The 144179-nt window shown below is 32.6% G+C and overlaps 1 protein-coding gene across 1 annotated transcript; it reads right to left on the bottom strand.

Moving 5' to 3' along the window:
- Positions 1-58700: 58700 nt before the first annotated feature.
- On the bottom strand, positions 58701-118819 carry LOC129221972 (homeobox protein HMX1-like). The gene is made up of 3 exons (XM_054856381.1): positions 118186-118819; positions 92982-93234; positions 58701-59166 (listed from the first exon to the last, which is right to left on the bottom strand). Exons 1-3 carry the CDS (start codon positions 118802-118804, stop codon positions 58881-58883), a joined length of 1158 nt encoding a protein of 385 aa, XP_054712356.1. The 5' UTR covers positions 118805-118819; the 3' UTR covers positions 58701-58880.
- Between the last annotated feature and the right edge of the window lie 25360 nt (positions 118820-144179).

Below are 144179 nucleotides of genomic sequence, written 5' to 3' on the forward strand. Positions count from 1 at the left end.
ATAAGTCCAAATTAAAAATAATAATAATAATAATTTCAGGGACGAAATGAAACGTAATTTAAGGTGAGGTAATGATCCTACTTGTGGCTAGATTAACCATAAAACTTTTTGAAGAATTTAGTTCATTTCTGAATGAAATAATCAATTTTTATTGATTCCTCAAAAGTTGCATTAGTGGGACTTATGCCCTGTCTGAAATAATCGATTCATTTATGTCTCAAAAACAGTGAAATCCAGTTACAACGAACATGACAGGACTGCAAAGTTTGTCGTTGTAACGAGAATATCGTTGCAATGGAATTAACGCGATGTAATGGCAATTAAAACGCAGCTGAATTTTATATCGTGGAAACAGATATTTCGTTGCATTAGTATTCGCTGTAACGAGATTTTACTTTGTGTACATTTTACTACTATTCACTGAAATAACTACGCGCATACAAACAAAATTTCATTTAACGTCGGTGATGTTGCTTCCAAAACAAATATTTAGTCACTGTAAAAGTTTACACTTCGTTTGGAAAGGAAGTACAAGACTCTGTGATATGCAGGTAGTTGTATTTTTTTCGTCAACAGAACTCATTATCACGGAACTCCTCTGAGAACGTAATATCTGGTTAAGTATTTTGAATAAATAAATCCCATTATGTTTCTTTTTTCATACTTTTTTTCTTGTTAAAAAGAGGCTTAAAGATGAAAAGCATGTTTGCAGAAAACGAACCGTCTTTATATTTGGTGAATAAAAAAATAAGTAAAACTTGTTTCGATCGAAACTGATTACATAGAAGAAGATCGTAAAAGAGAAGGCTAAAATTGAGCTGGAAAAAGAAAAAAAATATGTTTGCTTGAACCACAATGAAATAATGAGAAAAGTTTCTACTCTTTTGCTATGTGAGAATAGCGGTGGAACCGATCTTTGGGTGTTGCGGCCGAAGAACAATGGAAACAAGGACTACATTGATTACAGGTTTCGAAACGTTTATAAAATTTTTGGGCGGGCTACCAGATTGGGGAAAAAAGCGACGAATTAGGTTCAGAGGAAAAAAATTTTGTTTGGATCTTTCTGATACGTAGCTGAGCTTATTGTCTTACCAATTACAAAGAAACCCCAATTTTACGTCCTTCGAATATACGTTTTTCTTACATTTTACGTTTTTTTCTTCAGGTCCTAGTTTTTCCTCAATCAGAGTTCTAGTTGCCAGAGCAGTAATAAAAGATTGCGGCAATATTTAAAAAAGGTATATTGACATTTTTGATCGGAAGAATTATTTTCTAAAAGAATCTATATTTTACAAACAAAAAAGAAAAATAAAAACCTAATTTTTTAAACATATTTTTATGTTTTGACTCTACGACGAAACTTCAAAAAGATGCAAAGCTGTAGTTTTTCTCTAGTTTAAAGAAAGTTATGACTCAAAAATGTAATTACAACAATCTAATTCCATTTTAACTATTTATGAATTATCTAATTTAAACTATTTACGAATTTTTACTGAACTAACACATTTATATATCTAACTATACATACATAAATTCAATATTTGTTTTATTTTTCTAAGTCTAATTGTCGTAGTAACATTTGATTACCAGAGAAATTTGGCTCGAATTTTACTCCCTCACAAATCGTGAGGATACATGGGCTCGGCAGGAAGGAAAATCTCTTCTGGCAACCCCTCCCGCAGAATCGGAGGATGCAAATGACAGTGTGGCAGAAGATTTGACTCTGAAGCGGCGCCTTCTGCTAAACAAGGGCCTAATGTCATTTTTGTTTAGTTTTCCTCCTTACCTGGTAACTCATTTTTGTTTAGTTTTCCCCCGTGCCCTGTAACTCATTGGAGCATCGCTTGTCGCTCAAATGCTCAAATTAGGGGTAATTTAGCGAGGGGCCTGCCCACACCAATAAGTAGCGCTCTTCACTTTCTTTTCTCTCTCTCTCTCTCTCTCTTTTTTTTTTTTTTTTGCATCACAAAGACATAAATATACTGAAAATGATAGACGCTTTATATGAAGCGTCAGCAAGTTCTTATTTTTTTAAATAAAAGAGTTGTAATAAGCTGAAATAGTTTTGAAAAATGATTCTGTGTGGGTTTTCCTCGCACTTGATTACTGTTTTTGTCTTTCTTCCTCTCTCTCTCTCTCTTTTTTTTTTTTTTTGTGGAGGAAGTAATGGTGAGGAAATATTCAAGGAAACTGAACTCCATAAAAGAATAAATAAATAAACAAAGACATTTTTTTATGCGGAGCAACACAATCTGCGTAAAAAATATATGTTTTCAAAAAGCGATCGTTAAGGTCTTAAATTTTTCTGGCTCTATCAACCGTTCACGCCCAGCCCAGAGAAAGATTGATCACTCAAGATAATGTCTCATGCTACATTAAGAATATAGGGTAGACCAGGTTGACCAGGACACGTTTACGCTAGGGGTACGTTTACGCAGTGCCCTTTTTTCAAAACGAGTTATGACTGGAGAGCCAACAGTCATACCAGATTGATGCTGTTGCCTAGAAAATATTCTCACAAGTTTTTGAGCATCAGTCGAGCTTCGGTTTAGCATGCGGAGAGAAAAATCTGTTTTATACCAAGCCGAGTAAATTTTGTGTTGAACGTTTTGAAGCTTATTGTGAATAAATAAGTTCTTTGTTAGAAACGAATAAATATATATAAAAAAAAAGCAGAATATCCTTTTTTGAGAATTGTATTTGCATGGACAGTAAAAGTTATTAAATTTTGTTGCACGTTAAAAATAAATCCAAACTTGTCGATGGGGCACGTTTACGCATTTTCATCGGGGCACATTTACGCACGTTCTTACTGTGTCTTACTACTCTGTCTTACTTCTAAACAGGCTCCGGACGCTTTTTTTGCTGTGTACTGTCTCAAACATTTAGTATGTTCAGGTTATTTAGTTTTAAAAATCGCCATTCATTTTTAATTAATTAATAGATTTGTACCCTAACTGATACCATTTGAAAAAGTAGGACCAAAGCTTTGAAACCAGGAAAGGAAAAAAAAAGAATGCTCACAATCTTAACCAATAATCCGATTAAAAAAGGACTCAGACAAGAGCAGTTAGAAGCTACAAAGGAAAAAACAAAATGGGCAGAACAAAACAAAAAGGAGAAATTACTTTAAAATTTACAAGTTTATATTGAAGCAGAAAAAGAAGACACCAAAGAGAAAAGTATGTAGCTAAAAACTTGCGACAGGGGAAAAGTTAGCACACTGTGTAAAAAGGAAATTGTGAACCCTTCTGTTTACGAAGTAGAAAATGGTGCTTGCATCTATTGTTTGAAAGCACACAACCAATCGGAAAAAGGACAAGACTGGGTTCAATGTCTTAAATGTCAAAACGCAGTCCCATGACAAGTATGCGAAAAGAAATACTTTGTTTTGTTAGTAAAATCTAACAGTGATGAAGAAGATGACTAAATAGTTTATGTTTTTAATTAGCAATAAGCGATACGATTTTAGTTCAGCCTATAAAATGTTCTTTAATTAGTTATTTGTGATGTTCTTATTTTGAAAGTGTTTTAAGAGAAATAAAACAATTAAATTTGGTTAAATATATATTTCATTAACTCTTTGGTATCATTTTTAATATGTGTAAACGTGCCCCGTGTTCGAGGCAAGTTTACTCAACCGACTTAGGACTCAAAAAACATTTTTTCGGTTAAAAGCACAAGCTGATTAGTGAGCAACAACTTAATGTACGAATTTTGACTTCATTAACTACTTTATACAATCACAATATCTAAAACTTCCTGTTCAAACATAAAAATTAGAAAATTCATTGAAAAAAATCCGCGTAAATTACAAGTTTCATTGCTTGTTTTAGCTCTAAATAAAAATATCGATTGTTGAAAAAAAAAAAAAAACTACGAACATTAAATGGACGCCATTAATGGTTTTTGGAAATGTAATGCCATACATCAATTATTAATTAATTTAATTATAAAAGCATAAAGTCCAACATTAAAATATTAGGTCTGGTAACATTATAAATATCTTGCAAAGTGTTGCTGCGCAGAATTACACCACAAGGACTGCGAAGAATTGTCCACAAAGACACACATTTTTCTATGCTTCCATGCTGCTTGAAACGTTGCCGCAAAACGTTAAAGTGTGACTACTTTACTTTTGCTATGAATACGAAAAACAATCCCAAAATGTGAATGATAAACTACAATAAATGAAATAAAGGTGGTAAATTTGCAGTTCCATTTTATTTAACATGAAGATTATATCAGTACGAACGGCTAAAATGTAATCGTACACTTGGAAGAAGTGGCGCACACAAGGGGGGGGGGGGGGATCCGAACCTCTCCCATACGTTCTGCTTTTTTCCCTGATGGATTACGATTCTATGTATTTTGTACGTAGAATAATTTCAACCAAAGATAACAATAATTTCAGCTCAAATAAATGAAAAAATAAAATCCTCACGTTAAAAGATTTTTTAAAATATTGTGTACTTTTCCTATAACGAATTGTCTATAAGAAGCAGAATGGTGGATATAAATGAATATAATGTAATATTCATGTTTTTAGTTTTGTAATTACAGATTAAAATGAGATTCTATGAACTTTTGAATAAATTTTTTAATTTTGAGAAAAGTAAAAGGGCAAATTATTTTGCTCTCTGGTTAATTTATTTAAGTAAATATATTTCATTAAATAATGTTAATTATTTATTCAATAGTTTATTTTTTTGCTGTTTTTCGTTCTCGGGAATTAAAAGAAATTTGGATTGCATACTTTATGTTTTTTTAATACTTTAGCGAATGAGTTCAAATAAAGAAAATATTAGTCTTCAAAAGGTATTAAAAAAAAAAAAAACTGTGCCTCACAATTTTCGCAATTATTTCCTCCATTATTTTTCTTTTAATTTTTTTTTATACATGTTTTGTAACGCTTATCAGTTTATTATTTCTTAAAGTTATTTAGTTGAAGTTGTTAAATTCGTTTAAATGTCGATAAATTTGTACGCTTTTAATCGTCCCTAAAATGTATGAATATTTGCCACAAGGAAAAAAAATCCGAAATTCTAATATATTATTAAAAAAAAAAAAAAAAAAAAAAAAAAAAAAAAAAAACACATACACTTTTCAAATCAAATATATACAGGGCATTTTATTACAAAACGACTGGAGAAGGAATGAAAGTCATTCTGTGGCCCATTAGAAGACATAGTGACTGTTTACGGCATTATGGCAATTTGAAGAGTTCATGCCCATGTTTGGCACAACGTACGTAAACTAGCAAATAAAGTTCTTATTCATAACTGTGGCAACAGAAACATAGATTCAGCGGAGAAACGAATCTTTCATCATTCCTTGGGGTGGGGCACTTTATCGTCAAGCATCTTTTCGAATGTCGCAAGGAACGTTTTCCAGACTCCTGGTTTCCCGGACCTCACAAGGAGGGGTGGAAAACCTTTTTTTATTTTATTTCTTACTTTTTTTTCCACGCCTACTCAAAGGAGGAAATTGAGAGAAATCGCGATTTCAGGGTTGCAGCCACAACTGTTGAAGGATTGACGACTGTTAAGTGAGTGGCGAGAATGCGTTAAAGGTTGTGGCTGTTGATAGTAAAGCAGCAAAGTGATGTTTTTATTTAAATATATTTAAACATAAGGCAATTACTTCGTAGATAAAATCTTTCTCAGCGTTGAAAAATGAGGCGCTATCGAAATTGTATCTGTGGATAAGCTATACTTTTCTCGCATGTGTGTTTATTAGCTTCTATTTTTAACCTAGATCTGTCTCAGTACGTAATTATGTATATGTGCGTTGCAAAAGCGAGGCTATGGAAATGCTGCGACTGTACTTTAGGTAGGAGTAACCTGGCGTGATAAAAATGCATTTCAACGTAAGCATGAGTAGCAAGATATGTGTAAAGTCTCTTTCAGTTGACCAGAAGTGCTTATCAAAAATATACCGAAATGTATATCAAATATTTAATTTTAACTTATGCGTTACTTCCAGTCATGTCCCTCACATTGCAAACCTCCCAACATTTTGAACATGGACGCTTTTCGAAAACGGACATAGCACACTTTTCAACTTTTAGTAACGTGGTTCAGCACACTTTTCCAACACTTTTAGAAGCACACCTTTTCAACATTTTTGGTAACGCATTTGAGAACCTTGTTTGAACACTGACACATGTCCCTTTTTGAGACCACTATGTAGCACACTTTTCGAGACACATTTTAGAGCACTAATAGAATTCTTCTCTGATCGCAGTGCAGCTGATAAGCAAAAAAAAAAAAAAAAAAAAAATCTGTTGCGGAATTGTTGGCTCTGGCACGAATTTTGCAATCAAAAGAAGGATATCACGAAAGACTGATTTTCGGAAATTTCTCAAATTGAAAAAAAAAAAAAAAGTGTTTTTGTTTAAACAGCTGTTTTTTATGTTTCTTCCAAAGATTTCAAGCTTGAGAGAGGGGAAAAAATTGATTTAAACATTTTTTTATTTTGAAAGTTTCGAAAAAAATGTGCAATTTGTAAGTATGGAAATAATTTTGGTTACCAAAGTTAACTGAGCAGCATTATATAACTTGAGTTTTTGTCATACTTTTTCTCTGCTGCGTACTTCAGTCTTATTTGTGCACATTCATTTCCACATCACTCATTCATAAATTTGAGAAATTGAAAGTGCGCTCCAGACTCTGTTCCAAGTTTGAGTTCAAAGACGTAAAAAGTGTCTATACCAAGAATATCGAGGACATAAATTCTGTAATTGTTCCGAGAAAAAATGTATAGTTGAAAAATTAATGAACAGTAGGGTGGATCGGAAAACTTTTTTTCTTAATTTCAAATCTACCAGGTGAAGAAAAGTTGTCCACAAGGACTAAACAATTAAACGTGAAATTCCAAATAGGTCAGATAAAATCGTCGTTTACATAAAATCTTCATGCGCAGCCTTGCATCTACAGATTCAAACAGAAAACTTTTGGGTAAATAATACAGAAACCTCTGATTTGATATTGAAATTATACATATTTTCTCGTGACTGAATCTTGGTTAAAATGAAGCCATGTCATTCTTCTTTTTCACAGGCTTTACTTGCTGATTCTGTTACTGTTTTAACATATCGCTCTGTAGCTTGAGTATGACTTGGAAGGTAAGAAATTGAAATATTAAGCCTGCATTTCTGCCCCGAAACTGCATTTAAAATTTCATGATCTGCAATGTTTTTCGTAATAGGTGGCTCATATTTTTCAATTTCTTGCCAGTTAGCAAAGTTTGTGTAGGGACTCTAGATTTGTGTAGTCATTTGCATCAAATTTGAGGGCCGGAATAAAACATTTTCTCACCAACTGTAAGGAAATTATTAGTTCTCTTGCTTCCGTTATTTTTCGCAGGGCCAGTTGCCGTACGTGGTATCTTTCATGTCCAATCATTGTCAGTAAAATATTTTCTTGCTATGCGAAGAAGCTGTTCTTTGTATGACAGGATCGATAACATTTTTCAAATCCTCTTTCTCGATTGATTAATAGCATTCCAATTCTCACTTGTAGCTAGAAACTCATATAACTCCTCAGTTTACGTCAAAATGACCACGTGCTGATTTGAGACTCTCAGTCCTAGACTGGAATGGTGTTGGTCCCTTAAGTCAAAAGTACTACTTTTAGTCACTGAACTTGATAGAATGAATAAAAGAAATAACATGGACCTAGAAAATACTTTCATTTTCCCAACAGTTTTTTTTAATTAATTTTTTTTAAATCTCCGATTTTGAAAACAAGGCGTGGTCTTTATGACGTCACAAATGATGCAATTTGGCGCATCTTTCTTTCGCTTTTCCACGTTATGATAATCAAGAAGTGAATTAAAATTGCGCTCTAAGCTTGCTATCAACCATATCGTTGCCAATACACGTGAGTAAAGATGCGAATTAAATATTTTTCTCCGTGAATGGCAACACCGAAGGGCATTTCATCATTTTTGATGTCACACGACAGAAACGTAAACAATAAAAGCACATCGATTTAAGTATTTTTTTAAAAATATTAAACGTGAACAAATCATTTAAAAAATGGTCAAATCCTATATTTTTAAGCGTGCTCTTTCAGAAAAAAAAATACTTTTAAAATTTTGGAAACGACCCCCTTAGAGATTACTTGCAAAATAATTTTTGAGAAAATGAGTCAACTGTTCGATTTTTTGACATTCTCGCACTCGTAAAAACGTCAACCCCTGGCATGAAATGGTGTAAAGGGACGTTACTCTGACAATTTGAAAAGCATAAATATAATGATTTCCAACAGTTAAAAATCCACGGGATTAAACTTTGAAGTGTACCATAAGAGTTGAGTTTGGAAGCCTGAAACTTGCGAACCTCGTATGGATCATTTGAACTGCGCTTGTGACTCTTGAGTATTTCAAAAAAATTAAAAAGTATATCTTCGAGAGTGCCATTTGTCAATGTTTTGAGTATAATTTTTCACGTTAATTCATTCTTCATATTTCAAAGTATTATAATTTTCTTGGCCAAAGTAACTTTGTTCTCCAATGCTTTTGTTCACACTTTTTGCTGTGGCTTCACATAGTATCTCATTCTAATGAAAATGAGATGGTTAACTAGCGAATCACGTGATCATTTTTCTTCCGTGGCGGGCATGAATGTTTTTAATCGTATGAAGCAACTTTTCCACCCGTTTTCGATTCCAAAAGTTAAGATTTTTGTTTTTCATTTCGTGATGAAAAGATACTATTTCAGGGCTCGATTTGCGAATTTGGGCCACTATGGCAACATGAAAATTTTATCGGACTGTGATGTTATTTTACATCATAGTATTTCGCTCCATTGGGTCCCTTTTTTCACCCTAGTAGATTTGAAAGTCATTAAAAATTAATGTATTCGTAAAGAAGAAAAAATGAATTTTTGCGCTCAATTTGCGAATTTTCTCTGCTTTGCGGAGCATGAAGTTTTGATCAGGGCCGTCCCAAAGGGGGGGGGGGGGCGAGCGGGGCAATCGCCCCGGGCGCCACGAAATGAAGAGGCGCCGCAAAGCGCCCCTCATTTTGACGGAACACGAGAACATTCACACGAAAACGACATTTTCATGAGGGGCGCCTTGCGACGCCCCTTATCGTATAAAATGCCCCGATTGCATGAAATTAGGGGCGCCTTGCGGCGCCCCCTCATTTCGTGTATCATAGATACACAATCATAGACACACAAAACAGAGATATATTTTTTCCTAGGGCTTGAAAATATTCCTCTCTCTAAGTCTCCAAATTATTCGTTTCCTTTGTATCATTGAAACCGATACAATTTCTGAGAATTTAACTGTTTAGAATCAAACAAAAGGCACTTCTCCTTTGTTTAGTTCTTACCAAATTTGCTTGAATGTCAAAATTTTGAAACTTGGTTTTAAAAACGCAATTTTAGCCTTAAAAACGCGATTATAGGCCATGTTTATTGACGTTACGGTAAGGGAGGAGGCTCAGAGACTGTTTCCGATCGATTTTTTTTTTTTAAATATATTGAAATCAAATCCTTCTGCTCCTGCGAGTTTTCGAAATTGAAGTTTCAGAAACGCAACTTTAGACAAACTTTGAAGATTGTATGGATTGGAGGATCTGGAGCATTTCCCAGGAAAATTGTTCAAAATTGTGATTCAAAAAATTTAAGCAATGTTTTACATTCAGGGGCTACACAACTTAATGTTTTTGCAAGTGTCGTTTAAAAACCGATTGCTTGTGAAATTAAAGAACGGCGGCATGGGGACCCTTGCACGAATATTTTCTTAAATTCGAGTCTTAAAATGCAATTTGTAAGGCCATATTGTGTAATGTTAAAGATAGTGATTTTTCGAAATTAGAGCTCCAAAAACGCTATTCTGAGCGATTTTCGATGTTGTTGAGTATTTGTGGGCTGCTCCCTAAAACTTCCAAGTATTTGATGCAAAAGAATAACATCTTTGCTTATAACATGTATGAATGCTGGTATTAAGTTAATACAAGTAAAACCAAAAAACTCTTAAAAAGAATCATTGGATGAGTCCAGATCGAAATTTAATTTTGATGTAATTTACTTCGGTAAATATATTTTCTATTTATAATTAACAAATTATTTATTCTTGTTCTTAGTTTGATCAATATGAATAACCAACTCTGTTTTTTATTTAGTGGGATAAGATTTTACTAGATAAATATTTGGATTTTCAACATTTCCATTTTTCGAAAAGTTTTTGGGGCATTATAATATTTTACAAATATTGGAATTAGATTCATTGCTTGTGTTTTAATTTGTATTATGCATAGCTCTCTGATTGTTCTAAGAATAAGTATGTATTATGCATTAATGTTAGAACTAACTTGATTTTTCTGTGTGTATAAGGGGGAGGGGGGAGCGCCAAGAAACTTTCGCCCCGGGCGCCGTCAGCTCTTCGGACGGCCCTGGTTTTGATCTCACCAATTTGAAATGTCACGTGTAATATTTTAGTGCCAGTAGACAATTTTTCTCACCCTTGGTCGATTTGAAATTTCGAAAAAAAAAAAAAAAAAAATAGATCCACCCTAATGAACAGTGACTATTCTGACAATAATTGTGTCATACCGTTGCAGAACAGACAATTTGTCGCTGTCAGAAAAATCGGAATCTATCGATGAACAAAAGACGATTTGCCAAAGTATTACAAATGTCAGTTGTTGTTGTTCTACTAATAAAAATAAGTCCCGAAATATGGATGAGACCAATCAATTTATTTCGAATTTCATGTGTTAGGAAAGAATAAAAATGAATACGGAAAGATGCAAAATAGGGAACATAAAGAGCAAATACTTAGCTCCCTACGGAATCATTTGGGCTCACCAAATACTTTTATGCTTCCAAATGTAGATAGGAACGAAGAAGCAGTGCATTCAAAAGCGTTAAGAAAGCTAGAGCAACAATCAGTATTTTCAAACGCAAGTGCATATTCTGAAATATTTAAAAACCTTACAAGACTATTTTTTCTGTCGATCGTTATTTTTTCTTAATTTAGTTGCAAAATAAACTTTTTCCAACTATTAATTGGTGTCCTAAGCTATTATCTCCTTCCTGAAAAAAAGATCAAAATTTTAGTTGTCCCACGTTAGAGAGGAGGATCCCTAACGTGACGCATACATCTTATGCAATGTCATGTAGGTAAAGTGCTAAGGCTCTTCCTAAATATGTAATACTTCGTTCAAATGGAAAACATATGATTTCTATACTGCTAATGTTAAAAGCTCAAAATTGTCCCAAGTATGGGCACTTGACTGTACATAAATAACCTGAAATTATCATGATTTATTTTTATTACAAATTTCTAGATAAAGTAGTTTATAGTCCCGATAGTTTTGTTTTTCATGTTAAATTTTCCGTGTACCGATAGCTACAATTACCGACTATTGATTTAAAAGCTACTTGAGATGGATGAGGGATTATTAGAAAAGAAAGACAAAAACGAAAAAAAAAAAAAAAACCTCCGAACTGAAACGTGGGGATAAATCTCTTGCAGAAGGGTTAAGATCTTAGTATTCAGGTCTGACGAATGGTTTTTAAGAAAAAAAAAAGAAAGATTCCTCAAAAAAGAAAGAGCTTCAAACGATTTTGTTCTCGACAGAATTTTTTTTAAGGGGGTTAACTTTTTAAAAAATGTTATAAAAAAGCAGAAAAATAAGTTACCTTTGTTTTATCTAAAAATTGTTTCTACTTCATTTATATATTTATTTGTTTGCTTAAATATTAAAAAAAAGGAATAATAAATTACTAAATAAACAAACAATTAAAAAAGAGTGTTTGAAGAAAGAACATTAACAGTTGTTATATTTAATCAAACACAACACCTAACCACTTAAAAAAATTAAATCGATATCATTTTTAGTATATTAACTGGTTTTTTTTTTTTCGTTTTTTTCGTTTTTTTTTTTTTTTTTTTTTTTGTTAAAGAGATAAATTTTGGTTAAAAAATAGTTTTGAAGTTCAAAACAAAAGGTATATTTGAAATAATTCGCATCTAAAATCAATTGAGGGAAAAATTTATCTGATGTCCAAAAATCAGTGTTAAATGGGAAAAATGAGTTCTTTAGCTATCGACGGAACTTCTTGTTATTTTACGCTACTTAAACAATTAAATTTTAAAATAAATGAAAGCAAATTTGAATAATTTATAAATGACTTTAGTGTTTTTTTACGTCTATTTTAAGCGTCTGAATTTAATTTGACAGTATTGGTGGTTCCCTTTTTTCCTTTTATTATTATTATTATTTTTTTATTATTATTTTTTTAATTTCATTTGTATCCTTTCGTTTAGTTTTATTTTCCTTTACTTCATTTTTATGTTTCCGTTTTTTCATTTTGAAATTAATCGATAACAAGTACTTCCAAGTCTGGGAAATAAATCAAACAACTGATTTCAATAACATTGAATTCATTTTAGAAAACTAACTGTGTTTTTCTCCCCCCCCCCACACACAAATTTTCTCATTTTTCCCTTTATTTAAATTTTTTACGTTTACTCTTTTTCCTATTTTTCTTTTCTTTCTTTTTTAAATTAATAAATTATAAGGACCTCCAATTCTGCAAAATCGATCAAACAAAACGAAACTAACTTCAATAAAGATGGCTCGCTCGGAAAGAGAGCAAGGTAAAAAGCCTCCTCTGACATCAATAGAGGAATGATCAAGCCCCCTCGAATGCCTATTTAACGAGTGATTTAAGCGGTTTTGTTGCGAATCACAAAAGCGGTTGCGGTGGCTGGATCACTTAATAGATTAGCGCGCTGATCCCGCTGGGATCCTCGGCCATTTAGGGGTACCATGATGCTGCTTTATTTTTCCTGCGCCCAAATGGGGCGACTGGGGATCGTTCGAAGCTTATGAATGAGGATTGCCCATTCGATAAATTGGAGAAGCCTTTTTCCCCCCTCCCATAGATGAAGGAAAATGTGTTGTTCCTATAGAGTCTATTGATTCTAGGCTTGAAGAAGAAAAAAATGACCATGCACGGTATAAGCATTTTTCTGATAATTCTAGTTTCCAATTTAGTGCATGCTGTTCTTAGTTTTTTTCTTTCTTTCTTTTTTTTTTTTTTAAAGGGGAAAGGGTAATTCAAATTCTGGAACCGAAGTCAAAATCAGAGAAATTTTAGAAAACGTCAATAGCTTGTAACACGAAAGAAATAAATAGTGATGATATAAATATATAGTGATCAATAGTATGTCTAGGACAGTTTCGAGGTTATATTAACTGAACTACACACTAAATGCAAATTATTTTTTATTTTTGAACAATTTAAGCTTCGTGAAAAACCGTGAATTTTCTAGGGGAAGGAATAATGAATTACGATGATTGTGCACTTAAAAGTAAGGAGAATCATTTTTGGAAAAAAAAGAGGGATTGGATGTGTTGCCTTTGTATCATTTTTCACTACATTTATATAACACCAGTTATATTTTATACTAAATGAAGCTTAAGGTGCTTTCCATTGTAACTTTCATCAGCCACCACATCCTAACAAATTTAGAAATTAATGACGTTCATTCATGGCAAGCAGTTTTGTTTTTCTCAAAATTCCATCAATATTTCAATAAATCATTTCTTTAAGACAAACACTGTTCTTAAGTACATTGAGAGTTTCTTTTTATGCACCTTCTCCCGATCCTTTCTCTATTTTTTTTTTTTTTTTTTTTTTGGTCTTTTCCCTAGTTAACGTTCTTAGTTTAAGTTATCTGATAATGAATATTCATAATGGAAAATCTTGTAGACCGCTAAAAGCTTTTTAACTTCAAAAATATTAACATTTTTTAACTTTTGTATGAATTTAATTATAACTTCCTGAATTTTTAAAAATATATTTCTGATCTTCCCAATTAGTTTTAAAATGTTCTTTTTACCGCATAAATGAACCTTTTATTTAACTTTAACACCAAAATAACACTATATTTGTTACCTCTGATTGAAAGTTTCAACGTCTTCCCTTCTCTTTGGAATAAGGTAAGTGTTTCAAATAAAGCCAACATAGGGTTCAGTGCCTGATATCTCGCTCCTTTAAGGTTCAATCTACTCCGATCTTTGTACTTTCATCAAATGACTCTTAAACTATAAAAATTAAATCATTCCATGGGAAAATTTAAGTTTATGTTATTTTTAGCAGCAGTAATAAAATTTTTAAAAAAATAAAGAAGTTCCGTCCAAAACTAAACAAACTCACTTTCCCGTATACCAACGTCAACTTTCGAATATATGTTCTCTATGTAGTAAGACTGCAATTATGTCAAACCTTCCCTTCTTAATATTCTAAAACGATTTCTATAAAAAAAACATGACTCACTCATCTGATGCAATGGATACGTAAAAAATAAATAAACATATAAAGTAGTAGCAAAACTAAGTAGTATACAAAGTAATTAATAAGTCGTGTAATCTCTCCTACCATACAACCGGATGAGAACAGTGAAACATCTCTCCTAGGCAATAGCTTCATGAGAAACCATTTAAATCAAAATTATTTCTCTTCATAGCCATTCTTTAAAATTTAGAGAAAAAGTATGAAAACTATCGCACTCAGTTTAGCTAAACAGTGCGTGGTAGCGATACTTTATCGCAAACGCTCTGAATAACCATAATACACTTTCCTCTGCACACTCGAATAATACTAGGTTAAATTTCGGCACGCTTATCCAATTATTACCTCCCAAACCCCCTTGAATGCAATCTCTCCGTCTGCGCAATTTCTACTCGCTTTACCAAAGATCAAAAATTTCATAGCAACAATAAGTCAAATTTATTTATTTATTTATTTATTGTAAATTCGCGTTATCAATAAAATTAAAGACAGTTTTTTTTTAAATTAAAAAGTAGTTCACCAAAGATTGAATGAACATGGAAGTCCATACATTAACGGAAAATTAAAACCCGAATGAATGTTCTCCTATTTCATGGGGAAAGTATTTCATTGATTTATTGGGCAAATTTAATGTAACAAATAAAATAGGATTGATGTAATATTCTTCACTCTAAAAACAACAATTTCAAAAACAACGAAAAAGTACTCAAATTTGAGCGTATCGCCGAGTTGATATGGCTCCGACGATGTGGTTTTCAAATTTGCGGCAAACAAATCCTCATTTTTGAAACCTTGCACTTATGAATGAAACAATATGTGTAAATTTTTGAGGCATTTGTGCTCATTTTTGAGTATGCAATAATTTTAAAATTTAGTATCAACCAAGTTATGTAGTCACTTTTGAGTATGAAATAATTCAGCACACTATTTGAAAGCATGGGTACTCATATTTGAAACACAAGGTTTCAAGAAAATTTAAAAGCATGAAAGTACTCAATTTCGGAAACTTTTCTCATTGTATACTGCACCCATGTTCATAAATTAAAGATAATTCAGAATCACACAGAAATTGAACTGTAAAATAAAAATTTCACCTGTAGAATTATCACACATCTTGAAGAAGAATATGCAAATTACAGGAAACCACCAGATGATGTTGGTAGTACGTCACAATAAAGCGAGTGTAAGAGAGAGGTATATAAAGAATGGTGGAAAGGAAGTAAATTTGTTCACAAGCGCTTTAAAAGCCTTTCAGTGCAATAACTGCAGATTTATGGGACAAAGAAAGCATTTGGATGATTTTTACGTGGTAGAATTATCGGATGACTAGTATGTGGACGTACCTAGCTGGAAATATCCGAGGAAATTTAAATGGCTCAGAGTGTCACCTCCAGGCTTTGGAAACGATTCCAAGACGATGGTAATGAGAGTAGACGTTATAGCACAGGTTGCCCCCCGAGTTGCAGCGCCGAATGAGGACCGGTATTTGGCAATTACTGCCAAAAGAAACAGACGGAGCACAGCATCAGACCTGTCTCGTCAGCTCTCTTCAGCTACCGGTACTACAGTTTCAAGGCAGTCCGTGTACAGACGCTTAGTGCACATTGGTCTATATGCTCGTAGGGCCAGTCAGATGCGTTCCACTTACCGCAACTCACTGTCGCCTGCGAGCCAGGAGTAGAGAGCATGCATTGTTGACACCGCAACAGTGGTCTTGTGTGATGTTTTCCGACGAGTCCAGGAGTTAGTTTGCAGTATGATTCTCGGCGGACTCTCATATGGAGAGCGCCAGGTACCCGTTACTACCAAGAGAACACCATTGAACGACACCGTTACGGTGGTGCGGGATGGCTCGTTCGAGGAGGAATTATTCTTGGTTCCAGAACTGACCTGCATATTCAGAGTGTAAGGATGGCAGGCCACAACTATCGGGATGTCATTCTGGAACAACATGTACGTTTGTTTCGGGGCGCCATGGGTGTCAAATTTCTTTTTTTGGATGACAACGCCCGTCCTCACCGTGCAACCATTGTACACGAATGCCTTCAATCGGAGGATATCACCCGTATGGATTGGCCAGCATATTCACCGGACTTGAATCCAATAGAGCATGTGTGGGACATGCTTGGCCGACGAATTGCAGCTCGTTAACCCCCTCCCACATGTCTACCGGAACTTCTAAGAGCATTGCTTAATGAGTGGTGTTGTATTCCCCAAGATCACATTGATAATTTCACACTCAGCATGCCAAGGCGCTGTACGTCCTGCATTGCATCTTCCGGGAGACACACTCCGTATTAACCATCATACCAATCATGTTATACTGTTTTTGGTACATAAGTTCTTTTTTGAAATTTGCTCCAAAGAGTAAAAATCGCAATTTTTATTAATTATGGTAAACATATAGCATCTTTTTTGCTCTTTATATTTTGTTTAATAAATAGAATTTACAAAAAAGTCAAATTTGTTTTGTTTCTGTCTCTTTCTTTGCTTGAACTTTATTATCCTTAATTTATGGACATGAGTGTACATTTTTCTCATTGTATACTACACAAGTGAATTTCTAATTTTCGGAGGCTAAATCAAAAAGCACATATTTAATTTAAAAGTACGCATTTCATAAACTGCAATATTTAGGCGTTCTTCCAAGTGCGGTGCTTTAAACTAGATTGCCCAAGCAAAAAAAAAAAAAAAAAAGAGTAAACGCCCTCTGGGACTATGAGCTACACACAAGCACAGATAACGGACTGGGATCCGCAGGGAATCGGCCAAAATGCCCGCTCGCCGCAGAGCGAGAGAGCGATTCTGACATTTTTTTTTTCTTCTTCGGCCATCTGAGCGCTGCTGGAAGCTCTAATTAATAACGGTCAAAGAGCTCGATTTTCGTTGTTAGATATAAATATAGCATCAAGTGCTCTGTTGGGACCAAGAGCGATTACCTGAGAGTGGAGTTTGGGGTCATTAAATGGGCATGCTGGAAGGGTTTTCAGCGAAGATTGGTCATCAAATGGTGCATCTGATTATCGCTGCGCGTGTTTTAATTTTCGTAATTTGCTCTGCTACTTCTTTTATTGCGATGGACTTTTTACTAAGGTTCTCTGTGTGATGGACCGAGTGTTTAATTGAGGCTACTCGTTATATAAATCTCCCGAAAGAACTTTATGCCTCTTTTATGGATGGAAGAAAATTTCGCAAGTAAAATAAAAGTAAGTGTAAAGCGAACTGTAAGTGCTGCGATTCTCTACTTGAACTTTTCACACGTTTACAAGACACGGGCACTGTTAGTTCGGGTTGTAGAAGTGTGTGAGGCATTGGAGTAAGAGAACTGATTTCTATCGGGGCTGCGGAGTCGGAGGAAAATTGATCAACTTCGGCTCCGGCTCCGAGAATTTTTGAGCCATCAATTCCGACTCCAACTCTGACTCCTTTACTCCGAAATCAGTCTGACTCCGCAAGCATTGGCAGAATTGCGGATTTTGGAAGAAAATGACCGACTCCGTGTTTTGAAATTTTTTACCTTCTACTCTCGGTTCCGACTCCTACTCCTTTGCCTCAAAATTAGTTCGACTCGGTCTCTTTGACTCCGGCTCCGCAGCCCTGATTTCTAAAAGATATCAATTGCTAAATGAAAAGCTTGTTTCCGAGTGTTTTTAATCTTTAGTGGAGTCTCCTTATTCTCCACTGGGTGGAAAAAAGGTGCTTTTGAACTAGTGAACCGCTTTGCTTCACAAGACATGGGCACTGTTACTAGTTCGTGCCATGTGTGAGAAACATTGTAGTTGGATCTCATTTCTAGGACATCATCGGGCTTTTTTAATCTGTAATGGAGCCTCATTATTCCACACTGAGTGGAAAGAAGTGCTTTTGAAATAGCAAACCATTTTGCTTTACGAGCTTGTTGGTTTAAACCGCATTAATATAGGTGAAATAAGAAAGTTTGACAAAACGAGAACTCCCCTACAATTTCAGGACCAGATAAATGAAAGGTCTGAAGAGACTCGGGGTGAATAGAGTTTTATCAAATTTATGGCACAAAAGAAGTAACTTACTGAGCTTTTCTTCAACTTTTGACTCGGCATCCATTTCCAGGGATTTTTTTATCCGTTTCAAATCCATATTCTGAAGAGCTATTTAGTTTGTGATTGATATTGCAGTATCCCAACCATTTTTATGTAATTGTTTGCATTTTTTTGATCACACATTGAGAAATAATTACTTCAAAAAGTTCCACTATTCTGTCTCAAACTCAATTTCTGTCGTTTGAATATCTTGCTTGTGCAGATGGTTCAAATCAAACGAAAACCTATCTTGTTAGAAAGGCCGAAAAAGTTACCTCGAGTGACTGCTTACCATTCTAACGAAGTTTGTAACTCGCCGCTGCATGGAAAAGCTTTCAAAGAATATATTTCTTTGTATTGAAAAAATATATTGCCCCGATACATTCACACTGTTTCCCCTCTGCTCTTAGCAGACCCCTTTTTGTTTCTCCTCTTTTTCCTATATCTGACTCTAGGAACTGACACAGCAAAATACAGTTGAATTCTCTTAATATGATCACGTTTAATATGAAATAATGGCTAAAACGAACGTTTTGTTCGTTAAGTTTAGTTCGCTATCTAATTACAATGAAAATTTCACGCATAATGCGAACATTGAATTGCAAGTCTCGGCTAAGACGAACAAAAATTCCTGACCTCTTACTGAAAATGTTTGTGGCTGAATACTGTAGTATCCTTTTTTAGAAATTATTCATCATTTTGTTTGATAATAGAAGTCTCATTGTGTATCGAGAAGAAAATATAGAATATTTTGCATAGACAATACAGTCCGTACATTTGTTGACCCACGGATATTTCAATTTATTCGGAGATAAAATTGTTCGTCTTCCATTGTGGATTACAACCTATTCCGTGATTGTCGATATCATCTTCATTTTTCAATATTTTCCAAATACATTCATTTATAGGAAATGAGATATTTGATACTTCATATTAACCGAATTCAACTGTATATGAGTAAAATAAATTTAAATGACAACTCCGAATAGAATTTCTAGTAACGACTTATATTCGTCATCTCGCAAGACTATTAGTTGTACGCTCTTAAAGAGAAGCTAAGTTTTAGATTTCATTAGTAAGTGAAGCTGATTTTAGTACGCGTCTATTTTTTAGCGTTTGTGGATTAGTTTTAACTGGAGCAATTTTATCAGGACAAATGGATGATTTTAAAACTGTACCTTTGTTAAGCGGCAAGTACTATGAGAATGAACTTTAACTTTCTCTAGAGATGTACCTGCAGGAGTTTTTTTTTTTTTTTTTTTCAAGGCACGAAAGTGCTTTTTGAGTTTCTTTTTTCTTTTTCTTTTTTTTTTTTTTAGATGAGTGCTATTCATTTAGAAGGATTGAAATTTAAGAAAACACTGAAAACGATAATAGTGACCAATTCCATTCAAAACTAATTGTCTAAGGGTGAAATGTAAGCAGGCAGGAAAAAAAAAGAAATGAGTATTACTTTTATTAGGAATATTTGACAAATAGTCAAAAAAAAAAAAATCTAATATAATATTATGATTTTTCAATATCTTTTTTTCCTCATTTTCTGCGATGATAAAGCTTCTGTTTTTTTTAATAGAAAGAGTGAAAATATAATTTTGATCAAATTTTCAAAGCGGATTTGCGTCTTTCAATGAGCGAAATTTTTGGTCAAGGTATTTAAAATAACTCAGGATTTCTTACTTAGTCCTTTGATAATTTATAACCGCTGATGAGCGTATTTATACTGTAGTTGTGTCAGGGTGATTTTGGATCGAATAAGCATCCCTTTTTACTCAAGAAAGGTCAACATTCGGATTAATTCAGTTCTACTGTTCTGCAATGTGTTCTGCTTTTGATTTTTAATTGCTCTAGACACAATACATTTCTTTATTTTTGAAAATAGTTTTTTTTTTAATTACTCTTTCAGGAATACGTATTTGATGCCTCATCTTCAGTAGAGCACAAGTACACGATGAAGAATCGGTCCTAGTCATTGGATTCCCATTGTGTTTTTTCTTTTTTAATTTTCCTTTTCTTTCTTCTTCTTCTTCTTCTTCTTCTTTTTTTTTTTTTTTTTTTTTTTTTTTGACTGCACCAAGCACCTTGCAAAATAATACTGATACGTGAATAAGTTGAACCATTTCGCCGTTTTCTGCATTACTATGAGATTCAAAAGAAAAATAAAACACATTAGTGTTAAAAAAAAAACGTGCACTAAAATATTATCATGGAAGATAGCATTTGATTTGCTTAATTAATGCAGGAAAAAATTGTTATTATATCTACATTTAGGGTTTTTACAACAATTTATTTGCGTAATATGCTTCACATTATCTCTAAACCACAAAAAAAAAGAAGCTTCATTAAAAGTCAGGCTATGCGTCTTCAAATAGCACTTGCTGATTATTTTTTAACTCCTACGGAAAAACTACATCGCAGTATCGCTTGATGAACAGATTTGATCTTGAATTTAACAGTGAGGAGCTAACGTGAGACCACACAATGCGGAAGGTCATCCCATCACGTGTAATGTCAATCGTCCGTCATCGCTTTACCCAACGTGAGTTGCGAGATCAAAGAAAAAACAGAAAAAAACTTGACAAAAAAGATTTTACACTGATAAACAGCTCTGCTCTGAAATCTACATTTGGGTCAGTCATCGGTGCTCAGTACGAGTGTTTACGGACGGGTATATACAATCCATTTCCCCAGTGTTTTGTAGATGTGAGTTAAAAAGAAATTTATCGGGAGTGCGAGTTGATGTTAGACATTTGTGGTAGCTTTCGTGAATTGCCTTAAAACAGACTTATGGTTCAACAGCGTGGGAAAATGATCGCCTTAAAAGACCCTTTAATACACAACGTATATGTAAACATATGCGTTTTGGATGAGATACTGTGATGGTTTATTTACATGTAAGTGCTGTAGAACAGGGGATTCTTAACTGCTAGTCCACGGGGGAATTCGACAAGTTCTAGGGGATTTTGACCATTGAGAACAGATAAAGTGGAGGGAGAGAAGACTTTCATTCGTGAAACATGTATCCCAAATCACGTGATAAATCTTAAAGCAAAGCATTTTAAGAAATCGGGTTTTTTCGCTAGTTTCATGCAAAACGTGTCAACCATTTGTCGTTGTTGTGTAATGTGACTTGGGTCTCTGCCTCAACCTTTCTTAAACCAATGATCGGACTAGCTGACTCCATTTACTTATTCATGCTCTAATATTTTTACTCGTCTGCATTGCAAATTTCACTCAAAAGATAATGTAATATAAACGATCATTTATTTTAATTTTATTATAAAAAGAAATCATCCAAAATAGCGTACACAGTAGTATGATATGGAGTTTGATTTTGCTAAAATAGTAAAAATGGCAAGTTTCTTTACTTGCTTTAATAAAAGGATGATACTTAAGCAAATCAATATTAATCTGATTCAAAAAATTAAATTCTTCATTTGTTAATCATTTGAGAGTAAAAATTTAGCGTGAAATACCATAAGCATAGAAGTAGAAGTTTCTGAAGTTTGTCAAATTTAATGAGCAAATTAAGTGTATACGATCTCCTTTTATTCCTTACCAGTGGTCCCCGCACGGCTTTGCCCGTGATAGAAAATTAAAAGGTCTTTTTGTTCGCCTGTATATTTACAAATAATGTATGGTGAATTTTTTCGCCAATTGGCTTGTGCCCATGTTACGGTTCCACGTTATGATAATTTCGTAATTTTCTCGTCCATCTTATGATAATTTTGTTCCTAAAATTCGAATAGGAAAAGAACCACATCGAATTTTCGAAAAATCGCTTCGAGGTGCACATTCCATGCTACAAACTAACTTTGTGCCAAATTTCATGAAAATCGGCCGAACGGTCTAGGCGCAATGTGCGTCACAGAGATCCTGACAGACAGAGATCCGGACAGAGAGAGATCCTGACAGACAGAGAGAGGTCTGGACAGAGAGACTTTCAGCTTTAATATTAGTAAAAATTAGCAATATATCAAAAAATCAGTAAACAATCAGCAGTTCTAAATGAATATTCAAACTTTGAAATGAAAGGGCATTAATTTTCATCGATTAATGTGGAGAAAACCTACCCTAAAGGATCGTTGGTAGTGAATTCCAGCGGTAACGGAAGGACAGTTTTACAAAAAAATCGTTGCATTTCCGTCTGTGAGCATATTAAAATACATATTTTTTTCAGAAACTGATGCATAGACTTTTATACACATCATAGTAAGTTGCTAAAAAAGCCAAAGCCAAGAATTTTTTGTTAGTAACTTTTTTTTCTATAATCAAATTTAAAAAACGGTAACGATAGGACATTTTTGCGACATGATTTTCACGCTATCATGTTCTCTCCAAAAGTTCAGCCAAACTGCAAAAGGGAAAATTCTATAAAAATTAGGGTACATACGGGAGTGTTCAATCATTACGATTGCACCTTTAGTTAAAAAAAAATAATTATCTTAAGCATATGAATTATGTATTTGTTAAGGGTAACGGAAGGACAGTAACGGAAGGACAAGAGGTCCAAAACATCCAAACTTGGTAAATTTCAATTTAAAAACATTTATTCAGCTAATACAGCAGTATGAAACAATAATATCTAATGCCTCACCAAATGTTACAACTCTTAATTCTCTAAACACTCAATAATTTTATCATAATCCATAGAACATTTATCTTCTTTCTCAGCAAACACGAATACCATTCCCACATTATTACGCACTCTCAAGCAAGATGCTTCTATTCCTTCATCTTCTATATGAAGTACCTGTGCAACACTGGTCTTCGTTAATTTCGTTCCCTTACATCCAACTAACAAAACTTTTTCAAACGTTATTGAATCCTTTGGCATATTCTTATGATTTAGTGTTTTCGGCGATATGAAAAGTTAGTCAGAGCAACACAAAGAGATCAAATTATGCTTCCGGTTTCCTTCCCAAACGTTCGAATGCTTCAACAAGCGCTTGGGACTGAGTGTCTGTCCTGTTCGCAAGTAGAAAAATCGCACGAGACCTTTCTTAAGGCCATGAAGTGGTGACTGACGAACCCCAGTTTGGACGCCCGTTCTTGGCCCGTACTGACGTAAATTTGCAACGAGTGTGTGATTTTTTTAACACGAACTGGTGTTTGAATCTCTACCAAGTAGCAAAATCCCTGGACTGCGGAGAAGTTGCACATGTGGAAAGTGCGCGCGAGACTTGTGCCGAGAGTACTGACTGAAGAAGGTACGAGTCAACATTCCCGTATTGCCATAGCCTTTCTACAGTCCGGGCTTGCGGCCTCCTGACTTCTCCTTGTTTCCACTAATAAAATCAGAGCTGAAAATGAAACGTTTCGACTCCTTTGAGGACATCCAAGCACATGCCAAGGCAGCCCTTACAGATACAATAAAACCTGTAAAGTTGACTACCTTTGTAAGTTGACCACTTGTCTAAGTTGACCGCTTTTGTCAGGAACAGAATTAGTCCTATCTTATATAATGAAGGAAAACCTCTGTAACTGTACCACCTCTCTATCTTGACCACCTGTCTATCTTGACCACTAATATACACCAGCTTTGGCTTGGAGTATTGTAAAAAACCCTTTGTAAGTTGACTACTAGGCAAAAGCATTAGATTGTACTAAAGGTTTCATCAGTTATGCCTCAAATAAATAACCAGACATTTTAGAAAATCCTACGAATATTTATGTTTCCATCGAAAAACATTGAGCTGATGTTATGTCCCAGAAAATGCGCCAAACTTCAATAAGGAGTTATTTTGTTGAAAAGTAGATTACCATGGTTACAAATGTTCAAGAAAAAATTAAATGAAGAATTTGAGTAACTTTTGACTTATGAATTTTTAGGAATTGTTAATATCAAGTAAATTGTTTTTCATTAGTAATGAGGCTTTTTTTTTTTTTTGATCGATTCACAGAAATTTTAAATTTGTATGATACTTAACGAGTCATTTTGGTAAATAATCTGGATCGCACCATGTAGTTCTAATTTGCATTAAAAAAAAACAGTTTCTATACACAATAGTTTCTTGGTGAACTAACTGAGATGTAGTATTTTAGTAACGGAAGGACATCAAATAGTCACCTTAGCAATAGACCTATTTCATGGTTGAAAAAAAAAAAGAATTTTAAATTATTTACAAAGAAGTTTAACTGGACATTCAAAAGATAAATGTTAACCTAAATATTATATGCTGATAACAAGTTTATTGAAGTTACAGTATGTAACAAAAAAGAGATTATTTGCGCTGTAAAAACACAAAGAGTAAATTTGATTTTACACTTGATTTTTCAAAAGTCATCAAACTATTTGGGAAAACACGTTAAGATTCAAGAAACTCATGTATTTCTGAAGAGAATGGTATAAGGCAAGTGACAGAATATTAAGTTTTAAAATTCATGTGTCATGCCTCCTTTTTCCTGGAATTCACCTGATATTTATTTTTGAAAAAATTACTGCAAGAAACTTTTTGTTCAGTAACGTTTATTGCCCATCCAAGTGAATGTAAGAAAATTACCATAAGTATCAGCATGAAGCAATTAGAAAATGGTGACTCATATTAGTCTGAAGATTCAATTTCGCAATTAATGTGCTAGTCAGAAACCAATAAAATAAATAATTAACGTCAATTTAAGTATTTAATTGTACTTATTATTCCATACGCCACCCAGAAAACAATCAAACAGAAATTAGTTTTTATGGAACAAGATGAAATAAACCTTATAAAAATGAGTGTATAAAATTTTATATATCTTTTTTAAGCTCAAATATTAACATATCTACAGCTGATACAAATATAATTGAAAGAGAGCTTTGTTTCAATGTTTAGTCAGACCCCACACACATGTAAGTTATATTAAACCCGGTAATACAATATAAACCATCAGTTTATCTTAATACAAGCTGCACCAAGTCGGCGGCACAATTAGTAGCATTTTATGTGCCTATTTTCCTTCAAATTAAATACATCCAAAAACAAATAATGGACCGTTCTTACAGACAAATGACGCTGATAGTATTTAAACAGACAAAACAGTATGGTCTTCAATACGTAGTTATGGTAGAGTTTTATTGTCTATAACCTCAAGATATAGCCCAGGTAGTGTCTCCAGGCTAGTTCTCACGCGGGTTTTGAAATGGATTTCGGGATTTATGACATCACGTTCGCCGTAGTATCATGTACTACAGCTTCGGGAACACACACGGGCCGCATGGGCAGAAATAGTAGACCAGCAAACAGAAACAGATTGGACTGCGCTCATTAGTAGGCAAGAGCAAAGAGAAATCTTAACAATTTTATGGCAGTTTCGTGTGAAGGACCGCACTCAGAGTAGAAAAAGAACTGCTGGGGCCAATTATAAACCCATAAAGCAAATAACAACAATACGGTCTTTGAGGCGAAAAAACATGAAGCTGAAAATTAATTTCCATTTGCTATGGTCATTAAATCAGTGTAAGAAAGAAGTTTACTAAGACCTAGAAACGGCACGCTTACTTAAAGGGACTATTAAGTTAGCTTTTTTCGGAGCAAATATTATCTTTTAGCGGAAAATAAAAGAAATAATGATATGAAACTCTTAAAGCATTGAATCTTCATCTACTTCGCTATTGTAGTATCTGTTTTAATTAGCTATATTATTTTTAATCGAGTTATTAAAAAGAAGTGTTCCGTTTTTTCTCTAAAGTAAAAAGAAAGAAAGAAGAAACAGAAAACGAGAAAAGTAACAAACTTAATTTTAAATATTATTAAACATTGATGCTTTTACTGTTGCTTAAATTTTAATGATGATTTTTAAAATTTTTGTAAGAAAAAATTATGAACTTGCAAACCATTCGTTCTAATCTATAATGATAATGAATTTGCAAATGGTATTAATTTTTATTTTATGCTTGAGGTCTGAATTTTTTTTCCTTTTATTTCGCAATGTCTTCAATGAGAAATGAACATATGAGCTTTCTAATTTGTTATCGTAAATTTAAAGATATGAACAAATGTGATTTAAAGGAAAAAAAAAAAACTGTACATAAAAAATAAAAACCACTGAAGTCGGGAAGTTTTTGAACTCGTAAAGGAAATAATGTACTTCCGATAACCTAATACAATCACGGTGAAATTACAAGAGATAAATTGTTTTACACTGCGTTAATGCTAAAGGACGAGTGGAATGACGACAAAAGCTGCAAATTTAGAGCATTTCAAGACAGAAAATAATGTTGCCACAATAATATTAATCTAACAACAATAATTTTACGAAGAACAAGGGGGAAAAGAATTTTTAAAAACAATACATGCAATAATGTTTGGGGGAAACGGGGGGGGGGTGGAAATTAGGGCAGCGACTGAAGAAAGTAGAAGAGAAAACGGAATAAAAAACAAACAGGTGTAGTACTTTTTTTTTAATTTAAAAGTTCTTATTTTGTTAAGGTATTTGAATGTAACACAAAAGTCTTGATCATTTCTTGCTTGTAATACTGAATTTCCTTTAGTATTATATGATACTTTACCATGCGGTGCTTGTTAACAGATATTTTCCTCACATGTAATTTAAGCTTGCTGAAATCACTCGAACAATGAGTTGTTTAAAAGAGGGATTCGCTGCTTGTTTTCTGCAAGCAAAACTCATGGTACTTACTCGCCATTCTGAAGTTCGCATGTCTCCACAGAAAATTGGTACAAAGCGCTTTCCCGTATACCTATTAGGGACGAAAGTTGTCATTTCATTATGTTGTAGACTTTTAGTGAAGAGCGATTGGGCGTCTCTAAATTCTGAGGACTAGGGAAAGGCCGGGGTGTAATCGAAGACGTGCAGCCAGTGGGGTGAAATTCGAAAATTACAGTTATTACGTGTTCTCCAGGATCAGTGAAAATTCTATTTGGTGGAGTCGGGTAGTCTGTCATCCATAGTCTTTTCCTTTTTGTGTTATTGCACAGAGACAATACTATACTCGGAACGCAACATTTTCATTACTCTTTGAATCTTGTAAATAACTTGATTAGAAATTAAAATTAAGTTAGATTTCAGAAACAAAAACCTTGGGAGATAACAGATTGCTTTTGCATCAACTATGAATTCCATCACGATATCAAAACTTCGTACATCCAGCTACAGTAACAGCAGTTGAATACACAAAGAAGACAAAAAACAGATGAAAACGTTGTATGCATCATGTATTCAGCTGCATTAAAATTAATTGAATTAGTTAAAGCGAAGACTTTCTAACAATGTGGCTTACCACGACGTTAGCTTTAATGCTGTACAAGGGTGTATTAATTATTTTTTTAAATTCAAAACTTTATAAGTAGATAAAAAGTTATACAGACCTACATATATCGAAAAACTTTATTTAAATTTAAAAAAAAGGTATACCGCACGGAGGAGTGAAGGTTGTTAATTTTATATAAAACAAAAATCTTTTTTCAATGTTTTTTTTTTTAATTGAGGAAATTTCTCTTAACAGAATCAAGTTGTCTAATGAAAACAATGAAATGAAACATTACTGTTAAAAAAAAAATTTTTTTTTCATTGATTATGAACAAAATTAATTACATTTGTAGGAATGAAAAATGCTTCTGATACTATTCCTGCTGCTTTTTATACAAAATGACCACATGAATCCAAATATGACCACAGTTCCCCCTTTAACCAACGGGTTTTGAAAATGGTGCCGCCGGATTTTTTTTAGCTTTCAACGACTTTATCGCCATTCTTTTGATTTAGAGGGGGAATAGAGTATTAAATTAACCGTTAAAGTTCCTCTTTAAAGACTAGAGAGACGAAAAGTTCAAAACCAAACATATGTTGCAAGGAGGAAGACTGGGGAGGGAAAGGAGGGATATTTTACTCTGAAATATTTGAAAAAAATCAGTAAAATTGATATTTTTTCTGAGTTTTTTTCAGTTATTTTTCGGTGTAAAATCAGAGTACGTGTCTTACTATAAGCTCCGGATCCCAAACAATGTTCACGTTGTAAAATTTGAAAAAAGAAAAAAAAAAACTTTTAAGCGGTTCACCTTACATGCGAATAACACTGCATAAAAGAAACTAGTATTCACAGATGTAATTATGGTTGAAAATGAAATTAAATTAGTTTATGATATAACATTAGTACATATTTATATTTCTGATTCTTGTATTGTGTTTTCATATTTAAGGAATAAATTTTTTTTCCGTATAATCCGAATAATTTTTATCCATAAAGGAACTTAAAAATTATATTTAAAATGTAGTTTGCTGGGATCAAATTTTAAGCCGATATTTTCGACAAAAAAAAGTTAAAAATGAATAAAATTTTTCTAATTTAAAGATGCAACTTTAAAAATCATTTACATTAGAGGTTCCCAAACTTCAGACCTCTGGGAACCCCCTACGAAAAAATTACGAACTTCGTGGAGCCCCCCCCCCCCCCCGCGCGCAAAAAATGATATTACACAGTTAAATCTATTTTTTCTCTATTATGTTTTCACGCTATTTTTCATTTAAATTTATTTATTCATTGTTTTGTATATTTTTCAGAGATCTTGTGTGGTTTTCATTTCTTACGTTACTATTTTGGTTTATGGAAGTAAAATTCTATTTGAAATTCAACTGGGAATTAAAATGTTATCGCCACATTTCTACAACAAGTTTACTAATAAAAATGAACTTTTGAAGTTAGTGAACAACGCGTATGAATTTTTCATATGAGTTGTATTTTTATGTCTTATTAGGATTTTAATTACGGTTCGGGCAAACCTACCCTGACAGCGTCGTAATGTTGTGATTAGGATCTGCATTGCGTTCACACTCTGCGTTGCATTTGAACTTTATTTAAAATAGTTTTGTAGCAATATGAACTTCGTCATGTACACAAAATTAATTAATGTGTAGTGTGTTAGCTTCCGAGAGTTCCGAGGGGGGGGAGACTGCTGCGCCCTGCATGTACTTAAGCAAGAACTTTTTTATTCCTCATAAACGTGCTTTCTTTTTATCAAAAATATCATTACTCGTCCTACAATCTCAATTATATATAACGTTTTAGCTGGATATCACCGCGGACCCCCTGGCATGGACTCGCGGCCGTCCGGGGGTCCACGGACCACAGTTTGGGAAACTCTGCCCTATATTATTAAAGAGTTGAGTGTGAAAGCTCAATGCAAAACAAAAAAAAATAATAAAAATACACATTAATTCTATATTATAAACACGCTTCATTTCATTTCCAATCTCAATTACATCTGTGTATATGTTACCGTTAAAGTATGAAATCCGTTATTTTATAGAATACCTAATTATTTCATGGAATAACTAATCGTGTCCGTTAAAGTGTAAAATTCTCTTGTATTTCATGGTTTAACTAGTGTATTTCATAGAATAACGATCTGCAGCCCGTTAAAGTGTAAAATATCTATATCATCAAAGTTTAGATACTGGTCAGGGATTTAAAAAATGTTCGTGTAAAACCTAGTGTGTCATAAAAAAATGTTTTTGGTTTAGAAATAATGTTTTTTTGTAATTCCAAATGTAATTTTAGTAATTCTTGTTGTAACAAATGATTTTATGGTACGTTTCCATAAATACCATTTATACTCTGCATAAATTAGATAAATTGCTTCTTTTTCATTTTAATTGTCTATCATTAGTTTATTTATAGAATACCTATATATAGTAATTTCATTTTAGCTTAATCGTTTATTTCACACTTTAACTGTCTCTCATTTCAATTTATAGAATTCCTAGTTATTTCATAGAATAACTAGTTAAAGTGTCTAATTAATACATATTACACACATTAACGGACACGATCAGTTATTTCATGGAATAACTAGGTATGCTCTAAAATAACTGCATTATATACTTTAACGGTAGCACATATAAGCCTTTTATTTTAGGATCTGCGATGCGATTCGTATGCAACGGTTGATGCTTCCAAGATTTTTTTTTTTTTTTTTTTTTTTTTCCCAATTTTTTTTTTCATTTTTTTTTTTTTTTTTTTTTTTTTTTTGCAACGTGAACAGATGTTCAGCTTCGAAGCTCATACGAGTGAGGCCAGTGCTCTGGTTAGTCGCCAAAGAACAAATAAAGAAAATTGAAAAAAATAGCAGATAGTTTCGATGACTTTTTAAATGTTGAAAATAGGGGGACGGGGATAACCCCATGAGTCTCCTATCTTGCTGCAAATGTTTATGTTTTTCAGATTTTCCACTTCTCTAGCTCCCCAGAAGAATAATAACGGTTAATATAATGCTCTGTTAACCTCCAAATCAAAATAATGGCAATGAAATTGTCGAAAACTGAATACAAAATAGCTCGACCCCATTTCCAAAAAGTGTTGGGTAATGGGGAAAAACATTGGTCATTTTTCAGGAAGTTATTTTACGTAAGAACCAGCAAGAATAGTTTCGGAAGCATTTTCCACCCCTCTCAATGTAATTAATTTGCTAATAATGAAGAATTAAGCTTTAAAAAGTAGTTAAAAGTATTTGAGTAGAATGCGGCAGACCTAAATATTGCTTATGAGCAAAAGGTTTTTTTTTCTTTTTATTACTTCCCTTTACAAAGAAGAAAGTACTGTATTCGCGAAAAAAATTTCACTCAAAAATCGGACTTAACTTCCGTTTTGCAAGCCCCCGAATGAATGTTGAGTTTTTTTTTCAACCCAACTACACGTAGATGCCTAAGAACGTATAGACACCTGAAGTATCCATTTTGACGTCCGTATGTACGTGCGTATGTGCGTATGTGTGTATGTGCGTATGTGCGAATGTATCTCGCGTTACTCAAAATCGGTATATACTAAAAAGTTGAAATTTGGCATTGATTGCATTCGGATGTTCTAAAGGGGTCTTTTACAACTTTTTGGGTTAAAATCATTCTTAATTTCAATGCAAATTCAATGGGTGTTATAATTTGGCAAACACTTGGCCAAGCTTTTGACAAATTTGGCGTTTTTTCAATTTATTAATTATTATTAGGGAAAGGTGGGGTACCTCGGACCTATTTTCACTTTTCAATTCTTAATTTAATAATTATTTGCCAAATCCAAATCCAAGTACCTTTAGTTAACACTTTATGATTTTTTACACAATATATAAAATTCTTAAAAATTTATTTAACTTATTATAATTACATTTTTAAGAAAAACAGAAGGATGCAATTAGTACCGAGGTACACCACCGGTGGTGTACCTTGGGATGGTGTACCTTGGACCAATGATTAACAAGTAAAGAAAACATGATTTTCAGTAAGAACTTCACTATTTATCAATCAGTAAACCACACATAATTTTAGAAATACATTTATTATTTTTTTCAAAGATAAATAAAAATTTAGATCTTATTATCTGAATACGGTTAACTTTTTTAATAAAATAACAAGACGTTCTAGCTTCTAAAAGCCATACTAAAGATTATTTTTTTAAGCTACACTTATTTCTAACTAAGATTGTAATCGGATAAGTCAATTCCAAATGTTAACTTCTCGAGCTGCCTTTTAGTATTGGGTGTAGTAGCTTGAATATGATATCCTTTTTGTCAACTTTTCATAAAGGGTAGGATCTTCTCTGGTGAACTTCTAACAGTTTGGATCTTTTTTTCAGATTCACTTCATATCCATCATCAGCAATATAAATAATCTCTGCAAGAAAATATTTAATAGTTTTCTTGCCAGAGAATTTCACCATTACAAAAGCACCAATCTGAATATTGACGTTATCTGGATCTTCTAGCTCATTAAAATGATGATCTGAAATATCGGTATCCTCATATAAATCTTTCATATTCTCAAGTTCAGACTCTGAGGAATAATAAAGTTTTCTTTTACCTGGCTTGGTAGGGGGTTTAACTGTCTTAGTTTGCTTTACTTTTCTATTTCAAAACTCTCTTTCTCGGGTTTGTCGTTCAAAATACAAGACTTTCTTTTAGGTCTCCACCTATGAAATTGTTTTCTCGTTAGTGCCTTTGGATATGGCCTTATTTCTTCAGGAGTGACAAGGCTTGACAAAGAAATACTAGCTTCTGATGTTGATACACCAGTAAAATCATTTTGTGTGTTATTTTCTTGTTACTTTCGCATTGAGAGATCAGTGACATTTGATAGGAGGAAATCAAAATCTTGAGAAATATTTTCCTTCAGTATATGTAAGCCAGTGACCTTAAAACCATTGATTATATTTGATAATATGAAGGCCAGTGGGAGTGCTCATTCAACTATTCCAACAAACTGCAGAACATGAAATTTTAGGAGTTGTAATAACCATGCAGAAGTGTCTACCTCGGACCAGTCCAAGGTACACCACTTGTATTGGGTTCGAGGTTCACTACTTGGTAATAAAAAATAAAATAGCTGACCATCATGTTACAGTTAAGCCTAACTTTGTTTCAAGCACATGACCTTCATTTCAATAATGCATGACCTTCATTTCAGAATAAACAATATTTGTTTCATAATAAAAAATACATAAAAGTATCTGGAAAAACTTACTTTTGAATGGTATATTTCTTTTTTTTAATAATACTTCCATCAGATGAGCTTTCAACAAAACAGAAAGGTATGCAATGAGATGTCTAGTGGCAAATACTTTAACTGTACATTAGGGTGGGCCGAAAAAACTTTTTTTGGAAATCTGTTTTTGGATAGTGCGGAAAAGTTGCTATATGGGCCCGTTATTACCCATAAAAAATTTCGCTAAATTTGTTTAATATTTTGCCGGCGCTATTTGACCTTGAAAAACTGAAAAAAAAGGGCAAAAATGCACGTTTTTGTCCAAAAAAAGGGGGGGGGGGGGCAAAAATAAAAGTTTGAAGCTAGTTTCAGCAAACATTAGAAGTATCTGTCAGTGAATTAGTTGAAATCCTCAAAGACTTTTATACACTTCGTAGAACATTTAGCTACGCTCCTTTAAGACTGAAACTTGAGAAAAATGAAAAAAAAAAAAAAAAATTAAAGTAGTTTCGAAAGAAGTAAATACTGAAATGTTACGCAATACGTTACTTAGAAAAAACAGTGAAAATTCAATCAATTTTATGCGACATTTGTACGCCAATTTTAAAAAATGCACACACTTAAATAAAAAATAGTTACATAAGATGCTAATTTTTCAATCTTCGGTTCCAATTGTTAATAAACGGCGCTCAACTGCTTCTATTATTCCTAAGATTACTTTATAACGATCTTATATATGTTTCTGAGCATTCGATTGTTCACTGCAGAACGTGTTAAAGAGAAATTTCGAATTTTTGTCATTGCATTATTATTTGGTATACAACACGACTGTTATGGAGAAACGTGCGAAAAAGAAAGTAACGCGAGCAAGCACAAGTAGTCTTCTATTTGGACCTGGAAAAGATGTGTTTCCTCCCGATGCTTTATTTCTTCCAACATATGAGGACATTATCAGATTTATCAAATCACTAGAATGCAAATAAAGGGAGAAGGAAGTAAGCAACCATCTTCTGCAAGTTTGGCCGTTGCAGTAGCAAAAAAAGTTATTGATATTTGGGAGCATGCTTCCCTTCCCGTTTTTTCGATAAGGAGAGTGATTACCATGATTTTATATTATTATTTTAAATATAATAGCACAACAAAAAATGCTAAGAATATAAAGACGCAACTTTTACAGTCAAAGCTAGGCAAATGTAAAGCAGAGGCTACGAGTTTGTTTGACATTTGTGCCTGCAAATGCGCAGATTTATATTCGTGTAATTGCAGAAAAAAAGCAAAAGTCCCTGAAAGAGAAAAACAATTTCTAATTGATCAAAGGACAGTAAGAAAAATGGCTAAACCCAGAAACTACGGAAAAGAGAAAAAAGATGCCAGAAAATTGAAGCAAGTGTTGCTTTGGATGAGAAAGACGTATTAGTGCTCAGCACAAGTGGATTGAGGGTCAAGGAAAGTCATATTACATTGAATGAACCTGAAACAGAGCTTGAATCAGGAGAAAGCACAGAAAATACATATGAGGATTTTAAATTGAATTATCCGTTTTCAAGAAAACGTAAGCGAACTGATGCGCCATCAACTACTACAAGTTAAATGAAACTTTCTATGCCTCATACAGCTTTAGCAGCAGATCTAACTGGTGCTTCAAATAGAGCAGTAGCTAAAATGGCTACAGCAGTTCTTGCTGATTTCGACTTAGTTTCTCCTAAACAACAAAAATATATAGTCGATAAACAAAGTAAGGAGGGAAGTCGATAAAAAAAGGAACGAGCTAAGAGAAAGGGATTTAAGAGCAGTTAAAGGGGTAGCTATAAAGAGTTTGTATTTTGATGGCCGCAAAATGACACCTTTCAAAAGACATCTGGCCATCAAAAATTAGCATCTGAAGCACATGTAGCACTGATAGAAGAACCAGGTAGCAAGTACATCGGTCATTTATCACTTACAGTTGGTGAAAGTGTAAAAGAAATTTCGCAAGGTACTTATTATAGGCTTTGCAAAAACGTATAATATAAGCTTGCTTAACTTATCGGTTATTGGACGCGACGGAACAAATGTAAATACGGGATGGAAAGGTGGAGTAATTCTTTTACTTGAGACATATCTCAAAATACCTTTACAGTGGAACAATGTCTGCTACATACTAATGAGTTGCCACTGAGGCATCGTATTCTGGAATTGGACGGTTGCACAAAGGGGCCACAATCATATTCTGGAGCTATCGGACAACTTCTTAGAGATTGTGAAACATTCCGGTGGTAAAATTTGATAAAATTGACTGCAATCTTCTGGTTTTGGACATGAAAGATATAAAAAATTTAAGTACTGAACAACAATATTTGTATAGAATCTGTCGTGCCGTAAAAGTTGGTAGTTGTCCTTCTAGCGTGGCTGACAAGTAGCCCAGGCAAACTCAGTCATGTGCGATGCTTGTAAAGTATGTAATGTTAGTTTATGCTCCAATGTGGTTTGAAATAAAAATGAAACCGAACTGCCAGTATAGTGCCCAACATTTTTGGAAAATGATTTCTCTTGCAAGGCAGTTTCCAGACAACGTTAAAGAGATAATTTTCAAAGTTCTCTGAAATAATGCATATCTCGCTCATCCTGAATAGCTACTGTCGACAATGTTGTGTGACTCAAGAAAAAACATTCGGGAATTAACTGTTAGGGGCATTCTAAACTCTAGAAATAAGAAGACGAAGAACTCGGATGGTGTACGATTTTTTAAGTGTCCTAAACTCAATTTTGAAGCCGTTGATTTAGTTGATTGGGAAAACTGGGTTGTAACAGAGCCACCTTTTACATTGCATCTAAAAGACCAACAATTGAAAGAAATGTGCAAAGAACAGCCTACAGAGTTCACTTTCGAGAAATTTCCCTGTCACACGCAGGCAGTGGAATGTTGTGTGAAACTAATAACCGAAGCTGCAATAAAAGTTCGTGGTGAAACTGCACGAGATGGATACATTCGTGCCTAACTTCAAGCTAGGAAAGAACTTCCAACATTTGATGAAAAGGGACAATATTATTCCGAAAAATAATATTCATTATGCATGAGGTATTATAAATCAAATTTGAAGATTTCTTTTTCAAAATTTTATATCTCTATTTGTAATTCTAGAAAATGTATGATACTATTGCGTGATAATAATTACTATGATTAATAGTGTTATTTAATTAATTAGTCGATGATTTAATTTTGAAAAATAATTTTCACATTGGTTCCTAAAGAAATTCAATATTTTTTCATTTTTCTCCAATTTGTGATGTCGGAAAGGAGCTGTTAAATGTTCATTAAAATCAATGAGACATTTTATGGGCTCGAACTCGTTCATTATATAACATTTTCGGTGCATTCCAGCAAAATATTTGGAATTTAGATTTTGAAAAAAAAAAAAAAAATTCGACAAAAATTCATTTTTCTCCCTTTTTAGTTTTTCAGTGTCAAATAGCGCCGGCTAGATATTTTTTAATGTCCAAGAAATTTTTTCTGAGTGCTAACTAGCTCACTACGCAACTTTTGCGCGCTATCCAAAAATTGATTTCGAAAAAAAAATGTTTTTTGGCTTATTTCGGCCCACCCTACTGTACATGTTGCTATTCAAATATTTTAATAAGCAGAGCTATAATCAGCCTAGGTCCAAGGTACACATATGTCCGAGGTACACCACTTACCCCTATTATTATTATTATTATTATTATTTAAATCTGGTTTCAATTTTGACATATTTAAAGAGTCAACCATTGAATCACATTAAAACTGCCAATATTGGGAAAATTTATCTGTATAAAACTTTTCTTTGCTTCGATTCGCAACAAACTAGGGGTGAAAATATTTAAAGTGTGTTTTTGCTTACTCCGAGGCACTATTATCATTAAATGGAGTAAAAGGAAGTCATGTGATGCACACATCAGCTCGTTTAAGTAATTTTCGACTTCATTGTGTCCATCAGTGAGTTAAACTTTTTTTTTAAAATTTCCTTCATTAAAAAAAATACATAGAAAAATGGATTTTTCTGCAGACAATCAATAAACTTTAGGTTTCGTGCGGCATAATTAAATATTTTTTGGTTTGAATAAAACATTTTGTGATATATATAAGACTAAAGAGCAACTTTTTAACAATTTAAAATTTTGAATTTTCAAAAAAAAAAAAAAAAGGTTTTTACGTTACAGCCTATTGTTTAGTACATCAGCTTAAAAAATTGACTTCCAAAGCTTTATTTAACCTTTATTTCCTAAATGGATCGCTATTTAAGCTGAAATCTAACGAAAACTTGCATAGCTTACTCGTTTAAGAAAGAAATTTTACTTTTAGCATTAAACTTTCAAAGCTTATATTAAGTTCACGTCTGATAATATAATGCGTAGTTTAAAGGTGGAGAACGTAAACAATGACCTTTCATGAGATGTCTTCTAACAATTTGTATTCTCACTTTCAGCGTGTAAAGTTCTAAAGGTCTCTGGATACTTTTTAGGCTCTTACACACTTAAACATTATGAGATTTGGTATTTTTCAAACACTGTTTACTTGACTTTTTTTAATTTATTTTTTTCAAATTTTTAAAAATGGATAATAAAGTTGCACTTAGAATTTTTTAAATATGGCATCTTACGATGAAGAAAAATTCTTATGGAAAAAAAAATAGTTTGAAAATGAACTGATATCCTTATTAATAAACAAATTGCCAAATATTTTTTGACAAATTGTTTACTTATATTACTAACATCAAGGAATGAAATCGGTAATCATATTCTTTAAATGATCATATATGATACTGATGCATATGATACTGATATTGAATCAATGGATGAAATTGGTCGTCGTATTTTTTAAATGATGCAGACAAATCTATTAAATCTCCGAACATATGCTGCATATGATGCTGATATTCAGTGTTAAAGTGTTGCAAACTCAGGTTACTGTTCGGCATTCAATAAAAACACTTGAACAGGACGCAAAATTGTGTAAAATAGACAGTACATCGTTATATAGAGCAATTAAATAAAAACTGCGCCGAAACTACCTTGTAGCATTAATTTACAAGAATGAGAAGTGGCCTTAAAAATATCTTTTAGTTTTTTTTCCCTATAGTTAAAAATGCGAGGATAAATATATATATATATATATATATATATATATATATATATATATATATATATATATATATATATATATATATATAGGGGTAAGTGGTGTACCTCGGACATATGTGTACCTTGAACCTAGGCTGATTATAGCTCTATTTACTGAAATATTTGAATAGCAACATGTGCAGTTAAAGTATTTGCCACTAGACATCTCATTGCATACCTTTCTGTTTTGTTGAAAGCTCATCTGATGGAAGTATTATTAAAAAAAGAAATACACCTTGGAAAAGCAAATTTTTCCAGATACGTTTATGTACTTTTTATTATGAAACAAATATTGTTTATTCTGAAATGAAGGTCATGCATTACACAGTCATGTTCTAGCTATAACACCATGTGCTTGAAACAAAGTTAGGCCTACCTGTAACATGATGGTCAGCTATTTTGTTTTTTATTACCAAGTAGTGTACCTCGAACCCAATGCAAGTGGTGTACATTGCACTGGTCCAAGAACATACTGCAGCAAAGTTATTTCAACTCCTAAAATTTCATGCTCTCCAGTTTGTTGTAATAGTTGAACGAGCACTTCCATTGGCCTTCATATTATCAAATATAATCAATGGTTTTAAGGTCACTGGCTTACATATACTACACTGTTAAAACCAGGGGTTCCAGACGAAAGAATATATTCCCCTTAAGGTGAAGGCATGGTACCGAAGGGTGCCATACTAGCCAGGAAACGCAGCTGGGGTGCGAAAACAGCAGGCAATCGCAAAATGAATCGTTATGCATGTGCGTTGACTTCGACATTCATTCAACCACTTCAATATGGCGACGCAGGATCAGTAGTTTGATGTTACGTTCACATTGAATTAAGTAAAATATTGGATTAAAACTCTTCTAGGATTAAAACTTTCGAGGATTCAACTCCAAAATAACAAGTAAGTACAGCTTTTGATCACTTTGTAGCTTTCATGGCTTTCAAACATAGTTAAAAGTGTTTTTAAAAGTACGTTTACTGCTTTTTATTGTTTACCGGTTACTGTATTGCTATTTCCAACATTCAAACCGATACTAAAATTATCTATCATTATTTTCTTGAGTACCCGATAAGCAACGTTTAACCACCACATTATTGACCAGCAGTAAGATAATAATCAACAAGTGAGATGAAATAATGAAAAAAATGATTCTTGTGCTTCGTAGATTGTAAAACAGAATAGCAAGCGGGAAAAAATGAACTAAAAAATAAAACTCGTTCCGTCTAGTTTTTTTTTTTTTTTTTCATTCAAGTGTTTGACTCATTTCCTGTTAGCGGTTATCTAATTGGTGTTATTTTGTGAAGCCGATAATATAGCGTTAGAAATTTCTTTTGGTTTTTAAAAGTGGCGAAAAACTTCTAGTCTTTAAATTTAAATATGTATGTGACAGCTCTTTGATACCAAGTAAAGGGGGTAGATATTTATTGTTTTATTTCTTTTTAATATTACTGAAAAAAAAAAAAAAACTCATCAATACGCAGAGTTTTTTGACACGTTTTTAACGGCCCCAGAGTTGTTATTTTCATTATTATTATTTATTTTATTAATTTAAAGAAAAGGATAAAAATTTCACTGATCTGTAATTCCTTTCATTTGCTTTTACCTGTCGTGGGTCAAAAGAGGATGAGAAACACTGAGTTAGAGCACGATCAGATGAATTAAAGCAACGCTTCTTAACTATGTTAAAAACTCTGAAATATGATCAAATGCTGTAATTACAAGTTTTAATCTTTTCCAGTGCTTAATTCAGTGTGAAAAATGTCCAAAACGTAGAATATCATGAATCAAAACTAGATATATGTAAAAAAAGAACAACTACACAACTGCATTCAAAAACACACACAATATGGAAGAGGGGGGAGTAGGATTTACAGTAGAAATCAGTAAGGGTGCCATTTTTCTCTCAGAAGGTTCTTTCTGGTCACCCCAGCTGCCTATCTTTTAGAAGGTGCCTGTTTTTCACCCAAATAAGAGATGCCATTTCGGCTCCATATTGGGTGTCGCTGGTGAACAAGCTTTTCACCCCTGAAAGGTGCCAAACGCAACCTGTAGTTTTAACAGTGTATAGGAAAATATTTCTCAATATTTTGATTTCCTCCTATCAAATGTCACTGATCTCTCAATGCAAAAGTAACAAGAAAATAACACACAAAATGATTTTACTGGTGTTTCAACATCAGAAGCTAGTATTTCTTTGCCAAGATTTGTCACTCCTGAAGAAAAATGGCCATATCCAAAGGCGCTACCGAGAAAACAATTTCATAGGAGGAGACTTAAAAGAAAATCTTGTATTTTGACCGACACACCCGAGAAAGAGAGTTTTGAAATAGAAAAGTAAAGCAAACTAAGACAGTTAAACCACCTACCAAGCCAGGTAAAAGAAAACTTTATTATTCCTCAGAGTCTGAACTTGAGAATATGAAAGATTTATATGAGGATACCGATATTTCAGATCATCATTTTAATGAGCTAGAAGATCCAGATAACGTCAATATTCAGATTGGTGTTTTTGTAATGGTGAAATTCTCTGGCAAGAAAACTATTAAATATTTTCTTGCAGAGATTATTTATATTGCTGATGATGGATATGAAGTGAATCTGAAAAAAAGATCCAAACTGTTAGAAGTTCACCACACTGTAACAAATTTCGGAAACGTTTCTGGATATATCGGAAACGTTTCCGAAATAGTAGGAATCCTTCATCCAATAGCGAACTCCTCAATATTCAGAAAGCTTTTTGTTATTTCAAGATATCTAGAAGCGGAAGTGATGACGCAACGCTTCGAAACCTATTTCATCCTTCCAACACAGGCGCCAATGAGTCGGAAATAACGAGAACTTCTTTTTTTCTTATCTATGGTTGCTGCAGTCAGTAACTGTTTAGCATTGGATTGCTTGTTATTTCATGTCTAGAGAGTAGTAAAATGTGTCGAAACTAATTTTACGCCTTTGCATTTTGGGCTGCCCTTGATTTTTTAGACGATGTACGCAGCTATTAAGTTAGTTAATAACCATTTGCTTCTTTACAATTTCCAATGCGACCATAATTAGATATATATTGTGTGTTCAAGCGTGAATAGTTTCAACACCCGTGTTTATACTTAATGAAACGAAACCCTTTGGATTACTTATTCAGTTGTAATGGAGGTACTTAGATTTTCTTCCGCTCATGTTCACTTGTAAGTATTAATGAATATTTTAAAACATGTTGTTATATACATTTATATTTTTGTTGATTTGCATTTGATGAGGCTCCAATTGTAACTGTTTTTGGGTTTATCGAATTAATTTAAAGTTATCCTACATACCTATGTGCGCGGTGTACTATTTGTTGTAACTAACTGAAACTGATTAATTACGCAAAAGAAGTAAGATTTATATTTGAGAAGCAATCACAGAAAAGTTATTTCGAAATACTTGGATGTACATACATTTTGGTTCAAAAAGAAAAAAAAATCAATTGTTTAATTCATTAGAAATATGGTAATGCAAATATTTTCTAGTATTGTAATATGCTTCACAAAAAATGTGCCGGTATAATTTATCTTTTTTTATTATAATTTATTCATCCATTTAAAAATATTTATACCATTAGAAAATGACCATGTTATCTATTAGTAAGAACATAATTATGAAATTAATTCATCTGCTTATTCATTTTGTTAAATGTGGTTAACAATAAAAAAATTCCTTGATATTAGTTCCGAAAATAACATTTCCTTCGTGGATATACTAGTTTAATGTAGGACAGTCAGGAGGAATGAGTCAGTGGCAAAAATGGAACAGCTGCATTTACATGCTGAAATAAAAAATAATATTATTTCATGTCATCGTTTTAAAAGTGATCAGTTTTTAAATACAATGTTATTAATATGCAATGCACATATGGTGAGAGACTGTGCCATTGACATTTTCAAGGGGTTGCTTTTTTTAAGGTGGGGGGCGCTTTATATCATTTTTTGGGTGCACCATCACTCTTGTGGTGTGGGGGGGGGGACTCTCGTATATATGAAATGGAATAATCATGTAATAGAGTTCAATGTTTTAATAAATAAAATATATAATGCATTTTGCGCACACTCCAAAAATAAAATCAGTAACCTATTTTGATTAAGTATCTATATTTGTGATAAACTGGAAAAGGGCAAGAACAGAAGAATAAACCCGAATGGTTCCAGCAGGGGGACTTTGGTGTCATATTTAAATTCATCAATTTCTCTGTTGGTACTTTTCGGTACACTTTGTTCGTCAAAGAAATTGACTTGACGTGAACGAATTTCGGAACGCAAAGTGTAGGTAAGTTCTGTCAAAATTTATCCGAAAATAAAAGCTATCAAGTTTGATACAAGATATGTTTTTAAGTTCTGCATTAAAAATACAATATGTTGATAATTTTGTCTTGAAAGTATTGAGAGAAAAACTGAAGTTTAATATTGTTTAACAAACAATCCCCACTTTTGAGAAAGTACTCCCCTTCCCTCCCCCGACGATTTTGTGATTATGAATGAAACTACTATATTATTTCATAAATTTTAAAAAATTTATAACTGTGCATATGTTATGCTGTTAACCATGCTATTTGTCATTAGAAATTCAGAAAAAGAAAAAAAAAAAACCACGAATGATTCTAAAATTGCTTGTTTCATTGCTCTTAGATATGAAAGAATTGAAACTGATATGGCATGCAATACTATAGTAAAGAATTATTTTTTAGAAAAAATCACGGAAAAAGGATTCCGAAATTCTCAAAAACGTTTTTGAAAATTGTTTGGAGAATTCCGAAATACTCGGAAATGTTTTCGAAACTTTCATGAACCACAGCTGCACAGAATACTCAGAAACATTTCTGGAAATTACGGAAAGAGGATTCCGAAATACTCAGAAACGTTTCTGAAAATTACAGAAAGAGGATTCCAAAATACTCAGAAACATTTCTGGAAATTATAGAAAGAGGATTCCGAAATACTCAGACACGTTTCTGGACATTACAGAAAGAGGATTCCGAAATACTCAGACACGTTTCCGGACATTACAGAAAGAGAATTCCGAAATACTCAGAAACGTTTTTGAAAATTTCATGAACCGCAGCTGCACGATATAGTCAGAAACGTTTCCGAATTTTTTTTTTAGTACAGAGAAGATCCTACCCTTTATGAAAAGTTGACAAAAAGGATATCATATTCAAGCTACTACACCCAATACTAAAAGGCAGCTCGAGAAGTTAACATTTGGAATTGACTTATCCGATTACAATCTTAGTTAGAAATAAGTGTAGCTTAAAAAAATAATCTTTAGCATGGCTTTCAGAAGCTCGAGCGTCTTGTTATTTTATTAAAAAAATTAAGCGTAATCAGATAATAAGATCTAAATTCTTATTTATCTTTGGAACAAATAATAAATGTATTTCTAAAATTGTGTGTGGTTCACTGATTGATAAATAGTGAAGTTCTTACTGAAAATCATGTTTTCTTTACTTGTTAATCATTGGTCCAAGGTACAGCATCCCAAGGTACAACACCGGCGGTGCACCTCGGTACTAATTGCATCCTTCTGTTTTTCTTAAAAATGTAATCATAATAAGTTAAATAAATTTTTAAGAAATTTATATATTGTGTAAAAAATCATAAAGTTTTAACTAAAGGTATTTGGATTTGGATTTGGCAAATAATTATTAAATTAAAAATTGAAAAGTGAAAATAGGTCCGAGAAACCCCACCTTCCCCTATATATATATATATATATATACTATATATATATATATATATATATATATATATATATATATATATATATATATTAGGGTGTCCCAACATATAATGGCGAAAAAAAATTTGTGAAATCGAATACGCATACCCTCCAAATTTTTTCCATTTCACCTCAGAAACATGAGAAAAAAGTTTTATTGCAATAAAATAACGGGAACCCGTGCCGACTTGAGGTCAAAGTTGGACCTGAAATCCTGTACGGCGACTACAGCGGAAAGATTGCTAACTGTATAATTCCTTACTACACGCGACATCAATTTATTTAAATCAGATATTTACAACAATATTAGACTACAAGAAACATTACTGTACATATTTTTATTTCAATGTTTGCTATTTGCAGTCAGAATAGAGCTTCCGGTGCTCTTGAACGCAACGTAACACAAATTGTTTTTGTTTCTCATCAGCTGTAAGCAAACCATGAAAGTCCTGCATCATTTTTACCGCTCTTTCAGCTGCTTCGTTTACTGCACTAAACATTGAGACAGTCTTTTCAGATCAAAGAATGAAATGTTATTAACCATACCATAAAAGCTGGATGAATTTTTGTAGAGCAGCTATTGAGATAATTGGGTCCACATTTTCGTACACTTTTTTTCAAAAAGCACAAATCTTTGTTGGATACTTTGACTGCCAAAATGCATTGAAGCCATAATTTCACGTATATCGTTACTACAAACAAGCAGACATCAAACAATGCTTCATTTTCCTCCGTATCTAATTTTAGTTGTGAACTAAATAGTAATAGTTTTAGAGAGTAAATCGCTCGAGCCATCCATCGAGCTTGGTGCATGGCTCCCGGTGGTCTTAGTTTAAATTCATTTTCTGTATCTCCACTAGGGTTCGTCTTATTTTTAAAAGTGTTATTTTTTCATGAGGCACCCTCTCACTTTGTTCCTTTGGATGAAAAAAAATTATCATACTTGAAAATTAAAAATTGAATAATTATTTAGAGGGTGCTACCACTGCTGCAAAATTTGACAACTCTCTCTCTTTTTATTTTTTTTAAATTTATTTTTTTAGTCTGGATAATAAGTAGCAATCAGTGAAAAGTTTGTATTGTCACATGGAAGTAACAAAGAGAAAAATTACAATATTGCAGACCGAATGTGTAAACCTGTGATATGAATGGCATTACCGAACTTTCGGATGCTTTTCTTGATATTATTGCATAAAATGACAACCATGAAATGCTTATTATTTTCTTGTATATATAAGAAATAGGTATTTGTGTTATGTTAAACCCAACCAATTTAATTTCATGTTGATTAAAAATGTGACAATATATATTGGGGAGTTTTTTTTTTTTACACTATTTTTTTCACTATGACTAATTTTAGTCACTGGTAGCACCCCTTAAATTATGTTCAAATTCTATGAAACTTTTATGTGTGTATATTTTCATCAAAAGGAAGCAATTTAAGGGGTGCCCCATAAGAAATTCAAAACTTTTTTAAAAAGTGCATTATAAGACACACCCTAATCTCCACCTAAAAATGTGATAGGCAGTTCTATCAACTCTTGATAGTCATCCCAGACCGTAGTATTAGTGAGTTTAGCACGGTAAAAATCAAGTAAGTTTTCGAAGTTGGGATACAGTTCGGAGCAACTCCGTAGCTCTTGAATAGCGCTGTATTTCAGTGGGATAAATCAGTTCATATATATGATGGTGGCAAGCAAAGGAAAGCATTTCTCTATCAAATATTTGCTTAAGAATAGCGCAAGAACCACTTAAAGGACCTGTTTTGGAAGCTGTAGTATCACAACAGAGAGTTTTGAACTTTGTGTTCGAGATTCCAATCTAAAACTGCCTTTCAAACAGCCTGTGTTTGTTCTTTTCCTGTAGAATTATCCAGTTTAGACTCAGCAATGAGTTTTTTCTCACATCCTTATGAAATAACTAGCAAAAATACCCGGCGTTGCCTGGGTCAGTAATAATTATGAGAAAAAATCGTTACTTGCTTTTGTTTTTCTGTTTTAAGTGATGGAATTTAAAACGCATCTTTTTGACATGATTAAAAGTAGAGTTTCTTCCTTACCCATAAAAGTAAAATAGTAATAAGTATAAAGAACAAAATAGTATTGATTTAGAAACGAAAGCACTATATTTAAGCATATACAAATTTCCAAAACATGAAATTATTCTTCTCATGTTTAAAAAGATTAATCTGTTAATACTTTTTTTTAAACATGGAGTCTAAAACCTTCTCTGTATTGCTATTGACGTTGCTCGTTATCCCCTTATACTTGCTTTAGTTATTTTGGGAATTTTCAATCATTGTGGGCTCTTGGTGCGATTTTACCGAATTTGCAGGAATCGTTTTGGGATACCTTCGATGATGCTCCCTCCTTCTTTCCTTACTTTGTAAAAACGATAGATTAATTTTCGTTACAAAGATATTATCGCCAGGTGCTGAGATACTTTTGGTCACCATAAAATGGCGCTAAAGAGTTTCATTCGAAATGTTTCCAAAATATGTAGTAAAATTTGGCGATTGTTTGAAATTGTGCAAAAAGGAAAAATTAATGGAAGTTTTTGTACTGTTTATGGATTTGCCTAATTTAGTTGCTGGATTATTTAACACAGTAAAAAAAGTTTTTTAAAGATTCTTTGATTGGCGATATTTTGTTTACATGGTGAAAACTGAGAAACATTATGACGTAGTCTTCGGCTTCAAAAACAGCGACATTGAAAAAACCTGCCAAATGCATCAGCTACGGAAATATTTCTGCAAAAATTTTGGCGATCTGCTGGTTGATTGGATAATGAGTAAGTGTTCAATCAGCATAAATAATAATAAAAACCATTAATTACATTAAAGTTCCGTTTAAATGGAAAATGATCAGCCAAATCATGTATTATTTGCCAATCTTGTGCAAAAATCTTACTTCAAGATTTGACTTGAGAAAAGCCTTGAACAGTCACGAAAAGCAAAGATAGTCAACAATACAACAATAGTCGCTATCGACAGGGAGTTAAAATGATACACTAAATACTGTATTGAGTTTAGGAAAGCCTTCGAACATGGAACTAAAAAGCTCATAACTCGTTTTTTATTCTACTTAGAAATTTCGAATAAGTGCCATCTTCAGCAGAAAAATCGGAGCTTTCGATGGACACATAATGTAAATATGTGCAAGTATTTTTTCATCCCTATATTAGAGAATTTATACGAAAATTGTATTTTATTGCTCCTCTAAGGGGGGTTTTGCCCCCCATAACGGGACGAAAACTACCCTATGTGTTATTCTGATGCATAAGCTATATTATTGTAAAGTTTCATCAAAATCCGTTCAGTAGTTTTTGCGTGAAAGAGTAACAAACATCCATACATCCAAACATCCATACATCCATACAGACAAACTTTCGCATATATAATAGTAGTAAGACTATAGATAAGCGATCTTGTTTGGATTTTTGAGCACTCAAAGTAGGCAACAGTTTCATATTCCAAGGTAAATTCACTACATATGGTACCTCGTACTGAACACCAGTTTTTATTCTTTCCTCGTACTCCTTCCGCTTTTCGGTTCGAATTCTTTCAATTGAAGAATTACCTATGGGAAATTCACCAATGTTACACCCAAGTGCGTCACTTCAAGAATAAACATATAATCTCGTATACTTGGACACCTCTCCAATGCAGCAACTGACTTTGGAGTAATAAAATCGCTCCTCATTACATATTTACTTGTTCCAGATTCTGATAATTCTTGTTCCAGGTTCTTGAATACTTGTTCCAGGTAGTGATTTATATGTTTCAGGGAAATCTTCTGAATTAATATTTTCACTAGAGCTCGAAGAAGAACCTTCTTGTACAGGTTCATACAATGCCGAGGACGGTGAAGCGGAATCGTATTCCATGCGCCTGTTTTCTTCTTTGACAGCTAAGTCGAGCCCTTTGCTCTTTGTCGGTCAGTTTTTATCCACTCCACCTAAAGTGACCACGTCGGCCGGCCTCTCTTTGGAGTTGCAAGAAAATCCCATCTTCCTCTATTTTGATTAACCGAAGTGCATCAGCATGTGCAATATTGAATAAATTGTTTAAATTACTCTCAAATTCTTATTGGCGCTGCCTGAATACTTCTTGCAGTTTATTTGCATTTTTTTTGTAAGTCTCTTTAAATTTGATACAGGTTTGTAAGTTTATTCACACAATTTGGCAACGATTTGGTGGGAATGCGTGCCTTTTCTCAAAAGATGATGCATTCCCGAATAGCGAGATTTGCACTTTCACTGATGGTTAAATTTACTTCGCGAATGTTATAAAACAAAACATACAGAACTTGTCCGTTAGAGTATTAGAGGGAAGTTTCAAGCCCGCAATTTAGTGTTTTACAACTCCTGTTGAAAATATCTCTTTTTTCGAACTTTGCAATTCCATTGCCATGTTTCGTTCCCTATGGAACGACTATACTGCGCGCGCTGACCGGAATGTATTCGTACTGACACGTTTGACGGTTTACAAATTGCCACGGATAAGCCCCCCCCCCCAACATATGTTTTTGTTTTCTATGCACTATTTACAGCTGTTTTGAGCTTCACAAAGTATCGCGTCGCCAGCGTTCGCTTGCTTATAAATACACGTGCTATTTTTCACGTTAGGCCTTTAGGCGCAAGTCGGCACGGGTTACCGTGCTTCAAATTGCATGAAACTTTTTTTACAACGGTTTTGATATAAAAGGAAAAAAATAAGAGGGTATGCGTTTAAAAAAAACGACTTTCATTTTTTTGGGGCACCCTAATATATATATATATATATATATATATATATATATATATATATATATATATATATATATATATATATATATATATATATAAAATTTAGAACCAAGATTTTTTTTTTCAACTGTGGAACTCCGTCCTCCTACGGCTGGTTATGATTTTCGCATTTAAAATTTGATGAATTAGGAGTTAACTATGCAGTAAACCAACTTGATAGGTGTCAAAACACGAGAGGTGGAAAACAATTTATCACGCACATCAAAATTTAATATCTTTGATGTGAAGTTAGTTCCCTCCGACTTTAAAAAGGTTAAAAGGTTAAATGATGTAGTGAGTATAAAAGGATGTAAGTAAACGTTTAAAATGTCCTAAAACCAGACAAGAATTTCTTCTACCATTTGAACTTGTTCTCTCTAATTTTTTTTCTTGGTACATAAACCCCTCTGCTTCTAGGTGTTTCAAATTCATTTTACCTTCGTCCAGAGTTTTTAATTTAGATTTATTTTGTCAGGTGAAATTTGGATTCACATCATTGCTGTGGATTTTGGTGCTACCTCTTTGCATGATTACGAAACCAGACCTACCAATCTTGATCTCTCCCTCTCCAAGTAAAATGCAAATTTCATTTACGGTAGTACGAAACCTACTGTATTCATCAAAAGCAAACAAGCATCTAAAACTGAACAAAGTTTTTTTTTCTGCTGTTGTTGATAATCTCCCAAAAACCAGCAGAGCCAAATTAAATCTGTAATGTTCTATCTTTATTACTAATAATAAAGCTGAAAATCTCTCTATTCGGATTTCTGTCTGTGAGGATCTCTGTGACGCGCATAGCGCCTAGAGCGTTCGGCCGATTTTCATGAAATTTGGCACAAAGTTAGTTTGCAGCATGGCGATGTGCACCTCGAAGCGATTTTTCAAAAATTCAATTTTGTTCTTTTTCTATTCCAATTTTAAGAACATTTTCCTGAGCAAAATTATCATAGGATGGACGAGTGAATTTAAAAGTTATCATAACGTGGAACCGTAACATAGGCAAGCCATTTGGCAAAAAACTCATCATACATTATTTGTAAATATACATACGAACCAAAAGACCTTTCAATTTTCTACTACGGGCAAAGCCGTGCGGGTGCCACTAGTTTTTAATAAAGTCCATAGCAAGTAATGGCCTAGAATAAAAATCCAGTTTGGAGGATTAAAAATCCAAACGATCAAGAATACGGTCGGGACAGACTTGATGGCTAGTCCAACACTTGGTGTGGGAAGTAGCTGTTGCTGTTGAAATCAGGGAGAGGTCTAAGATGCGCACTGATTAGTCTAGTAATGAATCCTTGGTCGTGCCTGCTGCATTCAGAGCTATTGGAGTTTAGTCCAACTTTTATGTCATACAGTAATAAATTTTCTTAATAAAATTCTCTGCGTCCCCGCTCAAAACTCATGAGCGATTGACACCGGGACCACATCACCATTAGCATCCAAATATGGTGGTTCACAATTCGCTGCAGAGAAGTTCCTAACGAAACATATTTTAAAAATGGATTTTTGGAAAAACTTGATCCGAATTCAATTGTCAGAAAGAAATGTTACTCAACGCTAGACAGCAGATATAATTTAGGCGAAACAACTAAGTACTTCTCTGGAAAACTCTTTCAGAGACAGAGTTTTAATATGTCATTAAAAGTCACAAGAAAACAAGCAACCGCGGTCAAGGGGCTGCGAGTTCAGCCACAATTAAGCGAAGTGCTTATTGATCCGCCAATAGTGAACCGAGAAAATTAACAGGCGCTGAGCCAGAAAAACGAGTTTCGTGACAGCGCTTCAATTTATTTACCGATCCCAATTAGCTACTGGTATGCAGATATGCGTGATCACAGGCAAGCCACATGCCGTCGATTCGTCACGTGATGACGTAGTACCGCTGACGCGTGAGATTGAGTGACGATCTTTTCTCGTTTTCAGGATGCTTTTCTGATTTGAGAGCTATTACCCTACGCCCATATGAAGTTACTTAATTGTTCGGGATGCATTCCAAACACTTCTTAACATTTGTCATTGCAAATGTAAAAAAAAGCAGTAATCTATATGCATAGCACAGAGAGAGAGTGTATACATAGAGTATACATGTGTGTGGTTTCCAAAGCTTGAAAAGTTCCAGACTATTAATAATAAATAGTATAATCAATAAAATATTAAATGAATAAAATTTTATTACTTGTACGAAAGAACAATTTCCGTATCATTTTGAATTTTAACACAATTATAAAGCACATAAGAAACTCCACGAGAGATAAAGTTTCTTCGAAGATTGCACTATAGTTAGAGAACTATCAGTTTAGTTAAATAAACAAACTTCATGGTTCTTCTAAAACTGTGTTTACTTTGACGATATGTTTAATAAAAGAATTCTTTGAAAACCAAAGATGAAACAACTGGAAATATTTTTAAAGAAAATAAAAAGTTGTCCACTTTCATAAATAGGATTGTACGCACATTAAATGATATAAAAAATTGCATAGCTGCTATAAAACCATATTGTAAGGTATGTCTTAAAAAGTAAAAGAGTCATTAAAAAATTCGTGAACATTGATTATTATTTCTCGATATATTCGGAGCTACATTGATATTCAAAAATTTAATACTCTGGCAGAAGGGATTGTGTAAAGTAATAAGCGGTTTATTAAAGTTTGGCAATATTTAAAACGTTTATGTCTTTTTTTTTTTACCTTTGTTAAGTACAGGTTATGTATACCAATGAAAGTCATTTCTTGACCAAAAGATCATAAAATATTGAACTGTTTTAAAGGTGGTTAAAATATAAACATATTTTTTAAAAAATTCTAAGATATTCACAAAATCTGTTGTCCATTCGGACAAGGGCTCTTCCTTAAATGTCTTATAATAACGTCATGAATTGCTGGTTGGCTTTGTTTCTCAGTTGGGTTGCCTTGACCGATTTCGAAATAGGCTGGCTAAGGTGAGATGCTTCGGACTAGGGTTTCCAATTCCGATCCGGATTCAGTCCCGTGGGATTTCAGGATTGTAAGGAGTCAAAAATTAAATTTTTACGTCAAATAGAAAAAAGTTGTACTTTTTAGGAGGGTCTACTTTTATTATTTGAATTAATAGTCTTCTTGAATTTCCTACAGCAATCCGCAACTCCAATAAAGTATAGGGGGCGCTGCAACTACTTTCTAATGGCGGATGAAAAAGGTTAAACAAACAAATGCCGTAACTTATTACTTGCTTTGACGCTTAGTGAATGACAGTATTTTTTCATCGTGTTTGTGGGAAGCTTTCTTTTCTATTCTTCTGATATTACATTACACCACAAACTGTCTAATGCCTGTAATTTACCCCAAAGAAAAGCGTGGAATGTTTTACCCTTTTCGGTAATAGTGTTAATCACCGCAAGGTAGCGTATTCGAGCTCTGTAGTTGCGAATTGTGAAGCACTAGAAAGTCAGATCCTAATTAAGAATTATCGTTTGGTAAGCAAAACTGTGCCGCTCGTATGGAATGGTCAAGGAATTTTGCTCTAAAATAATGTGCTTGATGAAATCACGTGACGTGGCTCCAATGCCATTGGTTTTACTAAAATTAAATAACTGTGGACATTTAGGAAAAGATCCGCATTAACTTCATGATCTTTGGAAACAGCTTTTTCTTTTCTTAGGCAAGATTTTTGCTCAAGAGCTGCAAATTTTTTACAAAAACGATGTCTGTTGGATATGTGTTTTGCAAGGCCGTATCCAGAGGGGGGGCCTGAGGGGCCCGGCCCCCCCCCCGAAACCCAAAATGTTTTGTACCGTAAAACAGAAGAAGGTTTTTTTTTTTCCTTTTTTAAATTCCTATTGTCCGAAAAAGAAAATAACATTTTTTTTTAATTCTTAATTTTGCTACTATTCAAAATTTATAATATTTTGAAGAAATACAGAAAAAGCAGTTCTAGTTCTCATTAGCTGCAAGGCACACTTGAAATTTAGACCTTTAATTAGGACTTCCTGCTCTCTTTCCCAATTCAATTCAGGGCAGTCCAGGGTCAAGGCAGGCCCTTTGTCTGTCAGTTCGGTAGACTTTTCAAGTCTACCAAACTGACTTCTGTGCACTTCCTCCTCCAGAGGCGTGCACAGAAATTTTGGTTCTGCTACAACTGCTTTTTTTTTGGGCCCCCTCCATAATGTTTACCCATATTTTCAACCCTAGGTTTAAAAATATCGGGCCCCATTTAAGCTCGGGCCCGAGCCAACAGGTGTCCCTTCTCCCCTCTGTGCACGACCCTGCCCTCCTCCCCCTAAAACTCTTATAAAACACACTGTACTGATTTCGTGCCGGGGACTCCCCAAAGGCTGGGCCCCTAGTTTCCGATTAGGCGAGTATCTTGTTACCAAGATGTGCCGAATTCAGCTCCTTGATACATCCTGAGTAAAAAATGCAAAAATCACGATTCTCGCGTTTTTGTAGCATAATTTTCAAGATCATTTTTGTGACTGATATGTTTCTTGTCTTGCATTTATTTAATGCCGAATTCAGTACCATGGAAGTTCTTTTGTTATTGCTTGTTTTTTTTCTAACTTCTACTGCATACTGTTAATACCTTATGTATAAGAAAAAAATAACACTTACTCTATTCTCTTTCATTTTCTGCACTACTTGTGATTGAAAAAAAGTCGTTTCGAGAAACATTTCCTTGCATTTATTTTTAACTTAAAACGGGTGTGTCTTACAAAGTTATATCCATTTTGTAAGACTGTGCAATCAACTTCTGAAAATGAAAATAAAGAGCTTCAAATAATTTCAACTGTTAGAGAGTCTTTGAAAATTATTTAAGTTTTTGAAATTCCTTGAAAAGTTCTTCAATTTTGTATCTTATCAAGAAAATAAAGTATGAATTGTCCAAATGGCTAGAATATTACTCTTCCGTTCTTATTTTCTGAATGTCTACATCATTTCTTTTAAACTCTTTTGTACAAGTTTCATACTGTAGGGTATTTAATGAAAAAAAAAGGGGGGGGGTAGGGGGAGTGATCAAAAACAAACTTCACTAAAAGCCGATATGAGCAGATGGGGCGGGGTGCTTCTCTTTTCTCCTCTCTCGTTTTTCCTCTCTGTCCATTAAGTTCCATGATTTGTCGAGCAAGCAATTTTTATTTTGTTTGATCTTGATTTGCAAAAGAATGTATAACTTTTAAAAGACTTTGTTTGCCTCTTTTTTTTTTCTTCATATTTTTGTAGTCTCAATTACCTAATATAAAGCCTCAAAATACAGATTTTTTTTTTTCAAAAATTTCTCGGGGGAAAAACCTCCGAACCCCCTGAAATAATGGATATTCTACATCCGACTTAAAGGGACACCCTCCTGTTATCCTTACCACTACAAGGTGAATAAAAAAATAATAAGAAATTAAAATAACAACAGTTCAAACAGTGGAATCATTAAAAATCGAGACAAAAAGTCTTCTATGTTAACATTTTTATGCGTTTGGTGTGTCTATATATTCTATATGTGTGTGTGTGTGTTAAAGCAATGTGCTAATCCGGGCCGCTCCCGAAAAAAATTTCTGGATACGGCCTTGGTGTTTTGCTGTATCCAATTTAACTTCTATTAATTCCTTCTTGAACATCTATGTTGTTTCATTAACCTTAGTGATTGTATCAGTGAGTTTGATTTATTACAGCAAGGGTACTGCTCGATTTCACCGTTTCACCAAATCGCAGTCTCAGTAAAAGTGTTTGGTGCGAGTCATCCTGTGTTGCATACGAGTTTTTGTCGCCCCTTTTAAAGTTGTGCAGAATATATAAATAATGTCACATTTTTCATTGTTTTCTTCGTCAGAGTGACTTTTTTTGTGTCTTAAAGGTTTTGAGTGCGTTACCAAAGCTGACAGAAATGCCCAACATTGCCTTCAAGCTATACTCCAGCGGGTTTTGGAATATGTAATACACTTTCTCTATTTTTTCTTAAGCGTAATTTACTGGATTTTATATTTTAGTACCGGTTTTCGAAAATACTTATATAAGTTTTACGCATTTTCTCTATTGCTGAACGTATGAAAACTGAAACCTCGAATGAGAATACCAATTCATTCTCAGAAAAATATTCTCTATTTTTATTGTGTTCTTCAAACTGTAAATCCATCGTTGGTCATATGAGACACAGTTTTCTTGCTCTTCTTGAGATATACGAGAAAGCTGATTCAAAATTCAGACAGTGCTTGTGAAAATACTCGTTTTATGAGCGGCAACAGTTGGAAAACAATTGAATGGAAAAAAATAGCGGGATTGGGAATCCCGCGGAATCGATCCCGCTAAGTATCTTGCGGGATCCTTCGGGATCGGGATTTCGGGATTGGAAACCCTACTTCAGACGTGCACGTGTGTATGAATGGCTTACTCCGAAATAACTAAAAATCGATTCGTAGCACCACGAAAGAAAATTCAGAAGACCGAGGAAACAGTGATCAATCCGCCCTCCGTCATCTAGCCTTTGAATATGTTTTGCTTTTTATATTTTCAGTACATTCTTACATTTAAGTAAGTTTTTCTTGAATGTACGATCAGCTTAACGCTTTACATATGAAATAAAGTAACCACGTTTACATGATGCAAAATGTTTGGAAAATGTGAGCATTTTTTTAAGGCTTACGTAGAAATACATTTTTTGAAAACTTGAGGTGGATCAGGCATAATCCGCCGTTAACATAGACTTTGAATGCGTTTTGCTTTTTACATTTTCAGTACATTTTTTCATTCAAGTGGGTTTTTCTTGATAGGATCAGCTTAATGTTTTACATATTAAATGAAATAACTTAGGTTACATCATGCAAAATGATTGAAAAATGTGAGCATTTTTTTTTTTAAACTTACATAGAAATACATTTTTTGTAAAACTTGAAGTATATCAGGCACAATCCGCCGTTAATATTGACTTTGAATACGTTTTGCTTTTTACATTTTTAGTACATTTTTACATTCAAGTAAGTTTTTCTTGAATGTAGGATCATTTTAATGCTTTACATATTGAATGACGTAACTAAGGTTACATCATGCAAAATATTTGAAAAATGTAAGGATTTTTTTTTTTTTTTAAAGCTTAGGTAGAAATATATTTCTTTTTAAAATTGAAGTGGACCTTCCACATTATTTTTGCACCAATATATCTGCATACTTAAGTAAATGTCAGTGGAATCAGTAACTTTATTAGAAGGATTTGTATCGTTTGACGTACACAACGCTGCATGAATTTTCTAAAGTTTTTTAGAATACTTTATTAAAAATTTCTCAACTGATAGTCATATAGACGGATATCTTATATAGAGCTTTGCTTGAAAGAGCTCTGAGGTCAACACTAAGGGAAAAAGTTAAATTTTCCATCAATAGCTTATAAAAATTTCAAACAAAATAAAGCATAGCACTCGAATGTTTCGTTATGTTTTATAAATGCACAATGGCAATTATTCCAATGTAGATATTTCTCTCTCCTGAGTAAATTTGTTTATTTCATTGCATAACTACATTCGTGCAGTATCTTAAATAGTTTCTGGAAGAGTTTTTTTTTTTTTTTTTCCACATTTGCCTGCAAAATATTTTGGAATTATCTCTTTTTCTATTGTTTATTACAATCGAAGTCAGCCTACGTTCAAGAACCTGAACCTAATGGCAAGTTCAATTTTTACCGAAACAGAGAGACATTTGTTATCACTAACTTAATACATCAATGATTTTTACATTTTATGTTTTCAATTTAACTCTATAAGTAAACATTTCCATTAGTTGATTTACAAAAACTTACTTCACAAACAGCATCTGATTTTGTTCGAAAATCGAATTAAGAGTATAATTGACTGTAAAAAGTACTTCCAATTCGTATGTTAAATAATCCTTTTTCTATTTCCTGAAAAATATAGCTATTGCACGAAAGTCATTTCATTTTTTTTTTTTTTACTTTAGCTTGTTTTTAACTATAAATCGCCTTCCCATTTTTTCCAATATTTGAAACTGAAGTAAAATAATTTAAAAAGTACTCTCTTACAAAGTATGAAAAGTTCAGATAGAACATAAATATTATCTGCAGGGAGTACATGCGTATATATGAATTTACTTTCATTAATTAAATTCTGAGAAGTACTCTCAGTAATTTGATAAAAAGAGTGGTAGTAAAAACTGAGTATTTAATCCTCTGTGGACAAATTGCAGAACACTTGATTAGGCAAAATGGAATTTGTATGCACCTCAGAAGGAAACAATAGTAAAAACTAAGATCATTTTATATGGGAGAAAGTTATTATAAATTATAATAATAAAAGCAATTGGCGTGAAATTATTTAGAAAGGAAGACTGACGTTTTCAAAGTAAGTTTCAAAAAATAATTCAACACTTCATTCCAAAATACGTTTAATGATATTTAAAATCTGTGACTTTTAATTCCCGGAGAAAAGTTTTTTTTTTGTAAAAACTTAATTAAAGATAGTCCCTTATCTGACAAAGGTGTATAATGGATATTAATAAAAGATTTTAACTTTTTGAAAGAGTATTGAATTAGAAATAATTTGCAGTTAATTATGTACAGTTAATCATCCAGATAGAGAGAGATCCAGAGAGAGAGAGCGACTTTCATCTTTAATATTGGTAAGAACTATTTTGTGAGAAAAATCAAAGTAAACAATTTTGTAAGGTGTACGATTCGTTTCCCTGTAGGTCAATATATATTTTTTCAACAGTATCCGGACTCTACATAAAATTACTTGCCGATCCCTGCTCTAGTGTGTTGTCAACAACGAGCAAGTAGAACTAAAACGTTATGTAGCAAAGTAGAAAACCGGCACAATTTCAAATAAAATTAGCTTTCTTAAAAAACATTATCACCATCCTAAAAGAAAAAGTGTTTCAAAAAGAGTAATGTTCTTTAACTAATGTAAGCAATAAACAAATGCAATTCACTAATGTAAGCATTTATTACTCATATAGTAAAATACTCATAGATAATAACGTTTATTTAAACAAAACACGTATATATATTTTTAAAATGTCATTAGCAATGAAAAAAAATTGAAAATAAGTTTATTACATGTTTTGAATTAAGTTTGTATTGGAGTAATATTTATTAATAAAAAATTAATGTAAATTTATATAAACTGAAGATTCACTGTTGAAAATACTGTTTTAAAAAGTTTCATATTTCTTGATTTTATGTTTTATCTCATCTCCGCATCTGTGGTACAAATAAGTTTTAAACTAATTAAAATAAATAATTTTAATATATATATATATATATATATATATATATATATATATATATATATATATATATATATATATATATATATATATATATATATATATATATATATATATATATATATGCTTTTTCCGTGACAATTACAATAATTTCACTCCAATCTAATGCGCTTGGAGCTACTTTTACTGCTTATATTATCGCAAGTAGTTATCACTTTAGTTCTTTTAACTCATTAGTCTTTAATGTTGAAAAAAAAATTAATGAACAAATTTCCTTAAAAAAATAATTTCAATAAAATATCATTTCTGCAAAACTAAACTCAAACATAATTTCATGCAGTAAACAAACTCATAATTGTACTTTTGCAATAAATTTCAGACAAAACCAGTTTATATTAAAATGAACTTTACTTATCTCTTTGAAAAGACTATACATCATAATAAGTAAATTAAAAGCAAATATCAGAGATGAAATAGATTCATTTTCCATTTTCACATCAGTAGTTCTGTCTTGACAACATAAATATTTCCAGTGAAAACTATTTTACAATGTGTTCATAATCTCTATTTATATCATTTTTTACACAAATCACTTTTTTTTTTTAAATTTTGTAACAATGAAAGTCACGTGCCGGTAGTTTTTCAATTAAGAAAATCGGTACTTTCGAAAACCTCCTGAAATAAAAGTTATGCCATTTTCACATAAAGCGTGCGGATCAAAAGTTTGCACAAGTCACATATCTACCGATGAGATAAAAATAGTACTGGGATTGAATGTGAGGCATACCTCGTGTCTGTTGGGGAAAAAATGGAATTTTGATTTTAAATACGATTGTTTATAATGCTAACTTTTTAATATTTTCCAACTGTGATGGATTTTCGTCAACTGTCAATGAATTTTTACTAAATGATTCTTTTATTTTCGTCAATATCCAGTAATTTCATTACGTTGTTTGCACACATTACTCGCTTGATAACCTTGAATTTTTACTCTGTGAATCATATAAATTTCAATCATTTATTGCAGAATTTCAATCACTTCTGAGCTGTTTTGTTGAAAACTCGAGATTTTTCAAGGTTTTTGTGATTCCACAGTTGTAATCTCTACTAAACAAACTTTCATTCAGTACTATTTCGTTTATATGACTCAGCGTAGCTGCTAGATTGTATTGCATCAAAAATGGTGTACTCTATCAAATGTGTAAATGAACTGATGCATTTACACGGCAAATCTTCAGCAAATTGGTGAAGACATTGAGTGAGGCGGTGCTAGGAAGGAAGGTCTTTCGCCTGGGTGATGTCCTGCCGCAGCTGCAGCTGCTGCAGCGGCGTGTGCAGCAGCTACATTTTCGCTGGCCCATGGTTGCAAAGTCTGTAATGCGTGCAAGGATGCATTGCTGATGCAAAGTGGATCCCTCGTCTGATCGTAAATGGACTTGGAAACGACTTCGGCTTGGAGGGACATCATCAGTCGGTTAGCGGCTTGTCGTTCTGCTTCGCGCTCTTCTGCAGTTTGCCGCCTGTAAACAAAGAAAGATTATGTAAATAATCACATTTAGTTAGCTACTTTGTTTCAAATGAAACGTATTTCGTTAAACAATGACTTAAGCATTATGGAACATATAGAGTTCTTGTACCATGAAATGATTTCCTTCAAGAGGGAATTCGAGTCAGTTCCAAATCTTATGAAATATGTCAATTTCGATTGCTATTGCGACTTAATCATTAGTTTTCGCTAAGTGTCAATTGGTTTTTTCGAATTGATAGCAACCACCTAATGTGGACCAGCACGTAAGCATTTTTTTTTCCGTTTAATTCGAAGCGTTTAGTGAGAACAAAAGAAAGCAGCAGCCAGAACAGAAATCCGTTTTTCGTTTCTGTCTTTCTATTAATTACTGCAAAAGAAATCTAAAACCCTAGCGATGTTTCCAAACTTTAAATTAGAAGTAGTTTTCATCCAAACTTCTCGAAATATATTTATTTTTCGACAGTTATTATGCATACCTAAATTATAATATTTTACTACGAAAGCTCTTCTTGCATGACCAAGCTTGTAGATATACTGCAACGAAACAAATAACTTGCTTATAATACCTGCAACGAAAGCTTAAAGGTTTCAAATATTAGTTCTTGAACACAAACAGTTTTAATTTAGAAATGAAATGCGTATCATTGACTTTAAAAACCAAATCTTCAAACTAACACATTTTATTTTATTTATTTATTTTTTGTTAATGATTCGAATATTTATCAAATGTATCTCTGCTTTCAGTTTGCACTTAAGAGAAGTTTTACATCGCAGCTATTTTAAAGAAAGGATTATATTTGAATATATATAAGTGATGCGTTTGTCTACCTGAAAGATATTGTTCCAATACTTAAACCATGTGATTAATAGCTCTTTTTTTAATTAGGAAATTATATTTGCTTGTTATTATCTTTAAGCAAACACAAACTTCCTAGTATAAATACACACAGAAAAAACTAGACCCTTTAAGTATCTTGAAATTGTTTTTTAATTAAGGAAATCACTGTTTTTATAGCTCTTATTTTAAGATTCATAACAATCAATTGTTTAATTTTATTTTAACTATTGTAAGTTAGTGTGTGTGTGCTTCAAACTTTCATGTAAGTGTACAGATCAGTTACTGCCCTCTAGATGTTTTTTATTGCATAAATTTGATAGCTCAGAAACGAAACATGTAGTTATGCTATTATCTGTTGTTATTAAGCTGCAGAAACTAATTGGGGCGAAAAGTTATTTCTTTACTTTAGGAAGGAATTAATTGCTTTTTATTGCTTCTTAACTCCGGAGAGCAATAAAATGACGATTATCAATTTTATGGTGATTGTTATCACGAATGTTTATAACATTGAAATGATTTTTTTTAACCTTTGAAAAACGATCTGCTTCCATGTTGCAAAACGGAAAGCAAAAAAGGATGAGATTTAATAACAAAAGTAACCATCTACTTTGACCTATGCAAATCTTAATGCATACAATATAGCTTTCTTTCGTACGACCGATCTTTTCCATATACTAATATATTATGTTTTTAAAATGGAATAGTTACAAATGTAGGAAATTTTACCCGATAAAATCTGTTACAAAGCATTTTACAGAGTCGAAAACCATGTAAGCTTTGAAGGAGTATTTCCAAAAAAAAAAAAAAAACTAATCTTTATATCTTTGGTGTAAGAAGTTTATATTCATTAGTTTTCTGTAACTAATCACGCCAAAATAGTTTAGTACTCTTTTCTCCCCTCTTCTTGAAAAAGGAAAAGGGAAGAAAACTGTTGCTAGTTGAAGCTTATAGAGAAAAACACAATTCAATTTTGCTTTGTATATGTATGGGTTCTTTGAAAGAAATACCATGAAATCGCGTTACAACGAGCTTAAGGGATAGAAACTTTTGTTCGTTGTAACGGAAATTTCGTTGCATTGGAAATCAACCAATATGATGGAAATTAATTTTGGACTGAAAACTGATTCCGCTGAAACGGATGTTTAGTTGTATTGGTATTCGTGTGACGGAATTACACTGCATCAAATTCGCATTCTGACGGATTTCTTTACGTTATCCTTTGTTGCATTCGCATTCAGTTAAATGAAAAGATCTGTATTTGTAAACTTTAAGCAAAAAAAGATTTCTACAATATACTTACAGTTTCTTAAAATTATATGTCTGAAAATAATAATTATAATAAGAAAAATAACATGTTGAGCTATTAGTTAAGCTTGATTATCATTTGATAAAGAATGAATTGCTTCTGCTAAAATCAAAGATTTTTCTTTTCCTTATAATTTTCAAAAGAAAAATTGATCACACATGTAAAAGAAAAAAAAAGACATATTTTTTCTGAACTATTTATTTTTTAAAAAGTCGATTTTCTATTGAATGATATTTGTTTTAATTCTCAATACCTTAAACATGTTTTTGTTGCTATTTTCTACATTATGCTTCATACTTTCGTGTTCTGAAAAAGTTTAACAAACAAATACAATCAACTGCAAAAGTTTCAAAGAGTTTTTTTTATTTATGCCAGAAACAACCCGAAGATCACAACATTCAAGCATTTTTTCTCACAAAAAGTTGAAAAACTTTGCTATGTGAATTGATACAATGTTGATTTATTTTATTGTTTTTTTTTTTTTTTTTTTTGCCTTGCATCATTCCGAAAGTCATAAAAACATACTACGTTTATTATAGGAAAGAGTACATTCTAGCTTCCTTTCGGTTTGCCATTGCTCAGCGCAGAACTGCGCTTAAAAACCTTTTTGATCATTTTTAAAGCTATAATGGCGAATATATTAAATTCAGATATGCGTTCGTTTCTTGTGTATATTACAGTTATACATTCTCATAAAAACATACATAAAAAGAAGAAAAGTTTTGAAAAAACAACAAGTCAAAATATCTTTGTGTAGTTGAATGGAAAATACACATTTCTGCTTGAATTAATGCTCTAAAACAGTAAAAATCACTCAAAAGTATTTGCTCACATAGTTTATTATTAGAGGATAACAAAGTAAGCAACGGGGGTACAATGCATATCAAAGGAACTTTTATTTGAGTTTGCTTTGAAATGAACGAGCAGTGGTGTAGTACTGGAAAAATTTTTACCCTGCAGATACACAAGCACTAGTTAGTGAAATCAAAGAGAGGGGGGATGTTGTTGTTGAGGAGATAATGTTGGTGACATCTCTGACGAAATTTACTAAAGTAGTATGCATCATCACTTATTTTGTTAAGTTTATTTTTCTTGACAGTATGAAAATTGTATTCTGTCATGGGCAGGTAAACGACATCTTCAAAAATAAGTTTTCGAGATATTTGAAGAAACGTGTTTTGGATTCAATGCTAAAAATAAGGAAATATTGGAATTAGACTTTATTTTCAGCGGAAGCTATAAATAAGCAAGTCTGTGCAATAAAGATAACGTACAATAGATGAAAAAAATGCAAAAAAAAAAAATGAAAACTTTGCACCAACTACCCTTTATCGGCCCACTGCAGTATTGCCCCAAATTTATTACTTTCAGTTGATTGACATTATCGTTTCAAAAGCTATTCGTAACTTCTGGATGACGTCTCTGGCGACTTTCGAACATGTATTTGTACATTTTTGGAGGCACTATCAGGTATTTTTCATCATCAAAATCGCAAATGACAATGCCGGTTTCTTATAAACGTTAATAGCTCTGGTTTGAAGTCATTCTTCAGCCGACATCATTCATTTTCCTTTTTCAATATATTTCTAACTCTTGCTTGGCAATTACTGGAGACAACAGTACTAGTAAGAGAACTTCAGAAGCAAGATCTGATTAACTTAAAATGTGAATTTAGAAAATTGAGACAGACAGAAAGTCAGTTTTTGGTTCTGTTGAACTTATCCTCATTTTTCCTATACAGACCAATCTGCAATAGCATGGCGTTGTGTTCTAATAAATTGTACAGACATTATACCATCTGCAAGTTTCTGATTAACAAACATTAGGAGCACGAAGGCACAATCTTGTCTCAATGCTATCTTTAAGAAATTCCATTTTCACACACTGGCATCAGAAGTCTTGCCTTTCAACCAATGACAACATCAATGCACCTCAAGCAATTTACCATTCCCTGAGGCACAGAAAAGGTGAATATGAATTAGACATCACTTTACTGGAAGCCAGTTAATGATGATGGTATTCCGCCATGGATTCATCTAATGGCGTTGTCATTCAGGAAGCCTAAGACTTAAACAGATTTAATGAAATGGTAATATCTTCCCTTGATTCAAGAAGAGCTTCTGTGCCCGCATGTCTTCCTAAACGAGGGTTTTCTATCATAACTAGAGGGAATGATAATGAGTGGAAGCCTAGCTAGTATTCTGCGATGCGTGGCGACTTCTGAAGAGATAAGTTTGTTTTTATGCATCCTTAATAAAGGCAAAAGACCTGCTCTAAAAGCCTTGTTGAGAAATTTGTGGCATGGGTCACACAAAGGAACAAGCTTCCCAAGCCTTGGGGGTATTGCTTTTTTGTTGTAAGTATTTGCTGTGAGTGTGCAATTTACCAATTCGATAATGATCATAAACGTTTTGAAATGACTTTTTCCAATTTATTTTTGCCTTTTTTCCGAGAAAAGTATTTGCCTACAAATTAAGCATAGTTACCGGATCGTTAATGTCGCTTATACATTTGTGTGACACTGATTGATTAAAACGTCAAATTGGCAACAAAGAATATCTTAGAATCGTTATTTAAATTAATTTTTATCAATAACTTTTTTAATGTAATAGTCTCTGAGCGCCTAGTTGAGCTTAACTAATGGTTGTACAATTTTTATTTAATTTTGCTTGCATACGCTTATATAAGAAAATAGTTGTAAGTAGTCTCGGTGCATCATTAAATTAGTCCTTATTTTCTTTCTGCACTTCTATTTGATACAATGTTTCTTTGTAAAACGCCTCAGAGCATCTTCAGGATTTGAAATGCTTTTCTGACTCGGTAGATGTCGTTGCATGAACATTGCAAAATAGCCAGAAATATCGGTGAGTGAAACTGGGAATATTATCTTAGACTCATGTTACTATATTTTTTGAACAAATTATCACTTACGCTGCTTCTTTTTATTTCTAATGTTTCTGTATGTGCTACTGCACCAGAAAAACATTTCTGATCCCTAACCCTAACTCTTTCAGAAGATATGACATGTTGTACTGAAGAACTGTACATAGTCTTCAGTACATAATATTCTCTAATCTTTCGTACATTCTAGGATTTGCTGGTCTCATTTTCCATGAGTTGATGCTTAAAAAATTCCTCAATGAATTTAACCTTCTTGATTGCGAGTGATTTCTATGTTTGCGTGTATGTTGCTCTCTATCTTGTTTACTACGAAAAATTTTATTTTTATTTATTGTTTTCTTATTCTCAACGAATTTATAAGAACGAATGTTCACTTTTTTGACACATTTCGTAGTAATGTGTTTAATAATTGATCTTAATTGGTAAACCAAGAGTTCTTTTCCCCCAACAACATTTTTATAACAATATCAGACCAATGTTTTAAAACCTCATCAGATTTTAAAATCTGGATCTTACTGACATTAATTTTTCTACAACGGTTTCAGTCAGTAACGTATTTCACCCCATCTAGAGTTTTCTGGTAACATTTGCAGGTTTCATTCAGAAACAAATTCCAACCAAACTGTAGAACAGTAAAAAAGAAGCAGCGCAAAAACTACTTTTTACGACAGAATTAGGACGCTTTAAACGCGGAGCCCTAGCAAAGTGCACCACTGCAGAAATCAGGGCCTGACAAAAATTAAATACTGGTAATTTTCCTGTTATTTCAGGAAATTTCAATACCACTTTTCTTTAAAACATATTAAGCAATCTAGGCACTTCTTATCATTTTCCAGTCAAGCATATATATATTGTAATAGAAGACGATCATAAAGCGTTCTATTTATTTATGGCCTTCCTTTGACTTAATCATTTACGGAAGTCATCAAATCTGTTAGGCTATTATCAACGCATACACTTTGGAGTCGCACGCAATCATTTTGCTGACTGTTTTTCACGCACATTCGATCAGCTTCGATGATCGAGACATTTTTAACTACCAGTGCTTCTAACTTGTTCGTTTTATTTCATGACATGTCTCAATTCTTAGTCGACAGAAAGTAATGCTGTTAAGCATAGTCATAATGTCTATGAAGACTCCAAGATTTTCCTTCGTCTTACATGCAATGTATATTGTAAATTTGCACTGCTTTCAGATTTCTTTGTGATTTTTCAGATTTTAAAATACTATTGAACAAGATAAATTATTTACGATTTATTTAGTTGCCTAAAAGAAAGATTCAAAATAAATGATTTTATTTCTCGAATTATAGGCTAATTCGTTATATTTTATGTGCCTTTCTTCATCTCGTATTGAGTTTGTGGCCAAAAATTTGTCGAATTGAGTTTAAACAAAAAACAACATTTAGAAAATGTTTTATAACTTCATTTTAAAATTAACAAGCGTACCAACATTGATCTTGGCTAATCTTATCATGTATGCGCCTGCAAACTTTGATTTTTTAGAGCGTGATACATTTTTGTTTATTAGTTAAAACTGTTTTGAAATAAATCAGTCCTATAGAGTACATAATTTTAATTTTTATCAATTTATTGGCCAGATATCAGCAAATACAAATAGAGTTTTGAAACGAGATAACTAGTATTGTTAAAAATAAATACAGTAGAAAATTAATCATGAAATCATTAATCAAATATGAACTGTTTATCTTTGCCCATACACTATCTTTTTTTTTTTTTTTTCATATTTTGTTTTTTGCTCATTATTTTTTTTCCTATTTGGTGGAGAACAGCACATTCAAAATATTTAAACTTGTTTCTTACGCTTAGTTAAAAACTTTCAGTTTCAGCATCGTTGTTTTTCCAAAAGGTATGGTGCTAATTTCGACTTCGAGACATAAGATTTAAAAAAATTTGGAACTATTCAACATGATCAAATAAAAAATCCTTTTATCCACTTATCATTCATTAAAAAATAGGTCTAATCATCATCACACTTCATCATTTTTTTGTAATGACTTTTTCGTTTTCCTTAATTTTTCCCTCCGAATACAAAGATTTTAGAGACAGTATAAGAACAACATCTACTAAAACCGAACAAAAATGTAGCTAAAATTTGAAATAATTAGCACAGAGTTCGAGTGCCAATAAATCTTAATTTTTCTGGCATTCTAAAAATTAAAAAATCAAATAATAAATGTTAAATAAATAGTTGGTTTCCCACGAAATGAGATAGGAATTTTATAGTGTTTTCAAGAAATATAAAACGGATAATCAGAAGAATTTTCTTGAAAATGGCAATGTATCAGCTTAAAATTAAAAAGCTTGCAAGTAAGTAAGAAACAAACAATGTATTAATAGTGTTAAACAGTTATTAAAATTTCACAATGTTTCCTAACTTGTTATCTTTTTTATTTTAAACAAATACTGTATTATGTCTTAATGTTTTTTGTAAAATTATTATTATTATTTATTACAAAAAAATATATTTAGGTACAAGACGTAAAACTATAAGGCTTGCTTCCATGGATAATCCAACTCAATTTCCGTATCGAGTCGATTTTAATTCAAACGTTTTTTGTATGGGCAAAAGCACGATTTTTTCTTTTTTCCTCATAAATTTTTGATTTTCCTTTAAAACTTAACTGGTTAATGAACGTAAATTAATACCTTACAGTATAGCTGTCAAGTACTTCCCATTACTTTTTTGAGCTATAGGAAAGTTGAACTATATCTTAGTGGTTGTGAAGCACATCAAATTATTTTTCTTCTATATTACTGACCCAAATAAACTAATTTACTCAGTATTATTTGAAAATATTGATGTTTACTAAATTGTCAATGCTCAAAAATAAATTAAACCATTAAAAATTATTGCTGATAAAAGTTTTGCTTGACGTATATTTCAAGACAGTGGCAGTCATTTGCAATTTAAAAAAAAGAAAAAGAAAATCATTTCAGTTAGTGTATCATTTCGTGAAGTAGTTTTTATACTTTCACAGTACGTATTTGCCAATCAAAAAAAGTTAGATGAATGAAAAAAAAATAAATCTAATGACTATTTCTATAAGATTGGTTCACACTAAAAAGTATGAAATAAAATAAGCATATGATTTCTTGATTATGGCACTCAAAACTTGTAGTTAATCTTAATACCTTTTTATTTATGTTTATTCTAAAACAGCCAATGACGTTCAAATTAAAAATTGAAATAAAAAGAAACTAAGCGGTAGCGTAAAAGCTATTCATACAAAGCTGTATGCCTCGTACTTCTAATTTCAAAATTCAAACTTTATTGGCTTCTTTAGAATTAGCCTATATATAAAGATATTCTGCCGTGTGCAGGTTAAGGGTATTAACTGCAAGTTTTTCATTTTTCATTTTTTTGCATTTTTGTCATCTATCGAACGTTAGATTTATTATACAAGCTTTTTTATTTGGTTTCCGCTGAAAAAAAGGAGGGAAAAAAAACGTATAATTCCAAGATTTCCCTGTGGTTAATATTGAATCCGACACATTCCTTCAAATATCTCGAAAACTCATTCATGCAGATACTGCTGTTTGCTTGCACACGGCAGTATTAAGGTTAACTGCATTTTTTGAGAGTATTAATCAGGAAATCATATACTTATTTTATTTATACTTTTTAGTGCGTACTAAGTTTACAGAAATACTTAGTCATAAGATTGAAAAAACATTTTTCGTTTTGAACTTTGTTTTTGTTGAAACGTTTTAAAATTAAAAACATATTTACCTGCTATCTATCCTTATTTTTTTTTTTTAAAAGGTATTCACTTCTATTTTAATATAAATTTATTGCGAGCAAAAAGAGACTAGCTTACTTTCCTTCTAATCTACTCTACATACTGAAAGTTTGTTCTCTCAAATTGAAAACGATTTTGAACAAATATAAATAGTGGAGAAAAAAAAACTACTTAAAGAAACGCTTTTAAACTGGGGTTTTGTCTTGAAGCATAAAAAGGTTCGAAACTCTGTACTAATTGAAAAGTTTCGAATGTCCACATCTTTTCTTGCTAAAGTTCAACGTTGATAACTTTATTTAAAAAATTACGTTTATAATTACTATTTTTTTGACAACAATTAAATAGCTAGCGGAGTTATCAGATTTTATGACAGAGAAACTAGCTTAAGAAATAGTCTCTTTCATAATTAATATTTCATATATATCAAGAATATTCTACCTTTTGCATTTTAGGCAACCCTTTGAGCTTATATTTTTTTTTTTTTTTTAAATAAACGCTTTGATCAAAGCGCAGAAAAAAGTATAGTATCAAAGCTTTTTATCTTACTCAAACTTACAAAATAATGTTTGCATCTTAATCATATTATATTACAGCTTAAGATGATCATGGTTTTTTTTTTTAATTTTATTTAAATTTTAATCAATATTTTTTTTTATTTTCAAAATATTTTATATTTATTTTTAGAAGCAAACTGTCTTTAGGAACAGTATTAAAAAAATAATAAGATTTTGCTAAAATTTTGGCGCTTATATTGAGCAAATAGTGGTCACTGGTGGAACTCGTGTCAAAATTTCGGGGAACCTTAGGGTTCCACGGTACCAAGGTTGGAAGACCTGTGGTCAATGAATTTTGTTATTTTCTGTCTTATAAGCAAATGTTAATCTTAATGAATAGTGAATTATCAAACTGACGACTCATTCAAGTCATTGAAGTCAAACGCATTTCGTCAAAACTCGAAGTTATGTTTTTTATGCAGAAATTTTAAGTGTTCGATCTAAAAGCACCTCACAACGTAGGTTGAAATTTCGATAGGAGTTTATCACGTAGAGAGTTTCTACTTGTAATCTGTTGCAGATACGCTCATTTAATTGAACTTAAAAAACCACTAAATTAATACTCACTGAGTATAGCTTCTTTCCGAAAAAAATACATTACTAAAAAAGTAAAGACAATCGCACAAAGATTGCAATGAACATTTCCGGCTCAGCAAAACAAGTTAGGATGTATTTGACGCCTCTCGTTTCACTCATTTCACAATATCGTTTTCGTCGGGTAAAAAGAGCAGGGGGAAAAAATCCAACCATCTGATCCTCACACCTGACAGACAGCTATCAGTCCTTTACCATATCTGGAACCCTCATAAATATAGACAATCAAAGAAACGGGAAGAAGTACCCAGGTAAAAAAGCAACAAAACAGTTTTGTCCGTCCGTCCGGCGCCCGCCTGTTGATTACGAGCGAGCCCCTCCCATCATCGCCGGCTCTAAGTGCCGGCAATCGGCAGGTAAGAGCCTGCTGCCCGAGGGCCTGTGTCATTGTGCAGGCGCCCCGTGTCTGTGGGTGATGCAGAAGGAAAGGATATGAAAGTGTTAAGGTCCTCGAATGGGAATTTTTGTGGTCCCCGGTGCGGTTGTTATCGCTGAGCTCCAAGTTCCAAACACATAATTTCGGGCATTGAGTTTTGTTTTGAATGTCGGAAGTCTAGTGCCGAACCCGAAGCTAGTTGAACAAATTCCCATTCAGGCAATTCGTCGAAACGTAATAGCATAGAAAAATATAGTGGGCAACAGTCTCGTGCTTCCCAGAAATGAATTTTGGGGGGTGTATATCGTCATTGAGGCGAAAAACCCAATTTTGAGAATTACCGCTTGGTGAAAACGAAGACAAATATTACATATCTATGCCACTATGGACATAGATATTACAGTCGTCCCTCGCTACTTCGCGCTTCGACTTTCGGGGTTTCACTACATCGCGGTTTTTTCTGTTTTTTTTTTTTTTTTTTTTTTTGAGCGATCACGATTGCTTATTGTTCTTATTTGACTGTTTTTGGCGTTCCTATCATTTTATTTTCCCACCGCCACCCTCCGTACCATCACCGTCGACGGGCTCCTCACGATGTTGCTCCTATATCGAAAGCCGTCTCCAGGTTGCATCCATGTCCTACACACACGCGCATACATACACAACTACACGCACACACACACACACACATACACAAACACCTACACACATACAAACACGCATACATACAGACACCCACACATACACACACAAAAACATACACACACATACACACAACTACCCACACATTCATGCCTGCACACAGACACAAACACATATGCCTACACACACATACACATAACCCGTACACACAAGCACATACCCCCACACAAACACACACGCCTACATACACACACTCGTGATTGCGAAAAACATGATTTGAATTCAAGATGTCAAAATTCAAATTTATTTATTTTTTTTTTTCAATTATAGCAATGAACCATTTTTATGTTCTCGTGTAAACATTTTCTTACAAGAGAATTACAAATTATGTCTTTTAAGTAAGGTAAGCTCTTCTTAGAGACTGTAGTTGCACTTGAGGGAGTGGAGGATCAAAATTGCCGAAGAAAGTTTATCTCAATTTAACCTTAAACGCTAACTGCTAAGTATAAATCACTGTATTATTACTAGGCGATAAATACATCTCTAATGGTGTTCAACAACGTAGTACTAGCTTTTTTAGCTGTATGCGTAATACTTTTGATGAGGATAAATGTAAAGAAAGGGGGCACATACGGTCACTAACTGGAAATTAATTCATCATTGAACAAGTTGAAGTTGAGCTATTTTCATAGGTTAGTAGTAGTGTGTAAGAACTGCATGTGTCTGTGTGTGTATACTTTATTTTTCAATATATAATTAATGTGATATCGATTTCGTCTAATATATCTCATCTTCTCATATTTTGTGCAATATATTAGCAATATATTGAGTAATGCAAATGTAATGTTGGATAAGGGTGCTGTTTCATGTCTAGAAGGCTCTAACTATGTTAAAAACCTATTTAAATTGTCGTCAGTAAGTTTTATGCCCTCTAATTAGGAAAATATTCGGTTTATAAATACAGAATCCTACTTCGCGGAAATTCAGATATCGCGGTGAAGTCTGGAACGAATTAACCGCAATAAACGAGGGTTAACTGTACTCTAACAGACATTAGTCATTCACCGTAAATAAAATTATATCAGTTTCCCATGTTATAAGAAAAGATGTGAAATTTCTGGAAATTTTGAGGAAACAGGAAAGATCAGGTTTTTTTTTTTTTTTTTTTCATTTTTGTTCTGAAAAGATGATTTCTTACTAATTAAAATGTAGTTAAATTGTTATATTTTCTTTCAAAACTCAAAAAGTGCTAATATTTAATTATATATAGTCTATATTATTTTTAATTATTAACGATATGCACAACACTTTTGTTTTTAACAAGGCTTTTTCGTTTTCTAACTACTAGTATATATCTAAGTTCAAAACACCGAAAATAACCCAAATTAGTCCCATCATGCCTCGGCAGGATTGAATAAAAATATCGAAAATAAATCGATTATTATCGTTTTGGATTTTTCTAAAAGCTTAAGCAACATAAAAGTTTTTGACACAGTATTCGAAAAGCTTGATTTACAAACATTACGTCTGAAGTATAAGAGAATAAAACACGACATATATTCGTGATTAAACTTCTATTAGATCCTTTTAGTATATCTTCACTGTAAATGATTTTTCATTTGAAATAATGAACCGCTTTTGGATGCATTTTGCTTCAGCCACTTTAGTCAAAAATGCGTTATCTACCTTATGTTATCTGATGTGATTTCCCGTAAAGAATAGTTCAGGCCTTATAATTTAAGTTTTATAATGAACGAATGAATCTCAATGTAAGTCATCATTCATAGCTTAAAATAGTTAAATGTGCCAAATACATTAATGTTATTACTTTGTTGTTATGTCCTTTTAGCATTCAACATATACAGGAAGGGTATCCCATCAACACCGGATAAACATAATATGACGAATCTCAAAGTGAATTATCACTTATAGCTTAAAATATTTAAATGTATTAAATGGATTATTAATATTACTATCTTATTATTCCTTTAGAGTACTTGTACAGCGCACCTCGTACCCCAACAACGTCGAATAAACATAATATGATGAATATCAACGTTAATCATCAGTTATAGCTTGAAATGCTTAAATTTGTGCACGAATTTCAATGTGAATCATCACTTACAGCGTAAAATATTTAAATGTGTCAAATACATTAATATTATTACTATGCTAATATCCCTTTATAGTACTTTTACAGGGCATCCCAACAACACCGGATAAACATGATACGATGAATCTCAACGTGAATTATCAATTATAGCTTAAAATGTTTAAATTTATGGATGAATCTCAAATATCATCACTTACAGCTTAAAATATTTAAAAGTGTTAAATACAGTAATATCATTACTGTATTTTATGAGGCCTTTATATTGCTTGTACATGGTGTCCCATCGTGAGAGAAAATCTGCAACCCTAGAGTCCTCTCTTGGAATACATAAAATATCCTCAAAGAAATTCAGTTCTACAATCCATGATTTTCTAAGAAGATGCAATATGCGTGAGAAAAGTGACGTCATATCCGGTATGAAATATCCGGCAGAAAAAAATCTGCTAATAGAAAAATTAATACAGATATTTGAAAAAGTTTATACAGAAAGATGATCAAAACATCTATCGTCCCTATAGAGGCATGAAAATAAACTGCCGTGCTAAGCACAAAAGTCGTACTTGCACTTTTATCAAAATTAGGCTGAAGTAACCAGGTGGTTCTTTGTCACATATTTCACCTAAATACAATGTTTTGCGGTCATTTGTGAGTGGGAAATTTAAAACGAAAAAAAAAAAATCCTGAAGAAGTTGCACCTGAATCAAACACAACTTGAACGGCAGTTTCTCATTTTGAACTCAGCTGCAGATACGACTTTTGTGCTTCGCACGGCAGTATACAGAATGGTTGATTGAACTCGTTTTCTTCTTTCTTCGCACTGACGTCGTACTTTTCTCTCTCGTTTTGGAAAACTAGGGGTCATGCAGTTCTTCGACGAGTGTTCTCTATACTCCAATCTTGAGGTGCAGAGTGTATCCGGTGTGTATGGGACACCTTGCATTAATTTATATGGACAAAAGGGATTGCTTAAAATAGGTCCTATTAATAGAGTAATTAAATTACCTCTCAATTGTTAATAACTTTTTCACAGATTTTATTAATTTTTCTGCGCTTCCGAGACACAAACTGAGTAAAAGCTATTTTTTTATCCACTTTTTCAGCCTAATTTGTAAGCGAAATTCTTTCAATATTGTTTCATTGCTTTATTTAACTAACTTTTAAAAATTGATCAAAGTTTGATCGCTTGCAATGCATCTTCATTTGAATCATATGTCGATTAACCTCTTTCCAACATTCGAATAAAAATTGTTGAATAATGAAATAATGATCCCTAATTAGTTTGTCTCCCAATGCAAATGATAATGATATGCATGAAAAGTCAAGGATAAATTACTTCAATTCAATCATCCATCGCTATAATTAATCAATAACAAATATGTTTCTCTTTCTAATTACTTACGCAGCAGTTCATTGAACGAGAAGCAATTATTGTCTGCGTTTAATATTTATAAAATCAAATAAAAAAAAACCGACTTATTGAGTCAATATTAACTCCACCTATCGTATAGTTTGCAAAGGATATTTTTGAAGAATCATAATATCTAAAATACAATACAATATTTTTTGAAAAAACGATAATATTATTCCTTCAGTTTTAATTGACCTACAAGTTACAAACGCATCAGTTGACGTAAAACTATGGAAAACTTTCTTTAAGTGGTACACAGAGTTTTCCAGAGTTGTATGGAAACAGGAAAATTCATTGGAAAATAGAACGGCTGACTAAAAAATACTTGATATCACAAAAATTACAAGACTCTACGTATTTGAAACTTTTTAGAAAGATGTTTTGTAGTGTCCCATCACATACTCATCTAAGCTTAAAAAAAAAAAAAAAAAAAAATGCGTTTGTACATTTTCTCTCTCTCTTTCTCTGTGTGTGTGTGTGTGTGTGTGCGCGCGCGCATGTGGATTTCGGTTTTTTAAAGCTTTTTACAACACAGCTGTTGTTTTTATTTAAACTTTGATTGAACCTTATTGCTCTTACAGGGTTTCAACGTATTAATATTTCTACCTAAAATATTTCTGGTTATAATGATTAAAACTTGTCAAATATTAATTTCAGGATATCTACTTTAAATACTTTTCTGCTAAAAGAAAATTTTTCATTGTTTTTTCGGTTTTGTTTGGAACTAGTGATTCGAGGAATAAATTTGCTCTTGATACGTTTGCCATTGTTTTAATTATTTTTAAGCAATGTAAAGTATTATGCAAAATAAATGTAAAAATATGTAAAAGTACTACAAAAAATCATTTTCAAATAAGTAAGTTCTACGAAAAAAAAATGAAGCTTGGGATTTTACTCGAGGTAGAATGCAAACATATCTCAGTAGTGTAAACTCAAAGTAAAACGCAATTATACCATCAGAAATTGGTGATATAATTTGGTTATTACAGTATTATATAGAATTCCAAAAAAATAGACATCAATAGCAGTTTTTTTTTTAAATTTCAAATAATGTTGGTTAAACAAAAACATAAAAAATAATAATAACTGTAACAATAAGAGGAAATGGAAGAAGTAAACTGTGAAAGTTAAATGATCTTTTGGCTAGACGTCCATTAAATGGGCGTTCCTAATGCGACATCATAAATCAATTTGGCTACGCATAATGTATGATGCTGTGTTTAATGTATCTTTTGAAATTTCAATTCCTTGACCAGGGCTTGATTGGCATAGGAACTCATACAGCAGAACTTCTGTGCTTCTTCCAATGATTTGTGAGTTTTCACTACAGACGGATTTCAGATTGTTTCTTTATGAAGACTATATGGTGTTATCACTTCTTTTGTCAGAAATTAAACCTTTCCTTTGGTTATTTGAAAAACCTTTTTACCTGAACTAAAAAGCTTGAAGACCACGAATGAAACGACCCAACTTTCAGGATTAGAGTTCTGATTTTAAATAAGGTAAAAACTAGAAAGACTGTTACCAGGCATCAGGAATTTAAATAGATGCTTGACACCTGTCATAATCATTGAGCTATAATGAGAAGTGAGGTTTGGTTACTCAGCAAGTATGGCAAAATAAGTGCTCTTTTCTCTCATTTAAACGCTTTTTGTCTGGTCTTTTTATCATACAATTTTTGTGTCCTTCATCTGTTTTAAGTCGGGATGGCAAAAGAAGCAATCTTTTCTCATTAAACGGTATGCTTCATGGTCAAAAAAGTTTTGCCATACTCGTGCGAAACACATACCGTCGAGCTTCAATGTTGAAGAATGGGGAGTTTTCTCTCCTCTTCTATTTTATCTCACTGATTATGTCGCCTCAATATCATCAGCAGTATCTGTTCAAGCCAGGATCATTAACTAGTAGAGTTCCTTTCCTATTTGTATCTCTACCGTTTTATCTCTTTCCCGCACGGTTTTTAAAAATAATTTTATGCAGAGGCACCAAATTTGATTCTTATTTTTTCAAAATTAATATTCATAGTCAAGCAAGAATTACCAAATAAGGTATAGTGAGAAGCAAAGGGATGTAAATGGATGTTTTAAAAGTTTTGATTAAAACGTGATTGAAGTTCAGATTCAAGGTGGGCTTGCATAGATTTTTACTTCCTTTTACAAAAAAGGAAGTATTGGATTCGCGAAAAATTTTTTACTCAAAAATCGACCTAGTCTCGGAAGCATTTTCCATTCCTCTCAATGTAATTAATTTGCTAATAATGAAGAATTAAGCTTTAAAAAATGAATTTGAATTTATGAGTAGAATGCGGGAGACCTAAATATTGCTTACGAGCAAAAGCTTTTTTTTTTCTTTTTATTACTTCCGTTCAGTAGCGGATCACCGCATAGGCGCATGAGGCGATAGCTGGGGCCTCCAGAAAAGCAGGGGGCCTCGAAACTGCGAAGTGGCCTATCCTCAAAACCAAAATTTTTGTTTTGAGGATTTGCCGCTGACAGCCATAATTTTGAGTGGAAAATGCTCAAAACTCATGAAAATTGATATTTAATCATGAATTTTAGGGGTGGCCTGATTGCTTCCAATAGGGCCCCCTGAGGCTTAGGGGGCCCCTGGCTTCAGGCGCCTTTGTTTGGATTTTCCCTGGAGTTTGGATTTTCCTCTTTCTTCCCACAATTTCAGCATAAAATTGTGTTTGTAAATGTTCGACAGAATTATTCTGATAAAATGCACAGTTAGTCTTGCTAGCAGGCCCGGATCTGCGTACCCGCAAACCCCGCAGTGCAGGAGGGGGGGGGGACACAACCTAAAAGAGCCCAACGTCCCAAGAAATTTAAAAAAATAAAAAAATAAATAAACTAGCATTAAGTTCTTATTAAAGGTACGAATGTACACTGCTGGCCTCTGGGGAGTGGCCCTACAGAGTTTTTGCAGGGCCCCCCAAAATTTATAGATCCAGGCCTGCTTCCTAGAAGAACTTTTCCCGTTCCAAGTAGTTCTTTGACCACTTACTAGTCGGTTTCGTCTGAGTAAGGAGTATGCATCTTGTTTTAAAAAAGCACTATTGATATACACATAAAGATATTTGCTTTAATTGGAATAGTCATATAGCTAGGAAGTGTCGAGAGAGGGGTAGAGAGGGGTGAGGCACCCCCCGTCCCAAATAAATGATAACCAGTCGTCATTTTTGTGACAGTATTATATCAGTACTCAAAATATACCAGTCGTCATTTTTGTGTCAGTATTATATCAGTCCTCAAAATATGCCAGTCGTCATTTGTGCGATTATGCCCAGGGCCGTATGCAAGGAGGTGGTTCATAGGATTCAAATCCCATCCGAAATTTTTATCCAAAGAAATGCTTTCCATTATTTATTTTATTTATTTATTTATTTATATTTTGGTGACAAAAATATTAGTGTTGTTATTATTATTATTTCAATTTTATTTGTGAAGTGAAATTAGTATGACTGAAAAATTGTACAAACTAATTGTGTGGTTACGGTAGTTATTGAGAAATTCATTTATTATGTAACAATATGGTGTTTTGTAAGAACATCCCCTCCCTCCATTTAGAGAATCATTGTAACAAAAATCAGTAGAATACACATGAAACCAAATTTGATAGATCATATAAATGTTTCAAAAAACGTGTTTGGTAAAACCCCCTCCGAAATAAAAGTCTGGTTACGGCCCTGATTATGCCCAAGTCGGTGTTTATCTTAATAAGGGGAGCAGGCAGCAGGATTTACAATATGGGGTGTAAAACTCGACCTCTTGGAATGGTCACTTTTCTTGACGAACAATTACTGCTAAGTTTCCCACTTTCCCACCCATGACCAACCCGTAACAGGCTAGTTTTATGACGTATTTAACTAAATAAGTAATTTGAAAAAGGCAGGAATTTTTTCTTATTTTTGGACGAAGAAGGAAGAACCTGTTAATTCGCTGTTTTGATTCACTCGTGCTCGTAAACGTGCTTTTGTTGTGTGTCTTCAATCAACGACAAGACCATTCCTTTTGAGATAAGTTTAATATGTTTTCGTAATTATTTAATTTTTTAAATTCTGCTGCAATCTTGGTGTTAAATGATAAATTTTGAAGTATGATAGCCTACAATTAAAGGTGTACAAAGGTATTGCTTTTGAAAAAAGAATATACTGTTAATTCTTCTTTAAATTATATTTCCATTACAGAGTAAAGAATCATTTGTCACTTCATTACAAATACGCTTTATAAAATTACTAAAAAAATTTTAAATGCCTCTGCAGCGAAAGTAGTTGATTTTTTGTGTTCTCCTTCTTTCACTGGTGCCATTTTTTGTAATATATTTTACAATTTCAACTTCATTAAGATTGATTTACTTATTAAAGACAAACATTTTACATAAAAACTGTAGTTGGGGCAAACCTAACCTGATAGCGTCGTAATGGAATAACTAAGATCTGCGTAGCTTTCTTAATGCTGCCAGGTTAGGTTCTCCCCAACTATTGAAGTGTTTCAGTTTTATTTTCAGGAGTGTACATTTACATTTGCCATTTACTAAAGAGCATGTTTCACTGCTTCAAAAAAGAAAAAGAAAAAATTGATGGTAATGATTATAGAAAAAAATAACATAGGCTTTAAGATTTGTTTGAAAACTTCTGAAGAATCAGGATTTTCAAACAGTAAAGGAAATTAAATTACGAATTTTGAATTTCAGAAATATATAAATACTTCAGGAAAGTAAAAATATGAGAGTAAGAATTTCACTTGGATTCATCATAGTTGCAAACTCATTATTATTTTCCACCTTATCACCCCATTTCTTAGCGTACTCCTTTGGATTACCATCCGGGGGGCTCCGAAGGCCGATGAACTCTTTGAATTTCAGAAAATACTCGAGCAAGGGTCCCCGAACAAACTTTTTCTTTAATATCATTAAAAAAAATTAAGTTTTGTAAACTACACCTAGAAAATATTTAAATGGTATAGCCCCTGAATATAAAATATTACTAAAGTTCTTAGGACCATAATTTTGAAAAAAAAAAAAAAAAATCACGGAAGAGCCCAGCACCTCTTTCCCGTAAATTTTTTTATCATGTAATTTTTGTCTGAAAATTGCTTTTTTGAAACTTCAATTCCGAAATTGGGAAGGGGGGATGGGCAGAGAATTGATTTCGATCTATTTTTAAAAAAAAATGATTAAGGGCACTCCCTGGGCTCCATCCCTTACCCCTAACGTTAAATGGCCTATAATCGCGTTTTTAAGGCTTCAATTTCTACTACTTTCCGCTGAGACAACTGGATCTTTTTTTCCCCAAACATCAGCAAAGAAAGTCTAAAATGACGTTTTTAAACCTTCAAGTTTCAAAAATTTTCCGGGGAAGAACCCCCCGGACCCCCCTTTTCTTATTAGATCGGAAGTTTTCTCTCTCTCTCTCTCTTTTTTTGCTAAGTGCCTCACCCTCCTTGGACTTTTTTCTGATGGCACCACTAATTATACTTGCATTGGAAAAACTGGGGAAAGTTGAGATTTCGCTTAATGACCAGGGGTAGGAATTGTCCTAAGGTTCCAAAAATTTCGAGTTTCGTCCTAAAATGTCTATAATGTTCACACTATATTCCCAACTTGCGCAGTAAAAGGAAACTTTTCCTGATGATATGCCTGTATTTAAGGACAAAATTAACTTCGTAGACCTTAAGAAATTTTTTTTAAAAAAGAAAGAGAGAAAAACTGCTGCTGCTACTTTTTTTCTAGAGAAAGGCGCGGGGGGGGGATGCAGTTAACAAAAACAAATGCTCAATATAAAACTGTTTTATCTATACTTTCTAAATCTTAGTCATTCTTCTTTATAAAATAAAATAAGAACTCAAATGTAAGCACTTGGTTCAAAAAGTGTATTTAAAACAAAAGTTAAATGGTTTGTCCCCAGGTGTACTGAGAAGGAATATTTATTTTTAAAGTGCTTACCTTGCGTTGTAGTCTGAGCATTAGCTTGTTCTTCCAATACAAAGAGTCAGTTTGCTTTGTGTTTCGGTTCAGTGTAGTTGGATTATTTCTTGCACATATAATTTTTAAATTTAGTCACTAACTTTTTGTTTTAAAATGTGAATATTAATTTGTTTTATTAAAATGCCATGGGAAACGAAATTCTCTTCCTTGTGGTTGAAAAAGCAGGCAGAAATAGATGCAAAATTAGCACATGGTGCCATGCATAAAGGGATGAATTTAGAGCATTTTATTTTCACATATATTGTCTCATGCTGATGCAGCGAGACATAAGAGGTTGACAAGCAGCTTGAAAAAAATCAAGCTGTATTTTAAATTCCATGTTCTTCGTCTTCTATTGAAAAAAAAAAATAGTTACGATGAAACAATCCACAGTTTTTATTTCGAATTCACTCCAAGATAAAATTTCATAAGCGGAGGTTTTCATATAGTTTTAGTTGTCATAAAAAACAATTATTCATTTGCATCTTAAAATGATTTTTCTGGAATTTACAGGGATATTTTTGATTCTGAGATACTAAAAAGTATTAGATTATCTGTTAAAAAGAAAAGTATGCAATAAATTTTGGACTTGCTCCTTGCATTCTACCTTTAATCAATCCTTATTAAGGACATTTTTTCAACAACAGCAAATCAACTAAAGAAGCAATTGGACATATGTACATTTATTTTTACTTCATACTGGTCACTGTGTTAAAGAATAAAAGATTGAATGCATTGCATTGTAATTTTCAAGATGGAATTTGAAACGTTTTATCATCCAATGCGAAAATGAAGCTTATAAATTACATTTAAGTTAAAAAAATTGATATTTGTTGTCCTAAAAATTACTAAAATTTTATCAAAATTGTGTCCTAAAAATTTTGAAATCTCCACTCCGACCCCTGTAAAAGCCAGAAAACGGGGCTCGGAGGATCTCTCCCCCTGAACTGACTAAATTACGAACAAATATAGGCGGCAAAATTTTTCACTGTAATGTGTTTTTTTTTTTTTTTTTGTCAGGAATGTTGTTTTTTCCCCTTTTAAATAAGAATGTAACTGTTCCTCCCCCCCCCCGAAAGCTTGTTCGTTTATCCAAAAAATAAAAAAGGTTATGATTTCCCGCATTGTTAATATTAGTAAGACTCTATTGTTTTTGTTGTGAGGGCCTCGGGATCTGGCTGCGCTTGAGGCCTCACAATCCCATGATCCGCCACTGCTTCCGTTTACAAAACTAAGTATTGTATTCGCGAAAAAAAATTCACTCAAAAATCGGCCTTAATTTCCATTTTGCTCACCTCCGAATGAATGTTGATTTTTTTTTTTTTTTTTTTTTTTCTACCCGACCACACGTGGATAAGTGCCTAAGAACGTATAGACACGCGAAATATTTATTTTGACGATTCCCGAGTTAGTTACAACGAGTTTTCTCGTGACGTCTGTATCTACGTATGTATGTATGTGGGGATGTACGTATGTGCGTATGTATGTCGCATAACTCAAGAACGGTATGTCCTAGAAAGTTGCAATTTGGTACGTAGACTCCTAGTGGGGTCTAGTTGTGCACTTCCCACTTTTGGTTGCATTCGAGTGTTTTTAAGGGGCTCTTTCACCTCTTTTTTGGGGGAGGGGGAAATCATTGTTAATTTCGATGTAAGCTCAAGTGGTGTTACAATTTGGCGGACACTTGGCGATATATCGCCAGTCTTTTGGTCGCCAAGTTTTGTCGCCAACTTGGGGACAAATTTGGCGATTTTTTTTTAATTTTTAAATCTGGTTTCAATTTGGCCACTGTTGGTGATATTTAGAGTGTAAACTATTGAATCACATTAAAATTACCAATAATGGGAAACTGACATTAAATTGGAGTAAAAGGAAGTCATGTAAGGCACACATCAGCTCGTTCTTTTAATTATGCAATATAGCAGCGCTTAACAGGGCGACTAGTACTATATCTAGTAAATAAATAAAAGCTGCGGGAATGTTAAAAGAAAAAAAAGAAAGCATTTCATTCTATAACAAATAAATAACCAGTTACTTTCAGCAATAGCATGATTTTGGGTCCAAAGATGCATTGTACAAAAGTTTACTTCTCAGTTCATCTGACAAGAAGAGATATAAAGTTAAAACATTGAAACATTGTTTCCGCCAATCCAAACTGACCCTACTTCGTTTTAAGTGTTTCTAAAAGGAGTGGTTCGTAAATAATGTCACACTTCTTTTAAACATTTTTGTCACAAAGTGTCAATTTTTACCTCACACCCTCCGTCCTTTTTTCACATCTTATGCCGTTTTTCATTAACATATTGTTGTAAAAAATGCGTGATGTTACACTTCTTGTCACCCCCTCCCTCCTTCTTGTCACAAACTGTCAGAATTTTACGAACCTCCCTTCCCCGGAAAGCTTGACTTCATTTGAGACAATGAGAAGCAAAGGGATGTCAGTATCAAATTTAAAAGTTTGGAGATTACCAGTAAAGAGGATTGGAAAACCTCTCCTCTGTAATGGGGCAAGAAATAGTACTAGTAGCCCTGGTAGGTGCTGAAATACTGTATTATTTAGAAAAATGTTTCAATGAAAGCCTACCTAAGATCTAAACTTTAAACGTGTTTCACTCAAAACTTTATAAAGTCAACTTCTATCCCTTTCGCTTCTCACTGCCTCATTTGTCGACATCCCCTGAGGACTTTCCAAAGGGTAAAATGTTGAAACGAAATGATGCGTTTCTGTGTTCTATAAATCATCTCTCAACAGTTGCTCCCTAATAACTCTCAGCCTTTTCCCACTTCAGTCAAATCTCATAAAATGCGACTCCTACTCTCTCCAGCCATTACGCAAAGACACGCCCAAAAGCAGCGAAAATACACAAGATTAAAAACAACAACAAACGACGACAATAGCGAATGACGTCCGAAAAAGAGTTCTCAGCTCAAGCATGAAGTTTATATGATTTGATAACATGTCTCCGGCTCTAACCGACTCGGCTCTAATAGCATCTCAAATTAAATGCGCAGCTCCTTGAATATATTCACTTGTCTGTTTCCCAACTGCAGAGATTATGATGATGGATGGCGCCTCAACTTGTCTGTCCGTCTTTCGTGATGCATTATTTCACTCGCATCTTCGCGGTGAATAAATGTTTTCTGGATTAGCGTTCCTTTTGTTATGGCCGCTTTATTTAGCCTCTTCAAATTCACTTTGGAAGATAACGCGTGCCATTTGGGCGAATTTAAGAGCTGCGGAATAGTGCAAGGTAGTTTATGGTTGGTTGGATGGACTATGATGAATCTAATATGTAATTCGTGTTTTCGTGTTTTCAGGAAATAAATTAAAGTAATGTCAGGAACCACATACACATATAGTACATTCTACGTTTTGTACTTTTAGGTAAATGACTACTGCTGTATGCAAATATATCGTGTCACTTTTTGATGAATGTGATATCTTCAATGCCCTTATGTAATGTACTTTTCAAATGTACATTCCTAAGCTAATCATTGTGGTTAGTAGGGCCCGATTAAGATATCGGGAGGCCCTAGGCCAAACACTTTTCGTGACCCGTGTAGGGGTGTTGAGACAATTTTAGCCATTGACTCAAACAATGTTAACCATTTGGGGCCCCTAAGATAAAGGGCCTAGGTTACGGCCTATTCAGTAATCAGGCCCTGTTAGTTAACCAACTTCTTACTTATTTGTTATTCAAAAGCTGAAAGTACATAATTGGAAAGTCACGGGAAGTAAATCTCTGAAATTGATACCACTTTACAATACCATGGCCTATGGCGCAATGTATCCTGTTAAAGCTCTGGCGCCAGTCCAATACAACCAACTAAAACATTACATTACTGGACATTGTCATAATTTTCGGAATTAATGATATCTCATATTAAAAAGGTAATAGAATGAAGAATGAGTGGACAATTAGCAGAAAATAAATGACTAAAGTCTAATATATATAAAACCGTTACTATCAACTTCGTCACGCAGAACCATCTAGCTGAAACAGTAGCGTATTGGCATATTTTAATCCAGAAAGAGTGCTAGAAGCTTTTGACGGAGAAAATAATATAAAATTTAAATATTATTATTAATTCGATCATTAAAGAACTTCTTGATACTGACGGGCGCAATCAGGGGAAGGCAATTTGGGGATCAGCCTCCACTGCAAATAAGCAATTGTTTAAAGCTATATTGCTAATAATAGTATGGCAATGTAAGAAAGGGTGGATACAAACTACCATTTTATTGTGGTTATGCTGAAGAACTGCCCCCCCCCCTCCCCATCTCCCCATAAACGAACTTACGGGTGTGAATGCGAAAAATTCCTGAAACTGCTTGGGTGTTAACAAAAAAAAAAAAAAAAAAAGCTCCAAATAGGCCAGGAAAAAGGCACTTAGTAGAGCATAAACGTTACTAACTAATTTCTTATGCAATAAAAAGAAGCAATATTTTAAATATTTACTTTCAAAAATAATTAATAAATTGAAAATATTACTCAAATCGTTTACATTTTATTCTTAAAAACTATTTAAACGAATGTGGACCGATAACATCGTCACGGTTTTGGGGGGAGGGGGTGATGACCCTCCACTTTTATCCAACCCTGAATGTAAACTCATGTATAAAAGCGCTGGTATGCGGCACCCTTCTCTTTCAGAGAGAATCTGGTAGTGCCGCTGCTAGAGTGGCCGAGTCGGCGGAGGGAAGGGGATTCATAGCACACTTTTGGAATTCAAACATTTACTTTTTTTAAACGAAGTTCATAACCATCACTAGTTTTGACTGTTAAATACATGTTTAAGAAGTTTCGCAACATCAATCACTTACCCAAACAACTATTTCAGAAAAAGGAGAAAAAAAGAAAGAAAAAAAAAAAGATTTCTTTGAATTTTCATTGAGTAAGAAAAACAAGTAAGCAAATTTGATGGTACAAAATAATTTGCAGACTAGTTTTTAGTAAAAAAAATAGGTAGCCATTACTTGTTTTGTTCATTTGGAGTTATTTCCCTTAACACAAAAAAAATAAAATAAAAATAAAACAAAATAAAAAACGCAAAAATTGTAATCATCATTCAGATTTTATCTTCCTCGGGGCAACGCTGCTTATGATTCAATTTTATCAAAATAATGAAACCAAAGTCACCGATCAACATACTCGTATAGCACGTTCGAAACTGCGCAAAAGAATAAACATCCGCTAAAATAAAAAATAAGAGGTGAATTACCTCCTTCCCCACCCCCTTTCTCTTCCCCAAGCTTGAGCGAAAAAGAACTACAAGAAAGTACCTAAAGAATGCCTCATAATGAGCTGTTTGTTGGTACTTGCGTATCGTTGAGTGAATTCAAAAGATTTTTTTGTCTTGCGCCACACTGATTTATTTTTTAAACATCATTATTCTAGTATGGGGAGGAGTGGATACAGGGAATACAGTGAGACAACAGCAATTTTATTTTCTGTTAGTATATTTCCAGCCTGCTAAATTTTTGAAAAGTCAAGTCGACATACTGTGAACAATATTAAGAAAAGTTGCTTATAGAAAAATGTGTGAGAAAAATAACTATGTCATTATACATTGAACTCGTCCAAGTAAAATATCTCCATTGTTTGCTGCACTGGTTCTAGACTGTTAGATATACTTTACGGACTGGTGTTATTGATCTTGCGTTAGCCTTAACGTTCATTTTTAAAATGATACTGTTTTGTTTGTTTTTTTGTCTCAGAATGGCAGCTATTGAGTTTATATTTTGCAGTGAGGGAACCCTGAGTCACTATTAATTCGTAGCTCACTGCTCTCATTGCACTTTTAAATGAAACGTAATTAAATTTAATTACAACTGTTGATGCAAATAATAATAAAATAAGTTTGAAAGCCCCATGTGAGAAGAATTTCTAAACTCCTCGGTCTCTAAATCAAATAAATGTGTCAAAATAGGAGGCAATGGATGAATGGTAAAATATGAGGACCAGGGTTGGGTTTTGGACTGTCCAAAACTGGTTTAGGACAGGAAAAGTGGTTTTTACCGTCCAAAACTGTCTAAAACTGTCCAAAAGTGTCCGAAACTGTCTTAAACTGTCAAAAACTATGATAAAGTTAAAGGTGTGTAATCTAATCAAGTCGTATTGACTGCAATATTCGTAATGCATAAATATAGACATAACCGAGGTTTAATTAATGAGTTTTTTTATGATATTTTTTTCTAAAATGTTATTTTAAAAAATATTTTACTTAAAAAAATTGGCAATAACTACTACATAAAAACTTCCTTATCCAACTTATACTAACTGTTCCTTTATGTAACAGTTGGTAGAGTTATGAGAGGAAATTCACAACACTACCCATCAGACAACTAATTTCAGTTCCATTTATAATTGAAAGGAATATTATTAAATGTGCAATATTTAGGTGAAAAAACAAAGCTTAATTTTTTAAATGTTTTTGGCAAATAAGTTTTACGTGATGTTTTAACGAAAATTATTTTTTAAATCATGGATTAAAGAACAAGAAATTGATGATTAAACACTTATATTTTAAAACTTGTGTTATTCTTTTTTTTTTAGTTCATATTTTTTAATACATTCTGAAACTACAAAAAATTGTAACTTATTGCATTTAAGTCAATTATTGCACTTATTTTGAACACTTTTTTTTTGCACACGTGCCTAAATGTCGAAAATTTTGGTTTATGGAGGGGGAAAAAAACTCCTGCATACAAATTGAAATTTTTAATGAAAAATTTAATTTCTATATAATTAGATTAAAATCAGCTGCATAAATAAACTAAATATATTTTCATACTTGAACGTTCACATTGAATAAATATATTAAATAGTCAAAAAAATAATTTTGACACATTTTGTTCGGTTTTTGATATTTTCTCACAAAATATAGTTTCTCAAGAAATAGTTTTGGACACTTTCGGACACAAAGGCTTTGAACAGGATGATAAAAAACTTGCCAACCCTGCTTTAATTTGCACACATGCATAAACATAGGGAAATTTGGTTGCTATTATAAAAAAAAAAACTAATGCAAAGAAATTGAAATTTTAATCAAGAATTCAACTTCTATGTAACTAGATTCAAATCAGCTGCATAAATAAGTTGAATGTTCTCCATTGAATAAATGTTCAATATAAAAAATTACTTCGATACATTTTATTCTGTTTTTGATGCTTTCTCACATAATGCAATTTTTCTAAAATTATAGTTTTGGACACTTTTGGACACAAGGGTTTTGGACAGGACGGTAAAAACCAGGGTTTACCGTAGTGTCCAAAACCTTGCCAACCCTGATGAGGACAAAATCTCTTCTCCTTTAAAAAAAAAAAATAAATAAAAAACAAAAAAAAAAAATATTGTTTCCTGCTTCAACCATATGCTGACAGAGAAAAGAACTGGAATCATCAAACTATTGTCTCAAAAAGTAAGGATAAAACATGATTGGAGCCGTTTCGTACGAAAAGAATTTTCCCAGTTGTGTACCTCAGGCTCCAAACCAAGTAAGTGTGCCAAAATAAAAATCTGAAAAAAAAAAAAATTATTGCGGGGTAGAACTTGAAGATAAAATTGCACTTTTAACCGCTGTCATCTCTTTTTTGAAAAAAAAAAGTTTAATATTGTTGTCTGTTTCAAAACCATATGTTGACGGGGAAAGAAACTGAATCAACGGATTTTATTTCTAATGAAAGGATAAAACATGTTTGGTTCCATTTAATGCTCAATGCAACATGGTTTGTTAGAGAGTGATTAGAGGCGCACGCGACAAAGCGCATAGATTTAACTCGCTTTGAAAGCTTTCTTGAAAGAAATCCGATAGACTCTTTAGGAAAATAAGTACTAAATCATTTTGCACTTCTTTTCCAGAAACACCCAAAAGCATCTAACAATGCCTGTTTCAGAAGCCAGCTGCATTTGGGTGGTATGGCATAAAGGACTCTTGACAAAGGAAGGTTTCAAGTATGAACCGCATCAGAAGAGGGTGGAGTCGAAAATTACGTGGCGATTAAAGTTGAGAAAAGATGCAATTTCTGAACGCCCTGCCTTTTTGCTCACTGTATGTGATGCGCGGATGATTTTGAAGTGGAATATTTGCCACCCCGAGTTCTTCAAGGTGCTAATATCGTTTGTTTCTCTTTCAAAGCATAATGTAAGGAAGGAAGAAAACAGACCATCGTGAACACTTAAATTTTAAACTAGATTGAATATTTTACTAAAACTGACAGGCAACCTAAAAATATAACGCTTAAAATTAAATCATTTTTTGAAAAGCAAAATTCGATAACAAACTGCATAGATTACATACTACTTTATTCATACCTTTTGAAGTATGCAGAAAAGTTTAGCTCAGTGACAAAATAATAATGATATTAATAATAATAATAATAATAATAATAATAATAATAATAATAATAATAATAATAATAATAATAATTATAATAATTATAATTATAATAATAATAATAATAATAATAATAATTATAATAATAACAATAATAATAACAAATAAATAAAGGCATTATGTGAATAATGTATCTGAAATCATAAAAAATTTCGATAGAAATGTAATCAGAACACCGTTGGCAGAAGAATTGGATGCTGTGCAACGGGGAACCAAATATGACACGATGCTAAGGCATGAATCCCCCCGGAACTAAACAAAGAGAGGGACAGTGTAGCAGGGGCGGACTGGCCCGTCGGCGCGCCATTGCGCCCTCAAACCTGACACCCTTTTTTTTTTTTTTTACCTATTTTTTCCTTTTTGCACATTTTTTTTTTTTAATTTATTTTTTCACCTATTTTCCCCCAAGGTTGGCACCCTCTCGGGGACCCAGTCTGCCCCTGGAGCGTAGCCCTTAAAGAACAATTGAGGCAGTCAGAAGCAAAGGGATGTAAGTGGACATTATCAAGTTTTGAGTAAAACGCGTTTAAAGACAACATCCTAGGTAGGCTTTCATTGGTTTTTTTTCTTTTTTTTTCTAAATTATGCTTAACAGCAGCACCTACCAGTACTCTTTCTTGCCCCAAGACAGAGGTGAGGGTCCCCTACTTTTAGTAGTGGTTATCTCCAAATTTTTAATTTTGCCACTTACATTCTTTTGCTTCTCACTGTATCAATTGTTATATTATTGGCATTAATGTTTTCACACACACACATTAATGCCAGTAATATAACAATTGATACAGTGAGTACATTCATATTTATGTATGATAAGGATAAACGCTCGTTAGGATTTTTGAAATTGGGAAAAAATGATCTTCAGTTTTGAAAAAGTTATCTAAAAGTTAAACCAGCTTCATCAAAGTAACCAAGTAGTGACCACTAAGAATTTAAATCACTTTTCGCAGTATTACTGAAATAGAATGTCACTGGGTATGGCGCATAAAAGTGTTTTCCATATAAATTTCCTCACAAATTTCAGTTCCCATTACTATTGTTTTTATTGATGCAGGGATAGGAGTAATTTAGAGTGGCCAAAATATAGTAAAATCCCATTCATCGAATGCCACTACAGTGAACTATCTGTCTCGACAAATTAAATTTTCAGTGAGGATTTAATTTCCATTACATTGCTTGAACTCCATTACAACGAAATTCCTGTTACAAGGAACAATATTAACACAAACAGAATCAAGTAAAATTATTATTATTATTATTATTTTGACAATAAAGAAGAAAAAACAAGCTCAAATCAACGAAACAATAAATTAGAAACAAACCTTGCAAATACTAATCACATATACACTCTCTCTCTCTCTCTTTCTGTCCGTGGCTGTAAAAGTTACAACCAATTGTAGTCATAACCAAAAGAATTTTAGTTTGAAGTTATATTTGTTTTTTCCCAATAAACTTTCCCATTTATTAGCAATTTTTCAAAGTCACCAGAACAAAATATATGCGGATCAATTTTAAAATGTGACTTCAATTTTTATATCTAAAACGCTCTTTTTGAGCTTTATCTAATTAATTCTAAACGTCAAAGCTCCAAAATTTAAGTTTCATTATCAGTATGCGTGGAGTCCAGCATAAAAATTGATACATCTTTTCGTAGCGATAGGAATACAAATTAGAAACTTCTACTTAATTACACTTGAGGGACATACATTTTGACCAATTAATTCCCATAAATTCACCATAACCGATCGTAGCTTTTGGGGAAAGCAGTTTGACACTACTCTCTTTCAATCTATTCATGTTAAAAGCTGGAAAGTAGACACAAGGGAACTCACGGTAACATATCTCCTATTCAGTATTATTTTATCAGGCTTTTCTACTTTTAGGTCTTATCAGGAAACAATTACTTTAAAATGAAAGAGGCCATGTAACATAATAGCTCGTGTGTCTGTGCACCAGGACTGATAAATGGACGGGACTTCCTATTCGTTTCATATCAAATGCTGGCTACGAGTGAGAATAGATATCATTAGTCAAAATAATTGCCGCCCAAACGAAATATTAGTTTGATGGATCGAGGTGTGAAGTTCTGAGAAAGCTGAGCGGGAGTAAAAAGTTTTCGTGTCAAGTGTCCACCCACTTTGTGAATGAGCCTACGCAGTTTTATGAGTTTTATCAACGAGTATTTTTCAATCGTTATACCGATTTCGGCCGTGAAATCGCATTGTGTTTTCAAATGTTACTTCGAACGCTTTTTCCCTCTTGAAAGGGTTGTTCATCGATTAGTCAATAAAGTCTTGGTCTTAATTGGATATATTTTAGAAGATATTCTTCATAAACAGTGGATAACACTCAAAGGTCCAGTTTTCACCTCTTAATGTAATTGCTAACAACACACGCGATAACTGAAAATGTAACCATTGCTTGTTATGGACTTGATTAAAGTATGCAGTATCATGAATTTAATCTAGCTCAACTGTAACTCCCTGTAGATTTTACAGCAACAACAACAAAGCTCAACATAGAATAATTTTCTTCATAAAGTTATTCTGTTAAAACGTTTTTTTTCCCTTTGAAACTTTCATTAAGTTTTTGAATATTTCATTAAAGTTTCGAAGTTTCATGTAATTAACTTAAAATTCAAATTATTAAACTGATCAACAGAACAGATCTCACATTTATGAAAATTACCTTTTTGCTTATTTAATTATTTGTTTTATAGGGTAGGTACACCAAACCACCGGTATTAAACTTTGCATATATGTGTACGTCTGTAGAGAAAATTTTCTTTAACGAAAATAAAGCACAAACACCGTTTTAATGAAGTGACATTATAAGCACTGAATTTAACAGGACTCACACCAATATTTTGAATGCAAATAAAAATGTTTATTTATCAGGATAAAGCTCAGTTCATAACAATATTTGTTTCAGACTGGAAAAAGCTTAATTTCTCTCTCTCTCTCTCTATTACCGGAAAAAAAAATCTCTGCCAGGAACATTCTTATACCTTAACTGAAAAGCTGAACGAATTTGCACAGCAGTCAACCTAATGAAACATTACAGCTCAGCAGAAGTAGCCTAACGAAAAACAACCTGACACGGCCAAAGAGGACCTCTGGGAAATTTAAGTCCGTCTTACAGAAATGAGGCCTGGCCTCAAAAGGATTTCATTTTTCATTGCATTAAATATGTATGAATAGCTATCAAATGTAAAGAGCGCTTGAACCCGCGCTGTTCCCACGAGACTTCTTGTCAGCGTCAAGGAACTAAGGTCTTGGAACTTCTCTTTAGATTTTGTAATACAGATGGAACAAATATACAGATTCTAGTAATGCATGAGAAAAAAATACAAACGAAGCTTCGGTGGTGTGATATAATTTCGTGAAATTCTCATTTTCTCCCCCATTTTGATTTGTTATGAACAGAGATAATACGTAAGAAATAAATAAATACCTTTGGGAAAGAAGTAAATGCCAATCAACAACGTTTAAAAGCACAAAATTAACAGATTTCGGCATGCACTTGTTTTGGGGTTTCAGGAAACACCTTTTTCAATGCAAAATAGTGAGCTTTTCGATGTAAAGACATCTAGTAAAAAGGCTTTTACTGGATGTCTTTACATCCAAAAGCTCACTATTTTGAATTAAAAAAAAGGTGTTCTCTTTTCCTCCGAAACACGTATATGCAGTAATTTGATAATTTTGTTCGTTAAAAAGCTGATGATTTGCATTTAAAGATAAAAATTGTCCAAGTGCAGAATATTGAATGAATGGTTCTCATTTATTTATATGTTCTCATTTGTGAGATTTTATGTATAAGAGGTAGTCTTAACCATGATTTAGACACCATAGTGATAGCTTCAATGAGATATTATCAGATAAAAGCTATTGCTCGTCTTACAGAGGTTTATACATCACGAGCTGGACATTTTTAGTTTTATAATAAAGCTGAAAACCCCAACCATTGCTCCAAATTCTGTTTTTTATTTCCGAGCGGAAAGGTGAGTGTACTTCATGTAGCAGAAATGTTTGTTGTTTTTTTTAAAATCATTTTTATAATTTGAATTCTTTCGATGTAAAAAAGCTTAATAATTCGGCGAGAGAAAAGTTCTTTTTCATGTTTGAATCAGAATTCATTTATAATTTATAAGTCAATTATTTTTCTCGTAGGAATTCCTTCCACCTACACATATGCACACAAATGTATGAGTTGGGATGTTTACTAGGGATTACTTCTAATGATTTTTGGAAATTTGTTTTCATTGAAAATAAAACTTTTATCATTGACCTTTCTGAGAGGGAAACATTGGACTCTGTTCAATTAAGTACCTATTGTTTTTTGTTCTTGATATCGGTTGAAGTTATATTTGTTCATTATTCATGGTTGAAAGTTTATTAACACTCACAAGACCATCGTTTACCAATATGGTCAATGGTGTCTTCGTAACGTGTTACGACATTTACTCACACACTTATATAAGAGGCATTCAGCTCAATAAAGACTAAATTAAAAACACTATCATTAAGATATTAATGCATTCGACCATTTTTCATTCAAAAATGTTTAAAAACTTTTTTTATGCAACGGTTACTGTTACACAGTCATGTATAGATACTTCTAAGCACTGAACAGATAAAAGTGGCTTAGATTGCTTTTGTGATAGAGTTTGCAGTATATTTCCTGCTGAGACCGTTTCTCAAACGCGAAACGAAGTTTAGGTTTTTCGTCCATTATCGCGCTGAAGACCACATATCTGCATCTAAGGGCCCACATTATCAGTACTTTCCAGAAAGGTGTAAAAACATTTGTCAGGTTTGGACTCGCCCTCTTATAACATTGTAATAACTAAAAAATCGCCATTTTGGGGCCAATGTTAGTCGAGCTTTGAGGTATACAGACATTACGCATTTAAACATAGAATACAGAATTTTCGAAGTAATTGCGACTCACCTCCATTTTGTCCTCCTGTTTTGGAACCACGTCTTGACCTGCGCGTCCGTCATCTTGAGGGTCTTGGCGAGGGAGGCCCGCTCAGCGGAGGCCAAGTACTTTTGTTTGTGGAATCGCTTTTCGAGCTCGCAGATTTGCATCCGTGTGAAGCTTGTCCGAGGCTTCTTTCGCTTCGGAGGCGTTCGGTTCTGGTAGGGGTGACCGATCCGCCGGGGAGGAACTGGGGGCAAACCTGCGCCCAGAGGGAAAGGCACTAGAAATGAATATAAAGAAATAGGTATATTATATTGATAAACATTTCACAGCAATGGAAAAATTGAGTGAACAATATTTACTTGTATCATATCATGTAAAAAACATTTTAAATGCTACTGCAATGAGAATAGTGTGAAGGAGAAGAAATCGGAGGTGCAAAGAATCAACGAATAAGTAATCTGACTACGCAAAATTAAATTTTGAAAGTACATAGCTGTGTTACAAAATGTACGTCCACATTACTTAAAAATGAAAACTTTTTTTTCTCCAGTATGAAGTTAAAAGTTCGCATCTGAATATGTAAGCACTCATACATTCGAAATATGCACATTTAAGGAACTTGAACTTAAAATAATAATAATAATATAATAAAGCAAATAAATATAACTTACCTAAGCCAACATGAAATCGCGATAAAATAAAACAAGACACGATTATTACAAGGAAACAGTTTTGTCATGAATTTCAGAAATTCCCTCTGAAGTGTCAGTATGATAAAATATTAGTGAAAGATAAATTATTTAAAATTAAAATATGGATTTAAAACCGTTTTTAACCTTTATGGCTTATGTACCTCACATTTAAGAGAACCCTTACACCAACCCTGACTTAAGAACCCTGACTTAACACCAACCCTGACAAAAGAGCAATAGCACGTGTGTCCTTCTGAAATATCAATCTTACGTTAAACACGTGTTATGAAATTAAAAGCAATTGATGTAAGATTGACCTTCTAGGCTATACCATCAGAGAAGAATATAGTATAGGGATTTTAAACGAAACCACCTTTTCGGGGCTACATTTGCATAAAATAATAAATCATGGAGGAGGTGTCAGAGCATCCCCAACCCGTCACAGGTATTTGGGCAGCAGGCCAATTTGAGTTCTGACACTTGCTGTCGAACATCACACCACATCACACTCCAGGGTCCCCCGTACCTACCACTATTACTGATTTAACGGGTTGGGTGGGGCCAACGGGTTCCAGTGTTTTGATACAGATCAGAAGCCGAGCACTCCCTAATACAAACAGCGGGCAGTGCACTCGTTGGTTGCTAGATGTCTTGAAAAACTTCGAGAATCGCCCAAAGCCAGAGATCATCAGGATCCCGCTGAAACACATTTTGGGTTACCTAGGCCTCAGTAGGCAGGATATTTTTGAAATTCTCACCTTGCGCACGATTTATTATTATTATTTGGACCTTGTTTGAATTCATCTCGTTGAAAAATCCGCAACAATAACACACTGCTATCAATCTACAACTGGATGAGACTATTGCCAAATCCTTATAAAGTCTAGAATGGTTCATCAAATCGGCAAACCACTTTGATCATGAAAACTTTCTGCCTCATTTAATGCCACGAGGGTGTTCATCAGATGTCTCACCGCTTTCATTTCTTCGCGCTACATGACCGTTTCCCGGTTAGTCCCATTTTCTTACTCTACTCACTACATCAGTAGTTTTAGCTTCATTTTATTTTAGTTTATGCATTTATTTTTCCCTATCATAATTGTACGTGTAATGCATATTATAGAGACATGGTAATGAGTAAAGAAGCGGTTCAAAAGCTATAATCAGTTTAAAGTATGATATTTAAACTCATAGAAATCATCAACTTGCACAAAAAGAAAATGCATTATATGTCAAATCCATGTATGCAATATTTAAATATATAAAAAGAGTGTAGACATAACAACAAAGTTAACGATATTATACTTGTTAATTTTTCTCATTTAACGTATATTGTATAACTTAAGTCATCTGTTTTCACCCACTCAAGGGTTTTCAACGTTCCACTGCGAGTATCTTTCAAAATAGAAATCTTACAGTTCTAATAAAACTTTATAAAATGTCTGTTTGCTAGCGATAAAACTTGTCAGAATTATCAGCCATGAAGCACAAAAATAATAAAAATATAAAAAATATGATAATTTACCAATTCAGTGTTTGAACACATAATAAATTACAATAGCAGAAAATCCGAACAGTTATCACTGTCTCTCCGATAACGTTCCCAATCGATCGAAATGAAAATCATCATAAAGTGTAACGTGAGAGCCGCTTTCCAATTAACCACTACGGCATATGGTTGATTGAAAAACCATACAGTGTGTCGTCAAAAGTCAAGCTTGTTACACATAAATGCGCATGCACCGGCCGAGCTTTTTCTAACCCGCAATAACTTTTGGCTTTCGCTTCAGATTGTACCTAATAGGGCTTGAAGTGAGGGGTTTCATCAGTGGCTACCCAACCATGTAGTCACGCATACGGTTGGCATCACGGGAAAGAGGGAGCGAACAGAAAGGGGTTGGGGAGTCGAAAAGAATCAAGCTTTTGCTTATTTCGTTCAAAATGATGACGATCGTCTACTAGGTGACTACTTAAATAAAGTCAATACCACTGCTCTTCAAGGGCGGATTCAGGGAAGGGTCAAAGGGTCATCTGACCCCCCTGTGGCATGAACTTCATTGTGATGATTATTTCACTTCAGTTTTTTAGATTCGGAAAAATAGTACATGGAGTCAATGTTAACATTTTTTTTTTTTTGCTTTATTCTGTAAGTGTTTTCTTTTCAGCGCGTCATAACTCAAAAGATTGACTGGATTCGTTTACTGGGCCATTTCTATTTTGAGCTTTCTGTTCATTTTTAAAAGTGCAACACATTCAAAACTTACGGTAATGTATCCAACTTTTTTGCTTAAAGTTATATGACTTTGATAAAAATTTAAGGGAATATGATCCATGGCGCAGGTAGCACCATTAAAGAATTTAGGGGGAGGGGTAATTTGAAAGGGTTTTAACATTGTTTGGGGGGTGGGTAGCTTCCTGGCATATGAGGTGGTACGCCATCCCCTTGCTTAAGGCATCCCTGTTTAACTTATACTGTTTTATGTAGAGGTATGACGCTGGCCATTGAAACTTGACCTCCCTTACAAAAATTTCTGGATCCGCCCCTGCTGCTCTTTCGAGGAAAAAAGCAAATAAATAAACAAATATAACAATCCCTCCAATCCCTCTGAGTTGCATAATAATGTGATTGCAGTTTTTTTCTCCAGTACCCAATAAGACACCAATCTTCATTAATCAATCAAAGTAATCCTCAGTAACTGGAGGTCCAAGTAGAAACGGATCAGAGATTATTGAAAGCTTAATTTGGAGGGATTAAAACCAAGACTGGCTTGTGAGGGTGACTCATCCACTACACTTGGGATTGAGAGTAATGAATTCGAATTAATGGCAGGGATTCAAATTATTGAACAAGGAAAATTAATCATAATTACAGCGAAATATAGCTAGTAAGTATTATTGTTAATTTTATTAAAGATTTAGGTTGGCAGTTATAGCAAGTTCGGTTAATTTGGTAACCTGGTTTCATTTACAAGCATAGGGAGCTCAAAACATTAAAGAGCAATTATTTCATTCAATATTCTGTCAAAGTATTGATAGTGAATGTTTTTTTCCGAGAATCTGGAACTTGCTTATTGGATACGAAAGCATTTCGAATTATATTTCTGTCAAAATTGAATGAAGAATATTTTTTACAGTTCTCTACTCTGTTTCTCTGTTTATATAACAACTAAACCTTGAAGTTGAAACTTTTTAAAGCAGAACTAGTTTTTTAGTAAACATTTAGGAATCAAATTTTACATAGCCGTAACTCCAACTTACGGAATGAGGAGTTAGGACAATAGAACTCTCACTGAAAAAAGGTCAAAGAAAATATTTTGCTTATTATAAAAATATTTTTTAATCAAATTTTGAAAAGTATTTAAATTTTTTTCATGAAGAATTCCGTAGCTTTTGCGATATCAATTTTAGTCCAGTACTTAAAGCAATATTTGAAAGAAAAACATAGGAGAAACATTCCTAATGCTTCTTTAAATCGTCTTCCTTTCCCTTCTCCATTCCTTCCACGTACGCTGCAATCAATAATGTTACAGATTCCAGCATTCCATAAGAAAATTCACTTTACTTTCCAAAAAAAAAAAAAAAAAAAAACGCGTTATTTTCGGCTCTTTATTTTAAAAATCATACCGATGTAATGACAGAAGAAGCTTATTGAATCAATTGGTGGTAACCAAGCTCATCTTCAAAAGTGAATTGTCACTTAACTTGTGGGCTCCAGAGATGTCTTTTAAATCCTTCTAACAAAATGACCTTGTTTACCAACACCGAATGTGCTTTTAACGTAATTGAATTTGTCTATAGAGCAAACTGGTTTTTTTTCGTACGATAGCGTTTGGAAGGTGATTTTATCTGTCGCCCGAAGACTGGATTTGTGTTTTGTTGCTGTTTTGAAAAAGATCAAGAAAATGTTGGACGCAGAAAATAGTTCCGCTAATGGTTTAAGGAAGGAAAAAATAAGTATACGAAAAAATAGATTCCAGTAAGGGTAAGGCTATGACTCAAGTTACTTACTCCCGACAAAACTGATATCGCCTGCCGACAGATACTGTAAGAAATGACTGAAAAGACAAAACGTTCCGAATATATTATGGTATACTATCTCGAATTCCGAAGGACTAATTGACACAAGATTTCCAAGATTTTTACGGGAATGGTTCGAGTAATAATCCTTCCTTTGAATTTGAGTTAGCTTTTTTCAATAGTCACAAAAAAAAAGAAAAAAAATCGATAGTTTTTTGGAAGTTTTTTTCCTAAAAAAGCTACTTAACATAGGAAAATATTTTAGAATGCTTTTCTTAGTTTTAATCAACAGTTATTAATTAACTTACATAAGACATAGTTTGAAAATTTTTCTACAAGAGTAGTGTTGCATTTTCTTATTTATTCGTTGTTAATTTCTAATTCTACTGCCTGATCTTTCCTGGCTTTCAACATTAGATGCACCTATTCGTGAATATGCTATCCAAAAAAGAGCAAAAACTTTTTTTTTTGTGACAAATTATTATCAAGAGAAATACTTTAATTAAAATTAACAATAAAAATTAAAAGAAAAAATTCGACCAAAGCAATGCAAGCTAATTTATTAGTGTACCAACTGAGGACTTTTAACTGCAGCTCTCTCTCTCTCTCTCTCTATCTTTCATTCAGCTAAAACACTAAGGTAGTTCAAATATTCCTTTTTGATAGTTAAAGCGCTTATTCTCAAGAAAAATATATTCGTTTAGTTCAAAGGAAAACTAATATCAATATGTAAATGATTTCAGAGTCATTAATTGCTCAGGCATTGCATTCACACATTGCATTGCATGTACAGGCATTGCATGCACATCATTAATTTCTAATTATCAAAGCCTAAAATAGGAAAAAAAATCAAGCAGAGTTTTTTCAACAAGCAGTGAAATGTAGAATTGAATTTTAACAAAAATTCCTCGCAGAATAGAACTTTGCAATTAACTAGTAAAATGTACAAATAAACCAAGTGTAAGCTTTCATATAAATTTAAAAAAGGGCTTTTGATTTCCAGAAAATATGCAAACCTTGGAACCGCTTCATTTCGTTTAAAAAAATTCAATTTTCATCGTTGCTAAATAAAATAAATACGAATCTTAAAAATTAATAATTAAAAAGAAATATTTACACCACAATACCCACTTGCTTCAAGAGAAAAAAGACGTTGGCAACTCTTTTTTCATATGAAAAATAAATAGCTTTACGTTTTATACCGCTGTATATATCAAAATCTTACTTTGGACTTCAGTTTTAGGAGACATTTATCCCTCTCCCCTCCCCCTAACCTCCAGAAATTATAATGTAACTTTAGAGGGGAGATAAAAAGTTTTCATCTTTTTAGTCATTTAAATCAGTTGTAATTTGAAGTTATCAATATTTCATGGGGTATGAATACCTTTTCTAACACTTAGAAACATTAATATTTAATTCATAATCAATGGGATCACTAGTAAAAACATCTATAAAGTTTTGCTACGGACAGAATATCACAAAATATGTTCCTATTCCTATGATATCTACATACACTTAAACCTTTCCCTGAAACCACAATTTTTTATGACTCGTAACAGAAATATATAAAGTAATTGTTGAAAACATATAAATGTATGAATTAAAACTAATAATTTTAAACTACTGTAAATCATTTAAGTTTTGTTAGAAAATTATTATTTTTTAAATACTAAGTCAAATATTGTCGAATGACTTGGGAAAAATGGCGGAAAAGAATTAGTATTCAAGCTGTTATACCAGGACTTGTAATATGCTTATGTGTGGAAAAAGCTTAAATAAATAAATTAAGACTTATAATTTTAAAATAATGGAAATGATTAAATTTTTGATTAGGAATTATTATTATTATTATTATTATTATTATTATTTTAATGTTAAGTCAAATATTAGGGAATGACTCGTTAAAAATGGGAGAAAGATTTAGTATTCACGCTGGAAAAAAAAGGGCTTTTGAAAATACTTAATGACAAGCTTTCGTTTTAATCCATTTTTCTAGAGAGAGGGAAAGGTTGAACTCGGAAGTCGAGTAATTTCTATTCATATCCAGGAAAATAAAGTTTTAAAAGTTGAATGGACTCTTTGGGCAACTTCAGTAATTTTCGTTCACTTTAAAGTTAATTTTTTTCATCTAGGTATAATGTTATATGTTTTTAAAAAGATATCATTCCTTTTTGAAAACAGGCGCTTTGCTGGTTCCCCTACTTTTCGCAGACATGAAATTTCCTTTCTCCCTGTTTTTCAGTTTTTACCTTACTTTTTGATATACATAAAGGTGGAGGAAATTTTAAATGTCAACGAAAGCGTAGGGTAAACCCTCGCATTGTTAACTAATATTTTTTTGCGAATAAATAACGAATAACGAATAAACACCTTTGTGTCCGAAAATTAAATGAATGAGCTACCATAGTTTTAATGTGCAAAAATTGCAAACTACTGCAGACACGTGTTTCGGGGTTACAAGGAACCACTTTTTGAATGCAAAGAAGTCTGAGATTTTTGTATGGAAAGTCATCCGAGAAAAGCCTCATATTTTGTTATCCTTCATTTTTTGTCAGTTTCATTCCTTAACAGTAATTTTGTTTATTCAGGGTTTACTACTATCATTACTTTTGTTATTACTACATTTGCTTTTATGGATATCACTGTCTTTAGTTTACTTATACTTTCTTGAACAATCTGATTAAAGTATACGCCAAGTACTACCCTATCTAGATTGAAAATATGATAAAATTAGCAAGTGTGGCAAAATAGCATTTAAATGGTATTGTTTGTTAATTTTTGCATTTATAACTTTGCATAACCCTTCAGTCATTTATGAGAATTTTCTTTTTTGATTAAGAAAATTTTAAAAAATATCTTTTGTTAAAAAATAACATCTCAAATAAACAGCTTACCTTTGTGCGCAAAGTTACTACCGTAAAATGTTTGCCGAAGAAAAGATATAATAGTATTTTTCAAGCTTATTTTTACAAAATGCAACATCTTTATTTCTTCCGAATATTTTGTTTTACTTGAAACTTTTGTCTAAAGAAACTACCATCAGAAGCTTAGTGAAAGAAAAATCCATTTATTATCGTGTGTGGATATAATACACTTCCTTGATAAACCATTTTCACTGTACATTTTAAAAGATGTGTTATGCTGAAAAAGCAATGATAAATGACGCCTTATAATTACAACAAAAATATCACTGCGTGCATACTGATTGCAATTTCATACATTCCGCAGCATTTGAAATTCATTGCTGTGTAAATTGCAGCACATGAAATTAAATCTGGTTTAAGGTAGGTTCATGTAGAATAAAACAGCTAAATACCCTAATGTGCAAGTGGTAATTTATGACATTTTTAGGAAAGAGTTACGTGCAATGTCCCTTTAGCTAATTTCAGAAATCGATTTCTATTTTCAAACTTTGATTATTAAAATCAAGAATTCTAACATAATGCGCTTTCCACAATAATCTGTGCTAGTCATAAAAAGTAATATACAAAGAACAAGTAACATTAAACTGAATAAAAACAGGCATTTATCAAAAAAGAAGAAAAAAAAGTAATGAAATAAGTATTCAAAATTTTCTAGTCTGAAACACAGCGGATTTTATTTATTTTAATAGAAAAACTATGGACACAATTTTTTTTTCAAATATTACTAAAAAAAATTTAATTTTAAATATTTAAAATATTTTTTTTCTTTTTTACAGATTTTGAGTTATGTGGATAAATCTTTGAATTTGGTAAAGCGCTTCAAAACTTTTACGTCGAGCACATTTCAAAATTAAAACTAAATAATTCCGTGCTATTTCAACTTCTCGAAGTACCTAATTTCATTTTAACTTTCATAACAGTCCATTAACTTACTCATATCCTATTCACGGGTAATCTCGCAATTAAAGCAAATATTATGACACTCTTTCTGGCAACATCACCAAACAAGCATGAATATCCTTAAATACTGAGCTCGGTGATGCAAAGAATCAAGATTTTTACTCGACTCTTATAGTTAGAAACATATAATTCTGCCATTTAATATTCGTGAGAGTAAGAAGTTTAAGTACAGAGTAAAATTCTAGTTTAAACAGTCATGCACAAGTCCTACGTCATGGAAATAAGTCACTTAAGATGGGTTAGGTGTTTTGGGTTTTGAAGCTTCTATTTTATGAGCGTTCTATTATTTGAGGATTCTATAATTATCATCGTAATGCAACGATGTTGCTGGAAGTCGTAAAATTTATTTACCTATATTTATACCTATTTTTCTTTCTAGTTTTATCAATATATATCCGTCTGTATCAAAAAATAAATAAATAATAAATGAATGTAATAAATAAGTAAATAAAAAGAGTGAAAATTTCAGAAAAAACTTAGTTTCCAAATAGTTGCACCGCTATATTCCTAGCACATTGCACAGCAATGTATAATTTATATCTAACCCTGCACTGAAATCTTATGGAAATTTTTATCGTCATACTTTCTTAACAATTAAATGGCTGTAAAAATCAAGTTTCGCTTTTTACAACAATATTGACGCAACAGTCAGCTCCGGAATTGTTGGATGAAACGTTGTGAAAACCACATGAAATATTAATTTTTTCCCCACTTAACTTATCAAAATGTGCACTTCGTATCTATATACCAAATTTCATGCTTCTAGGTCTTACCGTTTTCCTGGGAAGTGAGCCATACACAAACAAACATCTTATTTTATGAACTGTAATAGATAAATACGAATGCTGTATTTATTAAACTTTTCATTTTATTATTTGTTTACTCACAAAAACAATAACTACTTGGAAAGAGCTGGTACTTTACATAAAAAAAAATTGGAATGTACCACTAAAATACACAACTAAGAGTATATAAAAGTAAAAACCGCCCTCCCTGTCTAGTGGTCAGAGGAATTTGACTGCGATGGGGAGGTCCCGGGTTCGAACCCAGCTCGGGCATGGATGTACTTCCTCTCTCGTCCTTTCTTTGTGTGAATGTGTTGTTATGCTGTGTTGCCTACTCTATAAACGGGTCCTTATGGCATATGTGTACTGTGGAAGTCGGTCTTCACACCAAATTATGGTACAGTTGGAAAAGGTGAAGCAGCGCGCACCAAATTGCCAGCCTGGCTGGCACACGACAACAACAAGAACAAAGGTATAAAAGAGAGTATTTGAATGACTTACGAAGAGTTGTTATAAAAGCTAATAAAAGTATGGAGAATTAGCCAATATTTCAGAAGTATAGTTTTACACTATAAAAGGCGAAAGCCATTAAGAACAAATACTATACATACATACATACAAATTTCACTCAAGCTAACAGCAAAAAATACTTTTAATTTTACTTTTCAAATCGAGATTGTTGAAATTAAGTGAAGGTAGAAGATATTACAAATGTTTTCTTATTATCTCTTATTTCGTACAATTTTAATTAAAGTTCAAGCAAAGAATGTTTTCATTTCTGCATGGAGATGGAAAAAATTTGTTGCAAATGTATTATGTCATTGCATTTAGCAAAGATATTATCTATGCATAAATGCAATACATGTAAATTGCAATAAATGTAACAAGAAGTTTCTTTCAATTTTACTTATCTTTAAAAGAAATCAAAGTAAAGCAAATGGTGATAATTTTACCGAGTATTCGGACAAAATTTCACGAATAGAGAATATTTTGGGAGGTCACCGTGACTTCCTATCGGGGTGCCTATGTCGTCATTTGAATATGCTACCTGGCACTCGTTTTAAAAATAATTTCGTCAATTAAGTTCCACTCTCATTGAAATTTTCATATACCGCGCAAAAAAAAAAAAAAAATTCCGCACCAAAAAAAAAAAAAAAGATCGCACAAAAACAGGTTTGAGTGTACTACTATGCATTCAATGCGGCTTCATTTATTATCATAAAATGCTTGAACATTGACGATAAGGGTGTGCTTTCGGATAGGACAAAAACTGACGTTTTTACTGCGGCATCGGAGTCGGGCTGATTTTTGGGTAAAATAGTTGGAGTCGGAGTCGGGATTCAATGGTTTTCCAGTTCAAAGAGGCGGAATCGGAGACGGTTATTTTCCCTCAAAGTCTGCAACTCTGCCAGTGCTTCGCGGCCTTAGTTTTCACACTATCAATTTTTTTTATTCTTGATAACAAAATTCCACGGTAAGACTAAAAAACTTGAATTTCTTCACAGATAATCATGGGGTTGTTTGCATCAGTCAAAGGTACTACTTTTAGTCCAACTAACTACTTTTAGTCCAGTTTTTTTCAACCAAGTTGATTAAATGAATAATAATAATTTTAAAAAAACGTGGAACGAGGATTTTTTTTTCAAAACTTTAAATTTTAATTATATTTTTTAAATGTCCGCTTTTTCAAATAAGGCATGGGCTTTATGACATCACAAGAGATGATCTGTAACGCTCATTCCACTGTCGCATTGAATGTTTACGCTTGCTGTGTACCGCGTTTCCAAGTTATGATAATTCTGAAGTAAATTAAATATTGCGCTCTACGCTTGCTGTTAACTACATCGTTGCCAACGCAAGTGAGTAAAGACGCGTTTAAATATTGCGCTCTGCGCTATTGCCTCAGTGAATGGCATTTCATCACTTGTGATGTCATTCGCAGAAGCATAAAAAAAGGAAACTGAATCAGCGCAACGATTAATTATTTTGTTTAATATTAAACTTTGTCAAATTATTTAAAAAGTGATCGAATCCTACGTTTTTAAGCATGCTCTTTCAGAAAAAAATACTTCTAAAATTTCGGAAACGACCGCATTATTAAAATTTGAATATATTTTTAAAAACTGCCTAGTTAGTTATGCAAAAAAATGCTTCTAACTAATCAACACATCTCGTTTTAGTTGTTACAATATCGTTTCATATAATGTCTAAAATTTCATATATAAACATAATTTTCTATCTCACTGAAAATATTCACAATGGCAAAATAATTCGGGCAAAAATGCGCAAGAGAAATTATTTCACGAAAACCTTTTAAGAGTCAGCTATCTTATCATCCAGCAGTCAAACAAAATAAAACACGTTTTCTTCCATATTATATCTAAAAACATTAACGCTTCTTTCTCTTTGATACGGACGATGTGTTAACCTTAGAGCACGGAATATTCTGCATGATACCTCCCATAAACGAAGATAAATGAACATAAAATCGGAGCTAAATAGTCCAGAAAGTAAACGCTCTTTCTTTACAACGCCGCGATTTTGTCGCAGAAAGTAACTTTACGACCGCCTGTAGGCAAAGTGTTTTCGTTTGAGATGGGTTTTTAATAGATTATTGTCATTTTGGTCAATGAAACGCGCTGGGTAGTTACTTTTATCAGCTATCAAGCTTCGGTTAAAACGTGTTTTTTGGATTAGAGTTTACGACTCGTATAAACCTAGAATATCTACTGTCAATAACGGTCGCCACTTTCTTTGTTCCGCTGGTTTTGAAAGAATGCTAAAATTGATTAAGCACTTAGCGAAAATAAAATACATATGATGTTTCAAGATTTTATTGCTTTAAGGAGAAATGCTCGGTACAGTTACTTTTAAGATATCCGAACGACATGTTCGAGTCTATTTGCAACAAAAAGATTGAATTAAAAAATTGAGTGGGAAATTGCTCAGAATGAAAGCTCACCACTTTTTAAAATACAGTTTAACACTCTTATTACGATCCCGTTTAATACGAAATGGCGGCTTAAACCAATATTTTGTTCGTTAAGTTTGGTTTGCTATCTAATTAGGGGAAGGTTGCCGCCAATGAACCGGTTCCATTACCAGACCGCGAAGATATTTCCCGTACCAGAGTTTGTGCAGTCGCGTTATCAGTTTTAGTACCTTCCTTTGTCTGAAAACAGTCTACTGCAGAGTCGTCAAGTAGCTAAACTTATTTAATCATATTTTTAGTCGGCCAGAAATGATTTCTAACATTATCTTACCAATTATTGAGATTTTCATTTAGTTAGAACATGCTTTGAATATCACTGATCATTTAAACGTGAATATTGGCTTAAAAGAGTGCCTTTTCAAGTACAATTCCTCATACTTCATTTTTCATCATCTGCAAGAATATTCAAAATGACGTAGTTGCTATAATTGGACCACTAGGTGTTTCCATGAATGGACAACCTGACAAAGTCTTTCAGTCATGGAAAATCTCAAATATTGCTGTAACTTCAGCTCCATTTCCTTTGAAAATTGCTCAAGTATTTAAAAAAATATATAACAATGAAAAAATAATCTCAGTAATTCATGAAAACTTTTAAACTTTATTATAATTTCAAGGTAAATGTTTTTATAAAATTGATTAAAAATTTAAAACATAATAATACAGTTTCAAATACTTTTGCTGTTTCAATAAAATGCAAAAATTAGTAAAATAATTATGGCCAGTGGACAAGTGAGAGCATGTAACGAGCTACAGTAGCTTACAGAAATGGTGGTATGGACCTTAACGAAGTCTGCCGACAATATAGAGTCCTGAACATAGACATGGGAACCGGTTTCCATGTCTATGGTCCTGAAAGCTACTTTAAACAATCGCATGGAAAATAAAACCGGTTTATTGTTACCTTAGACATTTATTTAAAAATGTAAGAGATAAGCCCTACGAAATAGGAGTTCTGATTAGTGAATCATATTTTGAAACTAGAGAAGTGGTTTTTGGAATTACTTCCGAAAAATTGGGGAATTGGCCTTCCAGGAGACTGAGAAATATAACATGTCTCACAGATTTATTTAAGACAAAAAGTCTGTTAATACTATAGTCTCTGGTAGTTTGAGACTTAAGCTTCTGGTTTCAGTAATGAAATGGTCAAAAATGTTCTCTGACATTTTAGAGAGCAAGTACAAACTTGCGTCAAACGAAAATTTTCAAAATTGATTTAACAAAATTCTCAACAGTTCAAAAGAGCTTGAAAAGATATTAGCTAAAAACAGTGTTGCAGAGGTTGGGAAAATATCAAGTGGCGAACGAGGTGTGATGATAGCAGCTGTGTGTTGTGTGACTGCTGGGGTTTTTTTATGTTTCTCTTATCCGAAAATAAAACATTTTAGGGAAAAAATCTCTTTTTCTGTAACTTATTGTTATTTATAGTGTTTATTGATAACCTGTTATAAATATTTGTAAGTTACGCATTGATTTTTTAATTTGCGAATGCGGTCCATCGATGCAAACTCGATGGTTCATCCATAGCAACTGGTAGCCATTGATGGACCACATGCTAAAATATTTATTTTTAATTTTCATTTTTTACGGTGCATATTTATCATGAAAGTGAATATTATTATTGAAAAGAGAAATTTACTAAGAAATTGTTCTTATAATTGACATGAAATTTGAGTTGGATTTCCTTTTTTAAAAAATCGAAAACTGTTATGTGGTTTATTGATGATAACCTTCCGCTACATTAAAAATTTCACGCATAATACGTATGCATTAAATTGAAAGTCTAGGCTAAAACGAGCAAAAATTTCTGACCCCTTACTTAAAATGTTCGTGGTTGAATACTGTGATTTTTTTTTTTTTTTTAAGAAATTATTCATCATTTTGTGAGGCAGTAGAAGACCCATTGTGTAAAGAGGAGAAAATATTAAGTATTTTACATCTTTACTAATAATAAAGCTGAAAGTCTCTCTGTCTGGATGTCAAGAGGATGTCTGGATGTCAGAAGGATGTCTGGATGTCCGGAGGATGTCTGGATCTCTGTGACGCGCATAGCGCCTAGACCGTTCGGCGATTTTCATGAAATTTGGTACAAAGTTAGTTTGTAGCATAGGGTGTGCACCTCGAAGCGATTTTTCGAAAATTCGATGTGGTTCTTTTTCTATTCCAATTTTAAGAACAAAACTATCATAAGATGGACGAGTAAATTACGAAATTATCATAACGTGGAACCGTAACATGGGCACAAGCCAATTGGCGAGATACGAAATTATCATAACGTGGAACCGTAACATGGGTACAGGCCAATTGGCGAGAAAATTCACCATACATTATTTGTAAATATACAGGCGAACCAAAAGACCTTTTAATTTTTCTATTACGGGCAAAGCCGTGCGGGCACCACTAGTAGGAAATAAAGCCCGTACATTTGTTTATCTGCGGACATTTGAATTTTCTCGAACTTCCATTGTGGATTACAACTTATTCCGCGATTGTTGATTATCATTTTCCTTTTTCAATATTTTCCAAAAGCATTCATTTATAGGAAATTTTTTTTTCTGAATGTGCTAATGTATTTAGATTACAATGTGTGTATTTGTATTAATGATTTTTAAATATAGGTAAGCATTTCTTCGTTTTTTCACAGTATCATTCATTCACGGTTGTAACGAATAACAACTAATACGAACAAATTCGTGGATTTTTGACATTTCCGATTAACTAAGTTCAATTGTACTTTTCGCGAATTTTCTCTCGTATTTTTTAAAAGAGGTCTTTTAAATTCGACTTTGTACTCAAGATTTATCATGGTTTCGATTGATGTCATTAATTTATATGCCCTAAAAACATAAATCGGGATTATTTATTTATTTATTTATTATTATTATTATTATTATTATTATTATCATTTGAAATACCCAAGTTTGCCGAATGAGCTAAAGGAAAGAAATTCTGCTGCTAAAGAAATGCCAAAGAATGTGTTAAAGAAAAAAAAAATGTGCTAAAAATGCTAAGAATGCAAAATGGTAAAGAAATAAAATTCTCTACATATCCAGATATTAAAATCGAATTTATCTCTTCATTTATTAATTAACAAATAAAAAACTTTTATTCATTATTAAAAAGAAAGAAAAAATTTAAAAATCAGTTTGCATTTGATAGAAAAATAAACAGTATTACAAGAGCTCTATTCAAAACGAGAAAAATATAAAATGATGCAAGTCAGAAATTCTGTTTTCTCGGATAATTATATGATGCCGTCATTATTAATCTCTTCTTTCATACTGAAAAAAAAATGTAATAAAAAAACTCATTCAGCGTTAGTTATACTGTACATACAATGAAAAGGAATTAAATATTTTCTTAGAAGGTTTTTATACTGTGGAATGTAATTTCTTTTCCTTTAAATTTCGATGCATTGAAACTTCCAAAAAACAATGCTTTTAGGCAAGTTTTATATGCGTTTCATACAGTCCAGGATTTTAGGGTAGGGGCATCCCCTCCTAAAGGGATAAAACTAATTTAACTTCCCCTTTAAATATTTCTTGATTAATTTCCCCATAACATAAATCAAATTTTTAAACTTTTTAAAAAATCACTTGAAGCCTATTTAGATGAGCCACTTTTGTTCGCTAGGAGTTAGAGTAATATTGCAGTCGGAAGTCATTTTAATATCGCTATTCTTCCGTTGATTCTTCTTTGATAGAATAAGTAATTAACCTTTTTTTTATAAAAAACTGCATGTGTACCTTAGAATGATCATTGCAAATAAGAAAGTAAATTGTCCAATTATGGATTTTATTTTTAATTTATAAAAAAAAATTAAAAATGAAGGAAACCACGTAATATTTTCAAAGCAAAACCTTATGGAAAAAAATAAATAAATTTATGAAACTCAACATGATTAACATGTTTAATTACTTAGTCTTCGTATTATAAACATTATGTCAAAGCTTTTGATACTTACTGCTCATTGTTATGGGAATTTTCGTGAAATTTTTTAAGGTGTAGTGCTTCATTTGCTTAAAATCTTAAAAAAGTAATTACTTAATCAAAGTGAGCAATTTTGGTATCAATGACTTTTGAAAGTTAACTGAATTCGATTGATTATTCAGGTAGAAAAATAAAAGAACTTTTCGACTATAATTTAGAAATTTTATAGTCTTGTAGGTTTATTTTTAAACTGTGTAACAAACCATCTTTTTGCGAAAACATTTTTAAACTTTTGGGCATCATCTAATATTTCAATAGATCTAAGCTTTTTAAAACGGTAAAAAGGAAAAAAAAGAAAGCGCTTCTTTGCTTTGATTTCACTAAGACAAGGAAATTTATTTTTCGGATATAAAGCTAATAGAATTTTAACCTATATAAGGAATTTTAGATCAAACTTAGCCTTTCATATAGTTTTTGAACGTTTTTTGAGCTTGGAGGGACGTGTTCTTTAACAGTATAGAATATTTAAGGAGTTTTAATCATCATAGGAGCCTTGAAGCATCAGATTCGATTTAAGCATGGTAAACTTTTGCGAGAAGTTCAGCTAAAGCAAAACTTTTATTTATTTTTCTATAAAATTATGAGCCTCACTTATTCAGGAGTTAATATATATATGTTGAGGTTGAACTCAATTTTCGACGCCAATGGGGAAGTAGAGGTTTTTTTCCTCCTTCTTTTTTTGAGCAATCACATTGCTTATTGTTCTCACTTGACGGTTTTGATGTCGTATGTGATTTTATTTTGCCCCGCCAACATCTGCAGCAACACTGTCGACTGGCCCCTTCCGATGCTGCTCCTGTAGCGAAAACCGTCTCCAAGTTGCGTCCATATCGTACATACACACGCATACATACACATACGCAGCGACATACACACACCTACACACATACACACAAACAAACACACACATAACCTCACACTCATGCCTGTACAGACACAAGCACACGCATACCTTCAACTCACACTTACATACACACACACACAAACGCTCGTGATTGCGAAAAGCATAATTTGAATTCAAGATGTAAAAATTCTAATTAATTTTTTAAAAAATTCTTTTCTCTCTTTTTTTTTTTTTTTGACTGAATTGTAACAAAGCACGTTACCTTAAAAAATACCAATAGAATATTTAGAAAATACGGTTATAATTTTCAAGTTTTGTTTAGTGCTATTTGAAAATTATTTGGAATCTCGAAATTATTTTTATGAAAATAGCGACGACTATAAGACTTTTAAAAACTACCCAAGCGTTTTAAAATTTCGAACTCAAAAAAAAAAAAAAAAAAAAAAAGCGATAAGATTTACAAAAGCTTTGTCATCCATAGAGATTTCAATCAACAAAACAACCTGAAAGTAATAGATTCTTTTAATGGCGTCGTTAATGTTGTGTCGTCCAAGGACTTTCTTGAAAGTACCAAGATAATAACGTGGATGCCATTTTCGTTGCTTTTCGAAAGGTACCTTATCAAACAGATAATAGGGGTCTTTTGGAACATTATGCATCGCAAACAGAAGGAGATTCAATCATAAGAACAAATGTGCCATGCTATCGCTTCTCTTGAATTGTTTCGAAATGGCTTCTTTAAGTAATTAGGCGAAACATATCATTGACTTGATTATTTATTCTTATAGTTTCTCATTTTTTTTTCTCCCCCCCCCCCTGCTTTCCCAAGAAACCGTGTGTTTTTTTCCCCTGAAAGCTTATGACGTTTGGAAGAGCGTTTCGTTTGATGAGAATATGAAGCATACCATAAACTATTGATATCCAGTTTCTACTTTAAAAACTATATTGCTAACCAATATAAAAGAGAAATGGTTTCTCAAATAAGAATAGATTTTTACAAGTGCACCAAATGTCCATGAGATCAAAGTATAGTATTTTGTTACGTATTTGGAGCGGTATGTGTTGAAGTTTTCTTTTTTCCATCGATTCCTATTTTCTGCACTTACCTATTAGCACTTGGGAAAATAAAATAAAAATGCGGAACTGAACATAGTTTCTGTAAATTACATTTCTTAGTATTTCTTTAAAACCCACTTTGAATATATTCAGTCTGAGCAGATAGTAGAGGAATGTCGGAGCAAAGTGAAATGGTGAAATATTTACTCTGTTTCAGCATCACCTATCTGGTAATATTTTAGCTATGTAGTAATACATGTGAGTTACTCCAGTCAGGAAAAAGTTATTTCATGAGATCAAAGTGTATGATAATACAAGCAATTTTCAAAAATTGATATTTTAATACATTTTGCATTATTAACTCAATCAATTTTGAGCTTATTTTTATTTTAAATGTTTTGTCCAATTAGTCAATTGCGTTCTGGTCAAAGTGGCTGTGGCAAGTACTCATTTATTAATTAATACATTTGCATTCTTTTCTTTAAAAGTTCACTTATTTATTCATTCATTACCCTATTTTCTTATCCATTCACTATTTATTCTCTCTTGTATTAATTCTCATATATTAATCGATTAATTTGCTTATTTATTCGTTTATCGTTTCACTACTTATTCATTTAGTCATTCATTAATTTAGTCACTAATTCATACCATCAAACCTATTTAAATAATCAGATAGAAAACGTTGCACTTAAAATACATTTTACTTCTCACTTTGCTCAATGAAAAAAAAAGTGAAAAAATTCCAACCTTTTTTTAATGTATAAATTTTTTGCCAAAAATAAAAATAATAATGTTTCAATGCAAGTTTTATTATAAAATATATTGTTCTTTCTTTACGTTCCGTAATTTTCAAAACAAATTTCTAATCAGTTCATTTTCAAAAAAGTAAGTTATCTTAACTATTTCAGTTTGCCCTACATTCCCTTACATCAGCAATAATCATTATTTTTTATAAATACTACTAGTTTATCAGCTAGCACCCAAAATTTGGACAAATAGTATCATCTCTGCGATAAAGTTGGGTGAGGTGTCATTTTCTTCAGTTTTTTTGCGTAGATTTCGAATATGCTGAGGCGGAAATCGAAGTCGGTAGCTTTTGTACAATAACTGTCGCAAAAAAAAAACCCATCAAAATCATCAATTTTTAAAGTTTTGTATTTTTGTCAATTGCAATGACATTTACCAGAAAAAAAATCCAAGTATTTCAGACTTAGCTATTAATCATATACTGGGGACTCCACTCCTCGCGTTCTATTTGCGTTTGTGAGCCCTGCTTAATGCACTAATTACAGCAAACTAACATCATCACTTCACCGCCACAAAAATTCACTCTGACACTAACACATTCTTTTTGAATCCAACGTCAGGAAAGCCACTTTCTATTGTTTCAGTTTAACTCCCCTCCAAACGAATCTTAACAGCTGATCGCATCCAAAACTTCAACAGTTTTGAGCAATTCACTTCTAGTTCCAGCGTTTTACGTCTTGCAGATCAAATGCTTTAAATCTGGTAGTCTGAAATTAATTTGAAGGGATAATTTCAGCATCCAGAGGTTGAAATTTTAACGTTGTGTTTGGGGTTCCCAGTTACGATGAAAGTCAATTCGCCATTTTCTGTTAAACGGTTATGAAACAAATTTTTATATTTTCACATCGAGTGATTTTTTTCTCATTTTTTATGAGTCATTTGATAAATGTACAAATATTGGAGCCAATTGAATCAAATGAGCGGGATATTAATTTAGACCGTGAACCTTAGGTTGATTGTATTTGGTGCACTTGCCTTAATTTATTTTTTTCAGCAAAAATGTTAATTTATACTCTTTAGATTTTCTTTTTGAAAATTTTTTTTAAAAATCAATCTAAATGATTGTTTTTTAAATATTTTTAGATTGAAGAGATAACAGAAATTTCCATTTCTGAAATGATAACCATGGTAGTAATCATGCACAATTTATTTCTTAAAAAAAAATCTTTTTTCCTCAGTGCTTCTTTGCAAAGATTCTCTTATCTTGGACATTTTTGATATCACAATAAAAACGAGTTGATGTGTGCATCACATGACTTCCTTTTGCACCGATTTAATGTTGTTTCCCCATTACTGGAAAATTTAATGTGATTCAATAGATAACTCTCTAAATATCACCAACAGTGGCCAATTTAAAACCAGATTAAAAAAAAAAGCTAAATTTGTCGCTAAGTTGGCGAAAAAACTGGCAACCAAAAGACTGGCGATATATCGCCAAGTGTCCGCCAAATTTTAACACCACTTGAATTTGCATCGAAATGAACAATGATCCCCCCCCCCAAAAAAAAAAAAAAAAATGCGTGAAACACCCTCTTTGGAGCAAACGAATGCAACCAAGAAAAAGCGGTGCACATCTAGACACCATTAGGAGTCCACGTACCAAATTTCAACTTTCTAGGACATACCGTTCTTCTACGCACATACATACATACGTACATACGGACGTCACGAGAAAAGTCGTCGTAATTAACTCGGGGAATGTCAAGATGGATATTTCGAGTGTCTATACGTTCTTAGGCACTTATCCGCGCGTGGTTGGGTTGAAAAAATACTCAACATTAATTCGGGGGTGAGTAAAATAGAAATTACGGTCGATTTTTGAGTGAAAATTTTTTCGCGAATACAATACTTCCTTTTTTGTAAAAGGAAGTAATAATAATAATAATAATAATAAAAAGGACACTGTATTTATTTTTCGAAGTTTTATTCAATGAGTGAATAAAATATAAGTGAAAACAAAAATTTGAGAAGATGTGTTGATATTGGTATAGGTGTCAAAATATTCAGTGATGAGTGTCAATTTAAATTCAATTTTAATATAATAGATGTTGCAATGACAATACATTAATTATCTCAATTGTACTGTAATATACTATCTCTAACCATGATCATCAAATATCATTATCCTTTACCCTCATTTCTTTAAAAGTACATGTCGAAATTTGTTTCTACTTCAAACGTACAACGTTTTCAAAAGTGAAAAAAAGCGAATTGAAATGTATTCGATTCGTTGCAAAAATTTCCATTTTCTGTAAAAATTCTTATTTGTAATGTGTGGCAAAATACGCTCTAGTTTACCAAATATCAGTCTGAGCCTTAGCGTAGTAATTTATACACGTATTAGGACTGTCATGACCCCCCTCCCTCCGAAAGGCAAGTTCTGGTTGCGCTACTGCCAAACACATAATGCTAGTTACTTGGAAATTCAATTCGTTTCCAGAAAATAACTTTTTTTCTATAGAGATGTTGTTTGAAGTTTTACAGAAGGAAAATACTTCAAAATTAATACTGGCACTTCTCTCTCCCCCCTTCAAAAAATATTAATTTCTCTTGAGAACAATAACAGTAGAGTCACTTTCATTCTAACTTTTCTCTGAGAAAAGGTTTTTAATACAGCATCGCTCCTCGAGATTCTTGGGGGCTGACCTTAATTTCTATCAAAAGAAATACAGGAGTCCTACAATAATGCTCAGAACCTTTTTTGTACTTAAAACGCCAAAGTTCCATCTTAAGTGCAGAAATTCAGGTAAAATTGAAACGAAGTGCAAGAGTTTTACTCCCGTGAGCTCCTATACAAATTAAGCCCTTCTTGGGTTAGAAAATATTTTTATTTATAAGTTTTATTGTTTTCTCGTTAAAAAATCTAGGATAGCTATGTCCATTTTAAATTAACTATTTCGATGAGGATCATTAAAATACTAATAAAGCTGCATTTGCCGCCTGCCTTGTCTAGTGATCAGAGAAGTATAACTGGGACAGGAAGGTCCGGGTTCGAATCCCGGCTCGGGCATGGACGTACTTTCTCTCTCCTGTCCTTGTCCTTTCTTTGTGTGAATGTGTTGTTATGATGTGAATGATTGCCTACCCTTATAAACGGGTCCTTATGGCATGTGTGTAATGTAGAAGTCGGAATTCCACACCAAATTACGGTATAGTTGGAAAAGTGGAGCAGCGCACCCCAAATTGCCAGCCTAGTTGGCACTACAACAACAACAACAAAGCTGCATTTTCAATGAACTTGACATTTAGCCCTTCGTTTTCATTTATGGAACGTAAGGATTCGATGTTCAAAAACGTGTTCTGTTTCCCACATTTTAGATAGTGAAAATAGTTCTGTTTCGAAGCTGTGAAACGTGATGCATAATATTGAATTAAAAAAATCAGGACTAATATACGCTTGAAACTATTGTCAAGTATAAGCACGAAACAATAGTACATCGGTTGGAATGACTGAGCTGGCGGTGTATTTCATGTATATCTGCCATGGCCCCTGGCTATTTGATGGAAACTTACTGAATATTGTCAAGCCTATCTTAAAATTTTAGCATGATCCTCTCAAAGATTAATACAAAACAAATGTTGTCAAAAAGTACGTAACTATTTTGCTCTTGTTATAAAAAGGAAATGTAAAAAAAAAAAATAGATAAATAAAATACAGGTGATTTATTTATTGTCATATTAAAACAACTTATAAAATAAAAATTATTTTGTTACAACGTGTCAAAAATTGTTTAAAATAATATATTTTAAAGATATATGAGGCTGAGTTTTGCACAATTGCATTAGTTGAATACATATGAATGGTTACTTAAAAAAAAAGCTTTAAATGGTATCCACTCGGGACAATGATATAGAGATCAAGAAATATAAAAAGTATTTCAACATTTTATTTTGACAAGTTTCAGTTTAAAGCATGATTTTCTTTTTTATTTCCTGTATAAAGAGACGCAATGAATAATATTAAAGAAAAAACGGGTAGTATCGCATGCATTTCTTTAAATAATTATTTAAATCGGTGTTTTTTCGGCTCAGCAAAAAAGCAAATTTTTTATGTGGTAAAAATTTCGAATTTTACTTAAATATGTTTTACTTCTATAAAACATCAAAAATCTTCTAGTTTTTCCAATTAATATCTGATTAAGAGAGAAAATTACTAAGAATTTCTAGTACCACATTTAAATCGACATCTAGCTGATAATTTTTCTTTAAAAATTAAGTTCAGTGAAAATTTGGTTAAATAAAGTAAACAAAATTTTAAATAAATTTTTAACAGAACGAATGATTCTTCATTACGGGAGACGTAATTACAGGCATGTTACAATCCTGTACAGAATATACAAGGTCATTCAACATAGTACACATAAGTACAATATAATGGTAATGCACACTATATATTTCCCTCAAAAAATCTTTTTAAAACAATTCAGAGCATTTCACAATGTAAGACAACCATTTGCTTATAAGCTTCTGAGTTGAGTTGGAGTAGAGAGGGGGGGGGGGTCTGGAAGTTGGTCTTGGAAAGTCCTGACATCCAATACGGAAATTTCAACGTTTGAATTGCCAATAGCTCTAATACCAGGAGTTCCAGAGAGTGGTTGACTCCCTCTCCCTCTTGCTGCATCCCCGAAGCCTACTAATTCTTGAGCCATTATTTTTTTCTTCTTCGTTGGAATGCAAGCATGTTTATAGATAACATCAACTCACAGTTTGAGGTCAAACAAGTAATTTCAGTATTTGTTTTGTCAATTTAAATATTGACTCTTTCAAAATCGGGAAAAAAAAATTTTTCACGAACTTTATCAATTTAAAGTGTCCATAGTTATTAATTTCACTGTTGCCAAGGCCAAGAAGAAAACTTAGTTTAAAAGGAAAACTAACTTAATTTTACCTAGTGATAAATCTATTTTCCTAAACCAATCTTACTCTAAAAATCATTTTAATGTACCAATGCTAGAAAAAGAAAGCACCGTAAAGGATCATTTAGTGTGTTCTGTTAAGGGATACATTAAAGAGTTCTTCACACTTTTTGTTTTAGACAAATCGAAAGTTAAGAATGTCATTACATTAAGTATTTAGATGAAAGTGATTTGCATTTTCTGCTCAAAAAGTAGCATTCCCTTTGAACAAGTAGCTAAAATATTTTTTAAACATTGCACTGCATTTCAAATATGTTTCACAGAACAGCAACGTTTATGGTTTTTAACACAGTAAACAATGATGTCCTTTTGTTACATGCAAAATTTTGTATGAACGCATATTGAACTTCGAATAGTTAAGAAATATCAACACAAATCTTTAATGCACAGTGTCGTTCAGCATTTAGTTAAATTGTACTGCTTTAAAAAAAAAAAAAGTTCTGGAAAAGAAATAATAAAAATCCTATGTGACGAAACGTAAAAAATGATTAAACAACGTTGTACTACACAAATTTGAAAGCCTTTCCGTCCATAAGCTCATATCTCCTGCTTTGAAAATGGGGTTCAATGTAACCCCAAAACACGTGTTTGCCATCAATTTGCAAACTTTTGCAGTATAACGTCGTTTTATCATATTTTTTAACTATGGAAAATTTTTGATTTTTATTGTAAAATTTTGAACTGTAATCAGTCGATATTTTTTTGTTAAATGTAAAGAAAATGTATACTGATAAAGTATGATGTATGCATACCTAATGTTTTACATTATTTTTCGAAAAGTTTAAGCTTATAAAATCCCCTGTAGTTGTTTTATATTGCATTACGCACCTTAAACATACATGAATATACAATGAATGAACATTTTCTTGTGCTGGTGTCCTTTAAATTTACTATGTGAAGTTATCGTGCCTAGTACGGATGGCACAACCAGTGCTGTTCCCATAGGGAACCCATAGGATTCTCCATGTACGCCATACACTCTCAAACATTTTTTAAACATATAGCGTATACCTTCAAGCTTCAAACAATTTCACATTATGTATATGATCGCGTACACATATTGTGCGTAATTAATTACTGGTAGTATACCCTCAGAAAAAACGATGGGAAATTCACTGGGCACAACTGACTGACTACAGAGTACTAGTAACCAAACACGTGCTACTAAGTGAGTAGTAGCACGTGTTGTAACTAAGCATTGTTTTTTTAACTGAGAAATTGAAATGAAGTGTTTGGCCTTACCTGGTATTCTGTCTTTGACCATTCCCTGAGAACCGACCCAAGGAAAGCTGACTGCCGTCTGGTAGGTCAGTGGTGCCGGCCTGTGTGCAGGCACACGTATCACAGTCCCGTTAGCCCCGCTCTGCAGGGGGTCGTAGTGCTGGGTGGTCATCATGGGCATGGAAGTTTTGTAGTCCGCAAAATAGGACTGTCCTGTACAGCAGCCTCCGCTCATGGATATCATCGGGGAGGACGGCGTTGTCCTAGCAGAGCTGCTGTTGGAAGACCGGCTACTGTCCTCACGCCGGTGGTCCGGTCCTCCGTTATCGCAATGATTGTCCTGATGATCATTTTTGTCCATGTGGTCTTGTTCTTCGCCACCATGGCTGTTATTCTCTTCGCTTCCCAACAGTCTGCTAATGCTGAAGGAAAGTTTGGGTTTGTTGGAAGACTGAAGAACGGGTGACGGAGAGGAATTGTTGTTCTCCGACACTGGAGATGAAGAGTGGTTCGCCGCGCAAGAAGACAGCGGATCCGAAAAGTCCATCGCACCACTCAACCTTGCTGTTGTGTTTGGAGCGATTTCAATGGCACTGGAAGCCACCGGTGGGGAAGTCCGTGCCGTACGATCGCACAACATAATAGGAAAAAAAGAAATGCGTCTTACCACGAAAACATTTTAAATGTCACTAAGTAAGAACATTTTTTTCTTTTCCAAATTTCAAAGAGCATAAAATATATTTTTCACTTGAACCTTTTTTTCAAGTTGCTAAGTTCCTTTCTCAAAATTTCATTTTCAAATGTATCCAAAAATAATTTCTTTATGTCTATTCATTAATATAACAGTTCATAAATGTAGCATAAACAGACTGTTTTGCAGGTAGAAAAATTTTGTAATATGAGTAAAAATCAACATCAGCTATGAGCCGTTACTCTACTAAGCGAAATGAGAATAAATGTTCCGAAATATTCTGCTTGTTTATTTGACAAATTTTTCTTCAAAGATGTATATCGTCAATAATTAATAGTATGCTTTTTCAATTTCTCTCACTTCACAGGAAATGTTATGTGCCAAAAAACAAATACCGAAAAGCTCCTCTATCTACCAAACAGAAAACACAACATCAAAAAAATTGCATCTATTGTTGAATGACAACCACGCTCGATCGAAGAGAGGTACAACCACGCTGTCCGTCCCATTCAACGCTTGCCGGTTGAATGATGAGGGGAAGAGGTGAATCAAACACCACAGGTACTCAGACCACCCCCTCGGAGGACGACAAACAATTGCAAACCGGTCCTCTGAGTTTACACTTTTTCCGCCGGTGAACCGAACAAGTGAGGGTTGTTTGCCGAACTGTGTCCACTTTATGACGGAGGCAGTCGCGGAAGAAGATCGTCCCGCCCCATCCCAACTGCCAATTGGTCGCCTGGGGTTTGGCGACTGGGTGATGTTGTGGCGGTCGCCGCTTGGCGCCGCCCTTTCCCCCCCGGCCTTTGCCAATTGATTATAGGAGGCGGCACGAGATAATTGGCTGCGAAACCTTCCCATACCTGAAACAGGTAAAGATTTTCCTCTCTTTTTTTCCTTTTCTTTTATGGGCTCGTTTTTTAGTATCAGTGGTCATTTTCCGCAAAGAGGAGGAGAAACTTCGCTTGATCATTACTGAATTCATTTATGGCGTAAGTATGATTCTAGAATAGTCACGAAATAAATAAATAAATAATTACCTTTGTGCTGATAAACAACAGGAAATAAATATTGTGTTATAATTTTTCAGAATGTAAAATTTAGGCAATGAAAATACTGAATACGAAATAGCCAAAGTAACTCTTTGGCTAATTTGTATTCAGTATTTTCTTCTTTATTTTTTTCTTATATTATTTTCTTCTATGAATGGTTCAAATATAGGGTATGATTTTTGTGTGATTTGACAGTGTGAAATTTAGTCAAAGAAAATCAAAAGTTTCAAGTCTCTAATAATCAGAGAAGCCGAAAAACATTTGAAGAACTTTATTTGCCAACACTTCAGCAAAAACGGCAAAATCTCGGCATTCACGCAACTAAATTCACTCCATAAAAATCTGGAGCAGACGAATTTAAATGTCGAATTAAAACATGATCTTCCTTACTTAGAAATGTTTATAACTTTTTCCTCGGTTAATTTACGGCCTCCGTACTGTCGAACCATAAGCAGAAAACTCAAGAGGGTTTTTTTGCGCGCTTTCCAATGAAACGAAAACCGAGACGATATGATTACTATTTCTGTTAAAACGATTCATTTTTTGGGTACAAAAATTAAATTTCAAAAAAAAAAAAAAAAAATGATCAAAGAAGTATTTTCTTCGAAACTGTCTGTAAACCTTCCCAGCACTTACCAGCCCAAACTGAAAATTTAGCGAAATAGATCTGTTAGTTTCAAAATTTGCCCCACAAAAGCATATTTGGAGTGAGAATTTTATATGTCTAAGGATTTTGACCATGGATTTTTCCAAAAATTTCCATTATTCAAATTTGAAAAAAAAAAAAAAAAATGCAGAATGTAAATTGAGCATTATTTATTTCGACAAATAAAGATCTTTTAATTCTAGAAACGAATCCAAGTTTAAGTAACGTTTGCATCAATTGATTGCTAATTGGCGTATTTTGAAATGAAATCATATTTTTCAAGAGTTTCCTTTTCAAGAACAAATTAGTGGATAAACAATTTTTTTTTTCCAATACATTTAATAGTTATTTTACCCCATTTAATATTTTATTACAGTTGCGCATTATTAAACATTTTGCATTGCAAAAAAAAGAAAAGAAAAAACAATGTGTTTTTACTTGAATTACAGACATACGCACAGACATATGTAATGCATATATAGAAGCGTAAACACGCACACTGACATTAGCTGACAAATCAATTGTAACGTACCGTGCAAACTGAATGGTGAACAAAATAACTACCTTTAGCGGCTATATCGTGCTGAAAAGTGATTTACAAAGAAAAATATCCTACTCGACGGGACAATGGAAAACCACCTAGCTATTTGTTTCATCCGGTGTTTTGCACCTGCTTAGCAAAAATTGCTATTATTCCTCCCTCCTCTCTAGAAAAAGAAAACAGCTATAAAAACGTGTTGTAAAATTCAAAAGTACGAGGCGGATGTTTCAAAAATAATAATAAGGTTAGTGCGCCAAATAAGGCCAACCTAAGGTTCAGGAACTAATGTCTCGCTCATTTTTGATTCAATTGGCTCCAGGTCTTGTACATTCATCAAATGACATAATAGGAAAAAAAAAACCATTTCATGCGAAAATTAAATTTTATATTATGTTTGTCTGCAGTTCCACAAAAATGGCGAATTGACCTTGTTAGAAACATGGGAACCCTAATAAGGCAAACTCTGAAAAAAAGCCGAAAAATACTATCATAACGAAAAAAAATCGAAAAATTATTGTCATTACAAAAATACATTAAACCACACTTGATAACTCCAAAAGAAATTGACATTTCGTTCTCAGAATATGATTATAGTTGAATTAATTGCATGACATAATTATCGTCAATTACATTCAGGGGCGGACCCCCCATCAAGAGGGCACCAACCTTGACTCCCAAAAAGCGCACAAATTCGAGGGCAAAAAAAAAAAAAAAAAATAATAATAATAATTTGAATCCTAAAATTTTGAATTCAAATTATGTTTTTCGCAATCATGAGTTGCGACAGGACCCTACTCATTGGAGTTATTGTCTCCAACGGCCTATATTGATCTAAAAACGGCCCCTGTCCCTCCCCCCCCTCCAAGTGTGCCCCTCCTCTTGGCCGGTTACTTGTGTATAGCTGTGTAGGCTTGTGTGTGAACGAAAACCTATGTGTATGCACGTAGGCGTGAGTAGTGGGAAAATGGGGGTTCTGCCGCAAGAGGAAGTGTGAAGTGGAACCACTTCCTCCCCACCCCCTAACGATCTTCCTCCGACCTCCACCTCCTCCCACCCCCTGACGATTGCGCCTGAATCTTGAAGAAGGTGACGAGGGTTTTTCCCCGAGATTTCGCCCTTCCTCGTTTTCGCTCGGCTACATTTTCGCCCTTCCTCGTTTTCGCTCGGCTACATTTTCGCTCGAGTTTTTGCTCTTCCTCGTTTTTGCTCGCGTTTTTACCGTGAAAGGTTACAGGGATATTTTTAGACTTTGTTGTTTTTACCGTGAAAAGTTTTTGGACTTAGAATATTTTTCCGTAACCTTATACGATGGTTTTCGAGTGGCAACCTGTTTAGGATATGACAAAACGTCACAATTGTTGTCATAAGAATGTGTGATACTTTTTGTCATGCCATCCTCATGAAGTTGTACAGAGCTATTTCCAGTGTTTTTTTTTTTTTTTTTTACAAACATACTGGACTTTGTCGTTTTTTTTTTACCGTGAAAGATTTTCCCTACGTTTCTGAACTTTGTTACAAAATAAATTTATGTTTTAGGTTGACGGTCCCACCAACCAACCCGGTGTATTAAATACACCCCATCAACTTCTTTTCATCTGCCAATGCAATTTGCACACAAATGCAGATCAATTTTGAAGATTTTTCACAAGTTAGATCAATCAGCTTTAATATTCAATATGATTTATACATTTTCATGAGTTATGTTTTAATCGCGTTATTAATCGTTTACACTGTCATTTTATTATTTTCATGCATTTATTATACTTGTAAAAATAAATCCCAACTCTGTTATATTTATCATTCTTTCGGTGATTCTTTTTTTTTTTTCGGACTTTGAATAATTTCGACGAATGGTTGCCAAGACAACCAAAGTTTCGCGAATTTAATTATTTTTATTTTACAGAGTGTCGGGAATCGAACACCCAAACTTTGAGTTAGCAAAAACGTATGCTAACCACTATGCTATATTTCCCATTACACTTTCAGTCTTAATGTGAATCTGTACCATGACAACGAATATTACAATTTAATTAATTTTAAAACCATCAGTTAATTCACTCTTTAGTACTAATCATGGCATATCATTAACTGTATTTCAGCTCATAATTGAAACTATCTTCATCATTATTATTTTTCATAATAACAAAGTTTTCACTTAAGTAAAGATTTATTTAAATACAACCCATTCGAGATTTTAGATTTGGTTCAATGCTTTGTGGACTTGAAATATATTTTAAACTTTGATTTTCTTTTTCATGCATTTCAAACTTTATCATTTTTATTTTTTCTAACTTGTTAAATTTTCTTAACTAATTTCTTTTTTCTTTGTCAAATTGACAAATATTTTTTCTAACTTGTAAAAATTTCGAAGAAATAATTTTCTTAACTAATTTTTTTTTGACTTTCATACAACAAAATATTTTTTCTTACTTGTTAAATTTTCGAAGAAATAATTAACTTAAATATTCTTTCACACATTTTGAACTTTAACGTTTTTTCCTGTCATTTAGCACTTTGATTTTTTTTTCACTATTTTAGCGTTTTTCAATTATTTTCAGTCTTTAACTATTTTCTTAACTTTTTAGTCTTTAACTAATTTCAAGCATTTCAGACTTAGATTATTTTTTCGTGATTTCGATTTTTTTTAGTATATTTTAGAGTTTGATCATTTTCTCGCTTGTTTTTACTTTATCGTTTTTTTTCCGATATTTTTAAACTTAGAAATTTTTCACAAGTAGTGACAGGAATCGAACCTTCAAATTTTTCAAAACGTTATCATGTCTTCAATTTTTGCAATCATGTCAAACTTGCAATCAATTTACTCGTAGTAGTAATTAACACTTATCATTAACAAATTTTCTCAGATTTTAAAAAATCAACTTAATTAATTTTTTCCAGTAAGCAAATTGCGCACTCAAGTTACATTCCAACACTGCATATACGTTTCAAGAGTTTCATTGAATTTATCACATACCATTTAATTAACTCTAATAATTACTTTTTCATTTAATTAACTCTAATAATTACTTTTTCATTAATACTTAACTTAATCATTTTATCATACATTTATTCCAGTTACAAAATTATGCTTAAAAGTTATTTATTTTTCTTAGCACAAGAGATTTTAACATGTTCCTACTAAAATGCTTTTCACTCTAGTTTGAGTTTACTAAAATAGCAACTCATTTACGATTTAGATTCATTTAATCGTCTTTGATTCTTTTTCATTGTTAATATTTTAAATTATCACATACGTTATTATTTTTATACTTTATCCATTTAATTTTCCAAAATCTACAATCAATTTACTTTTCGTATTAATTAACACTTATCACTATCAAATATTTTCATGAATTTTAAAAATTATCTTCTTAAATAATTTTTTACTGTAACCAAATTTCCCACTCAAGTTATATTTTATCACTACATATGCTTTTCATGAGTTTCATTTAATTTATCGCATTTCATTTAATTAACTCTAATAATTATTTTTTATCATCGATATTTAAGTTAATCATATTTTCCTTTCTTTATTTTTTTTTCATGCAAACACTCTTGATGGAATAAAACAAAATTTTCAACTTTCATGAATTAAATCCCCTCTGAATATTTTATTTTACTTTACCATACTTTAATATTTTACTTACTGCGTTTTACTACTTATCATTCATTACAGCTTTTCCAAAATATTACTTTACAACCAACCAATTTAATTAACAGAATTTTCATTACTATTTATAAATTTCACTTTTATTTAATTATTTTTACCTACGGTAAAATAAAACACATAACACAAAAACATCAATGAAGTACCCAAGAAATGTTAAAATTATAAGTCGAGTATCAAAATTTCATGTCAGCAAATTTTAAAAATAGACTTACCGAAAAATAACTTCTACTGAAATTCATTTCAAAACTTGGAATCAATTTACTCTTAGCATTAATAAACACTTATCATTAAGAAATTTTCATGGATTTTAAAAATCAACTTATTTAATTTTTTTTCCAGTAAGCAAATTTCGCACTCAAGTTACATTTTATCACTACATATGCTTTTCAAGAGTTTTATTGAATTTATCACATTTTATGTAATTATTTTTTGATTAGTATTAAACTTAGTCATTTTATCGCTTAGTATTTAACTTAATCATTTTCTTGCTTGTTTTTACTTTATCGTTTTTTTCCCCGTTATTTTTAAACTTAGAAATTTTTCACAATTAGTAACAGGAATCGAACACACAAATTTTTCGAAACATTATCAAGTCTACAATTTTCATCCAACTAAGTTAATTTAAAAACTTGCAATCAATTTACTCTTAGTAGTAATTAACACTTATCATTAACAAATTTTCACGATTTTAAAAAAATCAACTTATTTAATTTTTTTCCAGTAAGCAAATTTCGCACTCAAGTTACATTTCATCACTTTATATGCTTTTCAAGAGTTTCATTTAATTTATCACATTTTATTTAATCAACTCTATTAATTATTTTTTGATTAGTATTTAACTTAGTCATTTTATCGCATAGTGGTTTACTTTATTATTATTTTTTTTCATACAAGCACTCTTGTTAGAATAAAACAAAATTTTCAACCTTCATGAATTAGAATCACTTTGACTATTTCATTTTCCCAATAATATTTTACTTTAACAACTAATTTCTTTAACAAAATCGATATCATTTATTTTAGTCTTTATCCTTTTCGAACGATACATTCAAATGGACAGCTATACGTTAGATTAAGAAACTTAATCTAAAATTTGACAAATTAAGTTAAAGCTAAATACTGACTAAAATTAAGTACAAAAGACTAACCTTTTTGGGGTGAAATCTCTCAAGTACCAGCTATCGCGAAGTTATTTAAAAACAGTGAATGAAATTGTAATAAGTGGATTGTTAATTATAACTCAATCTCACAAATTACAACTACATGCATGTTTTATTTGAAATCGCTGCATACGGCTGTTTGCCCATCGTCGATTTGCAGAAGGCATGCCGTAAAATCGCAAATCAACTCGGCTGTTGAAAAAAACTACCGTAATCCTACAGCACTTCGGATGGTCCATACACAACGGTGCGAATTGAGGAAATGACTTTATCAATATTTCTATCTACCCTTTACCGATAACAGATAACAAACCCCACGTGCGAGTATGATTCACCCCTTAGCAAGTACGTCTTGTAAGTGATGTCACTGTTTCTGACCAATTAAAATTAGTTCACGTTTCTCAAATATCAAGCACATAGATCGACAATAGTCTGATGTCAGGTTTTCCAAACAAAATTTTAGATTTTAATTCGTAGTTTCGAATTAATTTCTTTTTCATTTCAAACTTATAAAAAAAAATTTCCAGCTTGTAAGAATATTTCTTTCAAAAACAGATTTTTGATTCAAAACAGTATTTTTTCAAACTTGTAATATTTTTCTACTTAGAAAATGAAATCAAAAATTTTTGTTTTCTTTAATCATATAAAATGTTTTTAAGAAATAATTTCTCAAACTTGTAATATTTTTCCACTAATTAAAAAAAATCAATTTTTTTTTCAATCATATAAAAATAAATTTTTAATCTTACAACAATAAATTTTTCCGCAAAAATATTTTTTTCAAATCAAAATAATAATAATATTTTTGTAACATATTATTTTTTTTTCTTTTCAATCTTTTTTTTTTCGCAAAACTATTTTCTTTTTTTTTTTTTTTTTTTTTCAAAAATTTTCAAACTTACAAAATAAAATTTTTTCAACTGAATCTTTAAACGAAATGCTTTAATTAAATTTAAAACTCAATATCACTTTACTCTTAGTATTAATAACCAATAGCACTTAACCATTTACTCTTTGCATTCTAAATATTAATTAACACACATGCATTAGAAATAATAATAATAATGTTTAAGATACTTACAAATCATCCACTCAAGCTTTCAAATATCCATTTAGCATGTTATTGTTCATTCGTGTGAGGGAACTTGTAATAAAACTTTACACATCAACCGAAATTATAAGCGAAAATATCACATTTTTAGCACTTAATATAATCCTACAATTAACAAATTGGTTTTAACTTTGAATTTAAGAAAAATAAAAACTATTACACACTTAGTAACATATCTATCGATGTATATTATTTCATGACAAATCACAAATAGGTGAGGATCTTTTATCGATCATGTGACCAACTAAGTTAAGAAAGAGCGTTCTTATCTCATATGAGAATTTATAAGTCTTTAATATTTCTCTTTAATGTAAGTGTATTGATACGTACGAGTTTGTGTATGTGAATATAACTGTGTATTGTTTTCAAACCATTGACATGTTTAAGCTTTACGGTTCTAATTTTGACTTTCCACTTAGCATTAGTCGAAGTCCTTCGCATGTATTAAACTATAGAAATATTACAAAAATTATATTTTCACTCAGTCTTAATTACAAAACCATACAATAAGATGAAGACAACACCGATAGTATAAAGATTACTTACAATAAAGTGCATATAAAAAATATATGTAAGAGTGATTTCAAAGTATAATCCATCAACCATATTCAACAACTCAATCAAAACACAAGTCTCTTTTAAAATGATAAACACAATTTATTCACACACACAGTAAAAGACAATTAAAAAATATATGTAAGAGTTATTTCAAAGTATAATCCATCAACCATATTCAACAACTCAATCAAAACACAAGTCTCTTTTAAAATGATAAACACAATTTATTCACACACACAGTAAAAGACAATTAAAAAAACTTTCATCTTTAAGTAAAACTCTTCAAAACTTTCAAGCGTATTTTTAACATCGATTGCATCAAATAAATCAGACACATGACATTTTAAACATGGACTATCAACATTCAAAGTAACGAAGTCACGAGTCAAGTTTTCCCAATTAACATTAAAAAGAGCCTGTTCGAAAAAAGTGTCGAACTTTCGACCCCTTGTTAATGATTCACATTCATGCACTCTCTCTCATGTAAAAAATGAATCCATTTTTACAATCCACACATTCTTTTTTAGAAAGGTAGTTTATGTTGCATATGAGCTCATCAAATAGTCACTTACGTAGAGAATCAGCCAGTTTACGAACTTCTTGTGATGTATATGTGCTGATTTTATCACATCGACAATCACAGGGATATTTTTTCTCAATTTCCGAAAGGATGTACTCTTTTAGAGTATAAGTCATAAGTTTGTCTTTGACACTACGTGAGATACAAGGGGACGCGTAGCACAATTTGTCAATCTGGCTTTCCAAAAGTAGAATTCTATCAGGCATCAACTGGAACACTTCTCGTTTCAGTTTGAACAATCTTTGCACACTAACACAGATGTTACCATTCGCACTCGACTCTCCTTTTTTTATAACAAAAGCGAAATCACGGTCTTCGATTAATTTTTGATTTATATTTTTACGTAGGCTTGAAATAAGTGATCTCCACACATCTGGTTCTAAGGAAATACCATCCTTAGTTGGTCGAAGAATACCATCTTTCCCACACGTATATCTTCTAATATGCACGCATGTACGTTTCCGAAAAGTATTCACCTAAAGTGAAAATACAATCACCCAAGTGTATCATATCATCAGGCTGTGGAGAAGCCTCAGTGTTCATTTTCATGTTCGTTGCATCCCATCTGTTCATCTTCAGGCTTCAAAGTTTCAGAATGATTTTCACCAGCCTTAGTCATTCTTAACTCTCATAGGATTAAGAGTCACAATACTAAAAAAACTTCCTGCGAACTTAAAAAATAAATCAAACTAGGTTTTAACACTAGCGGGTGAAGAAAAATCCTAAGTACATAGAATAAAATTTCACGACGTCTTTCAAAGCTCAGAATCACTCTGAAAATGATTCTCCAAACATCCACTATAAACCAATGAATATTCACTTTAACCAATGAGAAGTGTACATAAATCTCTTGCTACTGACGTCATAGAATATCACACGAACTTTTGAGCAGAATTGAGTTGTTTTACACAGTATTCAGATTTTTAGAAAATGCCAACACTTTGACTTCCAAATTCATCCTGACCTACTACGAGTAATTTTAAGATGGTAGCAGGTTTTCACATCACACCGAATGTCGATGACGGTTTAGCATCGCATGCAAATTGACATGATCAATTACACGTGATTGACCATGTCATGCGCGAGATGCGAAACCGTCATCGACATTCGGTGTGATGTAAAAACCTGCTACCATCTTAAAAAAAACTTGACTCGTGACTTCGTTACTTTGAATGTTGATAGTCCATGTTTAAAATGTCATGTGTCTGATTTATTTGATGCAATCGATGTTAAAAATACGCTTGAAAGTTTTGAAGAGTTTTACTTAAAGATGAAAGTTTTTTTAATTGTCTTTTACTGTGTGTGTGAATAAATTGTGTTTATCATTTTAAAAGAGACTTGTGTTTTGATTGAGTTGTTGAATATAAAAATGTGATATTTTCGCTTATAATTTCGGTTGATGTGTAAAGTTTTATTACAAGTTCCCTCACACGAATGAACAATAACATGCTAAATGGATATTTGAAAGCTTGAGTGGATGATTTGTAAGTATCTTAAACATTATTATTATTATTTCTAATGCATGTGTGTTAATTAATACTTAGAGTGCAAAGAGTAAATGGTTAAGTGCTATTGGTTATTAATACTAAGAGTAAAGTGATATTGAGTTTTAAATTTAATTAAAGCATTTCGTTTAAAGATTCAGTTGAAAAAATTTTATTTTGTAAGTTTGAAAATTTTTGAAAAAAAAAAAAAAAGAAAATAGTTTTGCGAAAAAAAAAAGATTGAAAAGAAAAAAAAATAATATGTTACAAAAATATTATTATTATTTTGATTTGAAAAAAATATTTTTGCGGAAAAATTTATTGTTGTAAGATTAAAAATTTATTTTTATATGATTGAAAAAAAAATTGATTTTTTTTAATTAGTGGAAAAATATTACAAGTTTGAGAAATTATTTCTTAAAAACATTTTATATGATTAAAGAAACCAAAAATTTTTGATTTCATTTTCTAAGTAGAAAAATATTACAAGTTTGAAAAAATACTGTTTTGAATCAAAAATCTGTTTTTGAAAGAAATATTCTTACAAGCTGGAAATTTTTTTTTATAAGTTTGAAATGAAAAAGAAATTAATTCGAAACTACGAATTAAAATCTAAAATTTTTTTTGGAAAACCTGACATCAGACTATTGTCGATCTATGTGCTTGATATTTGAGAAACGTGAACTAATTTTAATTGGTCAGAAACAGTGACATCACTTACAAGACGTACTTGCTAAGGGGTGAATCATACTCGCACGTGGGGTTTGTTATCTGTTATCGGTAAAGGGTAGATAGAAATATTGATAAAGTCATTTCCTCAATTCGCACCGTTGTGTGTGGACCATCCGAAGTGCTGTAGGATTACGGTAGTTTTTTTCAACAGCCGAGTTGATTTGCGATTTTACGGCATGCCTTCTGCAAATCGACGATGGGCAAACAGCCGTATGCAGCGATTTCAAATAAAACATGCATGTAGTTGTAATTTGTGAGATTGAGTTATAATTAACAATCCACTTATTACAATTTCATTCACTGTTTTTAAATAACTTCGCGATAGCTGGTACTTGAGAGATTTCACCCCAAAAAGGTTAGTCTTTTGTACTTAATTTTAGTCAGTATTTAGCTTTAACTTAATTTGTCAAATTTTAGATTAAGTTTCTTAATCTAACGTATAGCTGTCCATTTGAATGTATCGTTCGAAAAGGATAAAGACTAAAATAAATGATATCGATTTTGTTAAAGAAATTAGTTGTTAAAGTAAAATATTATTGGGAAAATGAAATAGTCAAAGTGATTCTAATTCATGAAGGTTGAAAATTTTGTTTTATTCTAACAAGAGTGCTTGTATGAAAAAAAATAATAATAAAGTAAACCACTATGCGATAAAATGACCAAGTTAAATACTAATCAAAAAATAATTAATAGAGTTGATTAAATAAAATGTGATAAATTAAATGAAACTCTTGAAAAGCATATAAAGTGATGAAATGTAACTTGAGTGCGAAATTTGCTTACTGGAAAAAAATTAAATAAGTTGATTTTTTTAAAATCGTGAAAATTTGTTAATGATAAGTGTTAATTACTACTAAAAGTAAATTGATTGCAAGTTTTTAAATTAACTTAGTTGGATGAAAATTGTAGACTTGATAATGTTTCGAAAAATTTGTGTGTTCGATTCCTGTTACTAATTGTGAAAAATTTCTAAGTTTAAAAATAACGGGGGAAAAAAAACGATAAAGTAAAAACAAGCAAGAAAATGATTAAGTTAAATACTAAGCGATAAAATGACTAAGTTTAATACTAATCAAAAAATAATTACATAAAATGTGATAAATTCAATAAAACTCTTGAAAAGCATATGTAGTGATAAAATGTAACTTGAGTGCGAAATTTGCTTACTGGAAAAAAAATTAAATAAGTTGATTTTTAAAATCCATGAAAATTTCTTAATGATAAGTGTTTATTAATGCTAAGAGTAAATTGATTCCAAGTTTTGAAAAGAATTTCAGTAGAAGTTATTTTTCGGTAAGTCTATTTTTAAAATTTGCTGACATGAAGTTTTGATACTCGACTTATAATTTTAACATTTCTTGGGTACTTCATTGATGTTTAACATTTTTGTGTTATGTGTTTTATTTTACCGTAGGTAAAAATAATTAAATAAAAGTGAAATTTATAAATTGTAATGAAAATTCTGTTAATGAAATTGGTTGGTTGTAAAGTAATATTTTGGAAAAGCTGTAATGAATGATAAATAGTAAAACGCAGTAAGTAAAATATTAAAGTATGGTAAAGTAAAATAAAATATTCAGAGGGGATTTAATTCATGAAAGTTGAAAATTTTGTTTTATTCCATCAAGAGTGTTTGCATGAAAAAAAAAATAAAGAAAGGAAAATATGATTAACTTAAATATCGATGATAAAAAATAATCATTAGAGTTAATTAAATGAAATGCGATAAATTAAATGAAACTCATGAAAAGCATATGTAGTGATAAAATATAACTTGAGTGGGAAATTTGGTTACAGTAAAAAATTATTTAAGAAGATAATTTTTAAAATTCATGAAAATATTTGATAGTGATGTTTTAATTAATACGAAAAGTAAATTGATTGTAGATTTTGGAAAATTAAATGGATAAATGTATAAAAATAATAACGTATGTGATAATTTAAAATATTAACAATGAAAAAGAATCAAAGACGATTAAATGAATCTAAATCGTAAATGAGTTGCTATTTTAGTAAACTCAAACTAGAGTGAAAAGCATTTTAGTAGGAACATGTTAAAATCTCTTGTGCTAAGAAAAATAAATAACTTTTAAGCATAATTTTGTAACTGGAATAAATGTATGATAAAATGATTAAGTTAAGTATTAATGAAAAAGTAATTATTAGAGTTAATTAAATGAAAAAGTAATTATTAGAGTTAATTAAATGGTATGTGATAAATTCAATGAAACTCTTGAAACGTATATGCAGTGTTGGAATGTAACTTGAGTGCGCAATTTGCTTACTGGAAAAAATTAATTAAGTTGATTTTTTAAAATCTGAGAAAATTTGTTAATGATAAGTGTTAATTACTACTACGAGTAAATTGATTGCAAGTTTGACATGATTGCAAAAATTGAAGACATGATAACGTTTTGAAAAATTTGAAGGTTCGATTCCTGTCACTACTTGTGAAAAATTTCTAAGTTTAAAAATATCGGAAAAAAACGATAAAGTAAAAACAAGCGAGAAAATGATCAAACTCTAAAATATACTAAAAAAATCGAAATCACGAAAAAATAATCTAAGTCTGAAATGCTTGAAATTAGTTAAAGACTAAAAAGTTAAGAAAATAGTTAAAGACTGAAAATAATTGAAAAACGCTAAAATAGTGAAAAAAAAAATCAAAGTGCTAAATGACAGGAAAAAACGTTAAAGTTCAAAATGTGTGAAAGAATATTTAAGTTAATTATTTCTTCGAAAATTTAACAAGTAAGAAAAAATATTTTGTTGTATGAAAGTCAAAAAAAAATTAGTTAAGAAAATTATTTTTTGGAAATTTTTACAAGTTAGAAAAAATATTTGTCAATTTGACAAAGAAAAAAGAAATTAGTTAAGAAAATTTAACAAGTTAGAAAAAATAAAAATGATAAAGTTTGAAATGCATGAAAAAGAAAATCAAAGTTTAAAATATATTTCAAGTCCACAAAGCATTGAACCAAATCTAAAATCTCGAATGGGTTGTATTTAAATAAATCTTTACTTAAGTGAAAACTTTGTTATTATGAAAAATAATAATAATGATGATAGTTTCAATTATGAGCTGAAATACAGTTAATGATATGCCATGATTAGTACTAAAGAGTGAATTAACTGATGGTTTTAAAATTAATTAAATTGTAACATTCGTTGTCATGGTACAGATTCACATTAAGACTGAAAGTGTAATGGGAAATATAGCATAGTGGTTAGCATACGTTTTTGCTAACTCAAAGTTTGGGTGTTCGATTCCCGACACTCTGTAAAATAAAAATAATTAAATTCGCGAAACTTTGGTTGTCTTGGCAACCATTCGTCGAAATTATTCAAAGTCCGAAAAAAAAAAAAGAATCACCGAAAGAATGATAAATATAACAGAGTTGGGATTTATTTTTACAAGTATAATAAATGCATGAAAATAATAAAATGACAGTGTAAACGATTAATAACGCGATTAAAACATAACTCATGAAAATGTATAAATCATATTGAATATTAAAGCTGACTGGTACTATGAAGAAAAAAAAAAGTTTTGTGAAAAATATTTAAAGTTTGAAAACGCTCGAAAATAATCAAAAGAACGAAAGACGTCGAATTAGTCTAAGACCTGAATGTAAAAAATATTCGAACTCTAAAATGAATAATCAAATTCATGAAAAATAATTCAAGTTCATAAAGCATTGAAATAATCAAATTCGCGAAAAATATTCAAAAATAATTAAATTCGCGAAACTTTGGTTGTCTTGACAACCATTCGTCGAAATTATTCAAAGTCCGAAAAAAAAAAAGAATCACCGAAAGAATGATAAATATAACAGAGTTGGGATTTATTTTTACAAGTATAATAAATGCATGAAAATAATAAAATGACAGTGTAAACGATTAATAACGCGATTAAAACATAACTCATGAAAATGTATAAATCATATTGAATATTAAAGCTGATTGATCTAACTTGTGAAAAATCTTCAAAATTGATCTGCATTTGTGTGCAAATTGCATTGGCAGATGAAAAGAAGTTGATGGGGTGTATTTAATACACCGGGTTGGTTGGTGGGACCGTCAACCTAAAACATAAATTTATTTTGTAACAAAGTTCAGAAACGTAGGGAAAATCTTTCACGGTAAAAAAAAAACGATAAAGTCCAGTATGTTTGTAAAAAAAAAAAAAAAACACTGGAAATAGCTCTGTACAACTTCATGAGGATGGCATGACAAAAAGTATCACACATTCTTATGACAACAATTGTGACGTTTTGTCATATCCTAAACAGGTTGCCACTCGAAAACCATCGTATAAGGTTACGGAAAAATATTCTAAGTCCAAAAACTTTTCACGGTAAAAACAACAAAGTCTAAAAATATCCCTGTAACCTTTCACGGTAAAAACGCGAGCAAAAACGAGGAAGAGCAAAAACTCGAGCGAAAATGTAGCCGAGCGAAAAAGAGGAAGGGCGAAAATGTAGCCGAGCGAAAACGAGGAAGGGCGAAATCTCGGGAAAAAACCCTCGTCACCTTCTTCAAGATTCAGGCGCAATCGTCAGGGGGTGGGAGGAGGTGGAGGTCGGAGGAAGATCGTTAGGGGGTGGGGAGGAAGTGGTTCCACTTCACACTTCCTCCTGCGGCAGAACCCCCATTTTCCCACTACTGGCGTGTGTGCATGTGTGTAAAGGTGTGGGTGTGTGTGTGTATGTGTATGAGCGTGCGTGCGTGTGTGTAGGACATGGATGTCACCGTACAGGAGAAGCGGATTCCGGGGGACAATACTCAGGACCAGAGGAGTCGCGACTGCAGAGGACGGTGGGGTTGAAAAAGGAACCAAACATCAAGGACGGTCAAATGAAAACAATTAGCAATTGTGATTGCTCAAAAAAAAGAAAAAGAAAAAAAAAGATGGAGCACAGGGGTTTGAAGGCAAAAAAAAAAAAAAAAAAAAAAAAGGAGCTGCACAGGTTCAAGAGCGCAAAAAATTAAAAAAAGGCAAAAAAAAGTTAAGTCGGGCAGGTTCGAGGTCACACACACAAAAAGAAAGGGCTATTTGCAATAGGAACACGAGTTACCAATAAGGCCAACTTCGAAAAACGCTAAAAAGTACTTCAAACTAAAAATTCTTTATTGTCAATATAAAAATATAATACATCACATTTGAGAAACTGAAGAATATTATGAAAATTCCATATTTGCTTCTATTGAAAAGAAAAAGATCAATCGTCACATTCGAGTCACTGATGAGCAGGCCCGCGCCAAGCCTAATCTGCGCCGTCATGCAAATGTCTTTTGACCGCCCTTATGCACACTGGCGTTCGAGAAAAATATAGTAAACACCTGATGGATTGAGGTTTTGTAGACAGATATAGAATGGAAAAGAATACGTTTGGCAAAAAACTTTATTCAAAAAAATTTTTGTGAATGTTTAAATTTGGAATACGGTGTACGTTTTTATACTTCGTACCTCAAAAATATTTCGAGTTCAGCAGCTTCTCTGATATGCCAATAATGCGTTACGAAAAAAGAAAATATTTTAAATATCAAGTTAAAACGCCACTGTGAGTATCTATCTAATCTTTAAGTGATGAATAATAGATAAAACTTGTATGCCTGTCAAATTATGACAACAGAAGCAGTGGCGCATTTAGAAAATAGTTTTAGGGGACACAGTGAAAAACAAAATCTCCTTTAATAAGAGGGGTTTGGGGAAAAATTTTCTCCCCGGAAAAATTTTGAAACTTGTAGTTTTAAAAACAGGAATTTTTAGACGACCTGTGGTGGTGCTATTGGGTTGGAAAAGTACAAGGGGCTCCGCGGAAATTTGTAGAAGTTAAAGACGTAAAACGCGATTATAGGCCCCATTTACTGACGTTAGAATGAGCGATGGAACTCTGAGGCTCTCCCCGATCGTATTTATTTATTTATTTTTTTTTTTTTGGAGAAATAGATAGAAATTATTTTCTAATCTTCCATCCAATTTTTCGAAATTTAACATTCAAAAACGCAGTTGTAAACAACTTTGAAGATTTTTACGAGAAGGGGATTGTGGAGCTCCCCATGGATTTTTTTTCAAAATTTAAGTCCTAAAAACTTAAGCAAAGTTCTATGATATTGGAAGGAGAGGTTCAGATGCTGTTCCACTTTAATTTTTCTTAAGTCATGTTTAAAAAACTTATTTTTGTAATAGTAAAGTAAAATGGTTCGAAGGAACTTGCCCGAATATTTTCTGAAATTGAAGTCTAAAAAACGCGATTGTAAGACCATATTTGATAACATTATAGGGTCGGCGATCTTTCGAAATTGAAGCTCGAAAAGCGCAATTTTAGGAAATTTTCGAACTTAGTTTCAAGCGACGTTGTTAGGTATTCGGGGGCTTTCCCTTTTAATGTTGCGAAATTGAAGATCTGGAAACGAAATTTGAGATACTCCGTAATGCTATTGGTGGGGGGAGGGGGGGGGGGAGATTCGGAGTTGTAGCATCTTGAGAATTTCTTAATTTCAGACAAACTAGAAGGACAAAATAAAAGAAATAGGACGGGGTGGGGGTGAGTAGAAGATCAATTAGCTGTATCTATTGAAAATTTTTAATTCAAAGATTTTTTTTAAACGAAATTAAAGTTTTACTCCAACATCATAAGTTTTACCCCATACCCCAACAGAACTCGGCGTCTTTTTGACTCTGGCGCCCTCGTGCGACGCACGACCTTGCACTTAGGGACGGCGCGGCCCTGCTGATGGGTCGTAATTTTCTGTTTATTGCTCTTGGACACAGTTCGTTCACATAGGGGATGGTGGCCCAAAGCGGGTAGGCCTTCGTATGCCCCCCCCCCATGGTGTGAAAGCGGCGATGCATACTTATGTCGTGCTTACATGAACATCCTCAGAGTTAATCAGTCCCAGCGAAGAAGCAGTGAAGCGGCATTTCGCAACCAGGCTTAAAATAGAAAAAATGATATTTCCATAAGTAAATGAAGTTTTGTAACTTGTGATTAGTCAAAGAACAGGTTATTTATTTTCTTTTTCATTGTCAATAATATTCAGGGCCCGATTTAGACTTAACGGGGCCCTAAGCTGTTCCAGGTATGGGGCTCCCCTTTGTAGTTAGAATTACCTTTCTCTCTGTAGTGTATGAGGCAATCATTTCTTTTTGTCCCCCTTTACTATGCTTGTCTCATTCCTCTGATACATACGGCAATACTTCTGATCATTTTTTTTTTGTCCCTGATGTCTTTTTACCCGACTGCGCGTGCGCGACGCAAAGGAGGGTAATGTGTTTATCAGTCTATGTACTCTCTTAAAAAATTCCAGCGATTTTAACTCAGATTGAGTAAATTTTCACTCCTTTCCAGTATTGAAAACGCACTTTCCTTATAGGAGTGAATTTCATTCCTTTTGCGGAGCGGTTATTTTCACTCCTTTTGGGTAAGCTAATTTCACTCCCTTTTGATAAGTGTTTTTCACTCTTTTTTAAGACTAAATTAATATCCTAAATGAGTGGCTGCTTTCCGTTTTGGAAAGCCGCTATTTCACTCTTTTTTAGAATAAAATAGGTAAAATCATTTCACTCTCATTTGGTGAAATTGTTTTTTAAACGTGTTTTCATGTGCTTATACTGTGTATTTGAATTTAAAACTGTTATTTCATTTGAAAAAAAAAATAGTTTTTAAGTTAAAAAAAGGGAAAAAAACTGTTTTTAGTGTTTCCGAAGAGGATGCACAAAAACTGTATGGTAAGTACGAAGAATTTTCTTTTTTATTAAAACTTTAACTGATAATATTTCTTGAACTACTCGTATATCGTTACAAATCACCCATGTGCAATATTACGTACAATTCCCAATCGAAAGATTGAAATAAAATTAAAAAACCCACACAGTTCCAAATAAATAGATTTAAAATTTTGAAACTCTATATTTATATTCTCGGTGTGCCTTTTAACATTAATAATGTTTTAAAAGTTACATCAGTCCAAATTAATTTAAAAAGTCACTCATAAATTGTGACAAGATACGTTTGAATTCAATTTTGTTTCTTCGGGGCCATTCATTAATTACGTAAGGACAAATTTAGCAATTTTTGACCTTTCCTCCCCCTATGTAATGGTATGTAAGACTCACCCCCCCCCCCCCATCTTACGTAAGATTCCTTTTTTTCTTCACAATAATAAAATAACAAATATTGCATCACTGGGATCGTTCTTAAATTAACTATCATTATTTTTTTTAAACATTTTTGAGTAAAGAAATGTTTACTGTAAGGAATCTAGACCGAATGTTTTTTCGACAAATAATTTTTTTATATAATGCGATAATAATTAAAAATAAGACATGCAAAACACAGTGCGATTCTTTTATTATATTTTACACGTTTCATTCTTTGAAACACAAGTAAAAAACAGCTCATCCTATAATACATACTTTTACCTTTCTGAAGCAAATGAAATGTAATATTTGCCAAACCACTTGACCGCGGATTTCTATATAAAATATCAACTTGGAAAATTTTACGTAAGAATGGATCGAACCCCTCCCCCCCCTCTCCAAGCAAGGGTATGTAGAGAATTTTTAACCCCCTCCCTCTCAGGACCCTTACTTAATTAATGAATGGCCCGTTACACATGAATGAGTGTAATATACAAAGTTCATGATACTCTTTAAAGTTTATTATACACAAAAACAATATTTGATTAATTTAAAATTATGCAGCTGTTGGAGCTCCGACCATCGGGAGCGGATTCGGTATCCGACCTATAGATTTGCGCATGGTCGGGTCTGTAACACCTGCCTAAAATATATATACAGTACACACACACACACACACCAAAGATGGTAACGACTGTTTCAAATGTCATATTTTTGATTCGATGACCGAAACAAAATTGTTGATGAAAGTTTCATTAATTTGGAAGAAAAAGTTACAAAAAGTTCGCCGTAACATTGCACGTGGGTGATTTGTAACGATATACGAGCAGTTCAAGACATATTAACAGTTACAAGTTTTAATAAAAAAGAAAATTCTTCGCGCTTACCATGTAGTTTTTGTGCATTTCCTTCAGAAATCTCATTCGGCAACAAATATTGTTTAAATTCATTAAATGAAGACATTTAGATAGCGACATGCACTTGGTATTAGCGACCAACGTTAGTTAAGCCGAACGTGGAGGTATAGAAGATTCTCCCTAAACAAAATCACGTGACAGAATCGAACCAATGAAAATGCTTTTGAGTCCTTCTTTTAAAGAATTTTTATTTTTCACTCATCAAAAGGATTTTTTCCGAATTTCACGCGAATAAGGACGAATTTTAGTCTTGGTTTTTTTCGTAAAGCGTCTTTTTTCGATAAAGCTAGCACTCAGAAAGAATGAATGCACCCGCAATAGATTTCACTCTTTTTAAGAGTTATTTTTTCGTTCTTTTGAATTAAGAGTGTATGTATGTCCGTTTCTATGTGGCGTTCTACAGGCTAAACGCCTGGACCAATTTTGATAATTCTTACATCAATCGATTTGTCTTAACCTTGGGAGTATCACTGAACACATGACAGAAATCAAAAGTACCATTTCAAAAAACAGTTGCCATTTTGTCAGTTTGGGATCGGCGCAAGCTGGGTGTCGCACACTGTACTTAATACATTCTAAACTACTGGGCTTAAACATTTTACTTTTAGTTTTTTTGGTTTTTACGCAGTCGGGTTTTTTGTTTTCATTTAATAATTTTTTATTTGGATTGGCCTCAAAAGGAGGAATGGTATCAAGAGAGTGACCCAAGACTCTCCTTTAGGTAGAGTATAGAATATCCCCAATTGTAGGGGGTCCAGGGGAAAGGAAATTCTGAAAAACATATATAAAATTCTGCATTTTGAAGCCTTTTAAGATGTAGTTGCAACTACAAAAATATCAGGACTGAAACAAGTACACATAACTTTTTTAAAGTTCGCAAATTAAGATAATGAACAGTAAAAATTGTTATTGATTTGACAAATCATTGACAGCAGTTGACAGAGAGAAAGAGCGTGGTAAGAGAAAAGACAGTGCATTGTTACTTGCTCACATTGGATTTCGTTACAATTAGTTTTTAATCACCCCTCCTACCCACCGACAAATACAACAATGAATTGTAAATATAAAATGATCAATTGTAAAAAATGCTCTAAAAGAAATGGTGTACAGATTCAGAAAAAAAGTAACAAGACAGTAACATACTGCCCTTTTGAACAATTCATAATTTATACACTTGATAAGAAATAAAATTGGAGCCCAACTTTGCTTTGAATTTTCAAAGACACATCTAATAATTTTCAAGGACTATAGAACAATTAAAATTATTTAACTCACTTCATTTGTACTTTCCAATATCTGATATTTTAGTACTTGATTGTAAATTTTTGCACTCCTGTTCTAACTTTGTAAGAAGCAGCTATTTTAAATTAATATATATATATACATACATACATATATATATATATATATATATATATATATATATATATATATATATATATATATATATATATATATATATATATATATATATATATATATATATATATATATATATATATATATATATATATATATATATATATATATATATATATACTAGCCGCCTGCGGCGACCAGCTGGTCCGCCTTTTTACGCCATTCGCCTTTTTGCGCCAGGGTTGCCGCCTTCGGTGGCTGCTTGGACAATTTAGCGACGATATTAATCAATGTTTTTCTCTATATTATCAATACTATCATTCACCTTTTTACGCCAATGTTGCCGCCTTCGGCGGCTGCTTAAATAAATTTCGTGGCGGTATCAATCAATCTATATCTATCTATATCATTAGTACTTTGAATAAAATATTTTCTAGATCTATCTCTAGTTCCATCGTTTGAAATATTTTTAAAGGAGGGGGAGGGGAGACACAAACGGTGTACTCTTCATGCAAATTTTGTCGAAAAATAACAAAAAGCACTTCCACTTTTATGTGAAAGCATTGTTTTTTCGAAGTCATGGTGTGTGTGAGGGGGGGGGGTGCATTGACACCTCGTTGAAGTTCCTTAAATGACGAGTATGTCTCTTTCTTTGCTACCCATTTACTATATCGACCTCTATATTTGTTTTTCTATCTATACGATCTATGCATATCTATTAATTAACAATCTTTTTTATTTATGTAAGTATTAATTCGAAAAAAACATTTTTTGTCCACTAAATCTCTATCTCTGTATCTACCTAATGCCGCCTTCGGCGGCTATCTACCTTTATGATCTATCTCTAAGTTTTCTTATCCATCTCTTAACTTTCCCGCTCATTTCCTAACAAAGATCACTCAAAAACTGCTGAAAAAAAAAAAAGTTATCTCCAAAATTCCCCGTAGTGTGCAAAAAGTAACGAAGTAAAGTAAGTGACAAAGAAAAAAAAATCTCGCTGCTTTTATTGAATTAAATGAGCACAACTATGAAATGTAACGTAATATAGATACAGCAAAAGGTGCAGCTTGGGGGGGGGGGATGGAAAAAGAAATAAATGCAATCCCTAAACTAAACAAAAAAAAAAGGAAAGAAAAAAAGCAAGAGCTGCCGGAAAAACACGTGGTCATCACGTCATTAAATGTAGAAGCTATATAGCGAAAAAAAAAATTAACATTGTTTGCGATTAAGTTTCCGTCGTAAATATCGAATAGAAATCCAAGTAGTGACGTCAGAGGCAGAAAAGATTGAAGAACACTTTTTTCGACCGATGCGTAGAAAGACATAATATGTTCAGCATTAAAAAAACTGTAAAAAAAAAAAAAAAAACTATTGCGTATTTTTAAGAACTTTTTTTCTTCTGAAGACGGCGAAATGTTTTTACTATTACCAACTTAAATTTTAGAAGTGAGGCTTTGATACTTCTCGCAGGATGATATTAGAAAAATATAAAACCCAGAAAAAAAATGCAAATTGAAGGTTTTTCAAAAATTCATTAAAAATAGAAAAATTGCTCTATCTTCAAAAATTTTTCATTCATCGTATTTAAAATTAAATTTCCAACACTATAGTACAAAAAATATTTGTGTGGTGCGATTGGTTCGGGGTCTGTGAGGTAAAAAGTACTAAAAAGTGCAAAAAAAAAAAAAAAAAAAAACATAAAACATTAAATAACTTTTTTTCTAATTAAAATATCAAAAATCGAAGCCCGAGGTGCACATCTTCGGCAGAAACTGTACCTGTATACCAAATTTCATCTTTCTAGGCCTTACCGTTTTCCCAGGAAGCGCGCCACACACACACACACACACACACACACACACACACACACACACAAACATCTTATTTTATTATATATATATATATATATATATATATATATATATATATATATATATATATATATATATATATATATATTAGGGTGGTCCTTATTTTTGAAGTTGCAGATATTTTACACGACGCCCCCTCAATTTGTTCCATTATACAAATAAATGATCCATACAAAATTTTAAGTCAACCCATGAATATTAACACGTGCCCCTAGGGCCCCTTTTTTTGAGTTTTAAAGAAAAAATCGCGGATTTTCTCAATTTATGTAAAAATATTCCTAGGTTTTATATTTAAAGTAATTTTGAACCTTAATAGATGTTGCTACTTCCAGACCAACCATTCTCTCACTTTCATTCTGAAAAATTTTGCATATTACATAGGGTACATATATGCCAATGGCCTTGGGACAGGCATACCGCTATTCGCGCTCGTTTCAAACCAAGCGGCAGGGAAACATTTCTTTCCACCAAGATGGACACAAGGGACTCTAAAGGCCATTAATGAATGACCTAGGCCATTAATGAATGATTTTTGACAGCAAAAAATTGCCTCCTCCAGGCTTTGGGGGTGTTGATTTGGAAAACTTTCTGTGTATGTAATAGGTGTGGCAAATAGGGTAACTAGGTTTCCATGCTATAAATATAAGTAATGACAATTATATTTTAATTCGCTGTTCTTTATTTATATACTTAAATGTTTATACATTCTTATAATTTAAATTTTGAAAAACCCTCGATTACCCAACCATAAAAATAAACTCTATTTTCCACATCTAAAATGTAAATTAAAAAAAATTCCAGATCGGAATAATGTAAAAATCTATACTTTAAACTGTGTCTTCTATTTCAGTACATAGTCCTTTATTATCATCAAATTCCTCTTGCAATTCACAAGATTTAGAAACCGAAATGGGTATCTATCCTAACCCGTTGAACCTTTTTTCTATATCTGGTCTACCACAACGCAAAAAAGCTTGACAACTATTGAGATCTGCTCGCATTTCATCAATGTTAGACAAATGCCATATTAGGGACAAAGATGATGTTTATTTATTAACAGCCTATGTAGATGCAGTAAATTTAAATCCAAATAACCTTATGATCAATCGTACATCCCTTAAGAGAGCAAGAGAAAATCTTCGAGAGGTAAAATCAGATTTCACGAACTTAAATTTAGATTTTTTAGTTATTCCCTGGGATATAAAGCTACATCCAGATGTAACTGAAAAAAAAAACGCCGATGGGCTTACTATGATAGCTTCAGGTTCCATTGTTGAACAGCTACTCAGAATTTCTGAGATATTTCTTCAGTTGTATATGATATCTTAGATGATTGCTCTTGATTACTAACTGTTCAAGCTGTAGTGTTTTAACAGCGGCTTACAATACCGGCCGTATAAATTGTGCACGTAATTTTTAGAGCAAAATCTGAACGGTGATATATTGCATTTGTATTGCTCTCATCATGCACTTGAAATCGTACTGCAGAGTGTCTTT

The sequence above is a fragment of the Uloborus diversus genome, chromosome 1 (assembly GCF_026930045.1).
Source record: "Uloborus diversus isolate 005 chromosome 1, Udiv.v.3.1, whole genome shotgun sequence".
Classification (NCBI taxonomy): domain Eukaryota; kingdom Metazoa; phylum Arthropoda; class Arachnida; order Araneae; family Uloboridae; genus Uloborus; species Uloborus diversus.

Bases quoted from the DNA above. Each gene is read 5' to 3' on its own strand.
- LOC129221972 (XM_054856381.1), bottom strand. From the start codon at position 118,804: ATGTTGTGCGATCGTACGGCACGGACTTCCCCACCGGTGGCTTCCAGT. The intron at 93,235-118,185 runs GTAAGGCCAAAC...ATTCATTTCTAG, and splicing joins GGTCAAAGACAGAATACCAG to TGCCTTTCCCTCTGGGCGCA. The intron at 59,167-92,981 runs GTGAGTCGCAAT...CTTTGTTTACAG, and splicing joins AACAGGAGGACAAAATGGAG to GCGGCAAACTGCAGAAGAGC.